The sequence below is a fragment of the Pinus tabuliformis genome, chromosome 3_2 (genome assembly GCF_031772625.1).
Source record: "Pinus tabuliformis cultivar Carrire ecotype Pingquan chromosome 3_2, CPIR1, whole genome shotgun sequence".
NCBI lineage: Eukaryota > Viridiplantae > Streptophyta > Pinopsida > Pinales > Pinaceae > Pinus > Pinus tabuliformis.
The window spans coordinates 756,746,124-756,890,302 of NC_142302.1; the positions used below are offsets into that span (position 1 = coordinate 756,746,124).

Sequence of the window (144,179 nt, forward strand, 5' to 3'; positions counted from 1 at the left end):
GTGAATATAAATGAAAAGGTCAAAAAGAAAATATAAATATAAAAAAGAAAAATGATGTAAAAAAATAAAATAAAATATTAAATAATGGAGAGGTTATTTAAAAAGACACTTTATTATGATGTAATATTTAATTTTCGCTATTAAATTATTGTCTTCATTAAAATTATTAATATATATTTCTAGTTCAATCAACTCTCTAAATTTCTTATAATAATAGTTATTTACTTTGAACTAAATACTAGAGTTTTTAATAGATCTGACTTTATTTAAAATTATATTAATATTTATTTTAAAGATAATATTTTTCACTAATCTTTCGATTATTATTTTTATTAAAATTATTAACACATATAGATTCAATTTTCACTAAACTTTTAATTATTATCCTTATTAAAATGATAACACACGTTTTTATTTCAATCAATTCCCTAACTTGCTTATGGTACTAACTTGCTTATTCTCTATCTTGAAGATTGACCATATTGGTTTAATACAAAATGTTGATTATAAAATGCATAGGACTGATAGAGAAGAACCATTTCACAAAAACTTTGATGATAGAAGTTTTAGAATTAAGATATTTTTTTTGGTTAAATTTTTGCAATTAAATCTTTATTGCTAGATATTTTTATTTTCAAGTCTTATAGTTATTTCCAGAAATGCTTTTCAGTATTGTTTTACTCTTGTTTTTGTTATGTAAAAAAGGTTAACATTTTAGTATTGTATTTGTTATGTAAAAAAGTTAACAAAATTTGAGTATAAAGATTTTGTTATTTAAAAGGTGAACATAACATGTGTTTCTTCCTACAAAACACTTATTATTAATTTGAATAATGCTTATGGGCAAGAGTATGTGTTTTTTCCAACAATATACTCATTATAATTTCTATAATGCTTAACATTTGTGTCTTTTAGAATTGCTTTTACATCATAACATCTCTGTATACAAAAACTACTATCCACATTGGTTGAGAAGTTTCAATAGCCGCACAAAAATAATATCTCATATTAATATAATAAATTATGATACAAATATACTAACTACTCAACTACTTTTTATCATTAAGTTTCAACAAGTTAAATAATACATTATAACAAATCTACTTAATTTTAAAAATAACTTTATTTCTTCTCATTATAACAAATCTACTTAATTTTAAAAATAACTTAATTTCTTCTCAAAATTCACTCCATTAACAAATCTATTTATTTTTTAAAAATAACTTTATTTCTTCTCAAAGTTCACTCAAGTTACCCAGAGCTAACACATCTACTTATTAAGCGAAGTCTAACAAATCTACTTATTAAGCAAAGCTTTGGTAGAAATCACATTTGAGAAATTTTTGGCCTTTCGAACCAACAAGTGTGGTTCATCATGAAGACTAGATTTAGATGAACCACACTTGTTGGTTCAAAACCCGTAGACCAAATTCTTTTTCTTATGTAATTTCTAAAAAAAAACTTTGATTAAATCTACTTATTTTTAAAAATAACCTAATTACTTTTCAAAATTCACTCTACTTACTAAAAACTACGTCAACAACATTCTCTTCCGAAACCAATTAAAAAAACTAAACTACTTCACCTAAAACTACCTTCACAACTAACAACTCCTTTTATTTCATTTTATATTAAATACAATAAATTTTAAATTTTAAAAGATATTTATTACGTGAATGCATAACTTAATTTTTAGAAAAAATTTATTACATGAACAATCGTAGTGGTTGGAAAAAAGACCTTTCTTTTAATGATTAATTAGTATTTAAAGAAAAAACCATTAAATGCCACATGGCTGCTTGCTGCTGGTTTATTAGTTATTAATTATAAAATATATTGCACCTTACTTTTGATAATTTTTATTTTCATTATTTAAAAAATATTATCCAGTAAAAAATTAATTATTTTAATAAAAATTAAATACATTTTACAATTTGTCTTCACCCCCGTGAGCGATGCAATGAGTGCTAAGTGAACTATTTAAATCATGAGAAATTAGTCACTTACGGCTACCTCTCATAGAAATGGTCATACGTAAATGACTTGCTTAACGCAATTGAATCCCAAAAATAATATCTAATATAATGCACTGCATAAACCCCATATACTAAAATAATCCCAAAATAAATACATTCGACTGTCCTAAAATAAGGATTAACATTTTTATATATATAAAATTTACACAACATATAGGTTCCGTTAGTTCTAAAGTATATACCAAATTTTATGCGAGTTAGAGACCAGAAAACTTAGAATATATCAACATCTTCATATTTATAGAACTAAGTTGACCACTTAAGTTAGAATATGGAAAAATAACTCACTTGATCGCTCGAGTTACCACATGGACAAATCTTAATGCTTGAGATCCATGCATTGCTGAATTTTCAAAATATTTTAGATTCTAAGGCTAGCTGTGGTGGTTTTATATAATTGTTTTTAAATTTTGGGAATATTATGGGTGTTCTATGTAATTGATTATATTTAGTGGGCTGCGTTTTTTCTTTTCTTTAATATATATTTATTAATTTGTTTTTAGATTTAGAAATTATAAAAAATGATTTATTTATTATTATTTGTATTTTAATTAAATTTATATTAATTATTTTAGTTAAATGTTGTAAAAAAGTTAGTGGGAAGATATATAAAATTTTAATTATTATTTTGAAGCAAAGCTAAATTAGATATATAATTTTTTATGTTTTAAATTTGGTAATTATATGGAATGATATCAACAATAATCTATATATTTTTTTTTTATTTTTTTATCTTCCATTTTTCTTATTTTGATATTTCAAATCAAACATACAATTATATTAGCTATGCTCATGGGTTGTTTTCTCTTCTATTGTACATGTACATGCACTCAACAAGCAAAGGAAACCTCTCACAAGCTTTTTTCTTCCTCTTTCATCCCCATTGCTAGCTGTATCAATCAATTATGACTCTCGGCCATGGCTAAGTGGCAGAGTTTGGACTAATCACTGATCTTGTTCTCGATCTTCGTCTCAAGCTCTCGAGCCTCCTCATCTTTGGGTTACTCCTTCAGCCTCTTTGTTTTTGGGTTACTAACCTTTAATGACCTCCTATTTGAGATAGGGGCTAAAACTATCTTCAGTTTTTCTTTTAATTTCAACCTCCAATTAAGGGATCAAGTGTTCATGCTTGCTATTGTTGTTGTAGGAGATTGTTGGCATGCCCTTTTGGATCAACTTCATATGCTTGGTGGTACACTCAAGGATTTTATAGGCACATTCATTATAACAATAAAACTCTATACATGCACAATAACAATAGAACTTTATAACCATACTTAAAAAAGAGCATCACTAAATAAGAAGTCATAAATTATGTCATTGTTTTTTGCACTTAAGAACTCTTACAATAACACATTTTTAATTATTTTGTTATGTATTTCAACTAGTACATGCATTTTGGATTGGCTAGATCTACCAAAATAGCCACAAATTTCATGGGGACTTCATTATTGTTGTCTCTTTTGGGAGAATATATGTCTAATTATAATTAAAGATTCTTATTGCTTTACAAACATTTAGATACAAATATTCAAGGCTAATAAAGTAATCATAATTCACAAATTTCAAAGTTTTGATGGAGATTGAAGTACATAGACTCTAAAATAACCATAAAATAGTGAAGAGAACAAAGCATATAAGGTACTCACTTTTGCTTCAACATGCTAGAAGTAAATGAAAATGAAATAATAAGCAAAGCCAATGATTGTAATGCCACTTGAGAGAATAAAGCTAGCTCTCTCTCTCTCTCTCTCTCTCTCTCTCTCTCTATATATATATATAATGTTTTTTTTTTATAATGTTTTTTTGACATAACTTATAACCATTTATATGAGCTTGGACAAATGTTAACAAAATATCTTCTTATCGTCCATTTCAAATTGAAGTTGAGATTAGCTAATTATTCATCTTGTGACCATGCTTCAAACTTATATAACTATAAATCCTTTTGTTAAAATATGATGCAATGCTTTTTTGTTTAAAGTTTTCTTTCACATCAATGACATAAATTTTTATAAATTAATGTTTTGAACTAGATTAATGTGGTTTTCCATTAAAAAGAAGAATGAAAAAAACCTAATCTTAAAAAAAAATTATTGTAATAAAGAAGTTAAAGATTTTAAAAAAGAAGTAAAATATTAATATAAAGAAGTTAAAAAATATTAATATAAGAAGTAAAATTATCAATATACTTTACCCTTTTTGGTTGTGAACCTGTAACTTTTTAGGAGGAAACACATGCTTAACCATTAGGTCCAATTTTTTTTTCTAAGTAAGATTGTTCTATTAATATGATACAAAAAAGTAATTACAGTGAGGCATGGCCTCAATAGTACTGAGCATCATTCATCACAAAATAAGACTGTCTAGCGTTGACTGCCCCAACAAAGGGGAAACCAGTCCAAGAAATCAAAAGAACCCACACAGGGGTTATCAGTTTTGACCAAAAAACAAAAAACATCTTAGACATTGCAGAGACATAACCAGAAAACACACAAACTTAACCGTAATTGCCCAGTCATCAAGAAAAACATCCACCTGGCAAAAAGCGACACCTGGCTGCCAAGTGTCGAGACTAGAGATTGTCCGGGGCCGGTTCTTCCACGATCAGACACGCGTATTTATCCCAATCGTCTTCCTCATCTGACGTGCCACTACCTTGAGCTGGATGGACGCCCTCGGTGCTACCTGCGCCCGCATGCATTCCAGACGTGTCGCCCCGTCGGCTGCCTGAAGCCTGTGTGTCACCAAGTTTGCCTTCCGCAGCTTGCTGACTGCCAGCCAATGCTTTACCATGCAGGGTGGCTCTATCTTCGTCTGCTTGCTGTTTGCCAGGGTTGCGAATGCTCCTGTTGCTTGGTTCTGCCCTGTTCGGCTCATCATTGTGCTCAGGCGGAGGTGCTGGCGGGTCAATTTCTTCAGAGAATGTGATTGTAACGGTGGCTGTGATTACGGGTCGATTCAGGGTGCTGCGAAAATGGAATTGCGTGGTATGGGGAGCTGGATGCAGAGGAAGGGGAAAATTGGCTGTGTGAACCACAACATCCCTCCTTCCTGTACCTTGGAGCCTAGCTCTTCCCCTTCCGCTGCGGGTGTCTGGGTAACGACTAGAGAAGGAGCTATGTGGATTGGGATTGTCAGCTGAAGATGCAGGGGAGACAGAGTCAGGGCTGGGCATTGCAGGAGGGCGGATGCTCCCGCCGCGAGTGCCTCCTCTCCTGCTTCGCATTCGATGTCGGACGCGAGCCATGGTAGGATTGAAAGCAGGGTTAACAGCAGAGGGGTTGGTGGAATAACTGCGCAGAGAATGGACAAAGGAGGTCTGAGCCGGAGCTAAGTTGTAGAGTCTGGTGTGGGAATAATGAAATCCATTGCCCAGGTCAATACAACTTAGCAGCCAGCATCGGCTACCTGTTACAGTGCGCGAACAGGGCTCTGCGGCTTGCGGAGGGCAAACACAATGGAGCAGGGGGGGAGGAATTGCATAATGATCTACAGACGCCATTGCTATGAGTGTTGTGGTGCTGTCTCGGCCATAGCATTCATTTAATGGCGCCTGCAAGGTGCCTTGAATGCGTCTCAGGTTGGCATGGGGGAAGATGCAGGTGGCCATGTGGCCAGCCCTTCCGCCGCCCGACCGTCTCATCATCTTAATTACCTTGATAATCACCCGCATCCGGGTAACCATTAGGTCCACTTAAGTTATACCACTTAATCATTATACCCACTCAAGTTGTGTCTCTTAAAGAGTAATATGAATAAAAAAAGAAAAATGATAATAAGAAAAAACATGAAAGATAACATATATAATTTTTGTTTTTCAACACATATATATATAATTTTTGTTAACTAAATTTATAGGGTTTTGAAGTAGCCACTTTGGTAAAAAAATTACCTAACAACACATTTTATAAATAGTTATTTTAATTTTACAAATTTAAAAAAAAATATAACATTAAAAATATAGAAAAATATGTATAAACTTAAAATATAGAATAAAATTATAAAAGATTCTTATTGATTTATATTAAATCAATAGGGATAAAACTATAAATGATTATTGTTTATTATATAAATCAATATATTCTCTTTAATAGATTAAGAATAAAATTATTAAATAAATTGAAATAATAAATATTTAATCAATTACTTATTTGAATAAATTTATATTTTTTTATTTAGAAAATTATATATTAGAAATAAGTTATAATTTTAAAAGCTCTATAAATGATAAAAGGAAACTAAAATAAGGAAACTAAAATAAAAAGAATACAGATCATAAACATAAAAAAGTTGAAGGAAATTAAAATAAAAAAATTAAAAATATTAAACAACAATAAAATAAAAATAAGAAAAAATAAGAATGAAAAAAATAAAAATAATATATATTTTTTTAAGTTTAGGTAGGTCTTTTTCTATTTATAAAATGTAAAATTGAAAACACATACTAGACATAGGTGGCATCAGCTTGCCACGCGCCTTGAATGCGTCTCAGGTTGGCATGGGGGAAGACGCACGTGGCCATGTGGCTAGCCCCTCCGCCCGACCGTCTCATTATCTTAATTACCTTGATAATCACCCGCATTAGGGTAACCATTAGGTCCACTTAAATTATACCACTTAATCATTATACCCACTCAAGTTGTGTCTCTTAAAGAGTAATATGAATAAAAAAAGAAAAATGATAATAAGAAAAAACATGAAAGATAACATATATAATTTTTGTTTTTCAACACATATATATAAAAATTTTGTTAACTAAATTTATAGGGTTTTGAAGTAGCCACTTTCGTAGAAAAATTACCTAACAACACATTTTATAAATAGTTATTTAATTTTACAAATTTAAAAAAAAAAAATATAACATTAAAATTATAGAAAAATACGTATAAACTTAAAATATGGAATAAAATTATAAAAGATTCTTATTGATTTATATTAAATCAATAGGGATAAAACTATAAATGATTATTATTTATTATATAATCAATATATTCTTTTTAATAGATTAAGAATAAAATTATTAAATAAATTGAAATAATAAATATTTAATAAATTAATTATTTAAATAAATTTATATTTTTTATTTAGAAAATTATATATTAGAAATAAGTTATAATTTTAAAAGCTCTTTAAATGATAAAAGGAAACTAAAATAAAAAGAATACAGATCATAAACATAAAAAGTTGAAGGAAATTAAAATAAAAAAATTAAAGATATTAAACAACAATAATATAAAAATAAGAATGAAAAAAATAAAAATAATATATTTTTTTAAAGTTTAGGTAAGTCTTTTTCTATTTATAAAACTTAAAATTGAGAACACATACTAGACATAGGTGGCATCAGCTTGCCAGGCGCCTTGAATGCGTCTCAGGTTGACATGGGGGAAGAGGCAAGTGGCCATGTGGCTAGCCCTTCCACCGCCAGACCGTCTCATCATCTTAATTACCTTGATAATCACCCGCATCCGGGTAACCATTAGGTCCACTTAAGTTATACCACTTAATCATTATACCCACTCAGGTTGTGTCTCTTAAAGAGTAATATGAATAAAAAAAGAAAAATGATAATAAGAAAAAACATGAAAGATAACATATATAATCTTTGTTTTTCAGCACATATATAAGTTTTGTTAACTAAATTTTTAGGGTTTTGAAGTAGCCACTTTCGTAGAAAAATTACCTAACAACACATTTTATAAATAGTTATTTTAATTTTACAAATTTAAAAAATATATAATATTAAAAATATAGAAAAATATGTATAAACTTAAAATATAAAATAAAATTATAAAAGATTCTTATTGATTTATATTAAATCAAAATATAGAATAAAATTATAAAAGATTCTTATTGATTTATATTAAATCAATAGGGATAAAACTATAAATGATTATTATTTATTATATAAATCAATATATTCTCTTTAATAGATTAAGAATAAAATTATTAAATAAATTTAAATAATAAATATTTAATAAATTAATTATTTAAATAAATTTATATTTTTTTATTTAGAAAATTATATATTAGAAATAAGTTATAATTTTAAAAGCTCTTTAAATGATAAAAGGAAACTAAAATAAAAGAATACAGATCATAAACATAAAAAAGTTGAAGGAAATTAAAATAAAAAAATTAAAGATATTAAACAACAATAAAATAAAAATAAGAAAAAATAAGAATGAAAAAAATAAAAATAATATATATTTTTTAAGTTTAGGTAGGTCATTTTCTATTTATAAAACGTAAAATTGAGAACACATACTAGACATAGGTGGCATCAGCTTGCCCAATGGGAAACCAAACTTTTTGGCCACCTAAATATAACATAAGCCATCCAAAATTGGTATGTTTGTAGTCTTTCTAGCAATGCTATGTAAACCGAGCAATTAAAAATAGATTTTTTATCTACTGTTCCTATGAGCATGCAGAAATATAAAGAAACTTTCCATAGAAAAGGAGCACAGTTCTAATTTGAGAACAGAAGACACTCAGTCTACTCATCCTGATCTTCTTGGTCTAGTTCCACCATTGCTGGGTCCGCTATTGATCCCCCATCCACTGGTCTCTTGTTTGCCGCACCTGGGATGTATCTCTCTATTCGGTCCAATCTCATATCCTGTTTGTAGAGTTGGAATTGTATGGTCTGCAAATCTTTTTTGTAGTCTGACATGTCTCTAGTTATTAGATCCATGCCCATTGAGACTTGATCAACTGCCTTACAGAGCAATCTCTTCATAAGCCAATAAAGGTGTAATATTTGTTTGTATTGAGACATTCTGCCCCTGGTGTTACCCGGGTCCGAAACCATACCCCTCCATTCTTCCATTTCCCCCTCGGACTCCTCCTCCTTCACTTCCGCTTCCATATCTTCAATTGTTTCTCGGATACCTTCATCTGTATCTCTCATATAAGCCTTGGCCGCTTCTTGTATGGCCTCGTCCATTAGGCGTCGGCCTCTCCGTTTGCCCGGGGTATTATGTCACATACCCCGGTAACCTCGCATGTAAAAGGTAGGAAGTTAGAATTTTTATACAAATTACCCACTAGTAATTTATCAAATTCATAACTCCACAATCATCATTAACCATTAGTTATAGTGTTTAGTAATACATCAAGTAAATTGCAATAACAATCAGTAAGTTTCATAACCATGGCATAACCTTTAACCATCACTGTAATAACATAAACTGTCTCATGAATCCATGCATCCATTTCTTGATATCCTTAACCATGTTAGATAATCATGTACTAAGACATTATGGTTGTCACATCAAATAAAGAACCATCATCATTAAGGACCCATCATTATCAACGGACACATAAGGCAATCACATCAATCACACCATAGAACACGGATATACCCTGGAAACCCCGTAGGGTGAAAACCAGCAAACGTTTAATCTTATTATTAAACGCTCGTGAGGGATTTCACCCCTCACTCAATGGCTTATAAGGGATTCCATCCCTTAACCATTGTTATAAAATCATTACAATAAGTTATCATTATGTTATCACATAACTAGCTAAAGCTAATACAATTTCCATGTAATCTTTCACTTACATACCGCCACATGCAACATTCCTTGTGGCATCATTGTTCTAACAATGGACAATACTGCAGCTTGACCCTCGTCTGCATGGACGAATAATCCTTTTCCTGTCATAATGTTAAACATCACTTTCCTTGGCACCATCTGCCATCGTTTCCTGTCAATGTAGTCATCAACAATCTTGGCAACAAGATTAGTTACAATATCAATAATTCATAAAACAACCTCTAAAAATGATCTTTTATCATCCACTCATCTACATGAGCAAGCATAACATACTAACTAACTAGTACATCTATTCAAGTAAATTCTTGTTCTACTTTTCACAATGCTTATTCACACTGGTGCATATCTCTCTCTAAGAGATCTAACCATTAGTTTACAAGTCCATGTTTCTTCCTAAAACATATAACACAATGGTCAAGATTTATCATAGTTTTGCTAACATACAAAGAACACATCTCCATACCACGATGACTGTTCTTTGAGCCATTAGCTTATCCTAATATCCCTTCTTTAGTATATGCAGTGGACATAGTCTTTTAATGATACAAGCATGGACTCATTAAGTACTTCTTTAAGCAAGAGAAGAGTTAAATTAATCAATCTTTTACCATATACATTACCACATGCATTAACCTATTCTCTTTACAAAGAGAACATATAAAATCAATCATTCTTCTAATGCATGCACTAAAATTCTCTCTATAAGAATACAGTTACTGAAGATACACTAAAGTTCTCTCTATAAAGAGTGCAGTTACTTATCTTCAGATCTGGGCGCGAGTATTAAGAACTGTTGATCTCTTCATATTCGTCGCTCCACTAGATACTGCATTGCGAATATTGGGATCTTCACAAAACTCTTTGACCACAGTTTCGAACAATTTTGCATCGCGACGCCGAATGACACTCAGTAGCCAATGCAAGTCAGAACTTTCATCATGTTTAGATTTAATGGCTTTAGCCTTTAACAGCTGCCTTAAACTGCTCCAAAATGGCATGTCTGCACACATCTTTAATAGCTGGTGACGTATTTAACGTACAGTAGTCAAATACATGTTTCTACACAGTGCTGCGAAGCTCTTTTTAATGGTAATCCATCTGCAGCAATTCTTGTAGAGACTCTGTCACCATCTTTAAATGCTCGCAATCTGACTTGCCTTGGCTCATACCAAGTTTAGCAGCTAAATCAGGCAAAGTATTTATGTTCAAAGATGACAACAGGACGTGAAGCTGGGCTTGTTGCTCACGACTCCAGCGCACAGCAGCTAAATATCGCATACATGAATTAGCTGAATACATTTGATGTAGCTCTCCGGAGAGAGAAATCATCCGATATGTCTACATCGGTCCGACCCCTGAAGCATGGAAGCCATCTGAGAAACGAGTCCCATTCCCCAACGACGAGGGCACCTTGCCAAGCCAGGAGAATCCGTCGTGGACAAGATCCATAATTCGATTTATCAGGTCGAGTTCGTTGGAGAAGGTGCACGGGGAATGGAAAATCAATAACTGCCCCCCACCTCCCCATATTCGATCTCGTTTCCAATATCCAAATTCAAGAATCAGTTCCGAATGCTAAGGATCAGTTCCGAATCTAAATAACTATCATAACTATTAATTATGATGAGTTACGTGAGGGATATGACATACTTCCCCCCTTAACAAGAACACCGTCCTCGATGTTCATCTTTCATCGGAACTTGATATTTTACTCGTGATATACCATCTAAACCACACAAAATGTGATCCTTCCTCTTCAAAATCAAAGACAACAAACAAAATAGTAATGATATAGTCATAAGAAATATCATTAGTTATAAGCATCAATAAACATAAGCATTCGTAATTGCAAAAGTATGCAACTTCTAATCGCCACCACTTGGCCCTTATTCATTCATGATAACAACTCTCTGTGTCAACTTACCATTACTTACCATCTATTTTGAAAACCATGAATACTTTCATGTAAGTATTTTAATAGTGGTTGGAAACTCTTCATTCCTCCACGGTAAGTAATTCCTGTAATATATGACTAACAAATTCAATCACATTAGTCACTATATTTTGAGTCAAATGAGATACTTTTGACTAGCAATCAATTGTGCAATGTTAGATGCTTTCTAAATCATAGTACTTTTACAAGTACTTAAAGAGCACTAATACTAATCATCAAATGATAAATCACTGTTCCACGTGCATACTGAACGAATTCTCACTAAAGACATCCGCAAAGTACTTCAAGAAGTACCAAAAGAGCACCTAGCTCTCTAATCATCAAAACAGTCAATCACTGCATCAAGCAAGAACTGTCTTAGCTCCCACTAAGATGTTCACAACATTAATAATACAATAAAGGAATTAAAATTTCCAATTACTCCTTATTGAGCACTAAGCTCATTTCTTGTTAAATGTGCATAACATATTTTACACAACTATATGTAAAATTCATTTTTAACATAACATATAGCTGCTTAGTTAATTCCTTTAGCCATGAGATCACAATGGACTAAAGAATTCCCAACCCATGGGAACTGGTTTCCACAACCAAATCGAGTCATTTTCACATCCAGACAGTTTCTTCGATAGAGACCTTACCAGGTCTAACATGGAATTCCACTGGCCAACCAGCTTAAGAATTCCAGGGAGAGTAAATCTGGGCAGACAAGTACCATCGACCCCTCCGGGCAGGTAGTTGCCATCAACCCAAGGCATTCCAGCCTTTCACAATCCGGGCAAACAAGTACCATCAACCCCTCCGGGCAGGTAACTGTCATCAACCCAAGGCATTCAAGCCTTTCACAATCCGGGCAGACAAGTACCATCAACCCCTCCGGGCAGGTAACTGTCATCAACCCAAGGCATTCAAGCCTTTCACAATCCGGGCAGACAAGTACCATCAACCCCTCCGGGCAGGTAATTGTCATCAACCCAACTATCCGCAACTGTCTGGCATGTTAAATTTCTCTTTTATTACTCTTTCTCAAAGTAATTTACACAATGAACTATATAATCATTATCATACAAAATAAACATGCATGTACACCATGCATTTACACTTATCCCTCATCACGGGTCCCCAACATCTAGATTGATGGGAAACATATCTATCATACATGTTGTATGCATGCAAATTTCCCACATAACATAATTCATGCATATCATATAACATCATTCTTTCTCATTTATGATTGTAATATCATACATGTTGTATGCATGCAAATTTCCCAAATAACATAATTCATGCATATCATATAACATCATTCTTTCTCATTTATGATTGTAATATCATACATGTTGTATGCATGCAAATTTCCCAAATAACATAATTCATGCATATCATATAACATCATTCTTTCTCATTTATGATTGCAATTCTCATTGCAGCAATTTACGTGATGAGTTTTCTTGTTGCCATTAAGCTACCACCACTTAATCCCATCAGCAACGTTAGTTATAAATATGCATCAGTTAACACATATTCAATTTCCAAGAAGTTTCATGCATACCATATTGTCATGTATAAAAGCATATGCAATATTCATTAATGTATAATGTCAACAACAGTTGAGTTAATAATTCTAAACATTTCAAATTTTGCCATAGTCTGTGGTCTTACTCCAAATCGTCATTACTGGAGTATTATCTTACGTTTACTATGGCTAGCTTTAGTCATGCATCGTTAGTATAATTAAACATAATTTCTCTAACATACAAGAACATAACTCTTATGTCACAATGACTAATCTTTGTGCATACCATTGCTTATCATATAAGCCCTTCTTTAATGTATGCAACACTTATTCCCTTCACTAGAAGACCACCATCATTTCATACGACAAACCACATACCTCTTTCTTAAAGGAAGTCATTTTAATCCTCATTTCTCTATCTTCCGATGTGAGGATTTCTCAAGATTCCCTTTCAAGAAATTATTAAAGATATCTATCTTTAGGCATAAAAATCAAGATACAAAAACAAGGTTTACTTATCCTTTATGCATCAAAATCAAGCAATCAACACAGCTCGTCCAACAAGACAATCTCTCCAAGAGATTATTATTTTCAAGGAAGCTAACATGACCACTTTCTCTAAGTACACACAGACTCATAATTCCATAGTCACAATAGCTACCAACATGCAACATGTTTTCTCCTAACACAATTACTTGACTTTAATGCACATAGTTCTTTTCATGAAACAAGTAAGGGTTTTGTTTCTTCTATTTTTATTTTCAAGAAAAATTCTCATAAAATCCTTCATTTTCATACATGAAGTATGCATACTCTTAGGATGAGACTATATTTATGTATATATGTAATATACTCTTTCTTCGAGAAGTTAGAAATGAATATCTATGTGCCTAGAAGCACATCTTTAGCTATCTTTATTATGCATGTAATGCATAATCATTTCACTAGAGCTTAGAACTAACTAGAATCATAATGCAATTAGCATATATATATATATATAGATAGATATTTTCCAAGAAGCTTTTATCAATAAAGATACATATTTTAATTCAAGAAAACTTGGCCACCTTCCATGCTATGTCCTCAGGACATTTATATACCTCATCCTCTTTTCTCAAGAAGATACTTTGGCTATATTTAGCAAGGATTTTATAGACAAGAGACAAGCATTTCACACACAAGACTCACGTGGAGTCTTTCTAATAGGAACTACCTATTTTCTTTACCAAGAAAACATACAAAATAATCAATCTTTAACTGCATGCCTTAACACATTTTCTTTACCAAGAAAATCTATAAAAGAACCATTCTTTTATTGCATGCATTCAAATACTTTCTCTACTAAGAAATCATATAAAACATTCATACGCGTTCTTCAAGTAAGTGAACAAGACACTTATCTTATCCTTGGATCAACCTGCATAACTAACAAGTTAAACCACCCTTACCGGAAGCAATTGCTCTACTTATGCAATTAGAAGCATAATCTCCTAAGTGTCACACACGCACCAGAGTTACCACTTGATGCTAGATGCAACAACTATTATGACAGTACTATGTGTCCCTTTCAGACTAATGACTTCAAGGAGACATTACGAAAATCATTAACATCAACACACTATAGTTATCATTTTCCAACTCCTTAAGCATGGTCAAGGGAATACTCACATGCACATCAAGCGTTATCTAGTCATTCCCAGACTTAGAGTCTCTGCAAGATTCAGACACTCAAAGCTTGCTCTATCTGGTCATCACCAGACGTAGCGATTTCTTTTTCCCATCTCCGTCTGTCCCTACAGCACGGTCTTCTTCCTTCTCCTTGCTTCCTTTTCCTTTGGAAGCATCTATGGTTGGGGAAGGTAGTTAATGTTTACTGACAACTGTATTAACACAGGTAGTCTATTTATGAATAATTATCACATGTAATTATACCATGAATGGGTCCTAGAAATGTTACCCACTGAACATGCCTCTACAATTAACTTCACACTGGAATGCAACATGCATAAGAAATCCATCATTTCCATAGTAGAGATAAATTCAACCATCATTAAATCGAGGCTCCAATGGTTTTTATCTCCCAACAAGTAATGATTAACATAAACACATACCATGCTAATGGATTTCAATTAATTAGAGGGCAATCATCTTTAAATCTATTAGGACATAAGCATATACTATTCATCATGCATTCCCATGGTGAATAAAATTAAGAACTCTTCTCATAACCAACTGGAACTATAGCACAGAGAGAGTAAGAATCTTCATACACACATTCCATGCATGTGACATCAATCAACCTTCACTTGTTTTCGAATTGTAATAATCTTAAGTCCAATTCAATTAATGCATATAAGTTCTATGGGTTAGTCATACAACACTAACCAAACTCAACTACCAATCATCTTCATGCATCCATGACAAGACTGAATCAAAAGTTAGTTATGACAATCAAGTCTCGCTACTTGACTCATTGCATGATTTCAATATCTAAGGGTTCTTCTAATGTCCTTTTTAAACAATTTTTCATCCTATTCAAGGATGTTCCCCCTAATTTATATTCATGCATTGGCTCATTAGGTTTCGTTCATTGTAATTTCAATCTAGTTCAATGAATGCATTATTGTTATTGCCATATGTGCAAATCAAAAGTTGGTAGTTGGTTGTCACTTTCGTCAATGAGTGTTCAATATTGTTCTTAAGTGTAATGAGTGCTCAATTTTTTTCGTAAGTGCGACAAAAGTTTCATTGTCTTTTATCCTCATCAGGAATCCAATGTTATGAATGTAGTTATGTAACAACTTTATTACTTACTACTCAAAGAAGTTATAGATATGAATCACACATATCATGCCAAAAGTAGTGTACTATGTAAATCAATATGTGAATGATTAAACTCATACCTGAGTTAATGCTCGCTGGTGGCATACATCAATTTATTTTCCACTTACCAATTCCCAAAGGCGCTAGTGCTACAACCTGGCTCTGATACCACTTGTCACATACCCCGGTAACCTCGCATGTAAAAGGTAGGAAGTTAGAATTTTTATACAAATTACCCACTAGTAATTTATCAAATTCATAACTCCACAATCATCATTAACCATTAGTTATAGTGTTTAGTAATACATCAAGTAAATTGCAATAATAGTCAGTAAGTTTCATAACCATGGCATAACCTTTAACCATCACTGTAATAACATAAACTGTCTCATGAATCCATGCATCCATTTCTTGATATCCTTAACCATGTTAGATAATCATGTACTAAGACATTATGGTTGTCACATCAAATAAAGAACCATCATCATTAAGGACCCATCATTATCAACGGACACATAAGGCAATCACATCAATCACACCATAGAACACGGATATACCCTGGAAACCCCGTAGGGTGAAAACCAGCAAACGTTTAATCTTATTATTAAACGCTCGTGAGGGATTTCACCCCTCACTCAATGGCTTATAAGGGATTCCATCCCTTAACCATTGTTATAAAATCATTACAATAAGTTATCATTATGTTATCACATAACTAGCTAAAGCTAATACAATTTCCATGTAATCTTTCACTTACATACCGCCACATGCAACATTCATTGTGGCATCATTGTTCTAACAATGGACAATACTGCAGCTTGACCCTCATCTGCATGGACGAATAATCCTTTTCCTGTCATAATGTTAAACATCACTTTCCTTGGCACCATCTGCCATCGTTTCCTGTCAGTGTAGTCATCAACAATCTTGGCAACAAGATTAGTTACAATATCAATAATTCATAAAACAACCTCTAAAAATGATCTTTTATCATCCACTCATCTACATGAGCAAGCATAACATACTAACTAACTAGTACATTTATTCAAGTAAATTCTTGTTCTACTTTTCACAATGCTTATTCACACTGGTGTATATCTCTCTCTAAGAGATCTAACCATTAGTTTACAAGTCCATGTTTCTTCCTAAAACATATAACACAATGGTCAAGATTTATCATAGTTTTGCTAACATACAAAGAACACATCTCCATACCACGATGACTGTTCTTTGAGCCATTAGCTTATCCTAATATCCCTTCTTTAGTATATGTAGTGGACATAGTCTTTTAATGATACAAGCATGGACTCATTAAGTACTTCTTTAAGCAAGAGAAGAGTTAAATTAATCAATCTTTTACCATATACATTACCACATGCATTAACCTATTCTCTTTACAAAGAGAACATATAAAATCAATCATTCTTCTAATGCATGCACTAAAATTCTCTCTATAAGAATATCGTTACTGAAGATACACTAAAGTTCTCTCTATAAAGAGTGCAGTTACTTATCTTCAGATCTGGGCGCGAGTATTAAGAACTGTTGATCTCTTCATATTCGCCGCTCCACTAGATACTGCATTGCGAAGATCGGGATCTTCACAAAACTCTTTGACCACAGTTTCGAACAATTTTGCATCGCGACGCCGAATGACGCTCAGTAGCCAATGCAAGTCAGAACTTTCATCATGTTTAGATTTAATGGCTTTAGCCTTTAATAGCTGCCTTAAACTGCTCCAAAATGGCATGTCTGCACACATCTTTAATAGCTGGTGACGTATTTAACGTACAGTAGTCAAATACATGTTTCTGCACAGTGCTGCGAAGCTCTTTTTAATGGTAAGCCATCTGCAGCAATTCTTGTAGAGACTCTGTCACCATCTTTAAATGCTCGCAATCTGACTTGCCTTGGCTCATACCAAGTTTAGCAGCTAAATCAGGCAAAGTATTTATGTTCAAAGATGACAACAGGACGCGAAGCTGGGCTTGTTGCTCACGACTCCAGCGCACAGCAGCTAAATATCGCATACATGAATTAGCTGAATACATTTGATGTAGCTCTCCGGAGAGAGAAATCATCCGATATGTCTACATCGGTCCGACCCCTGAAGCATGGAAGCCATCTGAGAAACGAGTCCCATTCCCCAACGACGAGGGCACCTCGCCAAGCTAGGAGAATCCGTTGTGGACCAGATCCATAATTCGATTTATCAGGTCGAGTTCGTTGGAGAAGGTGCACGGGGAACGGAAAATCAATAACTGCCCCCCACCTCCCCATATTCGATCTCGTTTCCAATATCCAAATTCAAGAATCAGTTCCGAATGCTAAGGATCAGTTCCGAATGCTAAGGATCAGTTCCGAATCTAAATAACTATCATAACTGTTAATTATGATGAGTTACGTGAGGGATATGACATATTACTATTTTGCGGCCCCATGTGAGTATTTGGCTGTCCTTGGCACCCGCGACCACGCCCTCGACCCCATCCGCGACCTGCCCGAGCCATCTCCCTGCTACCCTTTATCTGTTCACAGGACGAACAATATTGGGTTAGAATAAAATCTTCTTCAGTCCAAATACCCATCCACTCCGAGTTTCTTTGTTTGTGATTGCATTTGCCTATACCCAGGTCTCCCAGGGGGTGATCCCCTCCCCTCCCTCTTTTCCTTGTTGTTTTTCCTCACGCAGATTTTTGGTGTCCGCGTCTCCTGTGCCTGTCCGCTCCCCCACTATGGTTCGACTATCCCCTTCCCGGGTATTCCTCATCATGGTAAAGCCATTAGCCATAATCCCAACACTCTCTCCCCTCCTCTTATGTAAATTGGGTACCCTCGTTGTCTCATCAGAGGGCTCCTCCTAGGGTGGCGTTATCTTCTTGCCTGGGTTCCCTTTCGGGTCGCCCTCCCAGTCCTGCTTTCTTATTCGCTCCTTGTTAGCTTCCCGTATCCTACTACTCTGCCTGGTACCTCTTCCCCGACTTGCCATCCTCATCTCCTCTCTGTCTCTCTCACTGTCTCTCCTCATTTTACAGGTTGTAGGCTCCTCCTTCCCCACTTTGACATTGCTTATGCCCTTATCCCTCTCCTGGTTCAAAGCCCAGCTCTCAGACTCTGCCATATCCTGGGGCACGTACTGGACATTCTTGCTAGCTCCCTTGGCAGGCCCGTTTTCCTCCCCCCTGCCTCTGGTTCTAACCCCCCCAGCATACTACCAAAGGCTAAATCAATAACAAGGAGACGACAGTTTACATACCCGGTGACACGTTCCTTGCTCGCTGGTGTATTGTTTGGCTCCCTCGTCCCGCTCCGACTTCGCCTCCCTCGCCTTCTATCCTTCCCCTCTGCCTTACTCCTTCTATACTCCTGCATGCCACCACCCTGCTGTCTCGTCGTTCCATCCTCACCATCCTCCCCACCTCTCTTTGGCCGACCATACCTTTTGCCACCTTTCCTACTTGAACGGCGGTACCTCTCCACGTACCTGTTAGTTCTCTGCGAGCTGCTTCGGCCTGTCCTTGCTCCTTCATCCGTTTGACATCGCCATTATTGGCGCATTATAGCCTCTGTCACCCCAATCACGGCCTGTCCTTGCTCCTTCATCCGTTTGACATCGCCATTATTAGCGCATTATAGACTCTGTCACCCCAATCAGGGGAAAAATAAAAATAATATTAAATAAAGTTTAAATGATTAAAAAAATATATTGAAGATGAATGAAAAGAAAAATGGTGGGGATTAAAAAGGAAAAGATAAGGATAAGTTTAAAATAAAATAAAGAAAAGTGAATATAAAGGAGAAAGTAAAAAAAGAAAAGAAAATATAAATATAAAAAAAAATGTAAAAAAAACAAAAGAAAATAAAACTAAAAGAAAAAGAAAATAAAAAATTAAATAATGGAGAGGTTATTTAAAAAGACACCTCACTATGATGTAAGATCCAATTTCACTATTCATCCCATCCCATTATTGTCTTTATTAAAATTATTAACACACCTTTTTCAATCAACTCTCTAAATTTCTTATGATAAAGTTATCTACTTTGACCTAAATATTAGAGTTTTTAATGGATTTGACTTTATTTAAAATCATATTAATATTTATTTTAAAAATAATATTTTCACTAATCTTCTAATTATTATTTTTATTAAAATTATTAATATATAGAGATTTAATTTTCTCTAAACTTTCAATTATTATCCTTATTAAAATGATAACACACATTTTTATTTCAATCAATTCCCTAAATTACTTATGATAATAATTATCCACTTTGACCTAAATAATAGAGTCCAACATTAGAATTTATTTAAAGCTATATTAATATCTTTTGATGATAATATTTTTTTTACTCTCTATCTTGAAGATGGACCATATTGGTTTAATACAAAATGTTGATTATAAAAATACATAGGATTGATAGAGAAGAACCTCTCACAAAAACAAAAACTTTGATGATAGAAGTTTTAGAATTGAGATAATTATTTTTTGTTAAATTTTTGCCATTAAACCTTTATTGCTAGATATTTCTACTTTTAAGTCTTATAGTTATCTCCATAAATGCTTTTTAGTATTGTTTTACTATTGTATTTGTTATGTAAAAAAGTTAATAAAATTTGAGTATAAAGATTTTGTTATTTAAAAGGTGAACATTTAATGGAGAGGGACTTGTGTTTCTTCCTATAAAACGTTTATTGTTATACTTGCCAGCAGGTATATAGCGATCGATATCGCTTTGACTACGAATTAATTTCGTTTGACTTTTTAAATATCAACCGCTATTCAATACTTTAACCAAAGTTTTACGCAAAAAGTGAATTTTTAAAATCATTTAAATATTTTTCGATGGTTTTCATTGGCCATTCAACTTTGGGGTCTTATTGCCGACGTCGAACTTGCTTTTAACCGAAGTTTTGCCTTTATCCAAAGTTTTTGGAGTATAATTGCAGACGCTGAACTTAAGTTTTGCCTTTATCCAATGTTTTTAAAAGCGAAGTTTATTGGTTTGTGTTTATCTAAAGTTTTACGTTTATCCAAAGCTTTTAAAAACCAACCTGCACTATAGCGATCGATACACGCTGACGTAATATTAAATGCCCTTGACCAACTAATACATTTTATGTTTTAACCAATGTTTAAAAAAACATACGCTTGCAAACAAACTTTTATCCAAACTTTCAGCTTGCACCTCTTATTGCCGGGGAGACTGCATGATTTTGATGAAACTTAGGATAATCGGTTTGAAATTTAAAAAATGCATATTTTGATGAAACTTAGGATAGTCACTTTGAAATTTCAAAAATGCATTAAAGTTTCAACGCTATACCTGTGGCTTATTGGAGCCATCCGTCCCCTGTGTCAAACATCTGTCTGTGTTGGGTCCCTATAATACTAGTGATTACCCCATTACTATTGTAGTTATACCCCTTATTTATATTGTTGTGCCCCTATTACCCACATATTGTTATTTCTGTGCCCCATAGAATCCCTCTATTATTATTTTTGTGGCTTTATATTATTATTGTTAGGTCGGCTGGATTATATTGTGACTCCTTAGACTCCTATATATAGAAAGGAGGTTTTGTCATTTGTATTATCCAAGAATTGTTCATTTATGTAATGTAAAGGAGGTTTCCCCCTCGAAGAGGCTGAATTCTAAGGCGTTTATCTTTCTTTTCTATCTTTTCTTGAGCTAGTTTCATAACATTTGGTATCAGAGCTTTGGATTCTAGGGTTTCGCTACTCCAAACAGGTCATCGTGGCATTTTCGCTATAACTTTTTTTCTGTGACGTTTCAGAAGTCGCAAAAAAAACCCATTTGAGAAGAAATCTCGCTGAACCTTGGGTCCGAATTTCAGAGTTTTTCGCGTGATAGTTTCGGAGATATGATCTGAGGAAGTTGGTCTTTTTGCAGACTCCTGAATTACACTCAAAACAGGTGACCTGGGGAAAATTGTCATAACTTTCTTTCTGAGCATCGGATTGAAATTTCGTAAGAAGGTACAAAAAGAGGACGGACTGCAGTTTTCTTTTATATATTTTTCAGAGTCAAAGGTTGAAACAGTGACACGTGGCACGTCGTACAAGTTCACTCTACTGAACTAGTCTATAATCAAGTCACTGTGGGAGATTTCGCATAACTCTTCCTTGGAGAATCCAATTTGGGTCAGACTTGTGGCATTGGAAAGAGGACACAGAGGGCTACTACAGGTCACAAATTCAGAACTAGATAATTAGAAAGTACAAAGATACATCGGAGGCAATATCGAGCTCCTACAAAGTGAAAAAAGGTGTGTAGATTTTCTTTAATTTTTGCTTAAGCTTGGTTTGAAAATTTATTTTGAAGGAATTCAAAGGGCATATTAGAAAATTATTATCGGTAACTGATGCCCCGAGGAAAGAAAATGCAAACACCTAGTAAGGAGCCTGAAAGCTCTAGCATGACTCATGAAGAAGAAGAAGAAATGCTATATGATATATCAAAATTACAAGAACAAGTGCAACGAGTGTCACTTGCACAAAAAGCAACAGAATCTAAAATGGATGGTTTAAGGAAAGATGTAGAAGCTAAGATGGATGGTTTAAAGAAAGGTGTAGAAGCTAAGATGGATGGCATGGAAGCTAAGGTGAATGGCATGGACGCTAAAATTGATGGCATGGATGATAAGATGGATAAGTTGCTACAAGAAATAGTCACTAAGGGTGAAAGAGTACTAAAGGAAACTCATGATGAGAACAAAAGAAATGTTAATCATGATTCCATAGACTCTAATGTTGGATCGAAGACTCACCATGTTCCAAAAATAGATATGAGGAAGTTTGATGGCAAGGATCCCGCCACATGGATATTACAGATGGAGCAATTCTTCGATCTCAATAATGTGCAAAACACACAAAAGGTACGTATGGCAACTTTATATTTGGAACCAAATCAGTTTGTATGGTATCAATGGCTTTGTTCTCGTAAACAGTTTATCACTTGGGCAATTTTTACGGAAGAATTGATAGCACATTATGAGGATACAAAAAGCAACACTTTTTTTAGCCAATTGATAAGTCTCAAACAAAAGGGTTCAATAATGGAGCACATTGAGGAGTTCCAAAAATTGAACATAAGGGTAAAAGATATTCCAGAGGAGCATAGGATTGATGTGTTCATAGGGTCTTTAAAGGATAATATCCAACATGATGTGCGCCTTTGGGAACCTGATTCATTAGAAAGGCATTCAGGTTAGCAAGAAAAATGGAAAGCAAAATTATGGCAACTAGGAAGCATACCATTCACAACTATAAAGACGGAAGTGTTGTTGCCCATAGTCTTCCACAACCTACAAGGTTGACACCACAACAATTGGAAGAAAAAAGAGCAAAAGGGCTTTGTTACAATTGTGATAGCAAATACACAAAAGGTCATAAGTGTGCTGAGAAGAAATTATTCTACATAGATTGTGAAGAGGAAGAAGAAAAGGAGCAAGAAAGGTCAAAAGAAGAGGATATATTCCAGGAACAAAGCCTAGATGAAGAACAAATAAATCCGACCATATCTTGTAATGCATTGGCGGGAATTACCACTCCTCAAACCATCAAGATAGAAGGACAAATCAAGAAGAAAAAGGTAATAGTGTTGATTGATTCAGGAAGCACCCACAATTTTATTCATTGTAGGGTAGCAAAAGAATTGAATTGCTTCCTATATCCAGCACCAGAGTGTCAAGTGATGATTGCAAATGGAGGAACAATAAATTGTTCTGGAAAGTGCCATAATATCAAGCTATCCATGGGAGAATATGTATCGACTAGCCCAATGCTTTGGGAGGTGCTGATGTTGTACTAGGAGTCCAATGGCTACAATCCTTGGGTACAATAGCTTTTAATTTTCAAGAACTTTTCATGAAATTTTCTGTGGAAGGAAAGGAAGTTGAATTAAGGGGTATTGCAGGGAAACCAGGAAAGATAATCAGCTCTAATGGCATGACAAAGCTTCTAAAAAAGGAGCAAAGAGGTGTAATTGCACAATTATGTTCGCTAGATGTTTCCACATTGGAATCATCTATTTCTCCAGATCTCCAAAAAGTCCTGGACAATCATTCCAAGGTATTTGAGACTCCCAAAGGTCTCCCACCTATGCGTGATCATGATCATGCTATTCATCTGATTCCAGGAAGTGTTCCTCCAAACATCAGGCCGTACAGATATCCATATGTCCAAAAAAGTGAAATTGAACGTATGGTTGCAGAAATGCTAGAGGCTGGTATAATTCAACCGAGTCAAAGTTCTTTCTCAGCTCCAGTAGTATTGGTGCACAAGAAGGATGGATCATGGCGCATGTGTCCAGATTATAGGGAGCTCAACAAGCTCACTATTAAAGATAAGTTCCCCATTCCTGTCATTGATGAATTACTGGATGAATTGCATGGATCAATTTACTTCACCAAGTTGGATCTTCGTTCGGGATATCATCAAATCAGAATGAAGATTGAAGACATTCCGAAAACGGCATTTAGAACTCATGAGGGTCATTATGAATTTTTGGTCATGCCTTTTGGCCTTACCAATGCACCTTCAACATTTCAAGGTTTGATGAATTCAATTTTCAAACCATTCCTTAGAAAATTTGTGTTAGTATTTTTTGATGATATACTAATCTACAGCAAGTCTTGGAAGGATCATGTTGAACATGTTGACAAGGTGCTACAACTATTGGAGGAGAAACAATTATATGCAAAAAGATCCAAATGTTTCTTTGGAGTCCAGGAGGTGGAATATTTGGGTCATATTGTATCTCATGAAGGAGTTAAGGTAGACCCTAGCAAAATTAAAGCCATTAAGGAATGGAAAATCCCCACATCCATAAAGCATCTGTGAGGATTTCTTGGGTTGACAGGGTATTATCGCAAGTTTGTTAAGAATTATGGGAGAATAGCAACACCTCTAACAACATTATTGAAGAAAGATTCATTTTCATGGACTCCGGAAGCAACAAAGGCCTTTAAACATCTTAAAGAGGCAATGTGCCAAGCACCAGTCTTAGCTACACCGGACTTCACAAAAACCTTTATTGTGGAATGTGATGCTTCAGGAAATGGAATTGGTGTTGTTCTAATGCAAGATGAAAGACCCATTGCTTTTGAAAGTCGTCCAATCAAGGGAAAGTTTTTAAGCAAAGCTATTTATGAGAAGGAAATGTTGGCAATACTCCATGCACTTAAGAAATGGCGACCCTACCTAATGGGAAGACACTTCAAGGTAAAAACGGATCATGATAGCCTTAAATACTTTTTAGAACAAAGATTATCCTCTGAAGAGCAACAAAAGTGGGTCACAAAGATGTTGGGTTATGACTTTGAAATCATCTACAAAAAAGGGAAGCAAAATGTGGTGGCAGATGCACTCTCAAGAAAGGATGAGGATATGGAAGCATTGTTGTGTGCCATTTCTATTATCCAACCAGATTGGATAAATGAAGCAAAGGAGGAATGGAAGAATGACGAAGAAGTGTGGGCACTTATTCGAAAGCTACAACAAGATTCAAGTACTTCTGATACATTTAGCTGGCAAAATGATTCGTTATGGTACAAAGATCGCTTATACCTCTGTAAGAATTCCCAGCTAAAACAAAAGATTCTTATGGAATTGCACACTTCTCCCTTAGGAGGGCACTCAGGATTTTTAAAAACTTACCACAGGGTTAAGAAGGAATTTTTTTGGGATGGCCTTAAATCAGATATTCAAAAGTTTGTAGCGGAATGTTTGGTTTGCCAAAAAAATAAAGTTGAAACAATTAAGACACCGGGTCTATTACAACCTTTATCCATTCCAAGCCAACGTTGGGAGGAGGTTTCAATGGATTTTATCACAGGTTTACCCAAGTCTGAGGGAAAGAGTGTCATCATGGTGGTAGTTGACAGACTTACCAAGTATGCACACTTTTGTGCATTATCACATCCATTTAAAGCCAGTACAGTTTCTACTGCATTTATGGAAACAGTTCAAAAGCTACATGGAAACCCAAAGATTATTGTAAGTGACAGAGATCCCATTTTCACTGGAAATTTTTGGACAGAATTATTTTCTTGTCTTGGTACTCAGTTAGCTCATAGCTCATCTTATCATCCTCAATCTGATGGGCAAACTGAGATAGTAAACAAATGTTTGGAAGGATATCTTCGTTGCTTTGTATCTGATAAACAGACACAATGGGTCAAATGGTTGCCTCTGGCTGAATGGTGGTATAACACTTCCTTCCATACAGCAACAAAAATGACCCCATTTATGGCACTTTATGGGTACCAACCACCATCAATCACATCATATTTAAGAGAAAATTCTAAGGTTCAGGCAGTGGAACATCACATCGAACATCAACAACAAGTCCTCCAACTCTTAAAGGATAACCTCGTGTTGGCACAAAATAGAATGAAACAACAGGCAGATCAACATCGCAGTGAAAGAAGTTTTGATGTAGGTGATTGGGTATTCCTACGGCTACAACCATATAAGCAAATGTCCCTAAAGCAAGCTAAGAAGGATAATAAATTATCACCAAAGTATTATGGTCCGTACAAGGTGTTGGAAAAGATTGGTACTATGGCATACAAATTGGAGCTTCCTGCAGCTTCTCGATTGCACCCAGTTTTCCATGTTTCATGTTTAAAGAAGGTTATAGGCGACAAGCTCCCAGTTCAAACAATATTGCCAGAACTTGACGAGGAAGGAAAAATTATATTGGAACCGGAAGCAGTCATAGAAACAAGAACTCGACAGCTACGAAATCGATCAATTTCAGAGTATCTTATCAAGTGGAAGAACTTATCCGCTGAAGATTCCACATGGGAGGATGAGAATTTTATGCAGAAGTATCCAGAACTGCTCAAGCGTTGAGGACAACACTTTTTTGAAGGAGAGGGGCATGTTGGGTCCCTATAATACTAGTGATTACCCCATTACTATTGTAGTTATACCCCTTATTTATATTGTTGTGCCCCTATTACCCACATATTGTTATTTCTGTGCCCCATAGAATCCCTCTATTATTATTTTTGTGGCTTTATATTATTATTGTTAGGTCGGCTGGATTATATTGTGACTCCTTAGACTCCTATATATAGAAAGGAGGTTTTGTCATTTGTATTATCCAAGAATTGTTCATTTATGTAATGTAAAGGAGGTTGCCACCTCAAAGAGGCTGAATTCTAAGGCGTTGATCTTTCTTTTCTATCTTTTCTTGAGCTGGTTTCATAACAGTCTGTGACGATTTGCATGTTGGTGGCATGTGGCTGTTTGCATGGTGGCCAGTTAGTTAGTGACAAGGTAACTATAATTTTTAATTACTAAAGCTAAGAGTAGTTTCTTGTCTGAGAAGTACCTTCCTGTAGAAGAGATCTCATCAATGGTGTTGATGAAGATGATGAAATGGTGTTGATGAAGATGAGGGAAATTGCAGAGGCTTATCTAAGCTTACCTTGTTAGTTGAATTGGGCTGCATTCTGCAAGTTGGAAGCGGGATAACCATGTACATCGTGGAAGCTAATCGTGGCCGAGTTGGATAGATTGTGGAAGCTGGATAACCGTGTTCGAGTTGGGGCCGGCCTCCGCTGGTTACTTATTGGATCATTGGCCTGGAGAGCTCCATCGCTGAAAGCTACGAGGCGACGCTAGTGTACGAGGATCTTTACCGACAACTATGAGGCGACGCTAGTGTACGAGGATCTTTATGGCAACTACGAGGCGGCGCTAGTGTACGAGGATCTTTACAACGACATTGATGAAGATATGTTCATGTTGTCGAGGAACAAGAAATTGGAAAAAAGGACTTTTGAGAAATTCACGGCGGCTGCTGCTAGATACAGGATTGACCCTCAATTTTTTTTGAAACTTTCCCTTTTATTTTGGCCAACTTTTGCACTGAATTGGATCAGTTCTTGGAGGGACATAAGCAGGAAAATAACCTGAATTTATGCCACTGAATTGGTGTAGTTCAGAAGCAATCATATCGCTAGAAAGGGTGGGGAAATCAAATCCCCTATTCTGCATGAACAAGTGAGAACTAGCCCTGTTTCAATGAGTTGTTCCTTATGTCTATCATTGAGCACAGGTGCGAGTGTCTCCTATACTTCTTTATGAGTGAGACGGGAACCCGAATCCAGATCTTCAGAAAGAACGAAGAATCTATTTTATGAATCTCTTTATTTTATGTTATATGTTATGACTCTACTCTATTTTGTTTTGGAACAGGGTAGCCGCATATATGTTATGAGCACATTATTTAATGTTTTTGGTGAGGGCTTTGAAGTCGTTTTTATTTCAAAGTTGTTTTGAAGTCATTTCTGACTGCTGGACATATTATAAAATGTTGGGATTATTTAGGTCAAGACTGGTGTGAAAAGGCACATAATAAAATGGAGCTTACAAGTTAATTGGGGGAATATTTTATTTAGGTAATATTTTGGAATTTTACAATTAGGGGGAGGTTAATGGTTCACCTTATTTTTCTTGACATTTCTCTTGTAACATATTTTTGAAATATGTAATTCACATAAATTCAGCGAGACATAGCTCAGGATATCTAGATTTTGAATATTATATGATATTTTTATTATGATGTATGTAATTCACATAACTTCAGCGAGACATAGCTCAACATATCTAGATTTTGAATTTTATATGATATTTTTATTTTGATACTAGATTTTAGTAATGTTTCGAAATAAAAATCACCTGGAACTGACAACAAGGAAAGGTTAATTGATAAGTTCAGCCAATTTTGTATTTGATACCAAAAATGTTGTATTTAAATTTTAACATGAATGCCAGTGACGTTTTAGAACCAATAATAATATTAGTAATAATAATAATAGAAACCTGCCAGTGCAAATGAATGGCTGTGAGGTAACCAAAACTCCCACTCCCTGTAAATTTATTTTATGCTTTCCCATTTTGCGTGAACAACTAAGGTTGCAACTTTCCTCGTAACCTGCACTATCTAGGAGCAGTCATTAATCATGTCTTTCCTTGAATATAATTTTCATGTATCAAACTTTTACTTGAATATACCAGAAATGTTGTATTTAAATTTTAACATGAATGGCAGAACCAGGACACTGAACTGTTGCAGTGAAATACGACCAGCATTATAAATATACTACCTGCACTACGCGATACAGTTGTAGAATAGACCATATAAATAGATAAAATGCGATGCAGTTGTAGAATACTTGTAATGTTGATTGCTTGACTCTCCGTTGTCAGGTTCTCCCATCAAATCGACAGGGACTTTATATTTTAATAATATTTTAAAACAATTTGTAGCGATCGATATCGCTGCTGCTAGCATTAGTTTGAACCAAAAAAGGAAGCTTAATATAAAGTTTTTTCGATTTATATCATGTTAAATAAATTTTTAACCCATTGGATATTGACAATTCCATTCGTACAGTTCAGAGTCTTATTACCATTGATCTTTATTTTTTGATGTATCACCTATTGAGCAACATTCTGCCAGCAAATTCTGATTTTCCATAGCCTGACTGTTTACCTCGTGTTGTTCTACAAGATTTGGAGAGCTACCATTGCAGTCTTGCGTCTTCTGTGATTTGCTTTTATGCTATTAGCTGGCCCTCCATCTTGCTCTGCAAATGGTGCAGGTGCTAAGCTTTCCACAAGTGCAGGATCTTTGGATTTATTGACTGGACTAATGAAGTTCCAGTCTAAGAAGCAGCCGAGCGGAAGACTAGCAATGTATGGTCAAACTGGAAACTAATACTTTGTTAGTCATGTGTCCTATGCTTCTTCTGAACTTGGTCAATCGACTTCGCTTATTATTTCAATCCAAGTTAATATACAAGCTATTTCCGGCAGGTATGCCGTGTGCAAAGCGAACTTGTTAATTTGAATAATGCTTATGGTTAAGAGTATGTGTTTTTCCAACAATATACTCATTATAATTTATATAATGCTTAACATTTGTGCCTTTTAAAATTGCTTTTACATCATAAAATCTCTATATACAAAAAATACTATCCACATTGGTTGAGAGAAGTTTCAATAGCCACAAAAAAATAATATCTCATATTAACCTAATAAATAATAAATTATGATATAAATATACTAACTGCTCAACTACTTTTTATCACTAAACTTCAACAATTCAAATAATACATTATAACAAATCTACTTTATTTTAAAAATAACTTAATTTCAAAATTCACTCCACTAACAAATCTACTTAATTTTTAAAATAACCTTATTTCTTTTCAAAATTAACTCAAATTACCAAAAGCTAACAAATCTCCTTATTTTAAAAAATAACCTGATTACTTCTCTACCAAAAACTACATAAAAACTATTTTATTCTCTTCCAAAACCAATTAAAAAAACTAAACTACTTTAACAGCTCGCTTCCTAAAACTACCTTCACAACTAACAACTCCTTTTATTTTATTTTATATTAAATACAATAAATGTAAATTTTAAAAAAATATTTATTACATGAATACATAACTTAAAATTTAGAAAATATTTATTACATGAACAATGGTAGTAGTAATTTGAAAAAATACCTTTGTTTGAGTGATTAAATCACTACTTTTTAAAAAACATTAAATGCCACATGGCTGGTTTATTAGTTATTAATTATAAAATATATTCCACTTTATTATGATAATTTTTGTTTTCATTATTTAATATTAAATAGTGTTAAGTTAAAAAATAAGATTTTTTTTATGAGAGATTTTTCAACGTAAATTACATAAAATTTTATTTGTCTATACGTTTCAAACTAACTAATGTGATTCATCGTCACCACAAGTTAAAGAAACAAAACCAACTTAACATATTAAACTTAAATTTTTAACACAAAAATATCAATATTAATACATAATCATTCATTTTAATAAAAATTAAATACATTCTACAACGCTTCATTACACTTTTTTATAAATTAAATTTACACAATAATCCGAAGGAAGCTAAATACATTCTACTGTCCTAAAATAAGCATTAACATTTTTATTATATATATTAAATTTACTGTCCTAAAATAAGCATTTACATTTTTATATATATTAAATTTACACAACATAAAGGTTCCGTTAGGTCTAAAGTATATACCAAATTTTGGAACGTTATCAACTTAGGCTTGATTTTCGCAACAAACTTACACATCAAGCTTCACTTAACAATTATTTAGAATCACGTGCTATACACAAAAAGTAAACATTAAGCTCGGAATTTTAACTACTAATACTAATTTTATACGTCAATTCTGACCGTCACGGTCATTGTGCACTAAAAATAAGAACAAAGAAAATCATGATGAAATTGCAGACCGTGGAGAGAGAAACTTTAATTTCAAAAGAAAAGGCGACGAAACAATACCTAACTCGTACAGCGAACCTCCGCCAGATAGCGGAGCACGAGTCCAAACCGTTTTATTGCACGACCACTTCGACCGCGAACATTGAATTTGATTATTTTTTGTTAAATCGAAACCGCCACATGTATCAGAAAAAGCGTTGCCACGTGGCAACAAAACCATGTGCCGTTATGGCCTATTATTACGATAATACCTTAATTACGGTTAATTAAAAATGGTTGGCTCCTAGCGACCCTCCATTATAGTTTTTTATGGTTTCATCGGATGGTCATCGGCTACTCATTATAGCAGAGCCGAGTTGAACTGTATGCAGAGTAAAGTTTTGCGGATTCTTGCGCTATCTACTCGCAGATTCGAGCGCAAATTTATGGAGGTATGCTTAAAAATATCCCTCGCTTCACGCAGAAACAGGTGCCTGAGATATACGCAATGTGTATCCGTTTTCTTAGCATGAACCTGTTCTTATACATGTAAGGATTTGTTCAAAAGAAATTGAACGAAATTTGAGAAAGATCCGGCCTTTTTCGCGGAGAACTTTGTTGCGACGAGCGGAGATCCGTCGGTGGTCGAAGCCACTAGGACATTATTTTGCGGGTTTCTGGGGTTTTTTTAATGATTTTCGAATTGTGCAGAGCGCTTTTGTGTTTTCAGGGTTGAAGGAGAGAAAAATTTCATTGTTAAATGATTCACAGGCTCTGGATGAGACATTCTTTATTTTAAAGATCGAGTAGCCTGTGACATGGTGCATTGAAAGGCGTATTTTAGAAATTAATTGCAATCTGACGACTTTGTGGAATAATTTGTTATGCATTTAAGCGTCAGGATCTGCTGCGCCGAATGGAGGATTGTTGATACCTTCTCAACCTTTGAATTCACCTTTGAAATCTGACGGTGAGAACAGTACCTTTGAAATCACCTTTGAAATCTGAGGGTGAGAGTGCCTTTGAAATCACCTTTGAAATCTGAGGGTGAGAACAGTAGGAAAAATACAGCTGAAGGTATTATCCATGTTTGAGCAGTAGCTGAATCGATTTTACATGCTAGCGACGAACACTAGCAATGAAGAGCTTCAAAGCGTGGCGCTCCAAGTCGAGTTGTGGCAGCATCTTGTGGGATTGTGTAAGTTCACTGTTTGTTTACATCATGTAAAACTATTTATATTTATATTTATTATCATTATTTATATATAAAACTCCCAAAACTGAGAATTACAGGTAAATCAGGAAGCTTACAGATTCTGACAAAACTGCAAACGTGGCTCTCGCATTTTGCCCTTACCATCAAAACCGAAAACATGGCTTATAGGTTTGCCCTTTATCAAAAAATGTTACAGAACTGCTTAACACCGAAACATAACCAGAGTTTCATCTTCCATGACATATAGCCAGTATTTCCTTTCGACCCATATACTAACACCAGACCAGTGAACAGTTACACAAAAAAATTCCGATATACATAACTTCTTAAAAACCAGATAGCGGAGCCGGCGATAGTTCATGCACCAGGGTGGTGATTCTTTGCGCTTGATGGTGGTGGCTTCTCGTCCATCTGTATAGGTGCTGTATACTACCCATCTAACTGACTAGATATTTTAGACTCTATCAAATTTGCCCGCTTGAGCGTCCCCGCCTCCTGCTTTCCCTTGCTTGATGTGTTGTGCCATTGTGCCAGAACATTTGTTTATTTAAGTCCACCATGGCGTCCTCGAACTTTGCCTGTTTCTTATCCCTTTTTTCTTCTCTGTCCCAAAGTCATTGCCGAAATTCAAACAGAATAATATAGCTTCTCGACTGACATTTTCAGATCTTTTGGGGGTGGTAAAGTTTGCTCAGACGAGGTCCTTGGGTGGCCAGCTGCTCCGTGTGGGCCCTGAACCAGTCCTTAGATTCAAAGATATCATCAAGATCTTTCTGCTACGTCTCTGCCGCTGCTGCGCTGGTTTGAGGTCGCACTTGGCTTCCAGGACACACTTTACTGTTTGATCCGTGGAACCAGACTGGTATAGGAAACAGGTAATGCTGGAAGCTCTAGGCAGGTCATCCTCGAGAAACTGCTGCCAACATAAATAATCATTGCAAATCAGCGCCACCATAGATGCTAACATAGGCGGTCCTAACATGCCAGTGAGGGGGTCACAGTAAATATCCTTAGTTAGCGCAGCCTCGATAAACTGCAGCTAGCCTGAAGAATCGTTGGGAACCAGTGCCGCCACAAATGCTGACATGGGTTTTCCTCTCATGCCAGTGAGAGGGCCAGATTTACTATACTTAGGAGATCCTCACGAAACCGCTACTACCCTGAAGAATGATTGCAAACCAGCGCCACAAATGCTGACATGGGTTTCCCGGACTCCTATTATGCCAGGTTACGGAAATGAAGGGCGTGGATAATGTGCTTTGCCATTTAATCTCTCCAACGTTTTTTGTCTGCTACATGTTTGGGCTACACCTCAGCCCACATGTGCTTTTGGAAGCAATGGCTTGGTTTTTAAGTCAGCCCATCACTTGGTTTGCAGACCTCCCAATACGAGCAAATTGGCAACCTGCCAATTCTGGGGAGCTTTTTTACACCCGGCTGTATACCTGCCAGTTTCCCAAAATGAACTTGAAGCTTTCCCACCAATGATATCTATAATCAACTTAAGATTCTAGAGTCACTCTCAAAATTACTCTTTTTAAGACGCGTGCTCTATGGGATTCCATTATTCTAAAGATGGCAGTCTCACATTCTGTTATATTTTTTGTCGCATCCATGAGGAACGGATAATATGCATTCTAAATATTTCGATGATGATCCTGTAGACACCTCCTGACCCATCTAGTTGTGGATTTCATTTGGAAGCACCATTAAAAGATAATTTCATCCACAGTTGCTGAGGGTGATCCATTTCTGGGGTATAGCTGCTGGCCTTAACTGCTGCCCTGTATTTGAAAGAAGAAAAATGTCATCGAAAAGCCTTTAAATATTTATTTTTTTCCTGCGGTTTGTATTGTGACGCGGTACTTTCATCTGCTATCTTTCTTCTCTTGAAGGATTTTACAGAAGCACATGTTTTTATTCTTAAATGCAGGGAGATGGAAAAGCGCCAGGTTCAAAGGGGCTCAGAATAAAAACGATACCTTCCTTGGGAATTTTGGCAGTACTTATGTTGTTTCTTATTGCCATGACAATGAAAGAACAATATGAACAGACAAGGGTATTGCTTATTTTGTTAATTTTCATTAAACATCTTATATACAGTTTCTGAAACGTTACGATGTCTGTTTGAAATTTAAGAAGAGTCTCTAAATTATTTTCAGGCTGAGGGAAGATGGCAACCCTTTGATTCAGTGAGGAATTCGAATCTTAATGCCTCCAATCATCGGAAATATCTCTCTGAAAAACTGCAGGGAGAGTGGCGAATAACTGTAAGGATTCTACTTATTTGTACTGTAGCCTGTGGATAGTGGTAAATAGAATTTTTGAAAATTCTATAGTAGCTGTGTGCTCTAGTGGAAGGACCTTTAATATGTTATTCCTTGTTATTAATCTACAATGTGTTATAACGACTTTTTATGATGTTTATCAGGATCAACTGAACACTGACAATAAAAAAGGAATTAAATCCTTACCTCGTGGCATTGTACAAGAAACTTCAGATCTAGAGCTCAAACCCCTTTGGAGAAATTCAAGGACAAAGGTAAATATTAAAGTTCACAGTGTGATATTTTTTGTGTGAGTTGAAGTACTGAGATCTCCATATTTTAATTATAAAAATTTGCTACAATCAGTTATCTTACTACTCTAGCTCTCACTTGTGCTCCATCTCTTTATACAAATATCTCATGGAAATGCAATACTTTGCGAGTCATAAAGTTTGTTTGCGATGATATGTCATAATGTTTCACAATTCTTCTACATGAACTAGAAGGAGAGTATTTATGTGTAACAAAGTCCCAACACAGGGACATGCCTTGCCTATGGTTTTTTCCTAACCAAGATTCTAGAAGATTATGTGGAGTTTAAAACCCCTGAAGAATAGAGTAATCCAAATCTGATTTACAAAATTGAAGAGGAGGATCAGGTGAGGAATTGATCCTGCCTTCTTTCTATGTACAATTTGAGTGGCCCTGAACACCCAATTTAAGGAATCTTTCTTCATTTAGAATACTTCCTTTTATTGAAGGTCAGGTCGAGTTCCATATAAAGGAAAGCTCTGCGTTTTTTTCATGTGTTAATGAAAGTGCTAGATACCCTGCTTTAACCATGTAATGCAATAATTCTGGAACAATACCCCCGTCCAGTGTGTTCCCTAAAGTCTTCGTATTAGTTATTTCTTTTTAAAATCTCTTGAAACAGATTATTGTAGCTTTTTCAGAGCTGGACTGGCAAGTCATCCCAGTCTCAAATGTATTTTTCTAACTTTGCTAATTCCTCTTTCCTTGATGTATGTAGTTTACACAAAGTATTTGACTCTGAACATATTCCTTTGATAGAACCAATCTCGAATATTTGTCCAATTGACCAGTTCTCTTTTAGGGTGGTTTTCATATAGCTAAGTGTCTCCACTCTATCTCCTTTGCCAATTTTCCAAGCATTCTAACTTTGGATAATTGTTAAGCGCTTTAAGAATATTTTTCCAATTCAAGGAATTAGTCTGAATATGATCCCCTTCTATCTGCCAGCCATCAGGTTGTGTCTTAGACTCTTAGTGTTGGGGATGGGGTGTTGCCATGCAAACAAGCCCAGGTTCAAACTCTGGTGGGTGTAGAGTCCTTTGCATCTCTGTGGATGCAAGGGAAAGTGTTTGCACCTTAACACATCCAACAGGCCAAATAGGTTTAAATGGACATTAATAGGATACTCGATCCTTACTACTTATTGAATACAATCTATACCATTTCCATGTTTACCATTGTCCAAACCATCTCTGCTAAGAAAGCTTTGTTTACGAGGGACATGGATCTCACTTCCCAGCTCTTTCTGGCTTTGAATATAAAAACTGTAAGCCCACTGAATAAGGGATAAGTGTCTTGTCTCCATTCATCTTTCTCCAAAGAAAATCAAAAGATTTTCTTATGTTATTGAAAGAACAGAAGGGGCTAAAGGGAAGGAAACATTGATGATTGATAGGGAGTTTATAAATGATTTTACTATTTTAGTGAGATTAGCCTAGCTGTTGGTAGCAATGTTTTAAAACTCTGACTCCAGTTTGGAAACGACCGAGGGTCGGCTCCGACTCCGACTCGTTATCGACTTGGCTGGTTTGATTTCAATGACTTGGTCGTTGTAAAAAATACATTAATATATTTTTTTTTATAAAAAAACATAATTTTAAAGATTTTCATTCATGTTTCCAAACACAAAGCTTTAGAATATAGAGAGAAGACAACATATGATCAAAGTAGGCTCATGAATATATCCATTATATCAAAATGGCATCTAGTGCACTGTCCAATACAAAGTTCATACTTAGCCACCAATGTCAGGATTCTTTTCTGCCTCAGCCCAAGGACAATCACTAGACTACAACAACAATACAATACAAAGTTCATACTTAGCCACCAATGTCAGGATTCTTTTCTGCCTCAGCCCAAGGACAATCACTAGACTACAACAACAATAATACCAATTCTCTGCAACCAATCATAGCTTCCCAAATGATAAGCCAATGAATTGATCAACAAATGTCTTCGAATTTGTGCCTTTGCTACAGGATGGCATGTCTCATGCTTCTACCTAGGCTGCTGGAGATGAGTTCAAGAAATCTGCCCGTAATGAAGTCTCAAAACTTTTGATTTAATTCTGGTCAAGCTCCAGAACAATCAGAGGTAAATATGTGTCTATTAGTCCATTGCCAGAACGTTTGCCTTTTTAAAAACATTGTATGGCTCAATGCATTGTTTCAATTTTCTAATTCATGCCACTAGGAAAACCATACTTCAGCCTTGTAATTTTCAATCACAGTGGTAGATTACTTTAGGGCTATAAATATGGAATAAACAACAACCTAATTGTTGATATATAGGAGGTGGAACAACTTTTGACAAATGTGCTTCAGGATTTTTTTCAAAGAGCCAAGCCGGCCGGGTTGTTACCGAGCCGGCCGAGTTGTTACCGAGCCAGCCAAGTTAATGACTGGCTTGGCCGGCTTGGTAACAACCTGGCCAGCTGTTCCGTTTTGGCCACGAGCCGACCTGGCCAGGCATTGGCTCGGTCTGCCTTGGTCAAGTCGGAGTCGCCTCGGCCGTTTTTTAAAACACTGGTTGGTAGCAGCAAGCTATTAACCCAGTTTTGAGATCCTTCTTTTAAGGTTTTCACAATAGATCCCTGCCTTTCTCCCAAGTTCTTTCAATGTAAAGATGAAATCCCTAATAAGATGTGACACTCTACCAGTTTCCATTCAAAGTGAAAGAATATGGTTGTTTTATTCTGGATATTTCTCCTGCAATTTATTGTGCAATTTTGAAGGTTTGGTTGATAGAAGTGATTCTTTGGTTATAATAACCCTGTCTAAAATGAGATGGAAGAAATTTTCTGTAGTCCGCTTGAGATCATACATGTCCCAATTTTGTGGGCTGTATATTATCCAAGGAAATTGGTCTAACTCAAATTACTAGTCATCTTGTCTTTTGGGAATGAGGGTAATAAAAGAGAAGTTTAGGACCACTATATTTCTACCTTTGTGTCTTGGGTCTTCAACTTCCAGCTAAAAAATCTTTGATGAAATCCTGAGCCCGCTGTAAACATTTCGAGATGAAACTATCTGTGTCCAGGGTGTTATCCCCTTTGGAGAGTGAAAATAGCACTGTGAAGTTCTGCCAAGGAGATTGGGATCGTTCCCATCTATTCTCAATGAACTTTCAAAACTCTTGTTCCCTGAAAAGGAGCTGGAGCTGCAGACGATCATGATATTGAAGATCCTCTCTGTCTCTTTGTGTTTTATTGAGCTTCTAATCTGTGAGTTCGTCTTGGTCTAAAGGATCCCCAGTTTCCATTCCCAAAGGGCGTTGTGCCCCCTAGGAAATTGCATAGCCCTAAATGCCATATGACCACTATTTCTAACATTCTTTCTTTCTAATCATTTCTATATGCTAATCATAGTTTCTTGAAGGGAAACTGCACTCTTCTGATATTTTATAGTCTCTTACTAGCACTAATTTTAGCCCAGGTCCTACGCCATTACTGTTTTAAGAGATCAGGTTCATTTCTTAGATATTTGGAGGGGTCTTGATCACTGATCAGATGCAAACTGAACATGGATGTGAAATCCTTCTGAGATCCCCATTCTCCATTGACCTGCTTAATTTTTTGAATCGATCCCTGCTTTAGGGTCATTCTGCTTCTTGTCTTCTTTTGGAATCCAATGCATCCTGAAATGTCAATTCCTATCTTGCATTATATGTTTGTGTAATGTTTTCTATATTTTCATTTTTGGGGCTGCTTAAACTGACCGACAGGAAAGCCATTGCCAAAAGGAGGATAGGGAATGGAATGGTTACCTTTTTTTTAGTTCCCAAAGGAAATGATTTGTGTTGCTTGTTGAGTTCTAAGCAAAAGAGTGTTGCCAAAATAAGATAATCAAAACTGGCATTATAAGCCAAACCATATGGTATTTTTTTTAATTGTTTTATTATTTTTTCTTGGTTCTATTAGTTTTGTATTTTGTGACTACATGAATCTGCAACTGGGTTGGGCTCGTTCTCATGTGACATGGGGTCGATTCCAACCACTACCACTACAACCTTTAAATGAAACCACATATGCCCCAACACAGAGCACGGGCTATAAATTGGGGGGATTTGAACCTTCGATCACATACTTTACGTAATACTTCATAACATGGCTATTGCCAATTGAATTCTCCCCCAGGGACGTATTTAAAAGGAGGACATGGGGGTGGGCTTTGATCCACTTATGTGTCCACGACCACGAGACCATTTAATATAATCTCTTTGGGTGCAACCATATGTTCAACCACTACCTCAAGGTGTTCCCATTGCTTGAGGTTAAGTCCTTGTGGAAATTGAACCTTGCTGTTGTATAAACTATACAACAAGCAGTCCCAGCACTTGATAATTTTAGGTTAAATATAATGAAAACTTAAAGTACCATTTAATTTGCAATATTTCTAATTTTCAAAGAAAGGCACAAGAAATGTCTGAGATCAGCCTATCTAGTATAATTTCTATGGGTGCAACCGTATGTTCAACCACTACCTCAAGGTATCCCCGTGGCTCGAGGTTAAGCCCTTGTGGAAATTGAACCTTGCTGGTATAACTATACAAGCAGTGCCAACAGTTGATAATTTTAGGTTAAATATAATGAAAACATAAAGTACCATTTAATTTGCAATATTTCTAATTATCAAAGAAAAGCACAAGAAATGTCTGAAATCAGCCTACATAGGTCTTGGCATACAGGTTTACTCTGAAAGCGGAAGACATTCTAGTTTGTTGAATTCCAGTGATCACTAGTAGTCACTGTAGGATGCTGAGTAAGGAGGTTGAAAATTTGTGATTGGATTGGAATGCATCCAAGGACATGCTCTTTTTGGAATCTAGATCCATGCTCGGCTGTGGTTGAGTACATATAGCCAAGATAATACCAGAAATGTAAAACTTGCATTTTTTTGCCCATGATCCCTTAAGCATGTAGCATAACTGATAATAAAAGGTGGTGGATGTGGATGTTTTTCTTTAGAATGCTATTAAAAGAGGCCCTGAGAATTCTTGCAATTTATGATATTGAGGTTCTTAAATGTATTGATTACTTTTTGTGTCATATTTGTTTTATTTCAGGACACGAGTAAGCAGCATAGAAATTTAATGGCCATGACTATAGGCATTAAACAGAAGGACAATGTCAATCGCATTGTTCAGAAGGTTAGTAGTCTAAGTTTTAACTGTCTTGAAGATTTGCCTTTGTGATCATCACCATTCCATTGTTATTCTTAAGACCAAAGCATTTGTTCTTTCAAGTTTGTTCAGTTCTTTATCAGTAACATTGGAATTCGATGTCAGTTTCTTTCAGAGAATTTTACGATTATACTCTTTCATTACGATGGTAATTTGGATGGATGGAATGATCTTGAGTGGAGTAGAAAGACAATTCACATAGGTGCTCAGAATCAAACAAAATGGTGAGCTCCTGTAATGTTGTTATCATTGTGCATAGCAGAACCTTCCCTTTTTTCAATAGTGTCTCCCATATGTAGTATGTGAGGAGCTGTTGAAAGAATTATGAAATCCTTAAGAGTTTTGAATATCCTATCAGACATTGTTATGATAAATGACTTCCGTGTTCGAAATTACCTTTTATTGCAGAGCTTTTGTTACCTGTGACCAGTTTTTTATTTGTGATTTAAGTCATGGGTTGCAACACTCAAGCATGTGCTGTCTTTGACAGTAAATATCTGTTAACACTATAATATTCTGGTTGCAGGTGGTTTGCAAAACGTTTTTTACACCCTGCCATTGTTTCCATGTATGATTATATATTTATTTGGGACGAAGACCTCGGGGTTGAAAATTTCCATCCTGGAAGGTATGTACACAAAGACTGTATTATCTATATGCTAGATCAAATTTCTACTTAAGCTTTTTGCGTATTTTTTTCCCTTTTTGTTTTATCTTTGTTCATATGGAAGCTTGTCCTTTTTGTGTTATCTACTATAGAAAAGCCAGTAGTGATTTTAATGAAGGTAATGGCTCTTACCAGATATTTGAGAATAATGAAAGCAGAGGGTTTGGAGATTTCACAGCCAGCTTTGGATCCAAATTCATCAGAAATACATCATAGGATTACAATCCGAAACAAAACACGAAGGGTCCACAGGTAAGGGCACTTTCTACAAGCTGCAGCACCTTTTTATTTCCCCTATATTTCTTTGGGCGAGAAGCCTTTCCACGAAAGTGCTAATGAGCAGATACTGTTTCTCTACTTAGTCAGACGACTATATAATCTTCGAGGGAGTACGAATTGTTCTGCTACCAGCATCGGGCCTCCATGTACTGGGTAGTTCTTTACTCTCTTATCTTGTGCAGCTTTGAACTAATCAAAGAATAATTGGAATATTGCATTACATTTGGGTATTTTTTCTATTAGTTTTTGTGTCACGATATGTATACTACATGTTTCTAGGTAGACATTGAAAGTTATATTAACAGTCTTACATAGGGATGTGTCCCATAGGGTTGGGGTTGTGCCCTTGTCGCCCTTTGCTTCAGCGGCACAAGGGGGCATCTGGTGAAACATTTCATCATGCCCCCCTTTTGTGAAACTCCACAAACTGCACTCTGAAATGTTTTGTTGAGTTACAAGATGCCTTGTGGGCAAAAGGAGGACGTGTATTGCAAAAGGAGGGGCTTGAGGGCACCCCTCTCACAAAAAGCAGGACATGTTTTGCATAAAGGGTGGCCTCTGGGCATTCCCCTCTCCCCTGCCCCTGATTTTTTTCTTATAAAAAGCATTAAATCTTTTTAAAAAAACGTTTAAAGAAATAGAAAGGTTAGTAAAACTATTAAACTTAATTCACCTTTACGTATACATCTCTCTTGTTTGACATTTACAAGTCATTTAGCATTTGAATTTGACATGAGAGTGAGTCATGTTTTGTCTTTGCTTACTCATGAGTGACTATGACTTGAATAGTGGCACTTCCATTTATGGCCCCTATGCTTTTATACAGCAGATGGACGTAGAGGGCTAGTGAATGGCATTGACTCGTTAATTCTTTTTTGATGTTGATTTCTTCTAACTAATTTTAGTTTTCATATCCATTGTAAAGTTTTAGTTTTAGCTTTTGATGCTAAATACAAATCACTGAGTCTTTGACTTGTTACTTTTTATTACGTTGAGTAATTTTAGTTTATTATTTTAGACTTCAATACTTAGTATTTAGTATTTACTTAGATGATCGAGTCTTTTACTTGTACTTTTTATTTTTTTGTGTAATTTTAATTTTTACTATTTTAGACTTAAGTACTTACTATTGAGTATCTTTTTTTTTCCCTTGGAAAAAGTCGTAATTTCCATTAATTTTTGAAAATTACATTTTGTAGAATGCCAAAGCATTGCAAAGACAAGGCTATGAAGCCTGACAAAAAATGGTTGACACAGGTGTCAAGTGCAGCGAAAAAAAACTGAAAAAAAAACCATGCCTGGGGCACTGAGATGCCAGATAGGGGGGGGGTCAAGTTTTCCTCCCCTTTTTCTTCTCTACCTTGCGCCACTCTCCATGGGCCGGGTGCATGGGAACGAGTTGAAGTGGGTTTTCCTCACCGGGTCGGGGGTTTTCCTTGTCAGAGTCTGAGGTGTCCGATTTATGCTGCCTTTTGGTTCCACTGAGTTCCATTGTGTCGAAAGCCTTTTCCGGTTGCGATTCCATGGGTACTTGTGGAGATTGTTCCTGCGGTTCTGCTTGGCTGTTCTCATTTGGGATGGGCACTTCCTCTTCACCTTCTTCCTCTTCCTCAGGTTCTAGTGGGGGAAATGTCCACCCTTTTTTGTTTTCGGATTTCCTCCTTCTTTGGCTGTCTTTTTTGGAATCTGGGCAGTTATTTTGTAGGTGCCCTGTTTGCCGACATATTCTACATCGGAATGCTGTATTTTCAATTAAAGTTTAAAGTTTGAAATTCAATTAAAGTTTTCCGTGCCTAAGGCTGGTGGGCTAGGTATAGATAATGAAAGAAAGTGCAAGGTCATCGCTAGTCGAGTCGAGACTCGAGTGCGTGTGGCGACTGTGCAGTGTGGATAGTGGAGTCTAGATACGACGATGGAGCTGAGTAGTGAGGGATCGAGTGTGTCCGTGCACGCTGCAGTAGGAGGGTCGATTGGCACAATGCAGTGGGAGTCAAAACTTGGTGGTGGAGTGATGGAGTGTGAGAGTGACATTTTCACATTGGCCAAGTTTTAGCCTCGTTAGGGTTATGTTCTTATTTTATTTTATTTTATTTTTGTTTATTTGTATGTTTTATTTTAATTAATTATAAACATTGGAAAAATGGCAAACCAAAAAACCATAACACGAATTTCATCGATTTTTTTTGACGGATTTTTCGATTTTGTTTGGGTTTGGGCTTGTGTTCATCATAGGTTTGAGTTCGGCTTGAAATTCCGCGAACATGAACAAATTTGTTTGTATTGCTTTGTGGTTCGGCGAATTTTGAATCCGAAGGATTTAATTCGCCGAACTTGGTGACTTAGGTTTGAATTGTTATAGTTGGGTATTTCATATTTTTTATAATTTTAGAGATACGTTCCCCTATGCTAGGGGTCTTGACATCCCTCCATCCCTCAAGAATTTCCTTAAAATTTTGGTGGCATCTCCACACTTCACAGTGCACACATTCCCAATGGTGCCTCCACACGGTTCCATTGTGCGTTCCCATTGCGGAAACTTGGGGGAACATTTTAAATTACCAGTGATTACTGGAAGTATACGATTTTGTAGTTCTTTTTCCATCCACTAATGTCTTTTGTCCACTCCTACCTCTCGATTGAAGATATCATCGAGGAAAGATGTTTTCTTCCACTTAGTATACTTGTGCACTCCAACTACTCACCAATGCTAGGTTTCGTCGTTCTGATGTTTATCCTAGTTATATAGTTGATATTGACATAATTGAGCAGAGATGACCATTCTTATGATCTGTTCTTGACATTCAAAGGTGTCATGACTCAAAACAGAAGAGAACTTCTAGCACGCATATATCTTGCTCTTGTTTTTTAGATTATAGTAACATGCCTTTGGCAATGAAGTATCGTAGTTGTCAATTGGATTTACATCTTCGGGTAGAGTTAAGCTGTTGCTCATTAGTTAAAACTTGAAAACTGATTTTGTTAAAAGGCATCTTATTAATTGACTTTTGTTTGCAAGCTTGATATTTGTTCATGCAATAAAAAATAAATCTTGTATGGTATTGTGTAGTACTGAGTTTGTATATTGGGTAAAAGAAACGTGAGTGTCAAGATTCATGAGAGAGAGAGATAGAGAGACAGAGAGTCAAATGAAACCAACAAAAATATTAATTCTGCAATAAAGAGAACATAGCTCTAGGGTTGCCTGATTCTTGAATAGAAATCAACCAGAAGGGGTGCAATCCTAGAGAGAGAAATAACCCAAGTAGAAGTGTGCTACAAAGAGAAAGAAACACATGAACAAATTAGAGTGCAACACTTGAGGGTGTCCCGAGGCAAATCATTTTGATAAGAATGAAGAAAAACATGATGTGTAATATTACAAATGGGAATTTTGTTTAGTAGAATTTTTATTTGAAAGTGCTTCCCAAATAAATAATCAAATGGGGAAACACTATCTAATAACACAAGCCCATTTTCATATTTCACTTATGCTTGAGCCATATTGGCGTCAATTTGGTCTTGTTCCTCCTTGCATTTGGATATTTGTCTGTCATTGAAGATCCATTCAATAAACTAGATTTGGAGTGCTTGTTGTGAATGATTTGTACTGTATGATTGGCCCACTCTTTCTCAATTAGGTAATTGTAAGAGACTAAATTATTCCCTTTTTTATCATGCCTGGTATGTTATGTAAATTTTTATTTTGAAACTGCTTCTAGTGAAACAATTGAATGTTTTAATACTTATATTATAGAAAAAAGACAATCTGCATATTTCATCTACGATTAAACTATTTTGGCACCTGTTATCACCCCAAGAAACTCACCTAGGTTGTATGTCAGTGATGCTTGGGAACATTACAATATCAACAAAATGTTGGATAAAATGATGGATGAATGAAAGAAATGTTGCATGTTCAAGCCAGATAACCACTCCTACTATGATTGACCCCAGACATGGGTGAACACCCCCAAACTACAAGGCTTTTAACCACTAATTACTCACAGTTTAAACAAAATGTGATAATGGAGAAGACTGACTATATCAGCAGATACACATGACCCTTTGATGGCTAGCTGCAACCAGTTAGGAGGTCTGTAAATCTATTATCTAATACATAGACAGGATGACAGCTCTCTAGTATTAAAGCAACAGAAACCTGTAAGCAAATTCAATGATACATGCTAAATTCTAACACAGAGGTGGGATGACAGCTCCTCTGATGCTAAACATTCACAGCACGTGAATAACTGCAAAACAGGCACAGCCTGGAACATATTGAAAAGTGAACAATTGACAACAAAAGAAGCTTGTATTAGTTGGAAATGAAGACCAGACGTTGCAGGTCTCAGAGTAGTTACAGTCTCCAGAAGTTGAAGCTTACAACAGATTAACACTCTCATCTAACATTCATCCCCCTGATTACATCGTTTTTCTGGGTATATATAGAATCTGCTTACAAAATGTCTCTGTTAGGGTATGCGTGGAGGTGTCTTAATTGACTAACAGTCGCATTTACAATTAGATATGGGTCTTCTGATTCATTTTGACTGTTTTAAATGAGCAAAATGGCTTTGTGTACTTCAGTGTCCTTCCTGAACAGTTGAAATATTATCTTTATAATTTTCAATCACTGTTGCTGTCATTGATCTGCTCTAGGATCATTCTCCTCGTCCTTGGCCGTGCTGTGTTTAATGCAGGTAGCTGAGAATTTAACGCATAGGGTACAGGTAGTTGTTGGCTTGCTTTCTCCTTCATAGGGCAGCAGAGAGCAGTCAGGAGCAGCGGGAAAGGGCAATCGAGAGCCATTAGATTTGCCCATGGCAGATCCAACAGTTATTGCGCGGCAGAGAAGCGCACACATTAACGAGCGGGGAAAAGCGGTTTTACGGGCTGGCGGTATTCCCCGCATCGCCTACCGGGGCTCGACGGTAATCGTACCGCGGGGCGCAATCCAGTAAACAACCGCCGCGTGGCAGGCAAAACCACCGCCCCCGCGGGTTAATGGGTGCGCAGGTCATGGGAAGAGGGCTTGCGACCACTGTTGAATTAATCAACGAATGGTCAGGCGGCAGGGAAACTGATCGGGGTTTAATCATATGGGAACAATAAGGGCTTGCGACCACCGTCGGATTAATCAACAGACGGTCAGGCGGTAGGGAAACTGATCGGGGTTTAATCATGCGGGAACAATCAATGGCGACCGTTAGATCGGCAGATCAACGGCTGTGATTGCGGTTGGGTTTATATGGGCGATTTGCGATAGTGATGAGGAAAAGAGCTTAAGAAAGGCACACAATCACATGATCACGGTCATATGACTGTTTACAATCAGCGCTCGAGGGCTAAGGAAAATGGGTTTGCGCAGGTTTTAATAGAGTTTCAAAGGTAAAAACGAATGTGAAAGAGAGTGTTTTTACGTAGAATAGAGAGGTCTCAAGAAAAATAAACAGATAAGGCAGGGCTATGGAGTTACAACGAGAACGAGGGAGAAGAGGAAACCAACAGCTGCGAGCACCTTAGCAACCAAAACCAACACTGTCCAATCTAATTTTAACCTTTAAACACTGAAGCTGTAGCAGAGCTAACAACACCAAATTTGTGTTGTTGCTCCATTTATTTGGATATATGTTTATCATTAAAGGTCGACTTGGTAACTCAAACATTGAGTAGTTGTTCCTAAGGATTGTCTCAGTGGCATTATTGCAACAACCTTCCTGAATTATGACCATTTCCTCATGTCTAGTTTATTGTGTAGAATTCTATTGCGAAAGCGCTTCCATGAAACATTTGAAGGGCGAAACACTTTTTTAATAATACAAGACAATTTGCATATTTTAGTGACGTTTGAACCATTTTGACATCAATTTTGTCGTGTTCCTCTATGCATTTTTTATCATCCTTTTCGTCAAAGAGGTCATTATGGCTAGCAGTTTGCCTAGTGATACCTTCAATCTTTTCAAGACGTAGGAGACAAGTTTTGAAGGAATGTCTTTCCTTATGGGCAATAAGAGCACCATCCTCTTTAACTTGCAGGATTTTGGAGTTTCCCATGTAGACTCATGCTTGATTGAGGATGAAGCGGGCCTTAGAATGGGCTTGATCACGAGGGGTGTAGTTCTCTCAAATTATTCAAGGTGAATTAATGTTGGATAAGGTTTGAAAACACCTTCTTCAAAGAGGGACAAATAAGTGGCTTTGATAAAGAGAGGAATGCTGTAGAAAATGATAGCAAAGTTTTATAATGTATGAAAGTGATTGTTTAGAATAATACATATATATTTTGAATTTAATCTAAGCATTGTCAGTAGATATAAGAATGGCAGCTCTTAGGTTCATGAACCTTACAAATGAATATACTCCTATGCCATTTCGAAGTTGGAGAACTCAGTTTCAAGTTGATTGGATTTAAGTAGTGTTCACTATGCCAATAAACATCCCAAATTTATTTTGCACCTTTGTTATCCTTGGTGTGATGATGAACAAGATCCAGCTCCGCACTGAAAGTTAAGGAACCCAATGGGTCATCCTTTTCAAGCAAACAAGATCGTGAGGGGTAGGGAGAAGTTTCTGCAAATACATTCATAAATCTTTGCTTTGAAGAAGGTCTTGCATTTCATCATTCCAAGCATGGGAACTGTTTAGGTGTAGAAAATCCATTTTTTATCCATGGATACAAGAATACTAGCACTATCTTCATCAAACATTGGTAATTTTGGCCAGAAAAAAATGGAAAAAGAGTGCATTACCCTAGAAGCAACACAAACCTGTAAATATTTTCCTTAGTTTTGCTGAAATGTCTTTTAAATTTTTTCAAGAAAGGAGGGTGCTGGTAATAGAGACTTGAGAGGGTAAAACCCTATATATCTGTTGCTATCTCGAAACAATGCTGAAAACCCTATTTTGCAGCTTTGGGCAACCTGAAAACAATAGTAGATCAAGGAGGAGTTCACATTAGCTTTGGTACCGTGTTGTGATCACTAGGAGATAAGATAACAGGATAATTTTGTTAATGTCCAACAAGTGGCCATGATAATTTCAACTTTCAAGGGACTGCTAGGTACATTAGAAACAATACATGGTGGGAAGGAAAGTGCTGGGCCTTAAATAACATAACCTTTGAGGTCAATTACCTAGAGTCTAGAGTCTTCTAAGAAACAAAAAGATACAGAGCTACGAGTCCCAAAGAATAGAGAAACCCTATTAAAAATTCTAGAATAGAGAAACCCTATTACAAATTCTAGAATAGAGAGAATAATATTGACTGGAGGTGCCTAGAGAATGTGATCAAGGGCCAGAGGAACCATTGCTTGTTGATGAGGAGGAGAAGATGCTAACCTTTGAATCTATATTGGCAGTAGGCAGATCTATTGTACGGTCTAAGGCCGAAGTGAATAAACCCATGTTAGAGGACTATCTTGTTGAACTTGAAGATCTGGAATTACAGAAGCTGTAGGTAGGGTATTCTTACTGGAAGAGGTTGCTCCTTTCTGAGATCTAGTTGAGTGGCGAGGAGGGTGTTTGTTGTGAATGGATAGCATAGCAGATTTATAACAACATTCATAGTGCTCAAGAAGCATAAGTGCGCCTGGGGAAGAGATCAAACATAACGAAGAAGTTCACACCATAACTAAACACCTAAACTTTAAGAGAGGTACGCTATAGAAGAAATTCCCTTAGGCCTTTAACAAATAATAACACTTGAATGGATGATACAAATGAGAGGAGTGTGCTGTAGCCTGTATTTATACACATCCTTTAGCGTTGGGGTGCCAGCTCCAGGAGGTTGACTAGGTTGGCCTTATCTAAAATAGCCAATGTAAATTTCAATAGATGGGTTAGCTACCCACGTGTAGGCCAAGGCCATCAATACATCACTACAGGATGTCAGCATGTGCCTCAAGTGAAGATTAACTGCACAATCTCAGCAATGTGAACAGCGATATAATTAAGTGTCTTCTAGTGATATTTGAAAAACTTTTCTGTGCCATATAAAGGCTTATATATCTTTTACACGTCCTATCTTTTCTGATGCAAGCCAATTAGACATTTTGGGAGTGTAAACACATGACTAATATGGATATATAATGTTTATTCTTCATGTGCCTTGGAGTTTATTTTGGAGTTTTGAGACTTGGCTCATTTAACTGACTTGAATATTATTACTGAAATTTTAGTAACTGTAAGTACTTTATTGGTCTCTCTCTCAGAAGTCTCACAAGATAGTATGATTTTTTGGAAGTATATTGCTCCATTGTTGTGCTAATATTTTTGGTATTTAGTATTTTATTTTCTCATGTACAGAAGCAAAATATTCTTTTGAGTTTCTCTATTCATCTCTTCGTATGTTAGTGCTTGCGGGCACATTTGTAAATGTATTTCCATGTGCATTGTTAACTAGGAGATGTACAAGTGAGAATATGTAGACAGATGATATTTATTTTCTATTGGCATAATATCTCAATCATACGTTTTGTAAATTTGTCCACATCAATATCATTCAATTATTATTTGACTTTATTCACTCTATCTAGGTGGGTGGAAGGAATGGCCCCTGTTTTCACTCGTAAAGCATGGCAATGTGCATGGCACCTTATCCAGGTATAATTGCTTTGTGAAGGGTTGTTGCTTGTTTTGTTATAACAACTTTGGAAACAATTACAAACATACAAATATCCTGATTAATTTATAGAGTTGAAAGAAAGATACATAAAATGGAAATTTGTGCCAGGTTTGATAGTTTCCAAGATCTCTCCCATTAGAAAAAGGTGCTTTTTTTTTGTGATTCTGCTCTTTTCTATCTCAAAGTTGAAAGTTAGTATTGTCATCAACAAATATGAGATAATTGTTAGCAAACATTTTTTCTCTATTAAAATATCGATCACATGGGTTCTTATTTTATGATTCTAGCTGTTTAGGAATATGTTTTTTTAAGGGATGCTCTTTGCTTTTCTAAAGATTTTAGTTTTATTAAATGTAGTCAAATTTCATGATAATGAATTCTCATAAGATACCATAATATCAATCTTCACAATACACGTAGATGTTGGAGGGGCAAGGAACAAAAGCTCCAACTTAGTATTAATAGGGTCTGTTGTGACAACTCTTGAGGCTTTCAAAGATTTAATGTTTGATTTAAGCCAAATGTAAATTGTTTTGCTATGGAGAAATTTAATTCATTCATTTTGTTCAGAGGGAAGTTCTTTTTGGAATTCAGTGTTCTTTTTTATGGCGACATTTCTAGTACTTTGGTTGCAGAGGAAATTGCTTCATAAATAGGTGGCAGGAAGCATAAAGTGGTGGCAACTGTGCCCCCATCTTCAAACGTTTGGAAACGAGAAATGACAAGGAATGTATTTTCAGAAGTGTTTATCACAAGGGTCCAAAATGAATTGAAAATTTAGGGTAGATTCTAGACCTCTTAGGAAACCATAGGAAATAGGACTGCCCAGAAATGCGAACAAAATTTTAAAGTTGTCATATATTTATCAATTTCATTATTTAATTGAGATATAAAAATTACAAAACACAAAAGTGTAGTATTATTTTAGTGAGTGATGTTGGGCTCCTATCTGGTTGACCATTCAATATGATTGAGCATCCACATTTAACCCAAGCCTAAGTTACCAAGGTGCAGATGTTTCGGGATCATTGCTGGAGGCCAACTCCTTTTTTTAAAACTTCATCAATGGGTTCTAAACCCTTGTGTATGTGTCCTTCCAACACGTAAGAGAAAGCATGCACTTAATTTCTGCTGCCTTCATCTACTCTTGGGCCCTGTTATCTTCTCACAGTGTTTCCACAGCAGATACTGATATTTGAGATTTCTTCCCTGTCTAAAAATCGTGTGAAAATGAAAAGAAAAAAATATACAAGTTGAAATTTGGTCACTTGGGGAGCAAAGCATGCTGAAAATAATGAAGAATGGTGAATGCTGAACTGCTGGACAACAATTTCCTGCAAGAAAAACATCAAACAATGCCTTCCTACTTCTCTTCTTCTCTACGGATCTCTTCCAACCTCTTCCAACCTCTTACTCTTAGTTGTTTTAATTTTTCCTGCTGACCTTGCTCTAAATTTGGCCTTATTGGGGCTTTTCAAGTATTCAGAAGCATTTTTAAATGCTAAGATCAGCACCGTAATGGCCAAAATTGGCATGCATTTCTGAATTTGTCTGGGTTATGGTGGGGGAAACAAAGGTTTTGTAGGGTAGGGCAGGCATGCTGATGGGTATGAAGAATCCAATCTGTGTGTATGCATACCCATACTACTGTGACCTGAGCATAATTGTGCCCTTCCATTTGTTGGTTCTATCTAGTGAAAAGCCTTTGCAATCAAAGATGGTTTATATTTTGTTATGCGAAGGTGGCTTGAAGCCTTGTGGATGATTCATGATTGCTTTGACAATTTTATCATAATAGTGTTCCCATGCAACATTAAAAGGAATGGCATTTGTATAAAGAAGTCAGGAGGAGCAGCATCTTCAACTTGTTCACACTTTGGGCTGTTTTTACCAGTTTTTTGCTAATGCTACTGTTGCAGCCTGGATTCCTTCTACCTAGGGGGTCCCCCATCCCTCTTTGTATTGCTGAACAAAAGACAAGCTTTCGTTGTGCAGCCTCTATTTTCTGGTGCTTGTCCTTGGAAATATTCAGACAAGTTTCACACCAAACCCCTTTTCTGGTAGAAAATGGCATATCACTTGGGTATAGATTCCCCTTTGAAATTACTTCTTGGAGAAATTGCATCCATACAGGTGGCCACTACAGGTTGGAAAATAATATCTCATTGGGCAGGCTTGTCACATTGAGACGAGGGAAAAGAGCAGTCAGCTCAATGAAGTGTTGGAGGATCATATGTAACAGCTTGAATACAGGAAGTGGCCACCTGTATGGATGCAATTTCTCCAAGAAGTAATTTCAAAGGGGAATCTATACCCAAGTGATATGCCATTTTCTACCAGAAAAGGGGTTTGGTGTGAAACTTGTCTGAATATTTCCAAGGACAAGCACCAGAAAATAGAGGCTGCACAACGAAAGCTTGTCTTTTGTTCAGCAATACAAAGAGGGATGGGGGACCCCCTAGGTAGGAGAAATTGCATCCATACAGGTGGCCACTACAGTTGGTCCGTTGTTCTTTTTTGTAAAATAAGTAGTCTCTTTTTTACGAGAGTTTTTTTTTTTTTTGGATTTTAATTTTTTTAATTGTCTTTAATTTTGTTAATTGCTTTTAATATTTTTTTATATGTTAGGTAAAGTAGCAACTTCTGGGGTTAGTATAGTTGTAGCTTTTAGTTTTGAGTTGAAAACATCACACAAATGCTGTAAACTTCCAGTGGTTTGGCTATGCAAACTGCCAAAAATTTGCTTGTTCACACTTTGGGCTGTTTTTACCGGTTTTTTGCTAATGCTACTGTTGCAGCCTGGATTCCTTCTACCTAGGGTTCCCCATCCCTCTTTGTATTGCTGAACAAAAGACAAGCTTTCATTGTGCAGCCTCTATTTTCTGGTGCCTGTCCTTGGAAATATTTAGACAAGCTTTCACACGAAACCCCTTTTCTGGTAGAAAATGACATATCACTTGGGTATGGATCCCCCTTTGAAGTTACTTCTTGGAGAAATTGCATCCATACAAGTGGCCACTTCCTGTATTCAAGCTGTTACATATGATCCTCCAACACTTCATTGAGCTGACTGCTGTTTTCTCTTGTCTCAATGTGACAAGCCTGCCCAAAAATGTCTACTAAGGTTTCTTAGCAGGTCCGCTGTTCTTTTTTGTAAAATAAGGAGTCTCTTTATATGAGAGTTTTTTTTCTTGGATTTTAGTTTTTTTAATTGTCTTTAATTTGGTTATTTGCTTTTAAGATTTTTTTATATGTTAGGTTAAGTAGCAACTTCTGGTGTTAGTATAGTTGTAGCTTTTAGTTCTGAGTTGAAAACATCACACAAATGCTGTAAACTTCCAGTGGTTTGGCTGCTATGCAAACTGCCAAAAATTTGCTTGATTAGGTTCTGGAATTCGCAGGAAACTGCCTGCCAATTCTGGCATCCTGGAAACATTTCCAGGGTATGGAAAGTTTTTACTATTGAAATATATTATGGGTCTTCTTGAAACCATTTCAGGGGTACATAGGTGGTAGATAAGTATAAAATCTTTGAGGTTAGTGATATTGACTTTCCAGGGATTCAACACTCTTTATTTTCAACAGTATTTCTCTGTCTGCTCAATGTGAGTTTATTGTGCAATTTCGCCTTTTAGAGATTAGTGGAGTTCTCTGGTTAAGGGTTTTCCATTATGTAGAGTGTAGACATCTCTATTTAAAAGCAACAATTGCATACCCCTCATGGACTCTCTATGTGCTATAACAACATATGTGATTAGTGCTTTGTTTTTGCATATTTAACAACTTCCCAAGTTTGTCAAAGGTACCTAAGTTTTATTATACCTCTCTTAAGTACATGAAGAATTCTTGCCCATGGATTGACACCAGTTTCTATTTTTGGAGATTAGAGAGTAATGCACTATTAGTTGGAAAATAATATCTCATTGAATGCATGCGACATATAGATTGCATCCTTTTTTTCAAGTACAGTCCATGACTGTCCTGGAACCAGTAGAAGTGTGGCTTTGAAATCTAATTTCTGTTTGCTTTGAGCAATTTTTTTCTTTCTTACCCAAGAGTAGTAATGTTAAAGGACATGTACTTGCGTTTTTAAAACTAAAGTAAGGATATGAACTTTCATTCTTGGCAGTCAGAAAATTTATTTATCATTCTCAAGGAAATGACTATTGTATTTCATCTGTGCAGAATGATCTCATTCATGGGTGGGGAATGGATATGAAGCTTGGATATTGTGCACAGGTCAGATTCTTACATTTCTGGCTGCTTTCTTTTTGGTTACTTAGCTGATAACTAAACATACATACAAAGACAGGTCAATTGTGATGATGTAATTTTCCATTGGTCATAATGTTCTTAGGTATTTTAAATTTTGCATTGTCATGGATTCATGTATTGTGTATTTGTACCAATGTTTTGGCTGAATGTCTGTGCCCACATATGGATCAGTGGAGAGTTTTAGCTAGCTTTTATTTTTCTCCTTTTTTTTTTTAAAATTCATTTTTCTGTGACAAACATTCTTCTGGTCGACACAAACAAATGAGCACTTCCCCTAGCATGAGAATTTAATTCAGTGAAGTGAGTACGCTCGCATGCTAGTGGAAGCTATCCTTTGGCTTAACACCTGCGATTGCAGGTATTTCTTCTGCCAAAATCACTAGGACTTGCACCTGGCTACAACCACAATAAATAGCTGGCTTATGTATGCATGCCGGTTCACTGGAAATGAACACATCCATAGGGGATTTTTGAGCCTTGGTGGGGAGATTAACAACACCCTCTGTTTATCAACTAGCCAAACCCCTGTTGACCACAGAAATTCTTTGAAGAAACAAAATAAGACTCTGGTCCTCTTTCAAATTCCTCTGCCAATGGAGATTTGTCACCAAGTTTTTTCAATTCATGCTCTTTAATTTTAATTTTATTGGAGACTTTATCTTCATGAACACTCAAGGGCTCCCCAACCAATTATTTTATTGCATCAATAGACTTGAAGAACTCTTTAATTTTAATTTTATTGGAGACTTTATCTTCATGAACACTCAAGGGCTCCCCAACCAATTATTTTATTGCATCAATAGACTTGAAGAACTCTTTAATTTTAATTTTAATGGAGACTTTATCTTCATGAACACTCAAGGGCCCCCCAACCAATTATTTTATTGCATCAATAGACTTGAAGAAAACCTTACTTCCAGTAATTGATCTTCATGAGCACTCAACAGCTTATCAAATTCCTTTATTGCGTCAACAAACAACTTGAAGGAAACCTTACTTCTTCTTTCTCCCAGTATATATTAGGTGGCAATCAATGGTTGCAGGACATTGATTCGAGAATCCCGTACAAATCTTACCTGTCTCAATCTTGAATTTGGAGGTAGATTCTCCTTTTGTCGCTTTGGGCTCCCCAACCAATTATTTTATTGCATCAATAGACTTGAAGAAAACCTTACTTCCAGTAATTGATCTTCATGAGCACTCAACAGCTTATCAAATTCCTTTATTGCGTCAACAAACAACTTGAAGGAAACCTTACTTCTTCTTTCTCCCAGTATATATTAGGTGGCAATCAATGGTTGCAGGACATTGATTCGAGAATCCCGTCCAAATCTTACCTGTCTCAATCTTGAATTTGGAGGTAGATTCTCCTTTTGTCGCTTTTGTTCATTCATATCAAATAGAGGCTAGATGAAACTGTTAACGTAACCCTTACAAAAGTTTTAGTCAGTCAGAAATCTGGTTCCGCATTTAAAGGCTTAGTTAAAGAGATGATTTTTGTAAGATTTTCCTGGTAGTCTTTCTCGAACTACCTTCTGAGTGTTAAAATTAATCCCCTTTCCCTTTGAGAAGGGTGTGGCCATCCAGTGTTGTCTGGATTCTGAAATTTGTTCAATTAGCATTTGTATGAATCTCCCAACAAACAAATCCTGAACCCTATAGAAATGGAAAGGGGCTTCATGCTTCCAAAATGTCAGATACCGTATTGGAATTGGCTCAAGAGCTACATGCATGTCGCCTATTTGGACCAGTTTCTCAAATGGATTATAGAAAAGTGACACATGAACAAGATATGACTCAAGAGCTACATGCATGTCGCCTATTTGGACCAGTTTCTCAAATGGATTATAGAAAAGTGACACATGAACAATTTCCCTTTGAGAAGGGTGTGGCCATCCAGTGCTGTCTGGATTCTGAAATTTGTTCAATTAGCATTTGTATGAATCTCCCAACAAACAAATCCTGAACCCTATAGAAATGGAAAGGGGCTTCATGCTTCCAAAATGTCAGATACCGTATTGGAATTGGCTCAAGAGCTACATGCATGTCGCCTATTTGGACCAGTTTCACAAATGGATTATAGAAAAGTGACACATGAACAAGATATGACTCGAGCTACATGCATGTCGCCTATTTGGACCAGTTTCTCAAATGGATTATAGAAAAGTGACACATGAACAAGATATGATGGAAAAATTAGTGGAGTTGTGAATGATGCAAAAGGTGGGAAATGAAGTGGAAGGTTTCCAAATTCTGCATGCAGGTTGTAGGCACTTCACATTGGATGTGGAGATGCGACAACTCAACTATGGCGGTAAAGTGTGACAATACTCTCTGCATTTGGAATACAGAAATGTGGAAATTCAGAAAAGGAAATGGAACTTGGAAACTAGAGTCTGCAGTCTGCGTTGGTTATAGAAAAACCAAAATTTGAAGGGAAGCTGTGCTTTAAAAATACCCGGTGAAAAAAAAAGAAGCAAAGGAAAATCATTAATACCTCTTGTAAATTCATTACCAATTCTGAAGTACTTAATGTACGGTGTACCATGTATTTATGCAAGTATATTCTAAACACTAATGAATGATTGTTATTATAATTACACTAACATCCATGTGGGTTTAAGGCCTTGTTTGAGTTTAAAGAAAAGGCAAAGGTTCATAGTTTTTCTTCATAGATTGGTTTGGTTAGGGCTTTATTATTGTATTCACAAATACAGTAGGGGATGAAGGAAAACATTTTGATTTGACTTGCCTCTTTGTTTATGTTACGTTGAGTTATGGGTTTCCCAAAATATTCATGTGCTTAGCTGGTTATGCCTATGAAATTTGGAGATCTGGGTTCGTTTGCAAGGGTTAATTGAAAAATCGTCTTTCCTACCCTTACTTTGTTAGTCTGTGTGACTTTACTAGTTTATATTCCTAGACATCAAGATCTAAGCCTTTGGGTTCGTTTCCCTTGAGAACATGCTTTACTTAGTGGAAAGCACATCTCTTGCTTGTTTAATTAGAGATTCAGATTAGCATTCCATGTTTCTATTGGATTGAAGAGTTTCCAACTCTTTTTTGGTTTCCAGCTTCTTTTCATATAATACAGGGTCTAGGATGATGATCTTAATTTAGTCTCTAATCTTCAGTGCAAGTACTCTATGATCACTTAGACTGAAGTTTACAAAATGTTTATTTTGATTGATTTGGCATTGATGGTTTCTGGATATACTAAGGGATGAACTTATCATTAAAAATTCATCATTTGGCAGCGATGGTCTGTGGATACATTATGGGATGAACTTATGATAAAAGATTTATCATTTGACTTTGACAATTACGAGGGTTACACACTCAGCGAACTTTTGATAAATATTAGAGTGAATCTTAAATGTGCTTTTTTGTTGGAATCATATAGATTGATTGGAAGCTAGTTTGATACTGTAAAAGATACTTCAGATAAATACCTAGCTGGTATTGTCTTGAAGTAGGTTTTCCTATTCAAGATGATTCATATACCAGAAGCATTTTTTTTTTCGAAAATCTTCTGTAAGATACAAGGATGTCTTTAGGAGACCTAATGGGTTGTACACCCATTCTGTTACTATAACGGATTTGGCTCGATAGATCTCACATCCATATCCTTAACCTTCATATATTTGTGTCTAGAAGTGATATGCCATTGATCAGTAATATGTCATAAATGTCATCTCAATGCACACATGACACCTGCATTCTCACACAAAAATTAAAGTTTATCAACATTCCCAGCCAATTTATGTCCTGTAATAGCCTGATAAGTTTGTGGAAGTTTATCAAAGTATATTTGCTTCTTGCTTCCTGAAAAGCAATTGATCTGGCATTAGCAAGATATTAGGCAAGCTGTATCATTTCATATATCTCTACTTAACATTGTTTTAGCATTCAGTTTACAACTTGAAACTATCTTTGACCATTGGAAGATTATTTCACAGCTAATGCTACTTCTCCGTGGAATCTGAATCATGCTATATATCTATGCTGTACCCAGCTATATTGTACTGAATTTTCTAGTAGCTGATATACCCAAGTCTTTCTCCATATCGGTATTAGTATCTCGGTAATTTATACGCTTCATTTAACAGAAGTTTTGTTACTTGGATAAGTTTTGATTCACATGAGTTCTAAGATGAAAAACTGTAAGATAAATCGGATCACTGATATCATGACCGATTATTATTGTTGTGAGAGTCATACATATCATGATTTCTTTCATATCATGCTGTGCCTTCTTAGTAGGGACATTTTCTTTTCACATACTTTCTCCATCCCAATGCACACACAAAATCCTCATCCCCGCCCAAAAATAAAATATATCAATATTCCCAGCAATTTATCTACATGCAGGTCATTTAATAGCCTCATATATTTATTGAAATTTGTCAAACTCAATTCTCTTTTTGCATCCTAGAAAGCAGCAATTGATGTGGCATTATTAAGATGTTAGGTAAGATATATTCTAGTAACTTATATATATATGTCTTTTTCATATCAGTCTCGTATCTTGGTTACTTATGCATTATTTAACATTATTTTGGTTACTTGGTTAACTAATGATACACATGAACCCCAACTTGACAAGCCATAACAACCTATGAAACTATAGGATAAATCAGATTACCAATATCATGACCTGTTATTGTTGCTGCCAGTATCATATGTATCTGGATTTCCTCATATGGTGCTATTCCTTTTATTACTATCCAATTTTTATTGTATCCAAATATTGTTGCACCCCCTGAATGGTCTGTGGTTGCTAATTGATATGATACTGACTAGCTACAACTTATGAGCTTTGCATGAAGTTCTATCATCGAATTGCACAGATAATGAAGCAGCAAAATAAAAAGAATACATGAGAGAAGCAGGACCTAATATGAAAATTTTTTTGTAGAGAAAGAAATGTGTAATTAAACATAAGTGAAATCCTTCAATTTTTGCAATGCATTTTTATTGTAAAGCAAATTCTTAACTCATCTTGGTTTAATTGATAATTTAATAAAGATAAGATGGTTGATGAAGTGAGTTCTACTCGATTATGGATTGCCATATATATATATATATATATATATATATAATGCTAAACGAACTATGCTATTCATTTGTAATTCATGATTGTATAAACTATGGTCATTGACATCTATGTATAATTTTATTTAAATTTCTAAGCTCACTTTGGAACTGTAGTTGGTCAATTTGGGTGGGTTGTTTGGATAAATGTTGCTTCCCACCTCTTCCCTTCTTGCTCATCTCCTTTGAAATTCTTTTGTTCGTGCTTGTTCATAAGTGATTTGTTATGGATCAATAACATAATTATGGTTTTGATATTTCAGGGAGATCACACTAAAAATGTTGGGGTGATTGACAGTGAATACATTGTTCATCAAGGACTACAATCATTAGGTGGGCCTTCTGCGAATAAGGTTTGTATGATAACTTCACTAAACAGTTTCTTGTTAGTGGTACTGGTATGGTGTTTCTTAGGAATGCTGTTAGGAGCAATATTGTAACTTGTGGGTCATTTGGTTATTTTCTTTCTTTAGTTTGAAAACATTCAATCAATTCCATTGGTTACCAAATTGCAAAGAAGTTTTTTGCACCGATAGGCATTCTCTACAATTGGAATCCACCAGATTAATGAGTCCTTCATATCTATTTCAAAATGAATAAGCCAGATTCATTAAGGTAATAGTTTTTAATTCATGTATGCACTAAATGCAAGTGTTAGTCAATAGCAAGTGAAACTTGCTATTGACTAAGGTGAAAACATAGTAGTTTGAAAGTTTTTCACATTCTTCCTAGTCATGTAGCAGAGAACCTTTGTTTCTTTTTCACCCATGAATGCTGGGGCTTTCTAATGGACAAACACCAATTCACCCACAAACTAAGCATGACCATTTTAGTTTGCATGATCCTCACCTTGCTTTTACAATATAATGGAGTGTTTTTCCATGTTCTAAAGACTGATCAATCTCTCACATATCAACACAGAAGCTTTGAGATTTAGTGAAAATGTTAATGGGTGTAGGGCTTATTAGAGGAAACAACACTTAGTAACATTCAAAAACATGTTGTCTAGGTATGTTTAGAAAATATTGTTAAGCACTTGTCTTAGCATTGTCATCTTTAGTCATCACATATCAAGTTGTGGCATTAGGAAGTTTAAAAACCCTCACAAAATGATGATTGCTCCCAATATTATGATTATCAATGCAAGAAAAACTTTTGTAATCAAGGATATGAAGAAAGTTGGCAATCTAATCTCATAGCAATATGCAATTTTCAAATACCTTGATGCTGTAGATATTACATCTACAAGATTTCCAAATCGGGTTATATGATCCTTTCTTAGCGTATATCATAACCACTAGTGTTGAATTCAATGATGGAAGTTTTATATCATATGCATGAAAACTCGTAAGGAGAGAGATTGGATCTAATTTCTAATTGTAGTAGCAGGCTCTTAAACATTGCGAGGTAAATAACATGCATGTGGCCTCCTTGAACCTCTATCAAAACTAAGGTTGCTAGAGTGTTGGGAGTGGAGTAGGAAACATCGTGAGTATAGTGTCTTGAGAGTGTTATTTATATAACATATAATTTTATGTATTATAGTGCTTTTATACGAGGGAAAAAACATGTAATGCAAAATTAGTTGCAAGATATATGAAAATATACATACATATTTGTGCTACAAATGAGACTCATTATTATGAACATGTAAATGTCATCCGTGATAGATTGGTGATTAATATCATCCAAGCCTCAACCATCTTGCAGTGATAAACATACAAATTTTTAAACCATATAATAGGAAGTAGACCAATAATTTATGGAATGAAATAGGCTATCAACCAATTATTGATGGGACCAGAGAGTTATGTTAAAAAGTGGGTCATCTACATAAGTTCTACAATGACAATCTAATTGATGTATGAAGATCAAAGGGTCCAAAACACTATACTTGAGTTACAATCTCTTACATATAAAGTAGTGAGAAAGGAGAAACAACTGTGCTAACTTCTATCTACTTTTTCTTCCTTTGTGTTTGCACTACCACGATTTCCCCATTAGTCTCCACATGGTAGTGGAGCTAGAATTGGAGTTGGAGCTAAAGCTCAATTTCTAGATATGACTATGTAGAATCTAGATGAAACTGAACATGAAGCTCTTGCTGTTGCAGTCTTGGCTAAGTGATCATCGTTGTAGATGTCTATGGTATCTCACCATGATCATCATAAAAACAAGCATTCTCCATTTGCTCCAAAACCAATGCTCCATCCTCTAAATTATTCTCATTTGGATTGTTGTCTCAGGTCTTATATGCTTTATCCATCTTTAATTCTTACAATAATGGGATTACAATTGCAATCCCTATTTTGGTCCTAAACCCTAAACCTATCTAAGGGGCTTACATTTTTTTAAGGGCATTTTCCTCACTTTTGATGGATAATGTGTCCCCAGATAAAGGCAAAGCGTGTGTAGGGATCAACCCCACTTTTGTATGGGATGATTGTTGAGAATTTGCTCTTGAGGCACTCACTACACTCTCACTTGGAGTGTGGTTTTGGAGTGGGAGGGAGGGCTATTAGGATGCTCCCAATAACACTGGTTAGAACCATAATAGGTGAGTTGTCCATTTCCCTTCGATGTTATGCTATTCCCAAAATACTACAACGGTAGGTGCATGGGGTTTGCACAGATATCACAAATATTAGAACCAACATTGTTTAAACAATGTGCTTGATCCAGGTGGATATTGGTGGCCACCCGCCAAGTCCACTTGGACCTCCACCATGGTTTCTTTCAACTTTTCAGTTTCCTTAGTTGTAGCACAATTTACTATTTTTAGCAGTTTTTCGGGTCCTGAACTTTTGGAGCCGTTTTGAGGCCCTAAACAATGTTTTTTGGGAAAACTGGGAGCAACATGTGTCCATGGACCGATGTTGCTCTTCCCAAAGTTGTAGTTCTTGGATAGATCTTTCTAACGAGATATTGTACGTGTCAACGAAGATCGTATGCCAAAGTTACGACCCCGGGAAGTTGATGTACCAATTTACCCAAACACGGCCCACAGTTTGGCGTTTCATCTTCTAGGGTTAGGTTTTTGGATGTTTAGGGTTTTCCATTGTTTCTTAACAATAAATAGGCCTTCGAGCCTCATTGTAACACAGTTCAGAGGCATGTAGCCACCACATCTCTTCTCAGAGATAAGCTACCATCACCCTAGCTGTTTATTTCCATTTTCTGTTTGTAAGCATATCTCAGTGTTTTACATTAAATGAAATGAAGTATTATTTCCGCTGCATCTTTGTGTTTATGGCAGTGTTGTGAAAATCGCAATAAAATGAAAAAATCGCGATTTTTTCCCTTTGCCGATAACATCGCGATAATTAGACGAAAAAATCGCCGGATTTTTTTTTTTTTTTTTTTTTTTAGCCGATTTTTATTGAAAAAAATCGCGATTTTATGAAAAAATCGCGATAAAAACTTGAAAAATCGTCGGGGGTCGCGACAACATAGTTTTATAACGTTTTTTTTGGGTTTTTTCATGCAATTTTTTTGAAAGAAACAAATAATTTTTGAGTGGGGTAGCTTAATGATCAAGTCTAGGCCCTAGTATGGATATGCTATTCATGGTAATGTTAAATTCTTAAAGTAAAAGTGACATTCTCCTTAATCTTCATTTTCATCCTTTTACTTAAATTTTTAACATTACCATGAAATGACTCAGGATGTTTGAGAGTGGTTCCAACCTCATTGGATTTCATATGGAGAAAGTAGAATTTTAGATTTCATTTAAAATCTACCAGAATTATCAGTTTTTCAGGATTTTAGGATTGGGAGATTGTAATGTTTCCAGGTGACACCACTTGCTCGGGCTACCCCTGCCACCAGTAGAGGACGTGGTCTACCTCCTATAGCTCCTACTTCTAGTTCTTCAGCTTCTAGAGCACATCAGACTCCACTGCCATCTCCACTAGCACAGGGACCAACATCTACATCTAGAGGGAAAGGGAAAGCTGTGGCATTTTCTCGCAAGAGGGGCAGAGGAAATCAATAGGATTAGACTTTCATTTTATTGTATATGACATTATGACATGATGAGATACATTATCATATTTTTTGTTGATATTTGAGGCTGAGTTGGGACTCAGGAGTCAGGACTTACTATTCAGGACATGATTCAATGTTATGTGTGATTTTAGTGCTAGAAATGATATTAAACATCTTATATATTAGTTTTTTTATTATATTTATGTGTCAATGTATTTATTTTATGTTGTAGATGATTTAGATATTAAAAAAATTGAAAAAAAAAATGAAAAAATGAATAATTTTGTACAAAACGATTTTTTTTCCGATTTTTTCCGATTTGTTCCCCACGTCGATTTAATCCCGATCACGATTTTCACAACATTGGTTTATGGTTATCTCTGTAATTTGTTGCGTCCCTGTTTAAATCCGGATCAGTGGTATCAGAGCGGTCTGCTTTTTCTTTGTTTTTCTTTGCATGTCCCCAACGAGGTCGGAATATAAGGAGTTAGGGCTTGAACTGGTCGAACCTTTGCAAGACTAGCCTCGCAAAACCCGACGGCCTCCCATGGCGGATGGAAAGAAAGATGAGGGGGCAGGAGAATCATAAAATATTGCTCGAAGAAGCCCTCGAGCGACAAAGGAACGCGATGATGGACAACTTTGCCCAAATCCTTCAGCGGCTACACAGGGGCGATGCATCGGCTTCCCATAGCTACTCTGGAAATGCCACATCGTTTAATGTACAAGTTAATTTTGAAATCCCCATATTCGAGGGTCAGATAGACGTAGCTGCTGTAGATAAATGGTTAAAATTGCTAGAGGGTTATTTTTCTGTTCATGATTTTTCCAGTCAGGAAAAGATTATTTTCGCTCTTCTCAAAGCAGCCCCCCACATCAAGGACCGGTGGGAAACCTACTGCGAGCAGAAGGATGAAAATATCGGCTCTCTGTTTTCAGCCGCACCCACTTGGGATTCATTCCGGGATGCCATCAAGGAGCAGTACTACCCTGTCGGAAGTTATGAGGATCAATACATAAAGTGGACCACACTGCGGCAGGGAAGGGACTAAGACATGCCGGAGTTTACCAATATTTTCCATACCCTTCGCACAAAGTTGGGCTTCAAGGATTCAGAGCAGCATTTGATACTCAAATACGGTGGCTGCCTGCACAAGTACATCCAGGAAGAAATAGAATTCCTGAACATCTCCTTGCTTGTCACGACATACCGATATGCCGTCAAGGTCAAGCAAAAGTTTAAACAGAGGAAGCAAGACTTTGGATCTGCGAATCCGAAGCAAGGGAACGGTGCCCCCAAACTGCAGAACAAAGGACAAAACCAAGGCGGGGTGGCCTAAGACAACCCGCCAAAGCTGCAAGCAAAGAACAGTGCCGCGAAGCCAAAAAAGGACACGGGAAAATGGTGAGTTCCATAAGAGCTGTACTCACAACACAAGCGAGTGTTGGGCCAAGTAGTCACTGGTGGTTGAGCTAAAGGTTTCAGAATCAGATGCATGTTCCGACTCTGAGTCAGAACCCGACAAGGGGAATGACAAAGGGAAGCAGATTATCGATGCAGAGCCCAATGCCACTGTTGCCACCATGAAGATCCAGAAAGAGGAACCCGAAGATCCAGAGGAGGAGGAGCGTCTCTTCCACTCCCAGATGTGGGTAAAGGGATCCTCGCTGCAGTTCATTGTCGACAGTGGGAGCCAAAAGAACCTCATTTCGGCAGAGGTCGTGAAGCGGTTGGGCTTACCGACCACAACACATCCACAACTGTACACCATCGGGTGGCTTCACCAAGGACGGGATCTTTGTGTGAGCCAGCAGTGTCGCCTTCCATACAACATCAAGCCCTTCACGGATGAGGTATTGTGTGACATTGCTCCCCTTGAAGTTTGTGATGTATTATTAGGCCAACCATACTTGTGGAAGCGACATGCTGTGTATGAATCAAGGCCCCATGCTGTTATTATTACTTTTTGGGAAATAAGTTGTACAAGATACTGGAGGTAGCACCGCCTACCGCCATCTCTTTGGTTGCTGCAAAACAATGCAGTAAGCTCATTTCCAAAACTGGGAAATTTGTTTTCCTGATGATACGTCCTCAAGAATAGAAGAAGGCGATGGCCACGACCTCCAGACATGGCCCCTCCGCATGACAACTCCAGGTGGACAAGGTCGTGGAGGAGTACGAGGATCTTCACCTCCCCCGCAGGGGTTCCTCTGCATTGTCAGGTCAAGCACTCCATCGATTTGACCCCAGGTGTGCCGCTACCCAATGGACCAATCTATCAACGCTCCGTTCTGGAGAACAATGAAATCAAACGGCAGATTCAGGAGTTGCTACAGAAAGGTCACATCCGTCCGAGTTCATCGCCCTGTGGGAGCTCAATCTTGTTGGTATAGAAGAAGAATGGGGCTTGGAGACTCTGTATTGACTATCAAACGTTGAACAAGATCACTCTCTGTAATGGGTACCCGATCCCACGGATTGATGACTTCTTGGACCAACTGAAGGGGGAAAAATATTTCAGCAAGATCGATTTGAAGTCAGGATATCACAAGGTACCAATCGAACCCTCCGATGTGTGGAAGATCGCCTTCAAAGCCAAGGAAGGCCTTTTCGAATGGTTGGTTATGCATTTCGGATTGACGAATGCTCCTGCAACCTTCATGAGGCTAATGGATGACATATTGCAGCCATTCACCAACTCATTTGTAGTGGTATACTTGGATGACATCCCGATCTTTAGCCAGAGTTGGGGAAGAGCACCTCCACCACATCCGATAGGTTATCCAAACACTGCGGCAACACAAGTTATGTGCCAATTTGGAGAAATGCACTTTTGGCATTACCTAAGTTCAGTATCTGGGATACATTATTTATGAACAGGGTGTGCATGTGGATCCAGCCAAGATCCAAGTCATTCGGGATTGGCCCTCTCCAACCACTCTAACGGAGCTTTGTAGCTTTTTAGGTCTTGCCAACTTCTACCGCAGGTTCGTGTTGGGATTTTCTCATATCACTTGGCCCTTGAGTCAAGTCACCAAAGGAGGAGCGAAAGCAAAATTCTTTTGGTTTGAATCTCAACAGAAGGCATTCACAGAGTTTGAAAGATTGCCTTTGCTCGACACCAGTGCTCGCATTGCCAAACTTGCAACAACCATTTGAGGTCGAGAAAAATGCCTCTGACTATGCTATTGGGGCAGTCCTTACTCAACACGGGCATCCAATGGCATATCACAGTGAGACACTTTCAGACACAGTCCAGAAGTATCCCACTTATGACAAAGAGATCTATTCCATTGTGCAGGCCTGCTGACAATGGAAACATTACATTTTGGGGAAGGAAACGGTCATCCACACAGACCACCGACCCCTCTAGTTCATACAGACCCAAGGGAAACTACAGAGTGATCGCCATAAGAAGTGGTCCACATATCTGCAACAGTTCCATTTGAATATCAAGTATAAGGAGGGCAGTACCAATAATGTTGCAGATTGCCTCAGTCGACCACCGATCATGACCACCGTGCTCAACTCTTGTGGGCACGAGATTGCTGATTGGCCACTTCTCTACAAAAGCGACCTAGAATTCGGCCACACATACCAGATACTCTTGGAGGGTCAGCATGTTCCAGATTTTCACCTCCAGGATGCCTTGTTATGCCACCTGGGTCACCTTTGTGTTCCTTCAAGTGAGCGTGCCAAGATGATTTGGGAAAGACACTACAGTCGGGCTGTTGGGCATTTTAGGGTCCAGAAAATGGTGGCGGTACTGCAGAAGTATTTCTATTAGCCGAATCTTCGACAGGATGTCGAGAAGTACATCAGATCATGCACTCCCTGCGCCATTGCCAAACTGATAGTCAATAAGCAATGCCTCTATACCCCGCTGCCTACCCCTAGTCGACCTTGGGAATCCATCTCCATGGATTACATGTTAGGCCTTCCCTCCACTAAGCATGGAAACCACTGTGTTTTTGTGGTCGTCGACAGTTTCTCGAAGATGGCCATTTTGGCGGCCTGCAAGAAGAATATCACGGTAGAAGCCACTGCTAAACTCTTCTTTGAATGAGTGTGGGTACACTTTGGGATCCCATAGTCCATCATCTCAGATGGGGACAGCAGGTTCCTCAGTACATTTTGGTCTAGTCCGTGGTCGATGTTAGACACCAAACTCACTAAGTCCACAACCTTCCATCCTCAAACTGATGGCTAGACAGAGGTTGTCAACAAGATGATTGTACACATTCTGCGCATGTACAACTCAAAGCATCCACGCACATGGGACGAGGGCCTCCCCTATGTTTAGCACAACTGCAACCGGGCTCTCGACAGCTCGACTGGCCACAGCCTTTTTAAGGTGGGCTTGGGATTCCAGCCACTATGTCCCATTGATGTGGCCATGCCATTTGCAACTACTCATGTAGGTTCGACTCATGTCTAGTGCGAAATAGATAAGGCAAACAACTTCATTGAGCGCATCCAACATATTTGCCAGCAAGTCCATGACATTCTGGAGAAATCAAATGCCAAGTACAAATAGTGACATGATCAACATCAGGTGCCACACAAGTTTCATGTGGGCGACAAAGTTTTGTTGCATTTGCAAAAGGAACGCCTTACCGGAGCCTATCGGAAACTCAGACCACTCTGATATGGTCCTTACACCATTACCAAGGCTGTGGGAGACAATGCATTTGAGCTCAGCATTCCCCCATTCCTTGGTATGCACCTAGTGTTCAATGTGGACCGCCTTCGGCCATACTTTCCACCATTACTAGACACATCCGACATTGCAGAACAGCTTACACCCACAGAGTTAAATCCAGATTGCATGGAACAAGCTGCAATTGATCAAATCATGGACACACAGATCAAGCACACTCGCCAGTAGAACATCCAACTGTATCGAATTGTCAAAGTAGGCCAACTCCTTCACCAGGGCAAGTGGCTCACTAGGGACCAAGTTCAGCAGAAGTTTCCTCATCTCATGGAGGAACTCAACGCAATGGGGACCATTGCTTCCTAAGGGGGGAGGAATGATCCAGGTGGATATTGGTGGCCACCCGCCAAGTCCACTTGGACCCCCACCATGGTTTCTTTCAGCTTTTCAGTTTCCTTAATTGTAGCACAATTTACTATTTTTAGCAGTTTTTCGGGTCCTGAACTTTTGGAGCCGTTTTGAGGCCCTAAATGACGTTTTTTGGGAAAACTGGGAGCAACATGGGTCCATGGACCGATGTTGCTCTTCCCAAAGTTGTAGTTCTCGGATAGATCTTTCTAACGAGATATTGTACGCGTCAAACGAAGATCGTATGCCAAAGTTACGACCTCGGGAAGTTGATGTACCAATTTACCCAAACAGGGCCCACAATTTGGCGTTTCATCTTCTAGGGTTAGGTTTTTGGATGTTTAGAGTTTTCCATTGTTTCTCAATAATAAATAGGCCTTCAAGCCTCATTGTAACACAGTTCAGAGGCATGTAGCCACCACATCTCTTCTTAGAGATAAGCTACCATTACCCTAGCTGTTTATTTCCATTTTCTGTTTGTAAGCATATCTCAGTATTTTACATTAATGAAATTTAGTATTATTTCCGCTGCATCTTTGTGTTTATGGTTATCTCTGTAATTTGTTGCGTTCTTGTTTAAATCCGGATCAGTGCATCCCATCTTCATGATTTTGTTTTGTAATGGTGCAGATCGACGTATATCAACCACTTTTAATGTTGTTGTGCTAGTTTATTTCCAACTTAGGATAGAATTTGTGACTATTTGTAATTGTTCTTTTATTTAAGTTTATGCCTTTTCTTTCTTGTTGCTTAAGTCACTTGACACAATGACACAGGACATAGAAATACTAGTCTCAAACAAAAGACACGACGACCCTAGAAACAAAACACAGAGGACACACACACACACACACACACACACACACACACACAGATATAGCCCCGACCCTAGAAACAAAACACAAAGGACACACACACACACACACACACAGATATAGCCCCTTGGAAAAAACTGTAATTTTATTCCATTAGTAAAATACAAAATTAACCTTCGCATATACATGATGCAATGTGTATTATGATAGATAATCGAAGATCCATCGGGACTATCGAAAATATGTACTGTCTTTGCCGCACTAGACATAAAATGGTGTACATAAATGATCTACAATTTTTTTCAAAAGACTGACATCTCACTTCATGAGCTGCAATTATACATGTTCATTTATAGTATGCTTGTATATATTTGAAGACTAATAACTGTTCCACTATTATATATACAAAAACATTGATAAAATATAGAAGCTATCTTTGAAGAACAGCATAGTCTTAATGTTAATTTTAGGATAACAATGGTATGTTCTACGCTTAGAGCAATTTTACTTCAATTTTATTTATTAGCCCAATATCATATCCAGCATAGCAATCACATCAACATGATAGTAAAATGCAGATAGAACATAAACAATAATAGTAGAAGACAAGCCAACGCAAGAGGACACAAGATATGTCACCAGCCAAGGACAAACCCCACCGTGGGGAAACTCTTGATCAATTCTTCTTATAATTCTTCAAAAGTTCAGCAGAGAGAGAGAATACAATTTACAATATTCACTTGCCCAAACTGATTAGTCAAAACAACAGAAACATAAATCTCTAACCAGAAAGTCAACGTTGGTCAATAGGGCTGAAGCCTGAAATTGACCTCCAAAATAGCTCGGTCAACTCGGCCTCCAACAACAATATAATGCAACCCAAAGCAGTGTGAAAATAACCAGTCAAATATGGTTAACAAAAGTCAATGCAGCAGCCTAAAGTAAGGCAGTCAATGCTAGTCAATGCAAGGGTCAAACTGCCTTGAGTTTTGTGCCCAAAACAACGGCTTGTCCAAACAGAAGTCTCCCTCACAAAACCGAAGTCAAACAGGGTCAATGCTAGTGAAAGTCAACCTCCTGAAATCCTGTCCTCCTAAAATTTCGGTCAAATTTGGTCAACGCAGCAGCTAGAAATAACAGTGTTCCTTTCACATGTGTGGAGAGAGATAGGCCCAAAAATCCATACCTAATCAAGATGAGAGAGAAAGATGAATGAGATGAGATGCCAAAATGAGGAGGAGGCACCTTGTATTTATATGCAATGTTGAAGTTGGAGGACGCTAATTTGATGGCTGGCCGACCTTGACAAATTGTTCATAATCAAAATAAATTTATAACTTCATTTGTACATGTCAGAATGGGATGATCTTTAGATCAATCTTACACCTCTTGGAAAGAGGAATCCAAGAAAAATATCAGGTGTCTCATAAGAGTTGTCCAAAGTGATGTTTGGCCTTAGTTTCCATATTTAACACTTTATTATCAATAAAGGGTCTATGATAGTACTCATAAAATTCATTGCCATGTGCCTCTGAAATCGATCAGAGCCCTTGATTGATGACAACACCTACTTTAGGTAGCAAGTCCACTGCGGATTTGCACTCCCTTAAAATGTGAAAGCGTGAAAAACTTTCAAAAGACATTTTAAATGAAAAAATATCTTCCAAGATTGGAACAAAATGGATATTGCGGCACTAGCACTCCCTTAAAATGTGAAAGCATGAAAAACTGTCAAAAGACATTTTAAACGAAAAAATATCTTCCAAGATTGGAACAAAATGGATATTGTGGCACTACTAAGCTTCTTTCAACCAATTTATGACTAGAGACTCACCATAAACCTATAAATGAACACATCCTTTTTCCCTTGCAAAAGGTAATAAAGATTTGCATGCCATAAGTTCAGTGAGGTTATTTATAGACTTGCCCAGGCCCATCATAATGTGGAAAAAATGTGATAAATTGAGATGCAATGCTACTCCACACCTATTTTCCTCTCCTTGTGAAGCTCCATTGAAGTATGCCCAAGGTTTTTGACAAACCTGGCTCTTCAATTGAAATACTTTGAGGAATAGCTAAATCTTTTGACTGAGGGTAATGAGATAAAATTGAAAGTCCTTCAATTGCTCTTTTGTCTAGAGAAGAGAGCTTTTCCTGAAAAATTACTTTGTTACAGGCTAGCCAAATACCTTGGCATATAATCAGAGGCAAATCTTTATAGATTCATGTGGTAGGAGATAGCATCCAGGCCCTCCAAATAGCCTCCACATTCCTTGCCTCTGAAATCAATCAGAGCCCTTGATTGATGACAACACTTGCTTTAGGTAGCAAGTCCGCTGTGGAGTTGCACTCCCTTAAAATGTGAAAGCGTGAAAAACTGTTAAAAGACAATTTAAACGAAAAAATATCTTCCAAGATTGGAACAAAATGGATATTGCGGCACTGCTAAGCTTCTTTCAACCAATTTATGACTATAGAGACTCACCATAAACCTGTAAATGAACACATCCTTTTTCCCTTGCAAAAGGTAATAAAGATTTGCATGCCAAAAGTTCAGTGAAGTTATTTATAGACTTGCCCAGGCCCATCATAATGTGGAAAAAATCTGATAAATTAAGATGCAATACTACTCCACACCTATTTTCCTCTCCCTGTGAAGCTCCATCGAAGTATGCCCAAGGTTTTTGACAAAGCTGACTCTTCAATTGAAATACTTTGAGGAATAACTAAATCTTTTGACTGAGGGTAATGAGATAAAATTGAAAGTCCTTCAGTTGCTACTCTGTCTAGAGAAGAGAGCTTTTCCTTAAAAATTACTTTGTTACAGGCTAGCCAAATACCTTGGCATACAATCAGAGGCAGATCTTTTTAGATTCGTGTGGTAGGAGATAGTATCCAGGCCCCTCCAAATAGCCTCCACACTCCTTGCCAATTACATGACGGACCCAATAAAGATTGACAAGCCTCACCCAAACTTGATTGGTAAAAGGGCACCCAGTAAAAAGGTGACCAACCAATTCCTCATTTATCTTGCGCAAAGAGAGTCACCCTGGACCTATTTTATGGCACTTTGCATGTTATTCCAGGTTGGTTCTTTGTCTTCAAGAATTGATCCGTAAACTATCGTGGATATTCCACTGGATAGTTCGTCACAACAAATCTGATAAATTACACTTAAAAATCCAAAATCTACACTATGAGGGTTTATTTCTCTTTAGATTTATGAATTTGTAAATTACTGTTTATTGTGTATGCGTGCCAATTATAATTATGCAAAAAATAGAGAATAGCGAAATAAAAGCGCTCACAAACCACAATTGGCACAAGATATATCCTGGGAAACCCTTTGGGAAGAAAATCCAACTAGAAGGTGAGGTTTCTCTGCTCTCTTTCTCGGAATAAAAAATGGTTGCGAGTACGAAGAAGTAAGATCTGTGGTTCGTGGGCTACTACAATGCACAAATTCTCTTTGTGTGCTCTTTCTCTATCCCTCTCGACTACTTCACTTGTCTATGGAACAAAATGCACTAAAAAAGAATGGAACCCCTTTTCCTCCTAATGTCCTAGTTATAACACAATGCGATAACCTATTGTTGGTTAAGTTTGACTCCTTTAATTGTTAACTAGAGTTACAATAATGGACTCTGCGAGAGTCTTTTTCATCATGATCATGTGGCTAATGTGGCATCCTCTCAAATTCAGGTGGCCAAATAGGAAGGTCAACTTTTGAGTGGTATAACTTTTGCATACAGTCTCTGATTGAGGTGAATTTTGCACTGTTGGAAAGGTTTCTATGTGTAAATTAGAGAAAAAAAGTGCAGTGCTAAAGTGATTTTTATTCCCAAAGAACGACATTTGATGCCTCAACATGCTCCTGGAAGCTTTCAAATCCTAATTTGCCAAATTGGGTACCATTGGTAAAAATGGTCCTATGAGCTGATGCCTCCACTTTTTCCACTTTGAAAGCATCGTGATGGATGGTACAAACAATGTAATGATCCAATCTAGATCACATCTCCCCATTTTGGGAGGCTTTTGGTTCCCAAAAGCTTTTATTGAATGAGATGAGGAGATTTTTCCTCCTCTTAGGTGTACCATTTAGCTTTGCATGGAAGTTGTCCTTTAAACCCAATGTGCCAAAAGTCATGCTACCCTGTAGGGCATGTCCCTCTTCCTGATCTAGCATGGAAAGTTCATAGATTTTAGATTCTCTACATTCACAATTGACTAAATGGGCATGTGTGGGGGTAGACTGAGTCTATAGGTGTTATCCCCCCCTTTTCTAGTATCGCAAAGGGACCTGACTACAAAGCCTTGATTTTCTTACCAGGACCCTGTATCCTCTCTATCACTCTCATTTGTATCATCATTCTTATTTATACATTTAATATATATTCTTGTATATCAATGGAAATCTACATATTCCAAGTCTTCTGGAGTATTTAACGTGAAGAACGAACTTTGTTCGTTCCAGTAACCATACTTTGTCTCCCACCTTAAACAACTTCTCTGTTATGTGTGGATCATGCTTGACCTTGTATTTTCCCCGTGACTTCTCCAGTGTGTCTTGTACATGTATATGGATTTGCTTGATCTTCTCTACAAATCTTTCTTCCCTTAAGGCATCCCTTGTAAGATCCTCCCTTATTGCTCCTTGCTACCCATATGCAATATCCAAAGGTGAAGATGGAAAATATCCTTATTTATCCATTCCAAGGGATATGGGCTTGGGTTATCACGAACTTCAAATCCCAATTTGTTGACCAACTCTGCTGCAATAAAATTTGCTTGTGATCTTGATCAACTGGTGTGCTTTGGCTGCAGTTTTATTATTATTATTATCTATTCCTCCTTTCATCTTCTTCTTCCCCTCCCTAGAAGTGTCTTGGTGCTCCTCTTGCTATGATCCACTTTATTGCCCTTTCTTTAGGCTTATGTTGTCTAGGTATTGTGCTTGTACGCAAGCATCGTCCACTGATTTGGGCTTGAACATTATCACTTGCTTTTGCAAATGGTTGTATAGATCCCCCATGTACTTGAGCAGTACAACTGGGTTCTTTGGGGGGATATTGAACATTATAGCCATCTTTCTAAACTCTATGGTGTGCTCTCCTTGTGTTGAATTTCCATGAAATTCTGCAATTGCTTGAATGAACAATCTGAAACTAAAAATTCTTTTCACCAAAATAGAATTTCTTAACACACAATAGATAAGAAGCAGAATAAAACACAGAGATAAAGAATGCAATCACATAAGAGACACAATTATTTCTCTAGGGAAACCCAACTAGGAAAACCCTCTCTTTGCTATAGTATTCTTTATTGATATAGATTGAGCAATATGATTTCTTTACAAGGAAAGTAGTGACCCAAAGAACACTCTTGTCCTCACTATACACCTTGCAAACACTTTACTTCTGCTCACCGGCTTGCTTGCGCTGAAATAGGCTCGATTTCCTTCCATAGAAGCTGCCTATTTCCGAGCGCAAGGGACTCCCTGTTACTTAGGGCTTGACTCCTACTTCCTAGTGCAAATCTGCAACAACTTACAAGGAAGCTCTCTACAAACTGCTCACTGTCTCCTCCAAAATACATTGCCACAACATGGAAATGTCTCACACACAAACTCGTGCAAGACAATAATAATACAAGCTGTGCCTTCGCCCTTCCTTTATAGGCTCGATCCATGCTAAAATTGGCAAGTACAAATTTAGAACAACAGTTGTGATTGACTTGTTAACTGAGTTTAACTTGTCTCTAACTCGTTGCTAATTTGACTTGTTTGACTTGTTAACTTGTCTTATCTAAATTTATAACCGCCAATCGTTTTGTAGTCAAACTGAAGGAAGGGTCCTCATAACTGGTACTCCAACTCTACGCATGATTTCTCGAACTCCATGAACTTGTCAATGGTCAAGGAAAGACTGATCATGGTCTTTCTCTGGCTAAGGCACACACACATAGAAGACCTTCTCTCGCTACACTTTTCAACACTCCCTCTTAGCGAGGAAGGTACTTTTGGAAGAACCTCGTCCACTTGGATCTATCTTCAACACTACCACATTCTCCGCTACTGCAGTTGCTCCCTCTAAATGAGAAGACTTCCATGCTTTCTTTTACGGGATCTGATATGAAGACATGTTCTATCCAACCATGCTTTGTGAGTCTACCACCTTAGTCATAAGTGCCATGTACCCCGTGTACCTTTGTGGTTGTTTCCTTTGGTTGAAGGTGATATTGGAAGATCCAACTCTCTCTTGATCTCCCTTAAACAAACCTTCTGCCCACTTGGCTCGAACCCTCCCTATATTGGGAGTCATTGATAGAGTGGCTGCCTCCACTTGCCCTGGGCTAAGGTCCTCATCATTCTACTGGTCGGCCCAATTGCCAACTAGTCGAGACTCAAATTGAGATATTGGCTGAGGCTCCATCTTGAGAACTCTATCTCACTCTCGTTCAACCATCACTTCTCTACTCTGAGAGGTTCTTGCCTTGCTACTCAAGGCTACACCTGTCTCAACCTGTAGCAAGTACAAGTTCTTCCTTAGACCTATCTGCTTTTTACATCCAAAAGCTAAGTGCTAGAGGTAAGCCTTATCTCTGCTGAAGATGACGTCATAACCCTTGTCCTCAAGGGTAGATACTGAAACAAGTTTCTGCTTAAGGCCTGAAACATAGAGGACTTCTTTGAGACGAATAGGATTACCTGACTCCCTCTGAAAACTGAGTACCAATTCCTCTAGCTACATACATACTCAAAATATCCTAGCTCTATCTGAAACTGCATGTCCTTCTCCATTAGGTGACTGAAATACTTCTTGTTCTTGGTCATGTGGAAGGATGCTCTTGAATTAATATATCATACTCTGCTATCTGTTGAGCTCGCCATGAAAGCTAACAATGAGAAATCTTTTTCGAATTAGGTAGAAAACACATCTACCTCTACCGATGCAGCTACATGATCCTTATTGGACTCCTCCTTCCGGTTAGGACACTTAGTGGCATAGTGCCCAAGCTCATGGCAATGGAAGCACTTGATCTTGCTTACATCCTTCTTCTTGTTCTCGCCCTTTTGACTAGACTCGACCTCTCCTTGGCCTTTCTTGCCCTTGGCTCTGCTTGCCAGTGCCAAGTTCTCCTCGTCCTCTATCTTTGTTGATCTACCATATCTGGTCCCTCTTTGGATTTCTTCTTGAATGCAATCACTCCATAACCTTTCCCAACTAGGAAAATTCTCTCTGTCACTGACTGCATCTTGGAATTATACCAAGACTTATGAAGTCCTAGTAATGCAAGGCTCACAAGGTCACTTTCTGGTACAATCACACCTGCACCACCTAGCTCATCTCGAAATTGAGTGAACTTTGAAAGTGTTGAGAAATATAGGGAAGAGACAATAGGTGATTTCTCTAGTGATGATAACTGCTTGTGAATACTTTTTACTTCTTTTGATTAGGTTCTTCTTTGGCCTTAATGATTATAGTGTTCTCTTCATCAAACATCTATCAAAATATAAACAACAGTGAGACAAGGGACTCAAGATGTAGGTGATCAGCTAGGGCCAAAACCTCTCCAATTTGAGAGGAAAACCCAAACGGATTCTTCTTCTCGTAGAATCTTCAAGTGATGAATTCCAAGACCAAGACCCTTGACCTACTAACTCTTCTTCCTTGAGTCAACACTAGTCAAACTGATTGTTCCACCATGGATCTCGGCTGCTTTTCAGATTTCGGCTTATTATCACATAAGCAATGATTTTTATCCCTTGATCCCTTCTTGCTTGGATGGAGTCATTTTCTTTTACAATTCTGCTTGATTGGAGACTTGACTTCTTCGTTGATTTGACCTCGTAGGTTAACTGTAGTAACTTGGCTTCTTCTGTAGTAGAAAGTACTAACCCTTCTTGCACGTGTGAGAGATATTTGCCCAAAAACAAACCCAAAACACTTTGGTTTCTTCTTCTTCCTTCTTCGCTTGATGAGAGGCTCCTATGCTCGTGTATCTCGCACTTCTTCTTCTATTTCAGATGCTTGTCGAATGTGTCTTCAAGTGAGGCTGAGTCCTCCTTTATATAGTAGTTTCTCCATGCAAAATAAGCTGACTTGTGCTTGTGTCTAGGCCGACATCTCCTTCTAGAATAATCTCTAGCTCCTTTGGAAGGCCGACTTGAATGAGTGCTTGTGATGAGGTCTTGGAGGGTTTATGACTCAAATAAATTCTCTTTTACAATATGTAACATGCCCAAATGGGTCTTCAATACATGACATTGACTAAATGGACTTTATGACTTAATGACCAAACCTAATAGCTCACAATGGGAGCTTCATTTATATAAAATAAAATTCCTTGAGCATGAAACCCATGTCTCAAGCATAAAATAATTTTATTTTTCTTCTTTACATTAATTACATAAAATCATGATTACACATGTCATTATGAAGACCGAACCTAGTTACATATTTCAACAGAAAGATATGTGATGATGGGCTCATCTTTGGTCATCTAGATACTTTTTAGATTCTCTTTGAGAGCAAGCTTCCTGGCATCACTGGAACCGTAATACAGTGGTAAGATTGCTTGAAACATCTCATTTGCTATCTTCTTCTCATGGAGATGAGGAATAATATGGGCTTTGACCCCCTCTAGAATGATCATCTTTGCCTTATATCATTCATAGTATGCTGGGCCAATTGTTGGGGATCTTGAGGTGGCAGTGTGACGTTCTTGACAAACTCTCCCGCCCCATTATCTTCTAACACTATTGTGATTTGCTCTTTCCATGCCCAAAAATTCGAGGCTCCTCTAAATTGTGATCTAACCTTAGTCCAAGGAATGCCATATTGCTATCTAATGAACTGTTTTGCTCTGCTCTTCAAACTCTGGTGCACAGGGATAACTTTGCTTGGTTCAAGCAACTCGGATTTGCTACAGACTTCCTCCACTTTGCTTGAAACACCTTAGGTTCCTCACATTGCTCCTTGCTGTCTGTTTTTTTGAGTAGAATTGCACTTGTGGATTACACAAACTGTTGTTGTAAAAACCCTTTAGGATAGACCTATTCCACTGGCAATCTTCTCCCCAAAACACAAGCATCAAAATACCTTCTAGCCTCGGCCTACTGTAGATACACTTCTCAAACTCTGTGACCAATCTTTAAACTTGAAGCACACTGTGACAACACTTCACTTTGTCCTCACAAACATGTATTCTCCTCGCTCTTGCCTGAGATAACTTGGGCCTTCAATCCACACTTGAGAGAGGCTTCTCAACTTCCTGTACCAATACTCTTGTACCTCGACCCTACTCCACCAAACACAAATCTCGGTCCTATACTTGTCTCGGATCTGAGATGTTACAGGCCTCTCCTAGGACACGTTCTTGACTGTGTCTGTGTTCTGGTCTTTGAGGATCTTTGCCTTGATAACATGCTGAATTTCCACGGAATATTTCAACTGCTTGAATGAACAATCTGAAACTAGAAATTCTTTTCACCAAGACACATAGTTTCTCAACGCACAATAGATAAGTAGCGGAGTAAAACACAGAGATAAAGAACATAATGACACAAGAGACACAAATATTTTTTTGGGGAAACCCAAATGGGCAAATCCTCTCTTTGTTATAGTATTCTTTATTGATATAGACTGAGCAATTTGATTTCTTTGCAAAGTAAGCGGTGACCTAGAGAACACACTTGTCCTCACCATACTAGTCGGACACACCTTGCAAACACTCGACCTCTGGTCACTTGCTTCCTTGCACTGAGATAGGTCCAATTTCCTTCCACACATGCTGCCTATTTCCTAGTGCAGGGGACTCCCTATTACTTAGGGCTCGACTTCCATTTCCTAGCGCAAATTTGCAAACAAGGAAGCTCTCTACAAACTACGTACTGGCTCCTCCAAAATACATTGCCACAACAAGGAACTATCTCACACATGAACTTGTGCAAGACAACAATAATACAAGCTGTGTCTTTGTCCTTTATAGGCTTGATCCATGCTAAAATTAGCGAGTACAAATTTAGAACAACAATTGTGATTGACTTGCTAATTGTGTTTAACCCCATGCCGTCAATCCCCAGAGCTTTGACAACCCATCACCCACTTTCCCAGAGATACAATTATGGCAACCCCCCACCGAAATGGAAAAATGACAGCAGAACCCTTTGCTGTCAATCCCCAGAGCTTTGACAACCCTTCCCTCACTTCCCCAACAATACAATGATGGCACTCCAGAGATAGAAATGTTTCATAGAATTAGTATACAAAGATGGTAGGCGAGACATACAAACATTTTGCGGTCATGGCATCTTTGTTAAGGCCATGGAGCTCACGCTATCCATATATATATATATATATCTTTTTTTTGTTTTTGTTTTAGTGATTTCAAAAATGATTTCTAGACAAACATTAAAATTTCTTTAGAATTTAGAAACTAGAACAGTTACAATTTTACATGATGATGATACAAATTCAATCATACAACTAGCCCATATCACCAAAATAGCACCAAGTGCAATCCATCTCTGAACCAAAAGTAAATCAACAAAGAGGTTCTAAATGGCCTCTAGAGTCCAAAAAAATTCATGCTTCAACAAATAACTAGTACTACATATCATCGAAACTATTGTCTGTATTGGGATCATCGTGATCAATATTACTTTTTAAGCATTAAAATAAGATAGAAAAAGCTTGGCATGTCAAATCGAGATTTTGTTAAGTGATGGTACATTTTTACTAGGGTCATGACAAAGGAGTTCAACAGTCATGCCACCAACAATCCAAAAAACTGTTAAAGTTTGTGGGATCTAAAATTCTACTTTCTCCATATGAAATCCAATGAGGTTTGAAGCACTCACAAACATCTAGAAACAATTATTGGTAATTTTAAAAATTTATTAGTAGGGCCTGGAGAAATCCATTTCCCAGCACTTGAAATCCTAACATTGCTTAATCATCCTTAGTTGCACTCTAAAACCTTTGAGAGCGCCAAATCTGGGAGTGAATTGTGGGAAAATGAGTGAAAAAATTGATTTTAAGAAGTCGTGGGCTGCTTTTTCATCGTACACATCTGAATTTTCGTGACATGAGTAGGGCTTGTGGTCAACATGAGTCAAACTCGTGTCAGACATGTGAAATGCGTGACACAAGCTTTTTCATCGTACACATCTGAATTTTCGTGACACAAGTGGGGCTTGTGGTCAACGTGAGTCAAACTCGTGTCAGACATGTGAAATGCGTGACACACAAGGGGGGTAAGGACGTATCAAGCAACTTAGGTTGTCACTAGTCAAAGTAAAAAATATTTGTTATGGGGTAACATTTGACATTAAGCTTGAAATTTCATGGGAAGAATTGAATGCACATTTTTGATGCTTTTAATTGTTGACAAGCAGTGGCAACTCTAATATCTTGTAGCTTGTAGGCAATAAGGCACGTACACAATATAATTTTATGGTTGCATGTAGTTACACAATTGTCTATGGTGCACTACGAAATTAAGGGAATATGCCTTGAGCTATTGAATACTAGGAGAACGTCCACTTTGCCAATGTTTGAAATGTAATAGTAATCGGAAAGGCATAATCTTCCACTGTAACTTTCAGATTGTGTACAACACTGCCATATTAAATGTGTTTATGGCTAGTGATGGTGATGGGGAATTGTTCAAAAGGATTAAGATGGGCGTTTGATTTCTTATCGAGGACATTTGGTGTGCTGTGAGGATCAACCATAACTACGATTTAATGTAGGGAAAAGATATAGGCATTAAGTTGACCCAACCTAATTATTGTAGCAGGGGAGATAAAACGTTCTCTTATGCTAGTTAGTTGTGGATTTTGAGCTTTGGGTTCATGGTCATTATATCATTGGTCTAGTGCAGTGTGCCTCCAAGGTTGGCTTCTTTGTTGAAGTTGTGTAAATCCTCAGTTATTGACATGGCCCTTGGATAAGGGATGAGAGCATTTACAGCAAATATTTGGGGAGAGTTTGTAACTTTGTACAATTTTTGGTTCGCTAGAGTTTTTAGATGGTGAGCTTTTGCCGTTCCCTCTTTTTTATCCTTGATATTGAATGTATGAGTACTCTTACCTAAAGAGAATGATCTTTAACACTTTCCTCTTCTAGCTACATGAATGCGATTTTTTAGAGTCAAGTTCAGTCAGACATGCTTTTCTTATGAATTTTGACTTCATGTTTGGTATGTAGATGTCTCACACTATGCATCTGTAAGTCTTGCCTTGTTATGCAGATATCTTGTAGTGGGTCAAGGAGATGGCTTACCTATCTTTTAACCTATTTCTTATCAGGGACATTTAGTGTGTTGCTAGGATCAATTGTATTTACCTTTTAATGTAGGTGAACAATATAGGCGTTCTATCTATAACCCAATCATTGGGAGATAAAAGGTTCCCTTATGTTGGTGGTGAATATCGAGCTTTGGATTCATGGTCATTATATCATTGGTTGGGTGCAGTACCCTTAACAGGGTTTGGATTTTGTGTTGAAGTGGTGTAATTCCTCAACTATATAGGATTCCTAGGGTTATTGACACGGCCCTTGGATAAGGGATGAGCACATCACTACACATAGTTGGGATTGGGAGGGAGGTTTTGTAAAATTGTTGGTTCACTAGGGTTTGTAGATGGTAAAGTTTTTGTGTTCTTTTCCTTTTTAACCTTTATATCGAATGTATGAGACCTCTTACTTGAAGGGAGTACTCTTTTTGAAAGGTTTAACATGGCACTTTCCTCTTGTAGCTACAACAATGGATTTTTCTAAAGAGTCAAGTTCAGTCGGACTTACCTATGTTTATGAATTCAGACTTCCATGTTTGATATGTAGATGTCTCACACGCTGACATCTGTAAGTGTCACATGTTATGTAGATGTCTCACAGTGGGTCAAGGAGATGTCTTACCTGAGACTCCAATACTCTAGGTGTATTGTCGAACATACTCAATACCTTGAACATTGTAGGGTTCATCCCATTTTTGATTAGTTTTTTGTGTTGTTGCATGTGTTGATGTTTTTATTAGCCTTTGGGTTGTTGCACCTGTTGGCCCACAAAAAGTCTCGTTTAGGATGATTACTGAGATGTTCTTGTCACATTGTATGTGCCCACCCTTCTCGGTTTTGAAGGGCATGTTAGAGCATGTAACTCCCACTTGTTTCAATATGTGTTATGAGTCTGTTGCAATTATCTATGAGGTTGTTTAGGCCTAATTGGATAGTTGAGAGATTCTCTCCAACTAGAAGTCCTATATTGGTGTGGGGTTGAGATATTCTCTCAACTACCTGATTATGTATCCAAGTTAGTTTTTCTATCTTTAGATAACACTTCATGTATATATGTAACATCATTTGGTTAATGAAGTGTATGTGTACTCTGTAATTCAGTGTTGGTATCAGAGCTTTATCTGGGCCTACACCCTCACAGGAGGAATCAGGATCAGAGAGAAAAAGTGTGTTGTTTGTGAGTAGTTTGTCTGTCATCTTTTGAAGTAAGAGCCTTGTCAGGAAGGTTCCATGCATTTGAGAGAGTGCATGAGATCTGGTTTCAATTTGGTGAACCTGACGTGAAAGGTCCTTGTTTGTCATTCATATTTGGAGTTGGATAATAAGAACTGGTGTTCTTCTCTGCTGCTGCATGTCACGAGTGCAGACATGCACCTGCCATCCTTGAATCCCCAGCCGTTGGAATATGCTCTAGATGTGGTCATAATAGGATTAATTATTATAAAATTGGAGGCCTACCCACAGGGAGTAGGAATACTGATTTTCTTTTAAAAGAAAAAAAAAGAGCACTATGAGGAGTAGAAGTCTATATTGGATTGAATTGGGTACAAAGATAAATTTGGTCGATGAAAGATGAGCATGCATTTATTGTTGTTTTGTTTGGATTTCATTCTTCAAAAAGGCATTGGTTGATTCTTTAAAAAGTCGTGGGATTTTGGCTGTGATAAACAAGGTGTGACTTCTGGGATTTGTTTAATTATTATGCCTGTGGGAATGAACATGATCTCTACAATAAGGATGTTGAGACGGAAGTGGACGGTGGATTTGCTCAAGTCAAAGGTAAGGATATGGTAGTTGCGAATGATGAGAGTAATAGGTACGAAGAGCAGGTAGCATTCTAATTTGAAATTGAAATGGAGTGGCAATGGAAGCAGTTCATGAATTTGGCATGATCATCTTGTTTGGGTATTGCTAAAGGGCATGCATCAAAGACTTGGTAATTTTCAATTTTTTTTTAGAATCCTTGGAGTTTGTATAAGAGACATATTGAGTTTGGTCAACTCAATATGTGAGTGTTAGAATTGACCACTCTAACATTTGCCTCGTGAAGAAGAGAACAAGTTGAAGATTGATCAAGATGAAGATTCCTATGGTGTGAATAATTGTAGAGGATAATGAAGACAAAGAGGATTCATGAAGGCACCGACATTGTGCATAAAGTCAGACAAGGAGGTGAAGGAGCAATAGAATGTGATGCATTGTGATGAAGTATAAATTGGCTTATATGTTTGGGAAATTAGTTGTCACATAGGAATGTTGTTGTAGATTTTTTTCAATGTTTGTTGTACTTGAATTGAGATTGTTGTAATGATGCATATGTGTTGTAAAGGGTGTATGATTGGTTGTACAATGTACCCAATACCCCAAAGTATTGGTCCCAAGTTTATTTCCCCAGGTGTGTTGTAAGCCTTGTTGGATCAGGCATGTAGTATTTATCCCTCTAAAGTAAGAGAGAGGATGTGACATCAAGTTGTGGAAATTAACCACTAGTAGGTATGAAGGTGGTAGGTGTACTCGCATCTAAGCTTGATGTGTAATCAAAGAAGTTAGTCTTCGCTTAAGAGGGTGGGGATGAGGAGCAATGTCAGATGGAGTTAGAATGTAAGGGACCAAGTCAGAGAGAGTTTAACATGATTGATGAACCATGTAGGTGAAAAAGATAACTAGAGAACTAGCGACTACAGCGGATGGTACTCATGGTACCTCAGTAGATGAATTTCTTTTTATATGGACATCAGTTATCATTTTTATGCAGGTACAAGAGAGAGAAGAATGCCCATTGTGAAGAATGCCCAAGGGAAAATAAGAACAACTCAAGACAATGTTTTTGGAAGGCACTATAACAGCAGAGGTTGGAGCAACAATTGAGATTGGATGGTGGACAAATGTAGGTAAATGTATGTTGAATAATATCAGACTTGTGATCATATTGTAGTATGTGTCACACATATGTTTGTAACCAAGTCTACAGAGTTTTGTTTGAGTTGATGGAGTACCTCGTATCTTCATGAATGGAGATTGTAATCGTACTTAGTCATACCCACGTAAACCACTTTGTAGTATAAGTTTGTGGTTACCCAAAAACGACTTGAGGGAGGGTCAACTGAGAAGACTGTAAGTATGGTTGAGGGTCAGTTGAGAAAACCCTACACATGGTTGCAAAACCTGAGATGATGATGATGATGGAGGCAGAGGTGCATGTATAAAGACATGTCTGTTAAATGAATCATGTACCTGAAGGGACTTTCTAGTAGACCAGTGATTGCAGCAGTTGGGTACCGATGCATTTTGGTAGATGGTTGTTTCTTTATGTGGACATCAACATTATTATCTTATTTGTAAACACATAGACTTTGTTCTGATTGAGATTGATACAAGTAGTCATTAAAGGTCCGTGTTAGAGCATGTACCTCCCACTTTTGTCTCAATGTGTGTTATGAGTCTTATCTAGGAGGTTGTTTAGGTCTAGTTGGATGGTCGAGAGATTCTCTCTAACTAATAGTTCTATTTTTGTGTGTGGTTGAGATATTCTCTCAACTTCTCTCAACCAAGTGATTATGTGTCCAAGTTAGTTTGTCTCTCTTTAGACAACACTTCATGTATTTATATGTAACATCACTTGATTAATGAAATATGTGAAGTGTATGTGTGCTCAGTAATTCTGTGTTGGCAATGATTAACCTTTCCTTCTTGGTGTGATGTCGGGCACCCAAAAGGCTGACTTAATTTTGCTCAGCCTTCCTGCGTGTAAATATGGGAGGATTACAGATGACTGTATTTTTCGGTGTGGTATGGTATGCTCAATGTATTATATCATATATGAATCTATATTATTCAGTATGTGCATAAATATGGCTGCACAAGCCCAAAGGGTTAGCTTGATCAGTAGTTGCTTGTGTGAAAGGGCATGGAGATCTTGGGATCAAATCTCATCGACTGTCTTAGGGATACCAACTTGTATTTCGGGTGGTGATTACTACCATCCTCCAGATGGAAAACCGGAGAGGGGAAAACCATAGGGCATGGGCATGGTACCAACGTCCTGGCTTGGAACGCCTAATACACGGATGAGTGAACTACATATATCTCTTGAAAGAAAAGTAAATGTGGCCGTATAATATGAATTCACAGAAACTGTAAACCATCATTACCAGATAATCACAATTGTTTTGGTCTTTTTCTTGCCTGTTGCTGCTCACCCCTGAGTTGTTCCCTGCCCCGTGCTGCCTGAAGAACCTGCACAGGTCAACTGTGCACCTGCAGTTTCAGTCATTGTGCAATTCTGGAATTTGATGCAGCTGCTATCCTGCACGGCATGACAGCACTGAGCACACTTGCTAATTGTGATTTGACTTGAGTTCTGAAGCACCTGGGTCTGTACAACACATTGCAGAGTGCACACTTGCGATTTGAGTTATGGCTTGTTCTTCATTGTGTCACACCCACATCATTTTCTCCTGTTATGGATAGTGCATGCAAATAACATCAAAACTGAGTAGACTTCCGATAGCTATTGAAAAGTTAGGTACATGTCTTCCTGTGCAAACAAAATGTTGTGATTTATCATTCCACGTACCCATTTTTTTTTTATAATTAGTTTTTTTTACGGGAAAAATAGTTGTGATGTAATCTTAATATTCCAACTTGATGCTGGAACGAGAGACAAATAGCTCTGTTGTAGTCTTCCCATGTAAATGCGTTAAAGCCAGTTTTTTTTTTTTTTTTGGTATCTGTGTTCTGTATATAATCAGCAGTAGTATATCAGCAAACAATTCTAGGTACTGTCATTCAATAAATAATTATTTGGAATGTTATAAAGAAATGTTACAAATATGATAAATCCCTGTTTACATACGCCAGAAGGCCCATTTTGGATTTTAATGTTTTAAGCAAGTGATATATGATTCATCTTGCACTTTAATGTTTCAAGCAAGTGATATATGATTCATCTTGGATTTTGATATATCTATTTTGGATACTGATACATCATTCCTTTTTCCTGTGGTAAACCGATTGGCCTCCAGAGCTCTGTTGCTGCTACACCTGCACAGCGCTCAGTTACGAAGGTATCGATTGCGAGTGGCTTCTCTAATTGTTCTTGGTTTCATTTTTTCAGTTTTCATATATAGATATATATATCTTTCAAGTGTACATTTTGAGAATTATTTTGGTACTGGCAAACATAATGGAACCAGCGTTTTTGAAACATTCCACTGTTGTGATTTACAGGCAGCTAGTGAGGTTGATCCAAGATCTGAAGTGAGTAATATCCTCCCAATTGGAAGATCAACTATCCTTTACTTTGAGAACATAGGACTTAACTTGTTTTTATGCAACATCACAATTTATTCTTACCTTTTTTTCTCCGGTGGATATATTCTTCATTTACTTGCATATTCAATTAGGTACGTGGTGCATGTTTTGGAGAAATGTCTTCGTGCTCAAATTCATTACGGACTTAACTTGTTTTTATGCAACATCACAATTTATTCTTACCTTTTTTTCTCCGGTGGATATATTCTTCATTTACTTGCATATTCAATTAGGTACGTGGTGCATGTTTTGGAGAAATGTCTTCGTGCTCAAATTCATTACTAATGAAGTTCGAGAAAAAATTGCCTAGCCAAAAATCTTTGATAAATTTGCCATTTTAGTTCGAAGATGTATATATATATATATAATTCTGTTAATATATCCTTTATAAATAATAAAAATAACTCAAATAAAAATGATTCTTTTAATAAAATAAATTTATGCTCAGTTATATCCTAACTATATTATTATTTGATATTAATTTCTAACCCAAACATATCATATAAGTTAATAATATAAATAATATAATCCATACACGATTGTAGAGAACTTTTGAGCCTCCGAAGGTAACCGTATATCTGAATATACTCAATTCTGGAAATAAACGAATCTCAGCAAATTCCTCTTAAAAACGATGATTTTACCTGCGAATTTAACTGTACTATTAATGGACATGAGATGCATTCTGTTCTGCTGAATTTAATGGATGGATTTGAACAAACTTGTTCACCATTCTTTCAAATTTGGCCAATTTCGAACTTCATCATGGAAGTAGTTGAACACGGCAACTTAGGTGTTTCCATAGATAACCGATTGCGGCAACCCAAATCGAATGCATAAAGATTTGCAACTGTTCTGAATCATTCATATGTCCTCAAGACGAGGACATTTGCATGAAAGAGGGGTGGTAAAAAGGAAGTGAAATTTAACTTGAAATCATGTCCAAAAAATCTTGGTGGAGAGACATCTCTAAAATACATGCTCAATTGTTTCATCCTTACCACCACACAAGGTGCATATATATGTGATGCTGACTTGCAAAGTCTGGTTTTTATAGCCAACCGTTGATGAAGCATAAGCCACCCGTATGCTTGCATTTGAAAGAAGAATGCGTTTTCCAAATGGATTGGCACCTCCTCAACCAGCATGCTTCTGGATCCCTTAATCCCTACACTTCAATCGTGTTGGAAGTGTGCCATACCAGATCATAAAGTTTATTTGCCGTATATATATAAAAAGGCTTTCCACTCCACTGCTAATCTCTGCTAATTTAGGAGACCTTTAGGCTTTTTGGATTAACACAAATTCCTCTGAACAATTTGCTATTTTTTAAGCACAGTTAAGATCGTGTCAGGTTTGCCATCGTTGGTGGTCTTCATTCCACAAATCATTCTCAAGCAAGGGACTTTTTCTGCAGTCGAAACACATTTGATAGTCCAAGCTATGGACCTGGTAACTATCATGTCTAAATTGGCCTTGATGCCAAGCCATTTCATGGCCCCTCAAATTCCGATGGGAGAAATTCAGAAACTATCCACAACGTGGCCCACACTCTTTTGAAGGCTTAAAGGCTTTAACATTACCAATTATGTCTCACGGTTGAATAGAGCCTTTAATATGCTGAATGTGATGAGCCTTTTGGATCCGGTGTCGAAATAAAAATTGCTAAGTACATGTCCCCACTTCGTTGTGTGGAGTATCCATTTGCCATCAAGAGCAGCTCCTTGCACTGATCGCTTTGTAAAGTGCAGCTATCCCAGGCCACCAAAGGAAACTCTGCCCTGCCTCTCTGTACCGGAGAACCTTTTAGAGCGCGATGCAATATTCTATAGGCGGATTGAGAAGGGAAAAATACAAGAGATGCGTCCTGCTGCCAGAGTTCTATGAAGATTCTAACATTTTCGGAAAGAGGAAGATCAAGATGGAGGTAATTCCAAGCTTGAAGTTTCTTTTCATACTTGGCCATGATCCACATCCACTGATGAGCAAGTGAGATCTGGTACCAGAGGGAAAGCGGTATTTGGATATGTAGTGCGTTTTATAGTTGTTCTAAGAGCTGCCACTGAAACTAATATAATGCTTAAGAAAGTTCAAGTGGTTGAATTGTACAGCAAGAAGTTGTAAACAATATGTACGAGAACTCTTAACAGTCACAGAAGAAACTTTGCATGGATATACTTGCTACAAACTCGATCTACTCGGATTCCCTCTGTGTCAGACTTAGTTGGCATAGAAAATGCGCTGAACTGACTAGTTGGCTAGTCAAACTCGCTGCCGATGATTCTGATTCGACGGCAACGAGTTTATAGTGTGAGTACTTGTGTTAGTTCCAATACTGTCTGGTGAAAAGCTCTGTGGGCCCCTTCATAAGTTTATGTAATTTAAACACGAAAAGAAAAGTTGCCTTCTGCTCTAAAAAAATCAACCTCTTTTTCCCAAAACCTGATTCGAACTCGTACTCTCCAGCAAGTATATTATTTATTGTCCCGAGTTTTGTAACCATGATGGATTTATTTTAGTTCAGCATAGAGTTCCTGCGTGTATTACTATGCGTCACTTGTATACCTTTTGAAAATACACGAGTTGAATAATGTTGTTCCGTAAGCCACCTTTGATTGTTTGATACCACTATAAATCTCTCTCGGGTGCCTATGCCTCCATATACGTGAGAGTTTTAGCTCACCAGACTTATGCTAAGATACTAGAGACATCTAAGTTGGGCATAACAAAGCTAAACTGTTGTGAGATCAATGATAATGCAGTAATTAAATCATCAAGCTAAATAGAGTTTGTTCCTCGTGCTAATAGGGGTTTGTCATTTAATTTATAGGCAAAACTGTCACTTTTAGCTTTATGTCTTTTTAAAACTTTGCATCCTTTCCCTATTCCGTTTTCCTCTTTGACAGCACCTTTCTTGTATGATAATTTAAAAAAGAAAAATCATAATTTAATATATTGTTAATTCCTTTTGTCCTGTTGCCTCTTCTGAGGCTAAGAATGTAGTATCTCATTAAGGATTGACATGAGATTACTTACTTTCATGGCTTATATATACTTGAAAATATTACAGCCTTTTTTTTATCTTTTGAGCGGGGGATTGCTGGAAATTTAACAATCATGAAACTAACAATTACCTAAGCTGTATGGCAGATACGGAGGCAATCTGTAGCAGAATTGACAATTTTTCGGAGACGATGGCAACGTGCTGTTGAGGAAGACAAGAACTGGGTGGACCCATTTGAAGATTTGAGAAAAAAGAGAAGCCATCTCTATAAGAAGCCTATGCCGCAATATAGACGACCCAAATAACAGTACAGTTATAGCGGTGTTATCTATAAGTGATCCATTCTTTTCATGTCAAGAATACAAGTTTCATCAAGCTCCATTCTTAATCGTCGACGTTGATCCAATTGAGCAGATTCAGCTGTTTCTCTCCTGATAGGAATGGATTGATGGATGTATTATTGTTCTTTTTATTGTTTTCCCTCCTGAGCTGTTGGTATCGAGGCATTCTCTATGTCAAAGGGTGGGGTAAATGTATTATGATTTAATAATCCTCATCTGACTGTTTCATTGCGACTGTGATCTACTGTATTTCCCTATCTATTACAAATGCATTGAAATTGAGAGTTTCTCCAGTCTACGGCAGCGTGCGCATGAAGCACAACCATATCTTTATTTGGCTCTGGCCTCCAACCTACCGTTTATAGGTAGAGGGCGACGGATTTGCCAACCAAATGTACTAAGACAATTTAAATACACTATGTAAAATCCTCATATTTGCTGGCAGTGATCGTTGTCGCATTTTCTTCCTATTCTTCTCCTTCTAAGACGTTCGGAAATCAATGCAATAATAAAATTAGAAGGATGTACTAATTTATAGCACAACTGGTTCTAGACTGAACTCCAAGTCCTTTTAGTATGTTTGGTTTTGGTTAATTACAGTGGAAGTCTGCATAATTTTTGAAATCATGGACCCAGCTTAGTATGTATTATGCAGGATATTTAGCTTTTTTGCAGGTCTACTGAAGGAAGCACTTTTTTTATTTGTGAAAGTTAACCTTTAAAAACCACCATGAATTTGACATGTATATATTCACCTTCTCTGAATCGTTAATTAATTTACACTAGCTTTCCATTCCTGGTGATTGGGTAATAGTATTGTCCGGAACGACAGAAATTTCAATTTTTTTAATACAGCTTAATGCAAACAAATATAATAGACATTTTGACAAGATGTGGAAGTATTCATGATTTGAAGGATATGGTCTTTCTGTCGTTCTGTTTTCAGTTTATGCGATTTTTTTTAGGGTTTGAAACATCTGCTTATTTTCAGATATTTAGGAAGATTTGTTTTTGTACTTAAAATTTGAAAGACATGGGTGGGTTCTGATCCACTCATGGTACATACAACCATCATAGATTATATAATCACGTGACTATATATTTTAATATAATATCTGTATACTATATAATCATGTAACTATATTTTTAATAAAATAGAGGTAAAATTTGAAGATATGTAAAATTTGAAGGACAAAAGCATGAGATTTGATTTATTTTATGTGTGCATATTTAATATTTAATATTAGCTCAATATTACATTGATTTGATGAACAGTTTGATTTAATATTAGCTCAATATTAAATTGATTTGATGAACAAAATGAAATTAGCTCAATATTAAATTGATTTGATGAACAATTTGTTTCCCGGGTGGGTTCTGATTCACTCATCGCACATACAACCATTACTATCATATATTATATAATCATGTGAATATATTTTTTAATATAATATCTGTATAATCATGTGACTATATATTTAATATAATATCTGTAAAATTTGAAGATATGTACAATTTGAAAGACAAAAGCATGAGATTTTATTTATTTTGTGTGCATATTTAATATTAATTTTGTGTGCATATTTAATATTAGCTCAATATTAATTTCCCGGGTTTGTTTCCCCGGGTGTGCAGGTTAAGTTTGTAGAGATACGTTTGAACTGTAAAATAATGACAGTAGTGTATTTACTATACATTCTTGGTGTAACATGGTTGACCACTACTCCATACACCTCTCTTGGTGTAACATGGTTGACCACTCCAAGATGACCTCATGTCTTTAGGAAAGGTCCGCACTTTTCGTTATTGGATCCAATGCTTCTTGGAGTAAGAGGGTTGACAACTAGGTTGACAATTATTCCAAGATGAGCTCATGTTTTTACGAAAAGTCAGTAGATGAGATGAGCTCATGTTTTTAGGAAAAGTCTTCGCTTTTCATTGTTGGATCCAATCTTTCTCGGCAAAATGTAGGCATTGGGATTCACACAGCTCTATAATTGGTCCCACTTTCTTACTTTCAAAGTGAATTGGATTGCTGTTACCTTGCTAGTTTCTCAACATGTGCATTTAAGGCTTTAGACATTGGGCTTTGTATAAATTGAATTTGGATTAAAGATAACAACCAATCTTCTCCAATAATGACTAAAATCAATTGATTTTTGAAATTTTATCAATTGATTTTTGAAATTTTCTCTAATCATTATACTCAATTGACTTCTAAATTTGAATTTCTCTAATCATTATACTCAATTGACTTCTAAATTTGAAAAATATGAGGCAGGTTTTGATGTTATATATGTGTATATGAGTTATTAAATAATTTAATAGAATCATATAATTTATTTTTTTTCAAATACAATCATATATGTTAACTAATTGCTATTTAATTGAATTAATCATATAATTTTTTTCAAATATGCTATTTAATTGAATTAATTTATTAATTTTTTTATATGCAATCACATGTTAATTAATTGCTATTAAAATTGAATTAATCTTTTTAGGTAGAATCACTCTCCAACTAATTGTCATTAAAATTAAATTTTGTCGGATAAATTAGCCTTTAAAATTTCGCTACTCTTTAGAATACTGTCTTTTCTCATTAAAATTGAATAAATTTGAATTTTTTTCTAATCGTTCAAATTATACTCAATTGACTTTTAAATTTGAAAAACTACTCAATTAACTTTTAAATTTGAAAAACAAGAGACGGGTATCTTATATATATATATGAGTTATTAAATAATTTAATATAATCATATAATTTTTTCAAGTACAATCACATGTTAACTAATTGTTATTTAATTCAATTAATCTATTATTCCTTTTAGGTGCAATCACATGTTAAATAATTGTTATTAAAATTAAATTAATATTTTTTAAAATTGAATTAATGTTTTAGGTACAATCTCACTCTAACCAATTGTCATTAAAATTGAATTTTGTTGGATAAATTAGCATTCAAAATTTCACTATTCTTTAGAATACTGTTGTTTCTCATTAAAATTGAATCTTGTCAGCGTTAAAAATTTGGCTACTATTTAATTGTTGTCAAAATTGCAAAATGAGAATGGTAGTTGGAATGTATTATCGATAACATCATCACAACTTTTGTGGTGTCCTATTGTTGGGCAATTTCAGTGGATCAATGGTGTTGATGGATATTAGATTGCTTTCAGTTTTGGTTGATTTGCAGTATTGTTGATGATAATGCTTGTTTATTTTATTGGTTTGGTTTTTTATATATATATATATATATATATAATTGTTAGTTTGTAAGAATATAATTTAGAATAAAAGTAATAATGATTTTTTATAATTCATATAATGATAATGGAATAATATTGAATATTAATTTGAGTGATTGATAATTGTGAATAATTTGAATGAGTTTTTGGTAAGATCTCTAAATTAATTGATTATATGGATGTGGATATTAGTAGATGTTTCTATTGTTGTCACACAATTATTTATTACTTAATTATATGTGATATCATTTCATAATGAGAAAAATATCTTATTTTATATTGGCTACTATCTTTATAATAAGAAAAATATCTAGATGCACTTTAAATTATAATAACTAGCCTCTAGCCATTATGATTCTATTTCCTTTATTGCTTTTGGTCTATTTACTTGTATTACACATCTAAATATATTCATACAATATTTAGTTGATGGGATATCAAATTAATGAAATGTCTTAATTCTTATGCTGAAAAATAATTTCAAGAGCATTTGATACTGTAATGTGTTTTGTGAAACTTACTAGTTTTGAAATGAATGCTTGTTTTATAGGATTCACTTTGTAGTTGCGATATCAATATTATGGATATTTGATATGTCTATGTTCTTTAGACTCATGGCTTAAGAGGGTTTATGATGTGAAGGATTTTCTCTATGCATGAAGTTTTCTTGTTTTAGCTATTTGGAGATATCTTAATGGTTATATTTATATTATAATGAACTTGAATCATATTAACATGTAAATATAATTTATTGCATCAAATTTTATACATTACAAAAACATCTAGAGTATTATAACATTTTTACAGTAATGCCACAACCAACTAGTCTCTAACCATCGAGATTTTATCTTTATTGTTTTTTTCCTATCTACTAGTACTAGACATCTAAATATATTTATATAAATATTTAGTTGATAGATAATAATTCAATAAAATGTCTTAATTCTTATCGTTTTGTTTGTGCATTATTGCGAACTTTGCACTAAAGCAGTTAGTTATGCGGTGGCTAGACTTTTACGATTGATTGAATTTGGTGTTCCTTAACTTCCTTCTTTGACCTTTCTCGAGTGTTTTGTGACCCTAGTGTTATGATCTTGCAATATTGAATTTCATATCCATAATTTTTTTGTAGGGTTTGCTTTTCCTAATATTGCTTCTATAAGATATATTATTCTACAACTCTATGCTTGTGAAGTAGTGAAATTTTTTATACGTGGATCATGCATTTCACACCTATACTTTTGTGATATTACAACCATTTATAAAAGTAATGTAATGGAACCTCTGCATCCTTCAACAATTGCTTATTGCAATTATATTGCAATATTCACATTGAAACATTATATATTGTACAATAACATGTTATATTATTTTGTAGGGATTCTTGATTTGCTCCATGTGATTTCACTGTCATCACTTTCAACCTTTGGATTACAAGTTTTGGATAATATTTAACCTTGGTATTACACCTTTCTTAAATAGTATTGTAAGATGGTGTTTAGTTAACAAAATTAGATATTTGTTTAAGTGATTATATCTCTAATAACTTTGGGGAAATGGAAGAACCTAAAAATTACGAGAAATAGGAAGGTTTTGTTAGTCTAACACTATGTGGATTCCATCTTAAGTTGTCAATGTTCTTAACTCATGTGATTATATTGATAACTTAAGGACACTCTCATGATGAGGTTGTAAACTCGATTCTATTGATAACTTGAGGAAATTCTCATGGTGAGGGTTGTAAACTTGGGTTGAATGACTTTATCTAAAGGCACATGTTTCGAGATTCTACAACTTTTGATGTAATAATATGAAGGATCTTAACTTCACAACCCATCAATCAACGCATCATTGAATGAAATGCATTATTAAATGGTTGATGTTGCACAATTATTTAGGAATGTATTATATTGGGAATTAAGAATCATGATCCACGTAAATTGGGATTTTAGATGTTGCTTGAGCCTCATGCTTAGCATCCTTGTATGCTTTTACATAATTTATTTTATGGATTTATATAACTTGGCATTGAGGAGTTCCACCACAATGTTTCACATTGCAAACTCCTTAGGTCCTAACATTTATTTTGGTTTCATATATGATGTAATCCATAAGGAATTTGTTCTCCCAAGACCCAACCCTAATAAGATTAAAAAATTATACATTTAGGACATCTTTTGCATCATAGCATTGAGCATGACATTTACAATTTTTTCTACATGCAACATTTTGCTATGTTTTTCCGACTTATATTCATTTTTTTATTACATGTAATATGAATTGAATGACCGAGTCACTTTTTTCAAGCTGGTATCCAAATTTTGCATGAGCATTTTTCAAAAAATCTTCACCCATAATGATTTAGAAGAGGCACCATGCCACATTTCAATTCAACTAACTGGGAATAAATCATAAAATTGAATTTAGGTTGCATGTGATGATGGATGTACCTCACCCAATAAATGATATGAACACAAATCATTTGAATGTAAGAGGAAATAAGGCTTCCTCAAACTAGATCTCATAAATTTTGGCCTCTTTGTATTGCCCATGAACACATGTTTATAAGAACTTCCAACAACATTGGTGAATCAAGATAAAAGTAGTATTGAAGTTATCATAGAATAGTGGAGAATATGCTACAAAAATAACTTTCTTCACTTGAGTATGATTGAAAATGGCTAATTACAATAAATATTAGAATAAATTTCTCCTTGCATGGTGTAACTTGTCTCAATTTTTATGGACAAAGGGCTAATTTTCTTCTAAGGAAGTATGTAATAGATTTTTCATAGTCTAGTTGGTGTTATTGATTTAAAATTAATATTAATACATGCATCTTATATTTAAACTAAACCATGCAACTCTTATTTAGATTAATACATAATTAAATTAATTTAATTGGGATGTAAATATATTAATTTTACTTCAACTCATATCAAAATTAATTAAATTAATCTCATAGAGTCAACCATTTTTCTTTGCTCGCTCAATTTATTTTTCATTTCTCTTTTGCTTCTTCTCGACCTTTGCCCTGACGATGGGTCTTGGTTTAGACTTGAAACATCAACAATAAAAATGTCTAATGTGGAGCAATTTCCGACATCACAATTTCAAGATCATCACCACAGAAATCCGCAAACATTAATCAGTTCCCTATACGGAAGGAAAATCTGGCTTGAGGTTCGTACACTCGAGAAAATCAAAGTGAAAATACAGAGGAGAGCAACCGATCTACATTTTCTGCAACAATGCAGGGATTTTGATCTCACACCACCCTTTGCTGACATTAATCATAGACTATGTAACTATTACAATGACAAAGCATTCGTCCGCCTAAGTAAAACACTAATCTGTAATAAAATTAGGATAATTAGATTCACTTTGGATAAGCTGTCGAGCATGGCATATAGAACACACCTCAAATTATCATAGCTAATCTGTTTTGACTTATGGTCTTCAATTGATGCCATCGTTGTGTTTAAAGCAGATGGAGAGGGATGCACCAATAAGAACAAGCATGACAAGAAATTGAACAAACTGGAGGCTTGTTTGGGAAGCCGAAAAGAAAGAGGAGGTGCTATTAGCTCGAAGAGCGATCTTGGGAGTCGTTAGACATCAGATAAAGAGAGATGACTGATATGCGACTTTATAAACAACACAAGTCTCATAAACTAATGAAACATCCTACAGAAATGCTGAAAATGCTAACCGATCTACAAATAACTTTAGGGCTACGTTTGTTGATGGTTCCTGAAGCCAATCCACTGGCTCATTTATTTTGATCAACCGATTAATAATACAAGCGTTAACGCAATTGTTGAACATGTGGGTAACATCAATAACAACCAGAAAAAATTTACAATAGCACACACATAACTTAACTTGGGGGTTTGACAATGAATCATGTTTCAAAAGCATATTTGATGAGGAATGATGAAAGCCCATTATACAACAACTTGAGCTCTCACGTCGAGAATGATGTAAGCAGGTATATTGAAGACAATATTAACACCTTAGATACCTCTATCTTAGTTGACATGATTGATGGCTCTCCTTATGTTTTGCAAAAACCATTTCAAAAGAAGTAGCAAAAATGTTGTCAACATATCCTCATACGAGTTGCTACCCACCATTTTGTGGGTAATATCCCTAGGAGAAATTTTCTCCAAGATGGTCCTTCGCTGGCAGCTAATAGCCCTTTGTAGCCACCAACTAGCTCATTATGCCATCTTCTCTGCCACCTGAGCCAGCCATGTGGTCTTCCCTCTTATTAACTACCCTTGTACCCCAACATGTAACCCAGGGCTTCCCCTTCTCATTCCCTACTTCATTCACCTATCTGTCACATGTCACTGCTTTTTGAATGATGTACTTTGACTATATTATCCCCTTTAGAAGTCGAAACCACCTAATAGGATTATTGGTTAACCCCATTTGGAGTTTAGGAGACATTGGAACATCTCGAAGCCCATTATGGAAGGGAAGGCCATTATGAAGTCCCCACATATCGTCCATGATTTTTTTTTTCTAGGTTAAGACTAAACTAGTACCCACGGGGAATTGAACCAGTGACCTATCGCAAGGAGTGCCTTAACAGCGCACCCATTCACCGTCAATCCAAAGCCCCGTGGGTACATATCGTCCATGATTAGGTAAGCTCATTTAATCGATTTCTCTAATGACTTGTTGTACTAGAAGGCTAGGGGACACATTGCATCTTATGCAGGGTTGCAGATGGTCTCCATCTTGGGTTTGGTCTTCCTATATGAGATCCTAATCCTCCAAAGGGATACATTGGAACATGTAGGGTGAGCATTGAGAGCCATGGGCCTCCACAACATCATATTGCACTCCATAGATCCCCATAGCCATTCAGAGATTGCTCGTGGTTCACTTATTGGACAAGGAGGATGCACTTGATCCATCACGCCCAGCTGGCCCCAAATCTACACCATACACTTGGCAGATGATCCAAGACTTGCATGATGATGTGGCATCACCTTCCCCATCATCCTAGTCCTTGTAGGCAATCTACAGGCATCTTCGATTTGTTTGGAGACCCATGAGGACACTTGTGTGCACCCACATGTCATTTGGAGCACCACAGGGTATTACAAGGGGCCAACCCCTTGTCCACTACTTTTGAGGGTCCTATCCTTCATTGTGGCACCCATGAACCTCATTAGGCCTCTGAGAGGGCCCTATAACATGCATAGATTATTATTTGACCTCTTGAGAGGCTTACTTTTTCATTTATGAGCTAATTTGGTGGGTGTGTCACCAAAAGTTGTATTATTAGAACATTATTTTATTTTTGGGGCTTATGCAGGCCAATGAGGCTAATTCGATATTCTAAGTTGTGTATAAATACAAGTGAGATGAGTTAATTTCTCATTAGCACTTTGGATTGGATCTCTTATCTCTCTTGAGCTTTTCACACTTTTTCTAAGGATGAATTGGAGATTTATGGATGACTTTTGATGTGTGGACATTGGTCTATCTCTCTTGGAGCTTCTTTGTTTTCAATTGTGAATGGATGGATATACTCTATTACATGTAAATACATAATTTTGATGTTATTATTGTTTACTTTTTTCATATATGTTGGACTGAAATTTTCACTATTTTAGGGCTAATTGCTGCATGCATTTACTGCAATTGACCACATAGAAATATCTAATGCGCATGCTTCAAGAGAGAAGGTTGTCCACCAAGATGTAGTTATATTATTGTTCATGGGATATCTCAGCGGTCATAACTCATGGCTGCATGATCATGAACCTAGGAGCATCTCATCTATTGAAGAGTTTCTTGATGGTTTTCTTAAACATTTTTAAGTACACCCTACATTAAGCATCCAAGAGGAAGCCTTCATCGAGCATCATTAAGACATTAAGAGCCTAGGTAATGAGGAAGAAGACGAGTCCTCCTTGGGTCCACATGATGAAAATGGTGATTTTGAGGAAACATGTGCTGGGAAGGATGAATTTATGGAAAATGAAATTGAGACCAACCCTACCTTTCTCAAGGATATTACTCTTGATGAATCTTCTTTTGAAAAACTTGAGAGAGATGATCCCATCAACCCCTTGAAAGATGTCATTGAAGATTTTTTCCACATTGAAAAGGAGAAATGGAAAATTGTTGGTCCTCAATTTGATTTTGCTCCCATTTACGACACCGACAAGGAGGATGAGGATGAGACTGGTCTTCCTCCCCCCCAAGCACTATTTATGATGACATACTCGTTGATACCCTTGGGAAGGAGAATCTTCATTTTCCTTTTCTTAAAGAGGGCAGTTAGAAGTAATAAATTTTCCTTTTATGAAAGATCCAATCTTTGATACCAAGAAAATTGATAAGGCTCCCACTTCTCCTGAGTATGATTCTATGTTCAAATTACTCAAGCCTCCAAATTATGATTTTGGGAAAGCCAAACCCGTTGAATGCAATACTTCTTTCTCCTTTTTCCGTATGAGTCATCATCTTGAGTCTTCACCAAGTGATTCCCTTACCCCTAGTGATATGATCTCAAGTATCTGTGAGCCTTTTCCTCCTTCCGAGTATAGTGTCAAGGAAAAGCCCTTCATTGATTATACTTTTTCTCCTTGGACGCGCCCTCAGGGTTTTGATCACTACATAGTCTCCCCTCTCCAGTGTAATCATCATGTGCAAACTACTTCTCTATCTCACCAGCCTCATAATCATAGCCCGATGAATGCAATAAGCCATGACATAAATAATAAGGACAATGGTAGAAGTGATATGCCATAGGTTGCCATCTAACACAAGTTTATTAGCTTGGCTGTTGACATCTCTATATTTTGGTTGCAAGAGAATATATCATGGACTATATTACATCATTTTCTTACCTCTTCTCACATAATCATCCATGTGTGGGCATCATATTTTCCCACCTCTCGCCCACAACATCCTCCATGTGTTTGGGATTGCAATTTCTCTAGGATTTGCTACATGAGTAGTCATACTGGCAGGCATATGTATATTAACATGATGACATGTTGGTTGCATTGGCTTTATGATTATACTTAGAATTAACATTGTATCATATGCATGGTAGAGTAGGATGCATTGCATGTTGATTTATGTATTATAAATAGCATCATATGATTTTCTCATGGTAGATAGATGCATATTTTATTTTCTGCTGATTTTATGGCCTGACATATTAGCATGTGCGATCATGAGATACTGCGAAAGCATGCTGCCCCATGTTTTTCCATCTGTTATATGTGTAGGTGAGAGGTTTGATAACCAAGAGATTGCTGGATTTATCGTGACCTCCCATTTGAGTAGATTCACCCACTTCTTCGAGAGATCACGTCCCAATTGGAGCCAAATGTTACCCATCATTTTATGGATAATATCCTCAAGAGAAATTTTCTCCAAGATGGTCCTCATCCGACAACCAACAACCCCTTGCAGCTAACAACTAGCTCATTGTGCCATATTCTCTGCCACCTGGCCCAACCATGTGGTCCCTCACCCATCTACCATGACGTATGTTTGAAGGTGTGCCTCCCGAATCTAAAGGTATGCCTTGTTATTTGGAAATTGAGTATTGTAGTTTTCTTATCATGGACACTTCTGGGCATGGATTAATGGGGGGATTCAACGAAAATAATGGGATAGGTTCGTGCTTTTGTCCCCTAGACCCCTCTTAGGGATTAACATTGGATTCTAGCTGTTACACTAAAATTTGTCACCATGACTATCTGCAGTTAGTATGGCTCTATCAACTGTCATACTATCCTCCTTGGCAAGTCTCATACCTCTGCTCCTCATGTCAAACTCCAAGAAAGAGAGAAAGTCCTTCAAAAGTCAATTAACTCTGGTTACGCAGTTTCTCCTGGCCTCACCTGCGTGTACGCACCCCAAGTTCATAACACCTGCGTACTTGTACGCTCTGTATGTAAAGGTCTGGGTGCGTACTCCTGTAAAGGTCAAAAGGCGCAAGTTTCACTTCAAAAAAGTTACTTGTGGTCATTTCTAGAGCATTCTAGAAGATGGTTTGACGTGGATTGGGCGCCTCCAGATGGTTCATGCATCCCTATGTAAGAGGAACTTATCCCATGAAGAGGGGAGCTATCCCATTGAAAGAGGGGCTTATCCCATTCATGGTGGACCTGATTAACTTCCTCCAAAGCACTATAAATACAGGCATTGGGCCAGAAGGAGGAGAGGTTGAAAGCTGAACATTCCTAAGGGTAGATGCTGCTGAGATTAGGACTCCCTTATAGAGCTTGAGAGGAGAGATTCTCATCCTTTCTTAGCCTTATTTGGAAGTGGGTGAGCTGATCAAAGTAAAGGAAAACTCTTGCTGGACCCTAGGAGGGACCTGCACAACACCAAGGCTCAGGTTGTAATGGTTTCTTTTGTTTCCACTTAATGCAAATAAACTCATTTTTCTCAACAAGTTGTTATACACGATTTGTTTCATATACTCCTTGGTCTTTATGATGAATATGTTTTATTTTATGAGTTATTCAGGTGCTATGTAATCGTTTGCTTGTTAGTGAATGCAGGTTTCGAAGAGAAGGAGGAGCTCATCTGGATCGACGAGACTGAACTACTACAAAGCGTTGGACTAAAGGTATGTTATAAACACCTGATTACTTGTATTCTAAATGCATGTTTAGGGAAAGATAGTGTTTAATTGTCTTGTTTGTCACTAGAAAGCCTTAGCTTCTAGGGAGGTCGATTCTGTCCGCAAAATTGACTCTTTCCGCATGACAAAATGGCGACTCCGCTGGGGAACTCCATGATTTGAATGATTTCTCCTTTGTGTGAAACTTTGATTTGAGAAAATTCGTTTTCTTTCTGGTTTTTGGCTGTTTGACTGTGCATTTGGGTGGAATAGCTTAGGGTTAAGTTAGTTTTTCATTTTTCTTGATTTTGAGAGCAGTACGCACCCTCTGCGTTAAGCACAGTGCGTACCTGTACGCACTTTTTCTGTGTACACAGAGTGTGGCCGCACCTGTGCAAGCAGGCTGCCTGCGTACCCCTGTCAAAAGCTTAGAAAATTTCCATTTTTTCCCTTTTCTCCTATTAGATTTTGTTTATAGCCTGTTTTTGCTGCCCAGATCCACTGTTCACCTGTCAGAAGCTTTCATCTTGGCTAATTTCATTGGCATTCCTGCTCTAAGCTTTTATCAATTGGGTGTTTTGAGTCTCTTTTTGAGAAATTCTTGATTTGTTTTCCTTTGGTCATTACTTGGAGGTTTCTCTCAGTCCTTTCACAATTTTGCATCTTTTTGCTTTTGTTTTTGCAAAAAAATTTCCCCCTCATTCGCCGGGGGGGGGGGGGGGCTAAATTGTGTATGAGTGTTAATCGCCTTTGAGTGTTTTTATTTTTTTTGATCTTTGGAACTCTCACCCAATTTTCTCGACTTCCACTTGATTGGTTCTTAGATTACATTAGAATCATCTTGTGTTTGAGAATTCTCTTGCATAGATCACATTTGCATAATTAGAATTCTCATTTTCAGAATATGAATGAAAAATGTGCATAGATTACATTTGCATACTTTTCAAGTGAATTGTGCATAGATTACAATTGCATAGTTTACATTCTGAAAAATCAATCGTAGATTTAGATCAGTTTTCTTTGATTTGAATTTACACAAAAATAAAAATAAAAAAACTATTTTGGAATTGATTTGCATTAGTTTTTCTTGATGAAATTAGTGCATTAGAGAATTTGTTATATTTTCTCTTAGTGATCAATTTTTTGCATTGTTGGAAGTGAATGGAAACTCTCTCCTTACTTTAATTAGGATTCATCGAATTGAAAAGATCACATTATCATATTCGATTGCATTCAGTTGAGTCGGGTCATAACACCATTGGTTTCATATCCATTTACCCATTTGAGTAATAACAGCCTTAATAACACAACGCTTACTTAAAATTCATCTAGTCATATTTTTATTTTCTAGGGCTCTGATACACCAATATAGATCAGGCTAGTGTCTTGGAGTAGGAGAGTAATTAACTCTCCAAGACAGCAAAACCAAACAAGTAGCTCATCTTGTGGTAGGATAAATCCAACTGTTTCATTTGTACTCTGGGAAAGCTCCTCTTAAAGGAGAAGCACGAGACCGTGTCCGAACCAGTGAGGGGATCAATCCTCCTTCATTGGAAAAGACGCCAGATACGCACGTACTACAAACGGTAAACCTCGGATTATTGTCGAGGAGCCTGGGGTCACTTGTCAGTAAACCTTGGATTATTGTCAAGGATCCGGCAAGGGGATTGAGCTTGTTACTCTGCCCTTGCGTGCTATCGGGTCGTAGACTGTTCCCCCAGGTATATTTGTTGCTGTTGGTAACCTTAGTGACCATTATCTTTAGGATTCTACCTAAGGTGACGGTGGAGGGAAGATCCCACTGTACTTGGAGCAGACGTCGACTAGACTCACTTGGATTTTCTAGGGGGTTCATTTCACTCGAGACGGTTAAAGTGGAAGAACTTGGTCCAGTCTATTCATTAAGCAGGTTGCTGGGGTAACTGTTCCACCCGCCATTTCTATACTGAATTCTGCGATGTTGGATTTCATCACCAACTAGTGTTTTCGGTCCGGAAAGTTACTGTTTGTGTGTGGTTTGACTCCTAGATTTGATAGCGCGTGTTAATTTGTTTGTTTTTACTTTTAGAGACCATAGGTGTGAATTGTGAATTTTAATTGTTAGGTGTGAATTGTGAATTGTTAATTTTAGTTTTAAATTGTTAATAAAATTCACTGAAGTTGAATATAATGGCAAACGTTCCGGAATTTACCAACCTAGGAACCCCTCCTAACGAGAATCCTAGTACTTTTCCTTACTTTGGAAATGTTGGTCCTCCTTATATGGCTACTTTGTCATTACCTGGATTTACAATAGGATTACCGATATGGTTATTTTCAACTTCGTTGGTCCAAAGTACTCCAATTGTTCCACCTCAACCGAATGCTTCACCTCAACAGAGTTCACCATCTCAACATCACCAACCTTCTGTTGACCCTTTACCTTCTTCGCCTAATTTTTCTTCCTCCATTTCTTCCTCTTCGCTTGGTAAAAGCCTTGATACTAATAACCAGGTGTCTAAGAAGAAGAAGAAAGGGAAGAAGAAGAAGAAGAAGAAGAAGAAGAAGCAAGATAAGAAAGCAGTCAACCAACCAACCATGGCTGTAAGTGTTAGTTGTGTTGAGGAAAACTCCGACATGCATCGTAAACCCAAATACCCTTACAAGCTTTGTAAGGGTGACCACTTCCTTGTCAATTGTCCTGGTATTCCAAAGGTCTTGGAAGTATGGTCAGAAAAATCTCATCAACTTTCCATTGATCCATCAACCAGTGATAGTCAGGTTCCTGGGAAAAAGGGTATAGTTAGGTTTCCTTGTAAGTTATGCAAAGGGAGTCATCAAACTCACATTTGCCCTCACATGGATGAAGCCTCAACATTGTTGGAAAACCTTACTGTTCCACAACAAGAATTTCCAACTGGTTACCGTAAACTTTCTCCCAACCGACCGTCAACTGACGGAGTGATTGATCTAATTTCAAGTACAGTCAATCACACTCTTCCATTGGAGATTGAAACTCATGTCACTCAGGTTGATGATCAATTAGTTGATCAAGTGGTCGATTCAATTTCACATTCGGTCGATTCCACTTTCCCTTTAGAGAGTGAACTTCATACCGCTCAGGTTCTTCTTGTTACATCAGATTCTTCTATGCCGGGGGGAATTTCACCTATTTCCACAGAACCCCCTCCAAGTACTGAGGTCTTTTCCTTTGATTGGAATAGACTGACAGAACCTCGTCTGCCTTCCTCCATCCCTTTCCAAATCATTTTCAAGGCTGGTGGTAGGGACATACATCGTACTCAGGTAGATGAAGGTGCTTCTGTTAGTATTTTATCCTCAACTGTTTGGAAAACTTTGGGTTCCCCTCAGCTTGCGCCTATTACGCAGAATCTAAAAGCTTTTAACAGAACCATTAGTGAACCTTTAGGGATCCTTCCTAATTTTTCCATTACCTTGGAAGGTAAAACTGTCTGTATTGATCTTATGGTAGTTCGAGTTCCCTTGGATTTCAATTTACTCCTTGGACGAGACTATGTTTATGCAATGAAAGCTGTTGTATCGACACTCTTTCGCGTGATGTCTTTCCCTCACAATGGCAGTATTGTGACTGTAGATCAACTTTCGTTCCCTAGTCTTGTCTCAACTACCAATAATATGACACCCCTAAATGTTCCTGATTCTAAAGTGGTATCTACCCTGCCATGGGTTAATTATGTGGCAACTAGTCCCATGTTTTCAGTTACCGATGTAAGTGAGCCTCTCACTGTTTGCTCATCTTCCTTTGATTTAGATCTAGTAATTGACATGTAAAACTCTATGGGATTACTTGAACACGATGTTCTTATCCCTTTTGAGTCCCTTGACATGTATTCCTTCCAGAGAAGTATTCTTCCTTCTGATGAAGACCTCTTGGAAGCCATGATCAAGGTGTGTCCATTGACATGTCTTTCTTCCAGTTGGAAGCCATGATCAATGTAGCGAGGATAGGTTTTTCCTGTATCAACCTCGTTAAAAAATGAAACAGGCTAGTGCGAGGATAGTTTTTTCCTGTATCAACCTCGTTAAAAAATGAAACAGGCTAGTACGAGGATAGTTTTTTCCTGTATCAACCTCGTTAAAAAATGAAACAGACTGCTATGAGGATAGTTCTTTTCCTGTGTCAACCTCGTTAAAAAATGAATCAGTTGTACGAGGAAAGTTCCTTTTACTGTGTCAACCTCCTTAAAAAATGAATTAGGTAGCTTTTTAGGTTATATAGGTAGATTGTAGAGGGTAGTCATGAGCATAGTTACTTGTCTTGTGTCAAGCTCATTAAAAAATGAAACAAGGATTTTAGAGCATAGTTCCTTGTCTTGTGTCAAGCTCGTTAAAAAATGAATCAAGGTTTTTAGAGTAGAGTTTTTATAGGTAGATTGTAGAGAGTAGTTATGAGCATAGTTCCTTATCTTGTGTCAAGCTCGTTTAAAAAATGAAACAAGGGTTTTAAGGATAGTTCTTTTCCTGTGTCAACCTCACTAAAAAATGAAACAGCTCCCACGAGTCTTTCCACGATTTCGAAAGTAAACCTTCATTTCATCCACCTGGCTGAATGCAATGAAGCTTGGGGGGCATGTACCTCGATTTGCGTCATTATGCTGGGGGCATGTGAACTTATAACAAGCATAGTTTTTCGTTTCAAGCTTGCGTAAACATGAAACTGAATCCGAGCATAGTTCTTTTCCTGTGTCAAGCTCATTAAAAAATAAAACAAATCCTCCTCTACTTGAGTCGAGAGTTTGACTAGATCTCATAAATGTTAAGTTGTATATTTAGGTTAGTTATTTCAGTTTTTTGCATAATTTTCTTACAGTATAGGTCGAGTCTTTCAAATGATCTCGTAACTCAACCTTCATTTCATCCATCTGGTTGAATGAAATGAAGTTGGGGGGGCATGCGCTCTAGCAGTTATGCTTAGGGGGCATCAAGCACAATTTTCTTTCTGTTTCAAGCTTGTGCAAAAATGAAACTACTTTGAAGCATAGTTTTTATCTGTTTCAAGCTTTTGTAAAAATGAAACCTATCTCGAGTCAATTTTAGTTATTTTCAAGACTCGTTAAACTCATGAAAATCCCGAGATTATTTTGCTATCTTTCATTCTCGTAAAACAAATGAAAATGCCGAGTTCTTTCCGTCTTTTCTTGCTCGTAAATTAAATTGAAAGTCGGCCATATGAGTACATTTTTATCATTTTTTCGAACTCATTAAAACTTATGAAAAAGTGAAACCTTAGAGTCACCTTTAAGCTCTTTTCTGACTCCTAAAACATGAAAAGATTGCCGAGTTTTTCTTTTTAAACTCGTTAAAACGGAACTTAAAAGACGGTCCCCTTATAGCCCTTTTCTGACCGTAAAAACAAGAAAAGATTGCCAGATTTTTGTCGTTTCAAATTCGATACTGGAAATAAAACGACGTGTCCTTGATCGCTTTTTACTTTTCAGGTCAAAGACAATAATTATGAAAGTACTCCTTGGTCGTAAAAGATCAAGCGGTTCTCTCAAGTATTATTTTATACTTTTTCGGGCTTGGGAGACACAAATTTACGAAAAAGGTCAACCCTGGAGTCTTCTTAAGTTTTTCAGACTCTCTAAAATTGAAAAACGGCGAGTTTCTCCTATACTGGACTCGTTAAAATTTCACAGTAAAGGACCTGTTCGATTACAAACAGGAACGAACCACTCCTTCTTAGGGTTCGAATCTAAACTAAGTTGGACTCATCCGAAGGATGAGCTTATAATCAAGCATATGTTATCCTCCTCAAGCTTGTAAAAAATAAAGAGGTACTTGCCAGAAATGGTGGGGGAAAAGAGAGAAAAATGAGCCTATTTGTTATCCTTTGTCTCAGAAGAAACCTTATCACCACTCTTGAACACGACACTTTTCATTCACCTGGGTTGGGAAATCCTTTGCCTCACAGTTGATTGAACCACATTGAAAGTCTTCAGCCGGGTATTAACTTTGGGTCAAATGTCACCAAGCCATCTGTTGTGTCGTTATGTGTTCAAGAGGTCGCTGCAAATAAACCATTCATCTGCAAAATACCTGTCATCCATCTTGACCATCCCTGAGTCAGTCCTTACAACTACATTTCTTCAACTTGATTTATGATTTCGTGTTGTGGGCTTGCCTACGACGGATCGCTTTCTATCGACATCAGCACATTATCTAGAAATATGATCTAGAAATCGTCAGTACCTTGAGATCCGCATGCATCAATGGCAGATTTCTCGCCTTCGACGACAGTTTACATCATTGACTTTCGATCGAAGGATTCCGTGACATGTTCGACATCAGCACATTCATTCACATCTCATGGATTGTACTGGGTACTTTGAGAACCATTGACATCACTGGTGGTCTCTCTCACACTTGTTAACAGTTTACATCATTGACTGGTAATCAAGTGGTTTCTACCATGCTCGACATCAACTCATTTATTCGCATGGATAGAATCGTACTATTTCGGGAAGTAGAAATGAAGACCCTGGATCTAGTTTCCACCATCCAGGCTGCGAGGAGTTTTGTATTCATTGTATAAGTAGACTAACTATAAACAGATGGCTGTGTCCATACTGTGTCTACATGAGTCTATGATTATGATGTACTACGAAATCATTCCTGTATCAGAGCAGTAGTTAGTTTGCTAGTTAAAGTTTTGATCTGAGTATGGGAATGCCTACCTCAGCGATGATATGATCTCATACATGTATTTTGTGTTGAATGCTTGCAGGTTCCAACCGGGCTCTCCACAAGATAATCCTTGAAATGATAAAGTACTTCACCCTTCCTAGATGATATGAAACCCTAAATCTACTTCAGGCTTCGCACTTTAGGGGGCAATCTGTTACACTAAAATTTGTCACCATGACTATCTGCAGTTAGTATGGCTCTATCAACTGTCATACTATCCTCCTTGGCAAGTCTCATACCTCTGCTCCTCATGTCAAACTCCAAGAAAGAGAGAAAGTCCTTCAAAAGTCAATTAACTCTGGTTACGCAGTTTCTCCTGGCCTCACCTGCGTGTACGCACCCTAAGTTCATAACACCTGCATACTTGTACGCTCTGTATGTAAAGGTCTGGGTGCGTACTCCTGTAAAGGTCAAAAGGCGCAAGTTTCACTTAAAAAAAGTTACTTGTGGTCATTTCTAGAGCATTCTAGAAGATGGTTTGACGTGGATTGGGCGCCTCCAGATGGTTCATGCATCCCTATGTAAGAGGAACTTATCCCATGAAGAGGGGAGCTATCCCATTGAAAGAGGGGCTTATCCCATTCATGGTGGACCTGATTAACTTCCTCCAAAGCACTATAAATACAGGCATTGGGCCAGAAGGAGGAGAGGTTGAAAGCTGAACATTCCTAAGGGTAGATGCTGTTGAGATTAGGACTCCCTTATAGAGCTTGAGAGGAGAGATTCCCATCCTTTCTTAGCCTTATTTGGAAGTGGGTGAGCTGATCAAAGTAAAGGAAAACTCTTGCTGGACCCTAGGAGGGACCTGCACAACACCAAGGCTCAGGTTGTAATGGTTTCTTTTGTTTCCACTTAATGCAAATAAACTCATTTTTCTCAACAAGTTGTTATACATGATTTGTTTTATATACTCCTTGGTCTTTATGATGAATATGTTTTATTTTATGAGTTATTCAGGTGCTATGTAATCATTTGCTTGTTAGTGAATGCAGGTTTCGAAGAGAAGGAGGAGCTCATCTGGATCGACGAGACTGAACTACTACAAAGCGTTGGACTAAAGGTATGTTATAAACACCTGATTACTTGTATTCTAAATGCATGTTTAGGGAAAGATAGTGTTTAATTGTCTTGTTTGTCACTAGAAAGCCTTAGCTTCTAGGGAGGTCGGTTCTGTCCGCAAAATTGACTCTTTCCGCATGACACTAGCCCCGTGGGATCTCTTTTACTAACCATTTGGTTCCAAGGATGGTATTTCACTAGAAACTCTGATTTTGGTTGCGTGGTCCCGCTCCCTTATCTGCTTATATTACACTTTTTCCATCCATTATTACCCCATTCATCATTTTTCCTGCCCGGGTCCACATTCCTCCATTGGGTCCACATAGGGTCAGATTTCCCCTTCCCCTTGCCCGCACCTTGGGTCATGGCCTGGAATGAAGCCTGAAGGTTGATGCAAATAAAACGAAAGATAAAAGTATATACAACCAAATTCAACAGGAAAATGTACGACAAAATGCAAAAGATGGTCTAGACAAATACATTTAGCATGTGGGAGAATGCTATTACATGAACTCTACCCCATCATCATGGCCATCACCATAGTTCCTATAGGTTCTATGAGCCTTCTTCATCATATAGGAACCCATGATTGTCCCAACCCCTAGTGGGAAATGAACTGCCCCACCTTAAAACGGGGTATTCAATGCTATATCTTATACACCATGCTCTTCCCCCTTGAGCCTCGAGCATTTAATAAAAAAATCATAAAAATGAAAAAGGTATATAAAGAAGGGTGGAAAAATCAAGGTCAGGGCACCTCATGTACCACGATTTCTCTCTCTTACACATTATTAACCCAAGTGTGGGATTCCATCTTATTAGCTACCCTTGTACCCCAACATGTGACCCAGGGCTGCCCCTTTTCATTCCCTACTTCATTCACCTATTTGTCACATGCCACTTCCTTTTGAAGGATGTACATTGACAATATTATCCCCTTTAGAAGTAGAAACGACCTAATAGGATTATTGGTTAACCCCATTTGGATTTTATGAGACATTGGCACATCTTGAAGCTCATTATGATGTCCCCACCCATGTTCCATGATTATGTAAGCTCATTTAGTCAATTTCTCTAATGAATTTTTGTACTGGAAGGCTAGGGGACACATTGGATCTTATGCAGAATTGCAGATGGTCTCCATATTGGGTTTGGTCTCCCCATATGGGGTCCTAATCCTCCAGAGGGCTACATTGGCACATATAGGGTGAGTTTTGAGAGCCACGGGCCTCCATAGAAACATATTTCTCTCCATAGATCCCCACAACCATTCAGAGATTTCTCATGGTTCATTTATTTTGATGAGGAGGATGCCCCTGATCCATCATGCCCAACTGGCCCCATATCTACACCATACACTTGGCAGATGATCCAAGACTTTCACGATGATGTGGCATCACCTACACCATCATCCTAGCCCTTACAAGCGATCTACATGCATCTTTGATTTGTTTGGAGACCGATGAGGACACTTGTGTGCCCCCACATGTCATTTGGAGCACCATAGGTTATTGCAAGGGGCCAACCCATTGTCCATTGCTTTTGAGGGCCCTATCCTTCATTGTTGCACCCATTGACCTCATTAGGCCTCTAAGAGGGCCTTACGACATGCATAAATTATTATTTGACCTCTTGAGAGGCTTAATTTTTCATTTATGAGCTAGTTTTGTGGGCTTGTCACCAAAAGTTGTATTATTAGAACATTAATTTATTTTTGGGGCTTATGTAGGCCAAGGAGGATAATTCAAACTCTTAAGTTGTGTATAAATACAAGTGAGATGAGTTAATTTCTGATTAGCACTTTGGTTTCGATCTCTTATCTCTCTTGAGTTTTTCACACTTTCTAAGGATGAATTAGAGCTTTATGGATGAGTTTTGATGTGTGGACATTGGTCTATCTTCTCTTGGAGCTTCTTTCTTGTTAATTGTGAATGGATGGATATACTCTATTACATGTAAATACATACTTTTGATGTTATTCTTGTTTACTTTTGTCATATATGTTGGACTGATATTTTCACTGTTCTAGGGCTAATTACTGCATGCATTCACTGCTTAATATTTTAGAATTCGTCTCTATTATAGCATTCCTTCAATGTATAAGCCATGTAATGTGAATTAAATCTCCTAGGGGTAAAATTTAACCTTGACAAGCCATTCCTCTTGCACATCGAAGTATAAAAGCTTCAAAGTTGCTTCCTTTTGACTTAGAAGGAAAACAAAGTGATCTTGAGGCCTCCTTGACCACGAACCAAGAAATCCTACTCTTACTCAACATAGAATCCATTATCCCAAATATTAAGGCACTAATATACCAAGGGTGGTCACTAAAATCCATATTTTCTCACATCCTTTCGGGACTAGCAAAATTAGGGTACCTAGGGCATAAATTTCTTGACAAGCTATCCATCAAAATAATTTTATCTTCTAGGGTCTCCTGCGCTGGCCTTTCCTCTAGCTCTCCTCCAATTTTGAAGCCATTCTAACGGTGGAGTTGGGAGAAAAGTCAAGCCCTAGCTCCGGGATCAAAACTTGCCCTGCCATCTCCAAGGCTGGTATCTCATAGGGTAAAGACAACACCTTTAAGTGAAATTATTTCCTTGATACTTTCCCCCATCTTTTCTAGGGTAAGAGTATCATTGGTTACTCCATACTTTCCTTAGACCCTAGACTGGGTCCACTTGGCCTCGTGTGGTCCCGCTCCTTTGAAAGATCATTCTTCAAGAACCATACAAGATACCAATTCTAACAAGGATTTTAGGGATTGGAGAACTCTTTCACAAGCCTATTCCCATAAACCTAACCCTCAAAATACTCTCTTCCTTTCCCTAAAATACATAATACCTTGCTTAGTGAGCAAGCAAGTTCCATCTTTCAAATTTTTCTGGGAAAGAGTTTGTTTGGGTCACTCATATCCATTTAATTAAAATTCATTAATGAATCCATACATATAGGGTCTCCTCCCATTGGTGAAAGTACGTAAGTAGAAGGGATCCTTAGCTATGGTGACAATGGGCTAATTCTCCATTTGTTTCCCTTGGCCTAGCATTCGCCCTTTAGGGATACCCCCTTAGGTCCCTTGCTACTTTGAGCTGTAACATAAGTTAAGAAAAGATGAATTAGAGGTCTTCAACAAAGGATTAAATTTCACAATAACCCCTAAGCACATACCCACTAAGGATGTTATTTGTAACCCTAGAGGATGGGCTTCAGAATTTAAGGGAAGAGGAAAAGGAGAAAATAAGGCAAGACTGCACAATCATCTTGAGAAGAGAAATATCCCCTAAGAACAACTTAAGCAGAAACCAATTTCTAGCAGTTAAAAACCTCAGAAACAATGAGGACATTTCCATTCTAAATGCTGACAAAGGAGGAGTCATGATTGTGATGAACAAGGTGAATTATGTCTCAAAAATGAGGGACAACTTGTACAATAATGGCTGTTACAAAAAAAATCAAAGACAACCCTATCTCCCAAATTATCAAGGAAGTTAAGAGAGCCATCAAGAATTCCAATCTTGAAGGACTAAAGAAACACCTTTTACCCAACAATGAGATTACCCATAGAATTTATGGAGCTCCAAAAATTCACAAGAATGATACTCCCCTAAGACCTATATTAAACACTATAGGTTTGCCCACACATGGATTAGCAAATTATGTGGCCAACTCCCTTACACCGTTTTTTGGAAAATTTGATTCCTATATTAAAGATTCAAGTCATTATGTGGATGTCATCAAAGGAAAAAGGTTGGATCCAGAAGAAAAGATTGTGAGTTTCGATGTAACTCAACTATTCACAAAGATTCCTTTAGAAGAAGATGGCTAAGTTGTTAAAGAGGTTACAAACCCAGGGACTACCAAACTTACCAAAATTTGTCTTCATTCTACATTATTCACCTCGAATCTAGGGTAGTACTTCGAACATGCCACATGAATGGTTATGGGGTCTCCATTATCCCCCATAGTAGCAGACCTTTTTATGGATAAATTTGAGAATATGGCCTTGGAAACCTACCCTCTTAAGCCCAAATATTGGATAAGGTTTGTTGACGACACTAGTGTGAATTTGCCTCAAGGGGATTTTGAGCTAAGCAACTTTCTAAACCACCTTAACAACATTTGTAGTGACATTAAATTCACAATGGAGACTGAGTAAAACAACTGCATTTTGTTCCTAGATATTCTTATTTTAAGTAAAAGAGATGGATCATTGGGTCACAAAGTATTCAGAAAGAAGGGTCACACATATAGCTACCTCCATGCCAATTCTCATCACCATCCGTCTCAAAAAATGGGGGTTTTTCAACACACTCTTCACCAGAGCATTGAGGATATTAGAAAAAGAGCACGTAGATGAAGAAATAAAGTATTTGAAAAATGTTTTCTTAAACATTGGCTACAAGCTTAGAGACATCAATAAAGCTATCATAAAAGCTAAATCCATAGCCATTTCTAGATCCCCCTCATGTATTTCTCAAACGCTAAATGAAAAAGTGTATCTCCCTTACATCCAAGGTGTTACTGATAAATTAGTCAGAGTTCTAAGAAAGAAAGAAATATCAACCTCGTTCAGGCCCTTGGATACTATCCAATATAAGACGAGATCTGTAAAAGATGGCCTAGATCACTTCCAACAAAAAGGCGTTTATAAGGTAAAGTGTTCTTTTGGTAAATGTTACATTGGAGAGGCAGGAAGATTCTTCAAAATCAGACATAAGGAACATGTTTTAGATATAAGGAAAGGGAGAATAAAATCCTCAACGCTTGCCAAACATTCTTCTAAAACTAGTCACCATGTATGCTTGGAAGAAGTGAAAATAATTTCTAAAGAAAATCAATATTGTAAAAAGAAGGATGCGTGAGACTTCGGAAATCATGAAACATCCCAACAATCTCAACAAAGATGATTGGATTGAGCTCAACATGAGTTGGATTCCCCTTCTCACGCAAAGCTATAATCTTCGATCTGTAACCAATCATCCTTCCTTAACCACCTCACCCCTTCTAATTCTTAATTAATATCATTAACTATTAATGATATCAATTAAACAATAACATAATTTAAATCAATATATTTCATTAACAAATTAACCTAATTTAATTAACTTAAAACTAACTTTTTTTTCTGAGGAAAATAGAGTTCGTAATTTCTATTAAAGAGAAATAATAGAGATTACATGCTGTTGATGCCAAGGCATATGCAGTAGTGTGGTTTTACCACTGTTCAAAAAATTATACAAATAAACATCCTGTAAGTCCCACTGAGGATACGGTGGTTCTGTATCCGTCAAAATATAAAACAGTATCTCACAAAAACCATAAATAGACAGAGTTTTGAGGTATATGAGCCCTCATGCAGTGAAATAAAGTATAGAGCCGATCAGTACTGTGCTGTTATATACAAAAATAAAGACATGTAGATCAGAGTTAGATGGGGAGGTTGTCCCCCTGTTGCAGGCCGTCAATATATGGACGATGATAGAATCTGTGCATCCCCTCTGGATTGTATTCTTCAATCAGCCAGTCTCCTAGAGGGCGATCCGCCGCTTCTTTCGAGAGCCGGTCAGCAGTTGCATTTCTTTCCCTGTAGATGTGAGAAACAGTGATCTGGTCAAAATGTGTTTTTAAAAAAACAATTTCTTCCAAGATGTGTTTCAAAGAATATGCATGACAGATAGATTTATTATTTGCCCAATCAATCACAATCTTTGAGTCCCCAAAGATTTGTATTTGTCGACAGTTTTTGGATAGAGCAAAGTATAGAAGATGTCTCAGTGTAATAAGCTCAGCATGGTTATTGGTACCCGGGCCGAGTCCCAATCTCAGGTGAAAATAATGTGTTTCTGTTAGATGAAGTAATATACCCCCCCCACAACCTTGCAATGGTGCTGCCCCGTCGAAATACGCCCAAGGCATATCCCTGTTGATGATTTCAGGCAAGATGTTCCTGGGTGTGTTAATTTTATTTTCAAATGAGATTTCCGTGTATGCCGCGCAAATGGATGGCGGAAGTATTTGCCAGTTGACCCTGTAATCCTCAAAAATTATGGCATTACGCTTGTTCCATATGAACCAGGACACCACAGGCGGTAAGTTCCTGGCCTTTTCAGAAGCCACCGCAGTCCACCACTGATCCCAGGCTGTGGGTATATCTGCAGCGTGCCAGACTGTGGTTATGTTGAGGGCCCGTGTGACCTGCTGCCATATATCCTTTGTAACCTCGCAGTTAAGGAATAGGTGGGGCGTTGATTCCTCCTCTTTTCTGCAGAGTACGCACCAAGTAGGTCCAGCGAAAGCCCGATTTTTGAGAATGGCGCCTGTAGGTAGCTTGTCTGCTATAATGTTCCACATTAGAAGTCTGGCCCGTGGCTGTGCTTGTAGTTGCCAGATATCTTTCCACCAGTTTTTTTGTATGTCAGGTTTCTTGGCTTCGATAAGCTTTAAGTAGCCAAGCTTTGGTGCATAAATACCAGATTTAGCAGGCGCCCATATTAGTTCATCTTCCTCCTCATGAAGCTTGATGTGTGATTCGGTAAGTGCCTGAATGTATCCTTGCCAATATTCAGTCCATTCATCTGACAGGTGCCACTGACGATCCGTGACCCATGCCTGTGTGAAGATAGTTGATCGTTGAGGATCACCAATCTGTGCCAGATATTTTATGCCCCCGTTGTTGAGATGTCGGATCAAACCTTCCGGCAGAAGGTGTGCGTTCCCTGAACCAGGCCAAGGGTCTAAGCCTATACGGACCTGTGCTCCATTTCCAATTTTCCATAGAAGGTTATCTCGGATGAGTGGCATAGCTTTTAGTGTGGCCCTCCAGATCGCGGATATGCCCTGGTGGTTCCAAGTGGGTCTGCGAAGCCATTCAATGATGTTGGAGGGCCAAATATATTTTTGGTGTATTACTTCCACCCATAAACTGTCCATCTTGAGGAGTGACCAGCCCTGTTTTGCTGTTAACGCTTGTGCAAATTCTGAGAGAGATTTTAGACCCCACCCTCCCCATCTCTTTGGCATGGAAACGAGGGACCATCTTGTCCAAGCAAAAATCTTTCCCTTTTTATTGCCATTCCACAGGAACCTGTTGCAGATTTGTTGAATTTTTTGAAGGATGCCTTTTGGGATCCATGTGAGGGACATCCAGTAGACTGGGGTAGCCTCGAGTACAGATTTGATCAACAGTAGTCTACCAGCTTTTGACAGTAGTCGATGTTGCCAGCAGATGATCCTTTTTTCAATTTTATTTATGAGCCATGACCAGTGTTCAGATTTATATCCATCCGGCCTTAATCTGAAACCAAGGTATTTGATGCCTTCCAGCAAGTTACTTTCCAAAAAGGGGAAGTACTGGATCGCCAGCTGAGTTTCCTGTTGTGTGCATCTCATCATGGATCTGGTGGATTTGTCCCTGTTGATTTCCATGCCCGTGGCTTTACAGAAGAGTAGTAGAATATCATTTAATGCGATGATGTCTCGGACACTTCCATTGAGAAAGATTAAAATGTCGTCAACAAACAGTAGATGGGTAAGAGAGTACTGTTCAGTGATTTTGAGACCGCTGAAGTCACCGTTCCTTTTTGCAGCCGCAATGAGCCTACTCAGTCCCTCCATAACAATAAGAAAGAGTAGTGGGGAAAGAGGGCAGCCTTGCCTGATACCCCTGTTGATATTAAAGCGGGCAGAGGCTGCACCATTTATAAGGATGGCAAAGGAGACAGAAGATACACATCCCATAATCCAGTTTATGAGCGTATGGGGAAAGCCCAAATGGGTAAGAATCATCTTAAGGTAGAGCCAATTTACCTTATCAAAAGCCTTTGCAAGATCGATCTTAAGTGAAATACCTTTGAGGTTCTTCAGCTTTATGGAGTGTAAAGCTTCCTGGGCAGTGCCTATGGCCTCTTGGATGTGGCGGTTTTGGAGAAAGGCAAATTGTTCTGCAGATATATGTGTGGACAGAATAGGTTTAATGCAGTTGGCAATGATTTTATAGAGGCAATTACAGAGGGAGATAGGGCGAAAATCATTGAAGGATGTGGGGTCATCAGATTTGGGAATCAAGGCAATGAAGGTCTGGTTCATAGGCGGATGTATGTGCCCAGTGATCCTGCTCTCCTCAACGACTTCCAATAAGTCCTCGCCCAGCAGATCATAAAAAGCCAGGTAGAACTCCACTGGCCAGCCATCTGGCCCCGGACTCTTATCTTTCTTAAACCATTTGAGGGTACTTTCCAGCTCTTGTATAGTGACCGGTTGACTGAGGTCTTCAATGTCTTCCTGTCCAACAAACCGAGGAAACTTTCCTGCAAGACTGATGATGTCTGGAAGATTGACAACATTCGGCGCCGTGAATAGTCGCTTGAAGTGTGTTACCCCCAAACTGGCAAGTTGCTGGTGTGTGGTAGCCCATCCATCTGGATCCCTTGGTAGCTTCCAAATGGTATTTGATGCCTTTCTACCATTGGCAAGGTTGTGAAAGTATTTTGTATTACTGTCCCCAGCTTTGAGCCAAATGGCTCTGCTTTTAAGTCTCCATAGCTCCTCCTTTTCTTGTAATATCTTCGATTTTTGCCCAAGCAACTGGCTTAGTAGTGTTTTGGAATCGTCGGATTGATAGCCAGCCCCTCTCTCATCAGTCAATAGAGCTATCTGTTCTTCAGTATCCTTCAGTATCTGTTCATCTCTGTTCCGCTTTGATCTCGCCCAGGTCTCGGTCATTACTTTGAGCATCTTTAGTCTATCACAGAAATCCATCGCTTTCCTCTGATCCCTCAGCGGGGGTTGTGATGCCCAGAAATCCGTGACCAGCTTGATGTATTCTGGCTCTTGGAGAAAGCCAGCAAAGAATTTAAAGGGGGAGCGCGGCTTTGATTTTTTGTCACTGATCTGAAGTAGAATCGGGTGGTGATCTGATAGACCCCCAGTGCTGACCCATTGTCTGTATAAGGGGAACAACTGTATCAATTCCTCATGCATCATATATCTGTCTAATCGCCGCCCCAGAGCAGCCTCTCCTGTACGCTGATTGTGCCAAGTGGGAAGCTTCTTGTTCATGGGGATATCCACTAGATGATGTGCATCTAATAACATGTTCATTTGATCCGCAATAGGATCGCACTGTGCATGATGACCCCAGGATTCTCCAACCCCCAATGAGAAGTTGAAGTCGCCCCCTATCACTGTATTCTGAGTGATATGGTTGCCATTTAGGAAATTTTGCCAAAATGGTAGTCTATTCTGATTAGGCCCATAAATATTAATAATTCTGATTGGGATGCCCAGGTCACCCATGATTATGTCCATACCGAGGAAGCCACTACCCCCCCAAACAGAGAGTGGCCTGCTTTTTCTGGGGTTTATTCCAATGAGCAGTCCGCCAGATCGACCACACGCATCCAATCCATGTAAAACCCAGCCAGGGAGCATAGCTTGTAGACTTCGCACCGCCACCTCGGATGTGCAGAGTGTTTCCTGAAGGAAAATGATATCACATCTAGATTCATGCAAGAGTCTTTTCAGAGCCAGTCGTTTTTTGGGGTTGGCTAGTCCCCTGCAGTTGTAGGAGAGCCAGATCATGGGGAACCGCAGGTCAGGGGCTCAATAGCTCTAAGTGCCCGTTCAATAGTAAACTGTCGCCCCATGGCAACATCCGCAACAGCATTTAGCTTTGCTGAAGAGATATTAGAAGGTCTGCCTCGCTTTTGCTTGCGATGACGACCAGGGGATGATCCCAGGCCCAGAATTCTAGACCGTGCTCGGGGCCTCAGATGATAGTGATGAGAACCGGATCCGACCGGAGAGGAGGGGGAGTCAGGACAGCCCAATACCAGGTTGTGAGAGGGAGGAGTGGTAGAGAAAGTGGGTGGAGGTGGGGCAATGGTGCAAAGGATGGAGGGGAGGGAGACAATTTCTGAGTGGGAGGTCCGCAAAGAAGAGTTCACAAATGATTGCATATCATCAGAGAAAAAGTGAGTACAGATGGGATTGGAAGCATTACCCGGATGAGTAGGTGCAGCCTCCGCCGGCTTAGGTGCAGCCTCAGCAGTCTTGGAGCGAGTACGCGGCGGTCCTGGTGTAGATGATGCCTTCCTTCGAGCGTTCTTTTTAGCGCTATCACCCGTCTTCTTGGATGGAGTCTCCTGTTGTGCCTGCTCGCCTTCCGTTGGTATGTTATCTCCAGCATTTTGTTCCACTGTGGTCTGCTGTCGAGGTCCTTTGGTATCCTCAGAAGTCACCCCCGAATTCAGTGGACAATCCTTATAGAGATGGCCAATTTTATGGCATCTTCGACAGCGGAAGGGAACGCCTTCGTAGTCTAGAAGCTGTTTGCGAGAGACATGGCTGTGGTGCAGGGTGATTTTTTCCTCTAACCCTGGTCTGGTATCCAAGTGGACTAGTATTCGAGCCATTGTCCTGATGCCCGTTTTCTCATAAGATCTGTCGTGCTCCAGGTAGGTACCTAGAGTGTCCAACTTAAAACTAACTTAATTAAAAACATTAATTATTAATAATTTAAACAAATTAATAACAAAAAAATTTAATATAACTATATTGACATAAATAGTTTATAATTAAACATATTATTTTAAAATTGATATACATTTATTTATTAATATTTAAATATATTAATATATTTAAATTAACATTTAAATCTATTAATATATTTAAATTAACATTTAAATCTATTAATATATTTAAACTATAATATATATATCTATCTATCTATATCTATATATCTATAAAATATAAATGAATATAATATATATATATATATATATATATATAAATTAATATAATATATTAATTATAATTATAATTATATATATATATATATATATGAATATTTAAAGATACTAATTAATTAATTTAAATTTATGCATATTCAAATTAATAGATTTATAATTAATATTAATATACGCATCTTCAACTTATATTAAAAATATTATATATTTATTTATTATTTCTGTTTCTATATATATATTAATTAATTTAAATTATATATATATAAATTAATTTAAATTAAATTTAAAAATAATATTAATATATGAATTTTATATTTAAACTAAAACATGCAATTCTTATTTAGATTAATACATAATTAAATTAATTTAATTGGTATGTATATATATTAATTTTACTTCAATTCATATCCATATTAATTAAATTAATATCATATTGTCAACTATATTTTTTTGCTTGTTCTTTATTTATTTTTCATTTCTCTTTTACTTCTTCTCGACCTTTGTCTTAACGACGAGTCTTGGTTTAGACTTGAAAAGTCGACAATAAAAATGTCTACTGTAGAGTAATTTTCAACATCACAATTTCAAGATCATCACCACGGAAATCTGCAAACACTAATTAGTTTCCTGTATGGAAGGGAAAACTCGCTTGAGGTTTGTACACTCGAGAAATCAAGGTGAAAATAGAGAGGAGAGCAGCGGATCTACATTTTTTGAAACAACGCAGGGATTTTGATTTCACACCACTCTTTGCCGACATTAATCATAGACTGTGTATTTATTACAACAACAAAGCATTCACTTTCCTAAGCAAAACCCTAATCCGTAACGAAATCAGGAGAACTAGATTCGCTCTCGATAAGCTGTCGAGCATGGCATATAGAACACACCTCAGATTAGCCTAGCTAATCTGTTTTGACTTACGGTCTTCAATTGATGTCATCATTGCATTGAACATAGATAGAGAGGGACACACCACCAAGAACATGCATGAAAAGAGATTGAACAATTTGGAGGCTTGTTTGGGAAGCTGACAAGCAAGAGGAGGTGCTATAAACTTAGAGATTGATCTCAGGAGTCGTCAGATAACAGATAATGAGACTCAACTGATATGAGACTTTATAAAGAACACAGGTCTCATAATTAATGAAACATTCTATAGAAATGCCGAAAACGCCAACTGGTCTGCAAATAACTTTAGGGCTACATTTGTTGATGGTTCCCGAAGCCAATCCACTGGATCATTTAATTTGGATCAACCAGTTAATAATACAAGGGTTAATGCAAGTGTTAAAAATGCAGGTAAAATCAATCACGGTGAGAGAAACATTATGAAAGCACGCACTGAACTCGACTTGGAGGGTTTGGAAATGAATCATGTTTCAAAAGCATATTCAATGAGGAATGGTGAAGACCCATTATACAACAACTCAGGCTCTCACATTGAGAATGATGTAATCAGGTTTATGGAAGACAATCTTAACACCTTAGCTACCTCTCGGTAAGTTGACATGATTGATGGCTCTCTCGGTGTTGTGCAAAACCCTTTCAACAGAAGTAGAAAAAAAGTTGTCAACATATCCTCCTTTGAGTTAAGTAAAGATGAATACAGGTCTTGGACAAAGGATTAATTTTCGCAATAACACCTAAACGCATACCCGATGAGGAGATTATTTATAACCTATAGGATGGTATTCAGAATCTAAGGGAGGAGGAAAAGGAGAAAATAAGGCAAGACTGCACAATCATTTTTGAGAAGAGCGAAAGCCCCCAGAAAAACTTAAGCAGAAGCCAATTTCTAGCTGTCAAATGACTCAGAAACAATGAGGACATTTCCATTCTAAAATCTGACAAAGGAGGAGCCACAGTTGTGATGAACAAGGTGGATTATGTCTCAAAAATGAGGGACCACTTGTACAATAGTGGTAGTTACAAAAAACTCAAAGACAACCCTATCTCACGTACTATTAAGGAAGTTAAGAGAGCTATCAATAATTCCAATCTTGACAAAGGACTAAAGAAATGCCTTTTACCTAGTAATGATATTACCCATAGAATTTATGGAGCTCCCAAAATTCACAAGAATGATTCTCCCCTAATGACTATTGTGAACACTATAGGTTTTCCCACATATGGATTAGCAAAGTATGTGGCCATCTCCCTTACATCACTTGTGTTGAAAATGAAACAAGAAAATCTAGTTTTGACTTTGCCTTGGTCAAACTAGATTAAAATTCGAATTTCTATTTAGCGTAATACTTGGAGGTAGTTAACTGAGGTGACATGGCTCTTTTCACTAAGTTAACTCAGTAAATTTGAGTTGGAGACACTTGAGTTCATGTCTACATGATTGATTGTTAATTTGTAGCAATCTTTTTTAATTAATTTGTGTTATTTTTAGTTTAACTAGTTCTAACTGGCATAAGAACTAGTGAAGGTGAAGTTGTGTATGTGTAACTTCAATCACACTCAGTGATCAACCAGTTCACTGATCAATCAATCCAAAATAAATTTTGCATGTAGATAATTCAAGTTACCCAGTTGAGATGGAGATTCCAAGGTAGTGTACTATCAGTTGTAGCATATTCCCATGTGTACAAGTGTTGCATGTAGTAAGAGATTGACCTAAAGCTATTGCGTAATTCCTTGGTGTGAAATTCCTAAAAATTAGGGGTAATTTCCCAAGGGAAAAACACAAGGAAATAGGAGCTTGGGAAGGCTTGAAATTGGCTAAGTGTTGGGTCAAGATCAGTGAGTCAGGAAGAGGGATATACTATACAGTTGCAGGGTGTGCTCAGGCTTGAGAACACATTGTATTTATTCTCTATTCTCTGATTAATGCAATACAGATAGTAAGGGGTTTTGAGCAGTTCCCCCCCCAGATAAATCTCTATGCATGTGTGATGTTTCCTTTTGCATGCCAATGATTCTTGCTTTATATGGTGAATTAACTTCTGAAGATCAGTAGAGTAACTTCAAGTCTTGTGATTTTGCAAATTTCATGAGCAATATTGAATCTACACATTAATTTCTACATGGTATCAGAGCCGGAATCACTTTAGAGTAGAGATTTCTAAGTTGTCATTGAAAGAGATTTCAATTTGAAGATCAATGTTGTAGGTTTTCTTTAGTACTGAAAATATGGATTTCAATGGACTTAGGCTTGAGTATTCCTTGGAAGGCACCTCAAACTTTGTTGCATGGAAGGATCAGATGGAGGTAGTATTGGATGATAATGGGCTGCTAGAATACATCAAGGTAGATGTAGCAAAACCCCAAGCATCTGATGCCCAAAATCTTGCTCAGTGGAAGAAGGATGTGGTGAAAGTGAGGAGAATCATATTGGAGGGAGTTCAAGATTATATTGTCTCGAATCTCCATAGAAAATAGACTCCATTCGTGATGTGGACATCACTAACCTAATTGTTCGAGAAAAATAGTGAGCATAGGAAGCTGAAACTCAAGGACAAGCTTCGAAGTATCAAGATGAAAAAGAACGACACAATTTTGCAGTACTAAAGTAGGTTTACACAGTGCCATGATGAACTTGGCGGGGTCGGTGTTACTGTCTTCGAAGAAGATTTGGTAGCTCTAACCCTATTGGGACTTCCCAAGAGTAGGAATAACTATCAAGATTCAATGAATGGTAGAGAGAAACTACCAAGTTGGGAGCAGTTATGGTCCGATCTAGTGAAGGAATAAATAAGGCAAAACAACAGAGACGATACCTCATCCAAGGGCAAGGATGAGGATAATTGTGCCTTGGATGGAAAGGAAAAAAAGAGAAGGGGAATAAATGCCAATCCAAATCTTATTCGAGTCAAAGGGGCAAGAAGAAAGACTTGTCTAGAATCAAGCGCTTTCACCATCATAAACTTGGGCACTATGCAATGAAGTGTCCACACAAGAAGGCAAGCAAGAAGACCACAGGAGGAGCAACAGGTGACGCCATGGGTTAACAGTTCGAACTTGATTTTACCCTCATTGCATGCATGGCAAGCAAAATGATGGGTAGTGTGTGGTATCTTGACAATGGTGCCTCGTTCCACATGAAGGGGAACACATTTTTTTTTTTTAGTGACTTGGAGGAGAAGGATCTCCTGATGCACATCGAGATGGGAGATGATGGAAGGTATGGCACGATTGGTATTGGTACAATTAATTTTTAGATCCCCTTGTAGGCTCAAGGATGTGATGTTTGTATCGAGTTTGAAGAAGAATCTAGTTTCCATAATTGTGTTGGAAGACCATGGCTATGATGTGATGTTCAGAAAAGGGAAGGCTTTCTTGAGACACATCGCCACAAGATAAGTGAAGTAGATCAAGGTTCGAGTGAAGAACCTCTACAAATTAGATGTGGAAGATTGCACAACATTGAGGAAAAAAGCAAAGAAGGTACAAAGATGAGATGTCGGTGAATTATGGCATAGAAGACTTGGCCATTTGCATCATGGCGCTTTGAAGATCATGAAACAGATTTCTACAAGCCTCCCCAAAGGAGCACTAGAGCAACGAGATACATGCAAAGGGTGTATGTTGGGGAAGTACACAAAATCCACCTTTAATGATCGAGACAACAAGGTGCATCTAGTCCTTGAAAGGATCCACTATGATGTCTGTGGACCTTTATCGACAACGTCCATTGCCAAGCACATGTATTATGTTATATTCATAAATGATTTCTCATGAAAGTGCTGGATCTAATTCATGCAAAAGAAAGAAAATAAATTCTCCAAATTTGTTGAGTTTAAAGCTGCACTTGTTGAAAAAGAAAATGGTAGGAAAGTGAAGGCTCTCAAGAGTGATAACAGTGGTGAGTACATGTCGAATGAGTTTAAAAATTTCTATGCAAAGGAAGGAATTCGACGGGAGTTGACAACACCCCATAACCCAGAAAAAAATGGGGTGGCTGAGGGGAAGAATAAAAGTATTGCGGGAGAAAGAACGCTGATGTTGCATGAAAAAAGCCTACCTCTACACTTGTTGGCTAAAGCATGTAACACGATGGTCTATTTGTAAAAAAAGAGTCCTCATAGGATTGTTAGAATGAGTACACTAGAGGAAGATTTTTCAAGGAAGAAACCAAATGTGTCACACTTAAGGAGCTTTGGATCATCAATTTACTGTCATGTTTCCAATGAATCAAGGAAAAAGCTAGAGATGAGATCAGAGTTGGGAATATTTGTGGGGTACACAAACACACCTCACAACTGTCGTGTGTACTTTCCATCTCTTAGGATGAAAGCGGTAAGAAGAGATGTGAAATTTGATGAGGAGAAGGCAATGAGGTGTTCTCTTGAGAGGGAGCTTCAGTTACAACTTGATCAGGAGCTTTTTGATCCAAAGGAAGAACCTCAGGAAATTGTGGAGCAACCACAAGTAGAGGAGTAGAGAGTGGAGACATCCACTAGAGTAGAGACATCTAGAGAAGGAAGGAAGCGAACCAGGGAAGTTGACAGATTATTGTAGGATGCTAGAGAGAATGTGGGAGCACCCACATTACAACAGAGGCAGAGGAGATCATCAGATCGGTACACTAGATACATGGCTCTGATGAGTGAGCTTGTAGAGACAGATCCATCCTCATTCGAGGAAGCTATAGAGAAACATGTATGGGTTGATTATATGGTAGAGGAATATGATTCTATTTTCAGAAACATTGTTTTGGAAGTGGTCCCAAGACCAACAAACAAATAAGTGCTTGGTGAGATAGATTTATAAGGTAAAGCATGCAACAGACGAGAGCATAGAGAAACACAAGGCCAAATTTTTGGCTTAGGGGTTCTCTCAGGTGGAGGGAATTGACTATGAGGAGACCTTTGCTCCAATAAAAAGTTACCCATTCATCAGGTAAATTCTAGCATTGTCAACGCAGATGAGGTGGAAGATCCATCAAATGGATGTGAAGACAACATTTCTCAATGGATTTATTGAGGAGAAGGTGTATATTAAGCATCTAGAGGGGTTTGAGACCTTTGATAGAGATTCACATGTGTGCAGAATCAAGCAAGTGTTGTATGGACTCAAGCAAGCACCCCGTGCTTGGTATACCGGGATTGATAACTATCTCACCAATTTGGGATTCACCAAAAGTAAAGAAGATGCAAACCTTTATCATATTGTGGTTGAAGGTAAATTATTGATTAATGTTTTATATGTCAATGTATTGATCCTTACTGCAAGGAGGACCTTGCAAGAGAGTTTGAGATGAAGGACATGGGCCTCATGCACTAATTCCTTGGTTTGGAGGTATGGGAAAGAGATGGGGATCTGTTGTCTCTTAGGGAAATTATGCCAACGAGATACTTCAAAGGTTTTGCTTGGACAGGTGCAAACCCATGGAGACTCCTATAGTCGGAAATTGGAGGAAAGAGGATGCTACTTCAGGTGAAGTAATGGAGGCTACCATTTAAAGGAAGCTTATGGGTTCACTTATGTATTTGGTAAACACACAACCAAACACATGTTATGAAGTTAACCAACTTAGTCAAGAAATGGTTATGTAGATTTTTACTTGTAGATTCAAACTGCTCATGTAATATGCTAGAACAAAAGACTTGAATCTACTCTACTCATCAATGGAAACAAAAATTGATCATTGAAAAAACTAAGCAGAAAAGGAAGAATTTCAATCGCACATATTTTTCAGCTGAAAGAAACTGCTCAAAACCTCGACTATCTATATTGCATTAACCAAAAGATATGAGAATAAAAATACAATTCTTGTTCAACCCAAACAATTCTCGCACAAGTACAATCTATCTCTCTACTTCACAAACTAGCTCAAGTCAACACTTAGCCAGTTCTGTTGTCTATCAAGTCCCTACTTCCTTGTGCAATTCCTGAGAGAATTAGCCCATGTTTAATTGGGAAAATCCCTCACCACAACTGTGCAATCCATCATAGTACTTCTACTTATTGATTGCACCATCTGTACAACTCAAAAAATTATACAACTGATAGTACACTGTCCTTGAACTCTAATCTCAATTGGGTCTTCCTATGAACTAACATGAATGAGTTATTTCTCAGTGAATCTTCAATTAACTAGTGGAGCAATGAAGCTGCACTGAAGCTGATCTCCACTACTAGACCTCCTACTAGTTCCTCCAATTGTTTGAACTATTTTAATCGACTATAACCCGTTTAGACTGAGTTAATTAATTACAACTCAAAAGAACTCAACCTGGACCCATAAAATTTAGGAATCACTCTACATGACTCTAGATAGACTTCCAACTCAAATTTATTGATCCAACTAAGTCAAATTAACTTAGTTAACTATTACAAGTTTATATGAGAATAAAATTTTGTTTTAATTCCTAATTTAATTCAAGGACATATTAAATTAGGATTTCTTGTTGCTATTTTTAACACTCCCTCTCAACAAGAAAGGGATTATCTTCTACCCTGATCCTGCCTCTGTGAAACTTGAATTTTCATCTTGACAATGCCTTTGTCAAAATATTTTCATGTTGCTCCTCTGTGGGAATGTAATCAACAACATGATTCTCCTTTGCACGTAATCTCGAAGATGGTGACATTGGATATCGATGTGCTTGGATCGATCATGAAAAAATAGATTCTCAGAGAGTTTGATACAAATGTGATTGTCACAGTAAATCAATGTTGGATCCATATGTTGAACAAACAAACCAAAAAGAATCTTCCTCATCTAGATAGCCTCACAAGATGCTTGACTAGAAACCATGTACTCTGCTTCTGCTGAATTGAGTACAACTAATCTTTGTTTCTTTTGTACCTAGAAACAACTGCTGACCCAATACTGAAGATCCCACCTAATGTGCTCTTCCTATCGGATGGACTCCCTACCCAATCTACATCGGTGAAGCCTTGAAGCTTCACTCCCTCTGTCTGTCTGTACCAAAGACCAAACTGAGTGGTGCCTCTGAGGTATCTCAACATGTCATGTTTGGATGCCTTCCAATACAGTTTGGTAGGCTTAACCATATCTTTACTAATATGGTTAACAACATAACAAATATATGGTCTTATGTTCACCAAATACTTGAGTGAACCCACAAGCTGTCTATAAATAGTAGCCTCCACTACTTCATCAGAAGTAGCATCCTCCTTCCCTCCAGTTACCAGCTAGAGGAGTCTCCATGGGTTTACTGCTCTCCATTGGAAATTCTTCAATATCTCATTGGCATAATTTCCTTGAGAGACAAACAATTCCTCATCTCCTTTCCATACTTCCAACCCCAGAAATTAGTGCGTGAGCCCCAAGTCCTTCATTTCGAACTCTCTTGCAATATCGTCTTTGCAAGACTTGATAAACTTATCATCACCTGTCAGAATCAAATTGTTGACATATAAAACAATAATAAAAAATTTACCTTAAACCATATTGTAAAGGTTTGCATCTGATTAACTTTTGGTGAAGCCCAACCTAGTGAAATAGTTATTGATCTTGGTGTACTAAGCACGGGGTGCTTGTTTAAGTCCATACAACGTTCACTTGAGTCTACACACTTGCAACTCTATATTGAAGGTTTTAAATCCTTTAGGCTACTCAATATACACCTCTTCGTCAATCATGACATTGAGGAATGTTGTCTTTACATCCATCTGATGTATCTTCCATCCCATCTACACTGATAGTGCTAGAATGGATCTAATTGATGAGTACCTTGCTACAAGAGAAAAGTCTCATCGTAATCAATCCCTCCACCTAAGAGAACCCTCTGGCCACAAACCTGGCCTTGTGTTTCTCCACACTATCATCAACTTCTTGCTTTACCTTGTAAATCCATATGGAACTCACCACTGACTTGTCTGCCGGTCTTGGGACTACTTCCCAAATAATTTTCCTGAAAATAGATTCATACTCCTCAACGATGGCATCAACCTAAACTGGTTGTTGCATTGCTTCCTCAAAATAGGATGGCTCAATCTCTATACTCCCACTCATCAGAGCCATGTAGCCAATGTACCTCTTTGGTGACCTCCTTTACCTGTGCTGTGATGTGGGTGCTCCCACATTCTCTCTAGCATCATGCAATAACCTATCAGCCTCTCTGGTGTTCTTTCTCCCATATCTAGAAGACTCTACATGAGTGGGTGTTTCCATTCCCTACTCCTCTACATGTGCCTGCTCCACATCATCCTGAGGTTCCTCCTTTGGAGCTAAAATCTCCTCAATCGTATGTAGCTGAATCTCCCTCTCAAGGGAACATCTCATGGCATTCTCTTCATTGAAATTCACATCTCTATGAACCATTGTCATCCTGTTGGTTGGCAGGTGCACCCGATAGTTTTGAGGTGTATTAGTGTACCCCAAAAATATTCCCAACTTAGCTGTTGTCTCTAGATTTTTCCGTGCATCTTTGGTAACATGGAAGTAGACTGATGAACCAAAGATCCTGAAGTGTGCCAAATCTAATTTCTTCCCTGAAAATTCCTCTTCTTGTGTACTCATATCGAGAATTCGATCAGGGTTTATGTTCTACAAATAAACCACTGTGATGCATGCTTAAGCCCACAATTATAATGGTAGGCCTTGATCATGCAACATCTCCCGTGCCATTCCCACAATACTTTTGTTCTTCCTTTTAGCCACCCCATTCTACTATGGGTTATGAGGTGCTATCAACTCTCGTCGAATTCCTTCTAATGCACATAATTTTTTGAACTCATTCGACACATACTCTCCACCGTTATCACTTCTGAGAGCTTTAACTTTCCTGCCAGTGTCTTTCTCGACAATTGCTTTAAATTCAAAAAATTTAGCAAACGTCTGATCTTTCTTCTGCTTGAAGAAAATCTAATACTTATGAGAAAAATCATCGATAAATATTACATAATACTTGTGCTTGGCCGTGGATGCTATTGAGAATGGTCCACACACATCTGAGTGAACTCGATCAAGAATCACTTATGCTTGACTGTCTTTGTCATGAAAGGAAGCTTTGGTGTACTTCCCCAATGTACACCCTTTGCACATGTCTCTTTGCTCTAGCGTACCCTTGGGAAGCTCTGTAGAAATTTGCTGCAAGATCTTAAAAGCACCATGATGCAAGTGACCCAATCTACTATGCAATAACTCACTAATGTCTCAACTCTCTACCTTATATGCTTTAGTGCTCAAAGTAGCACAATCTTCTACCTCCAATTTGTAGAGGTTCTTCACTTGAACCCATATCCAGTTCACCTGTCTTGTGGCTATGTGACGAAGGAACACATTTCCATTACTAAATATCACATCATAGCCTCTATCCTTCAACATGGCAACAAAAACCAAGTTCTTCTTCAAAACCATAACATACATAACATCTTGCAAAGTGAGGGGAGAACCATACTCCCTTTGAAAGGTAACTGTACTGATGTTGGTTGCGCTATACCTCCCATAATCACCCATCTCAATATGCATATGGAGATCCTTCTCCTCCAAGTTATCGAAGAGCTATTTTTTATCAGTCATATGGAATGAAGCTCCCTATCTAGGTACCACACACTACCCATCATTGATGACGCCATACAAGCAATGAGGGTAAAATCTAGTTTGAATTGTGAAGCAAGAGCTTCACCTGCCGCTCCTCTTGAGGGCTTCTTACTGACCTTCTTGTATGGACACTTTGTGGAAAAGTGTCCAAACTTGTGACAGTGAAAACACTTGATTTTCGACATGTATTTCTTCTTTCCGCCCTAACAAGAATCTGATTTGGAATGGGATGAATTCCCCTTCCCTTTCTTTGCCTTACTAGCTAAGGCACAATTCTCCTCATCATCATGCTTTGATGAGGATCTGCCTCTGGTGTTCCCCCGAATCTCTTCCTGTACCAAGTCGGACCACAATCGCTCCCACTTTGGTAGCTTTTCCCTCCCATTAAATGAGTCTTGGTAAATGTGCCAACTCTTGGGAAGTCCTAGAAGTTCTAGGCCAACCAGATCATCTTCGGAAACAATAATCCCAACACTTCCAAGCTCATCTTGAAATTGGGTGAACTTGGTCAAGTACTTCAGAATTGAGTGACCCTTCTCCATCTTGATCTTTCTGAGCTTGTCCTTTTGGTCAATTCCTTCCACATTGCAAATGGAATTTCCTTATCGCGGAGATTCGAGACAATATGATATCAAACTCCTTCTAGGATAATCCTTCTCACCTTTGCCACACACTTTCTCCATTCAACCATATCTTTAGCATTAGATGTTGGAGGCTTCATAATACCATTATCTATGAATTCCTTCAGCGCGTTGTGTTCCAACACTGCCTCCATCCTGCCCTTCCAAGCTATGTAATTCGAACTTCCCTCCAAGGAATACCCAATTCTCAAACCGTAGAATGACATCTTGTTGACTATGAAGTATGAATCTGCAAAGTCAATTTCACCTGCACAACAAACTCTTGTTCTCCTCTTCTATAATGTCTTCAACTATGATACCATGTAGATTTTTACTTGTAGATTTAAAAGTCTTATGTAATATGCTAGAAAAAAAGACTTGAATCTACTCTACTCATCAGTGGAAACAAAATTTGATTGATCCCTCACCATAACTGCGAAATCCATCATAGGCCTTCTACTAATTGCATGCACAATATGTACAACTCAGAAAATTATATAACTGCTAGTACACTGTCCCTGAACTCTAATCTCAATTGGGTCTTCCTCTGAACTGACATGCATGAGTTATTTATGAGTGAATCTTCAGTTAACTGGTGGAGCAGTGAAGTTGCACTGAAGCTAATCCCCACTACTAGACCTGCTACTAGTTCCTCCAACTATTTGAACTCGTTTAATTGAATATAACTCAGTTATACTGAGTTAATTAATTACAACTCAAAAGAACTCAACCTGGACCCATAAAATTTAGGAACCACTCTACATGAATCTAGATAGAATTCCAACTCGAATTTACTGAGCCAACTAAGTCAAATTAACTTAGTTAACTATTACAAGTTACTATGAGAATAGAATTTCAATTTAATTCCTAATTTAATTCAAGGACAAATTAAATTAGGATTTCTTGTTTCTATTTTTAATAGGTTAAGCCAACCAAACTGTATTGGAAGACAACAAAGCATGTGTTAAGATATCTCATAAGCACTACTCAGTTTGGTCTTTGGTACAGACAGATAAAGGGAGTGAAGTTGCAAGGCTTCACAGATGCAGATTGGGAAAGAAGTTCGTCAGATAGGAAGAGAACACCAGGAGGAATTTTTATTGTTCGGTTAGCAACGATTTCTTGTTACAGAAGGAATATATCTGTGGCACTCAGCTCAACATAAGTATAGTACATGGATGCAAGTCAAGTAACATGTGAGGATATCTAGATGAGAAAGATTTTTGTTGGGCTATTTGGTCAGAAGATGGACCCTACTGTGATTTATTGTGACAATCAGAGTTGTATCAAACTCTTTGAGAATGCAGTATTTCATGATCAATCCAAGAATATTAACATTCGATATCACCATCTAGGAGATTGTGTGCAGAGGCAGATTATGTTGTTGCAGTACATTCCAACATAGGAACAAGATCATTAGAGGAATTTTGAGGTCTAAAATGGGCCTCCTAAGAAAAATGTACAACCAAAATAAAATTTATAAGAACCAATAGGATTCAAGATGATGATGTCAACCATGGGGGATGATTCACCATTTTTGGAGTAAAAATGTAAAAAGATTAAAAAATAATAAAATAATAAAATAATAAAACTACTTTTTTAACTTATCTCCCTAATGGTTTACTCAAATTTCAAGCGAGAGTACTTGTTGGAAGAAAAATTTAATTTCTCATCCAAAGAGTACCCATGTTGCATACTTTCGATGGACGGTGCTACACGAAAAATGAGAAATACATGAAAAACCATGACTGCAATCACGTTTTTCATGTATTTCTCATTTTTTGTGTAGTAGGGTCCATAGAAAGTATGAAACATGGGTAGTCCTTAGATGAGGAATGAAATTATGCATCCAATGAGTCTTCCCGCTCAAAATTTGAGTGAACCCATTCGGAGATAAGTTGAAAATACGAGTTGAAAAAGTAGTTTTTTCTTTTTTCCCTCTAAAATTTGATGATGTAATTTAATCTTATTTTATTATTTCCACCATTATTTTATAATTTCTTTAGGAGGCCCATTTTAGACCTTAAAATTCCTCTAATCTACAGATATTTTGACAAAGGCTTTATCAAGAGGCAAATTCGAGTTCCATAGAAGCAGGATTGGGGTATCTGATAATCCCTTTCTTGTTGATAGGGAGTGTTGAAAATGCAGCAAGAAAACCTAGTTTTGACTTTTCCTTGGTCGAACTAGATTAAAATTCAAAATTTTATTTCAGAAGAATACTTGGTGGTAGTTAACTAAGGTGACATGGCTCTTGTCACTCAGTTAACTCAGTAAACTCGAGTTGGAGACACTTGAGTTCTATTCTACATGATTGATTGCTAATTTGTAGCAATCTATTTAAGTTAATTTGAGTTATTGTCAGTTTAACTAGTTCTAACTGTCATAAGAAATAATGGAGGTCAAGTTGTGGATGTGTAAATTCAATTACACTCAGTGATCAACCAGTTAACTGATCAATCAATCCAAAATAATTGTTGCATGTAGAGAATTTGAGTTACCCAGTTGACATGGAGATTCCAAGGCAGTGTACTATCAATTGTAGCATATTCCCATGTATATAGGTGGTGCATGCAGTCAGAGATTGACCTAAATCTATTGCACAATTCCTTGGTGTGAAATTCCTAAAAAATAGGGGCAATTTTGCAAGGGAACAACACAAGGAAATAAGAGCTTGGAATGGCTTGAAATTGGCTAAGTGTTGGGCCAAGATCAGTCAGTCAGGCAGAGGGATAAACTATACAGTTGCAGGGTGTGCTCAGGCTTGAGCAAACATTGTATTTCTTCCCTATTCTCTGATTAATGAAATACATATAGTAAGGGGTTTTGAGCAGTTGCTTTCTCCTAGATAAATCTCTATGTATGTGTGATGTTTCCTTTTGCATGTCAATGATTCCTATTTTAGATGGTAAATTAACTTCCTCAGATCTGTAGAGTAGCTTCAAGTTGTGTGATTTAACAAATTTCATGAGAAATATTGGATCTACACATTAATTTCTACAACTTGTTGGAAAAACTGATTCCTATATTAAATATTGAAATAAATATGTGGAGCTCATCAAAGAAAAAGGGTTGGATCTAGAAGACAAGATTGTGAGTTTCGATGTAACTCAACTATTCACAAATATTTCCTTAGAAGAAGCTATCCAAGTTGTAAAAGAGGTTACGGACCCAAGGACTGCCAAACTTGCCGAAATTTTGTCTTTGTTCTACATTCTCCACCTTCCAGGGTGAGTACTTCGAATAGACCACAAGGGTGGTTATGGGGTCTCCACTATCCCCCATAGTAGCCAACCTTTTCATGGAGAAATTTGAGAATATGGCTTTGGAAACCTACCCTCTTAAGCCCAAATATTTGATAAGGTTTTTTGACGACACTAGTGTGAATTGGCCTCATGGGGATTATAAGCTAAGAAAATTTCTAAACCACCTTAATAGCATTTCTATTGACATTAAATTCACAATGGATATTGAGAAAAACAACTGCATTCCATTCCTATATATTCTTCTTTTAAGGAAAAGAGAAGGATCGTTAAGCCAAAAAGTATTCAAAAAGAAGGCTCACACAAATAGCTACCTCCATTTCAATTCTCATCACCATACGTATTTGAAAATGGGGGTTCTCAACGCACTCTTCACCAGAGCATTGAGGATATAAGACAAAGAGAATGTAGATGAAGAAATAAAGTATTTGAAAAATATTTTCTTAAACACTGGCTACAAGCTCAGAGTCATTAATAAATCTATCATAAAAGATAAATCCAAAGTGCTATAGGATAAAATGCACGGTGTATGGAGAATGAAGATACCCTCAAAGGTTTTCCCGGGACCTTCGGCAGACTGTAAGATTATCTGCAACCGTCACAAAGTTACATGCATGTTCATAAACATTAATCAACTATCAAAGCAAAACAGAAGGATTACCTCAAGCTTCCATGTAGATTTGCTGGAGAGCACAATGCAGCTAGGTGGAAGTCCTCCGAGCTGGCTCCAGATCAAGTCTTGCACATAGAAGAGACAAGCGTAATCACAACATAAAACTTTGATAACTAATACATGAACATATAACAGAACATCTAGTTACATATAACTAAGCTACTCATGCTACAAGGTATTGGACAAACAAATGAATGAATGATAGTACTAACACCACGGAGTAGACAGTACAACTATAGTTCTATATTAATGTTGGAAGAGTGATCACAACCATCTGTTGTATCATCATTCCCTTACCCCTCCAGCTTCTCTCTCTCTCTCCCTTCTTACCAACTTCTTAAGATTTGAGACAATGCTCAAAAATCAAGTATGCTATCCTTTCAAATGCTCCGACCCTATCACCATAGCCCTAGCTTTTCTTATGTAGCAATTGAGTTAGGGTTGCCAAGTTCCACCTTGAGTTCCCTAGGGTAAAAGAAATGACGTTGCCATGCTTTTCAACGCTTTCCCATTTGCCTCTTTCATTAGGATTAGAAATCATCCAAATAGGTAGAATCTCGATGTTTCCTTGCTTTTATTGAGTGATTTTAGGAACAAATATCTATATATTTATGAGTCAATTCGTTCCTTTGACCCTTAGAACTTCACTAGGATCCATTAACGTTGTTCCCGAACTAGCAACTTGAGTTAGTTGGGTCACTAATGCACCCTTAGGCTTGTAGAAAAGCTTTATAAAGCAGGTTGTCAGTGCATAGCCAACGTTAGTGTGGAAACAAGGCATGTGATCTTGGTCTTTGCTTCAGCTATCATGTCTTTCCCGTCTGAGTTGATGAGGAGGTCAATTTTTTGTATAACAGATGCACCCTAAAGTATGAGATTAGAGGCTGTGATGATGGACGAAATACTTTACTTAACTGTAGTTTCATTTCAAAAAAGAGAGAGAGGATCAGAGCTTCGGGTGGTACGGGAAACCTGATACAACACACACATATATAAAACTACTAAAATCACGTCCTAAGTTGGGCATTCCCATGCTCAATAGCTATGTCAGAGTGCATTTCTCATAAAATAGATATGACGATGTTGGTCGCCGATAAGCACAATGTGGATCCGGTGTCATAATAGGAACATTCTGATGAGTTGTCTCCAAAAAACAGTATACGCAACTTGGGAGAGGAAACAAGGCTGATTGATGCAAGCCTCTACACAAGGTCTTGATATCCGCTTCACCGAACAACTTATATCGATACATGTGAATATATGCATTGATGTCAAACATGCACGAAATCATCTGATTACCAGTCAATAATGGAGACCGTTAACAGACGCGAGGAAGGCCACCAATAATGGTGATGGTCTCCAAGATGCACAGTACAATCTAACGAGTGTGAAAGATGTTTTTGTCATCGAACACCCATAGAATTGCTTAACCAGGAGCCAATAATGAGAACCCCTGATCAAACACAAGGCAACCTGCCACTAATGTCTGCAAGTACCAAGGCACTGAATGTGTTTCTAGGTTGTCTTCCTAGATAGAGTGTTGAAGTTGATAGGAAGATACCTATCAAAAGGTAGGCAATAATGTGTCCTACATCAATCGACATGAAACGGGACAAGAATGATTTGTTTTTTGAGGAATATTTGAGCATTGGGTCTAAACAACAGAGGGCATGATGAAAGGATATGCTTGATGGGTTGATGGAGGAAACAAAAGGTTAACCCTTGAACAATAGAAGGCATGACAACGGTTTTAACCATGCAACACTAGACTCATGAACACCAAAGAGTGTTAGGATATAGAGATGCAAGAACATCAGGGTATTTAGGCTAAACTCATAGGATGGTAGGATTCATATTGAGAGTCTATCACAAGGAAGGTTTATCTGAGGGAGTGTCATGTTCAAGGGAACGATTGTTGCCAAACCACACTTTCTAATAATGAATGAAGTTGTATTTTCTACTTTCCCCGTCTGATTAGTTTAGTGAGTCCAGACAGGTAAACTCATTGATCTTTTCATGTTTTAAGAGTTTGAAAAGGACCGCAAAAAGAACAACTCTATACCCTATCTGATTAGTTTAATGAGTCCAAACAGGAAAACTCGTCGATCTTTTCATGTTTTGTGAATCTTAAAAGGATCGTAAAAAGAGCGACTCTATATCTTTTTTGTGTAGTTTAATGAGTCCAGACTAGACAACTCGGTGGTCTTTTCATATTTAGAGAATCTGAAAAGATCGTAAAGAGAAACTCCATGGTGGTCCCTTTGTCATAGTTGTTAATCAGGTGCGACAAAAGGTTAATAGTATACCCGGATCGGTTACTTTTCCGTGAATTAATATATTGAATCCGGATAAAGAGAAACCTATGTTCAAATAGATGTCTACCTCATTTTGTTACGAGTACGAGGTGACGGACTAAACTCGTTTTTTGTTGTGAATTTTTAATGAGTCATGCAACGGAAAACTCAATACCTTCATCAAATTTTAACGAGTCAAATGAAGAAAACTCAAGATATCTTTTTCAGTTTAGTGAGCGAGGAAAATGAGGTAAAAGAACTGCTCAATACTCCTTCATGGATTTAACGAGCCTGAAGGAGGGGAAAAACTCGAGGATTTTTCGATTTAAGAGCGAGAAATGGTCCCAAAAAAGCAAGTGCTCTGGCTGTTGCCATATATTTTTAACGAGCCCGGTGACAAAAACTCAGGATTTTTCAGTTTAACGAGCGAGAAAAGTACCTAAAAGAATGCTCGGGTCATATTTATAAATGTTTAACGAGCCTAAAGACAAAAATCAGGATTTTTTGAGTTTTATGAGCGAGAAAAAGCGCCTAAAAAGAATTATCTAATGGTATTTTTCAGTTTAATGAGCTAGAAAAAGAGCGAAAAAGAGTTGCTCAGACCATCGTCATATATGTTTAACGAGCCCAACGATGACAAACTCGAGAATTTTTCAATTTTTTAGAGCAAGAAAATACCCCATAAAAGAAAAGCGCTCTTATCGTCTTTGTAGTAGTTTAACAAGCCCAAAGAAGGAGACTTGAGGTTTTTCAGATTAATGAGCAAGAAAAATACCATAAAAAGAACGCTTGATCTTCTTCGTGGTAGTTTAATGAGCCCGAAGAAGGAGACTCAAGGTTTTTTAGGATTAACGAGCAAGAAAAATACCATAAAAAGAATGCTCGATCTTCCTTGATCTCATGCTTGACAATAGAAGGGTCTATGCCATATGTTTCCTCATAAGACCAAGGGAATACATCGCGGAATTCCTTAAACAAGCAGGTGAAGCTTGCAATTTCCTCATGATTGCAATCCGCTCCAATCTAGATGTTTTCCACGATGCCTGTCTTGACGGAAATATCGATGAGCAATGCCTTTGAAATATTGCCCATGTTTCCTTCCGCATCCAAAGTTTGGATATTCATATAGGGTGAGGAAACGATTTTTGGTATGTCAAGGGATAGGATTTGAAGAGGCATCATGTCCGAATCAGATATCGAAACATGATGGTGCTAGTCCTCCCAAGGTTGCTCTTCTAAACTCATGATCTCTCTAATAGCTTCATCCTTAGGTAGGACTTGATTGAGTGGATCGAAAGAAGGAGCTGTTATGGGAGGGGCAGTGGTACTGTTGGCCGTAACCAAAGTGACCAGAGATTCAGATGCAGATTGAATGGCTTGGTAGGCCAATTCAGCTGGTGACAGCGGCATTTGTTCTCCATATGTGTCAATGTCTGAAGGAGCCGGTAGGATCCATGGATTGGTTTGTTCATGAGGAATAGATGAAAGCATGTTGATCGTCTATGAAACCTTGGGCGGCTGAAGAGGGAAACAACCCATGAGGGAAGAAGCCTTCAGTAGACTGGTACCGATACTGACATAAGAGTTAGGTACACCACCCACTAAGGGTACAGAGCTGCTAGGTAACAGGGAGTAATCTGGGGTGCAAAAGGATAGCTGGTCCACTGTGACTATCTTTCCATCTAAGGGAAATAGGATGATACGGAAGACCGAAGACACAATGGCATTCATGGAATAAGTCCAATTGTGGCCCAAAAGCAGATTATAGTCGAGTTTATGATCCACGACTTCAATATCCACCGTTACCGTTTTCCCACTCAAGGTGATGGGATAGCTAGCTAGGTAACCTTTTGGGATGAAAGTGTGGCCGTTGAAAGCTTTAAGGGAATTCGACGGCGGGGTTAGGGTCAGAGAACCCAAAGCGAGCCAACATGAAGTCGACATGATGCAAGAAGAAGCACCTTCGTTAATGACAGTTTTGTGTATACTTTTACCTTTCGAAGAAATTTTCACTTGAAATGCAAGCTGGTGAGAAAGGGGAGGTTTACACTTTTCCATGTCAAAAATTGCAAGCATGGAATCCTGTGGGTCGATACCACCAATAGCCGAAAGCAAAGCTTTCCGTTGTGTTGGGCATGTTTGTAATACTTCGAGCATTGACATAGCCGATGGCGCTTGCGCCAAGTCTTCTACAATGCTGTAGTTTTGGGTGGCACATGCAGATGTATTGTGCATTGTGCGTCGAAGTGCCCCTTTGGGGGGGCGAATTACAAGGTCTGCAACCGGCCTTTCGATATGAAAATCGTTGGGCGACAGTGGGTTTGGACTTGAGGAAGGTTCCTCTACATGAGCAACAAGAGCTCCATAAGATTTGGCTCGTGTTTGTAGATCTACCATTTCAAAGGTGTAAATGGTAGAAGATCCTTCACCAGCTGAAGGATGTTGCGAACCATCATTGCTCCCTTGTGGGGGTTGGGGTTCGCTTGCCATAAGGTTTTTCTGCTGCTAAGCAAGAAAGGGATTTTTAAGGACAACGAGGTTCCTACCAGTATCCTTTTTAGAAATGTATTCTGTGCATTCCTGAAGACGCGGATAGCGATAAGTCATGTGGTCTTCAGCATAGATTTTGCAGGGAAATCTGGCGGGTTTATCCTTTTCATCGTCAGGAGGCACAATGGCCTTCTGTTTTGGGTTTGGCTGCTTTGTTGACTGCTCCTTAGAAGGAGCGGTCTTTTTCTTATTCTTCTTGTTATTGCCACCGAGTTTTTGCGTAGATTGCACAGAGTTTATTGCGGTGGCAGGAAGAGTAGTCGATTTGGTAGAGGGGTCCACAGACATTTGGGCAATGTGACCACTGAGTTGTTTTACAACAACCCCAGAGGTTGCATCGACAATCCCATCGGCGTGCACTCTAGGGTGTTGAGTAGCGAAAACATTGGAGTTACGAGGGGCATTGGGAATTATGTCGTAAAGAGTGCCAGACTGTGAATATATCAGATCTAAGTGCTGGGCACGACGTATGGATTGGTCTTCTATGACTGCATCACCTAAGGCGGCATCCTTAGCAATTTGGGGGAGTAGGGACTTGCAGAACCAGTCCGCTAAGAGATAGTCTGGGAGGGGAGCTTTAACTAACCTCTGCCTACGTCTCCATTCATGTATATGATCAGAGATGTGGGTGGCGGCATCTTGACGTAATGAAGTGAGGAGTTCCGTCCTAGTCTCATAGCGGATGGGTAGCTGGAAGTGCTTTAAGAATTCCATCGCTAGAGCGTCAAAAGTATTTACTGACACGCGTGGTAACTCTATGTACCACTTAACGTATTGGGAAATTGTTGTAGTGGAAGCATTGGAGTTGCGAGGGGAATTGGGGATTACGTCATAAAGAGTGCCAGACTATGAATATATCAGATTTAAGTGTTGGGAACAACGTATGGATTGGTCTTCTGTGACCGCACCACCTAAGGCGACATCCTTAGCGATTTGGGGGAGTAGGGACTTGAAAAACCAGTCTGCTAAGAGATAGTCTAGGAGGGGAGCTTTAAATAACCTTCGCCTATGTCTCCATTCATGTATATGATGAGAGATGTGGGTGGCAGTATCCTGACGTAATGAAGTGAGGAGTTCCATCCTAGTCTCATAGCGGATGGGTAGCTGGAAGTGCTTTAAGAATTCCATCACTAGAGCGTCAAAGGTATTTACTGACGTGCGTGGTAACTCAATGTACCACTTAGCTGCGTTGCTAGTGAGGGTGCGGGGAAAAAGACGTAACTGGACACTATCATCCACCATGGAGTTAGAAACACTCCAAAGATGGTAGGTGGTGATATGAGTGCCCAGATCCTCCCCTTGTTTCCCATCGAACTTGGGGATGTCTGTTGGTATTTTATGCGGGATTGGTGGCCATTGTAAGTTATGATAGATGGGGTCATTTGTAAGTTTGTACAAGTCGGGGATATCCAATGTTGCCAAGAAAGGCAGATTGTGTGGTGCCCTCGACTCGGACCAAGGCGATGACATATGACATGAGGAGCCTTGTGGTCCTCACATCATTTGAGTCCCAATATTATACATGGGTCGCGTGGTATAGTAGTTTCCTTGAGGTATGGCGTTGTAGTGTGGATTTCCATGGGGATTTTGATACTGGGGTATAGAATTTCCCCCAGGATAAGTGGTGCCCCCTTGACTCATCTCAATTTGTGAGTAGGGTGCCCCCATGGATTGGTTGGGACCTCCTTGAGGATTCCCGCCCATCAGAGAACTAACCATTTATCCTTGATTGACATAAGGAATGCTCATGTCAATTAACGACTGACCATGCATGCCTGAGAACCGAGGAGGAACTGTTATGTTCCCTATCGACATGTGCATATTGGGAATTCCCCCAGATATTTGAATTTGGGGAATTGAACTGTACAATGGTGGCCGACCATATTGTTGGTGGATGGGAACCGCGCCTATATTTCTATATTGAGAGGACCAAAAGTGTCCCTAAAGTCCCACGACCCGTTAGTCATCGAAGAGATAGATATAAATGTTCCAACTACCGAAGCAGGAAGTACAGGTACCACGAGAGCCAAGACTGGTTCCAATGGATTCGTGAGCGGAGGGTTAAAGTGAGGAAGAAATCCTTTGGTGAAGAAATCCTCCGACAAACTTGAATCGTCGATTGTCCAAACAGACTCTGTGTGAGATCTGGGAGACTGATTCCCCATAGATGGGGAATCTAGTTCACTGGAACTTGATGGATCTTCCACAATGATTGGAGGAAGTCCTAGCAATCGTCTATATTGACAACGAGGGCCAGATGTACCTACTGTGATCGTTAATTTTTATCAATAAATTTTATCGTGATATTTGTTAAAGTCTCAAATGATAACACTCAGGTACCTAAAAAATATAAAAAATACTCTAAGTTAATCAATCAGAAAACATAGGGAAATGACCTTGTATGATAAGCACCGATCACCGGAGATGAAACCCAGTATCACAATGAATAACAGAGAGGGTTGCCCAAATGTACAGTTACAGTTACTCTTTAGCTTCACCCGAACCTTATATTGAGGGGCCAAGTATTCTCATGAAGATGAGCACCCTCCCAAAAAATGAAGAAAGAGTAGGTCTGTCTGTGTTAAGTACCAGGGTAGCCCGCCCCAGTCACCTTGTGTAAGTCCCTAAAATCTTGGCCACTAAGGATACCTTAAATCATAGACACTACCGGGGGGGACATAGTCGCAGATAGTACGCTGTGTGGGCAGGATACCTTAGTCCCCGACTTAGCTTCGAAATCCTCGAAGGGATCTCCAATACACAGAATACCCAAAGGAGTTCCAAGTGAAGGCGGGCTACCCTCACTTACAGTCCGATGTTGTCTTATATTTTGCTCCGCTTTTATTGGAGTGGTCCCAGTAGTATGAGTGCAACAGGAATTTTCTCTCTTTTAGTGACACTAGTTTGGGTTTTTGATCTTGGGAAGTTTACTCACACTGCCTATCCCAAGATCCTAGCCTGAACTAATGTTTGTTTGCTCAATAAAGAGTTACTGATTAATTTTAGGTAAATTTTATGTGTAATTTTTTATTGTCTTCGGTAGGGAAGTTGACGTATGAAATATGATGAGACTCTAACTCAATAAATCATGCACAAGACAATGCGTTAAATTTTTTTCAATTGGATGAAAACAAACTGTATTCTATTGGTGAGAGTCTTTCACATATAATATTCTTTCCATGCATCTTAGTCATTTAACACATGCATAACCAACGAAAATCTTTCCAATGTTTTCTTAACAACTACTTGAAACCAAAAATAAAGCAACTTTGAACTAGCTAAATAGAAGAATGAGTAAAAAATGTGGATCTTTCTTTCATAAAAAAATGCTTCTAAGAAAGAAAAACATTTTTTTTTTCTTTTTTCTAAGAGAAAAACTTTTAGGACACCTATTTTGCTAACAAAATGCAGTAACAGATCCTCTTTCAGTCCATGAGCAGGCTTCCTATCCCTTTTGGTTTACAGAAACAACTAAAAATCAAGGTTTTGGGAGACTAATGCTCTGTAGCAGTGGCCATAGAGAGTTAATAGGTCCACTAATGCTCCTTGTGAGCAGACACAGTGCTTTATAAAGCACTGTGTAGTTTGCTAACTTGCGTTAGTGTGGGAAAACAGTAAAAAATAGGGCTTCTTGGATCAGATTTAGTGATGAATACAAGTAGGTAAGATGCAGCAAGGTTTTTGGTGGGTCAGAAAGGGAACACAGAAGTATAGGGAGGTCTTATAAGGAGGAGAAAACTGACATCTATTCGGTAAACCGGGAACTAGATGTATAGTCCCTAGTGGAGTCTCCAATTCTGCTATAGGATAAAATCCTAGTTCCCGGTTTATCCTTGCATCTGTATAGTTGATCAAAGCAAAGCAGAGGGATAAACTATACAGTTGCAAGGTATGCTCAGGCTTGAGAAAACATTGTATTTCTTCCCTATTCTCTGATTAATGAAATACATATAGTAAAGGGTTTTGAGTAGTTTATTTCCCCTAGATAAATCTCTGTGCATGTGTGATGTTT

The 144,179-nt window shown here is 37.5% G+C and overlaps 1 protein-coding gene across 6 annotated transcripts; it reads left to right on the forward strand.

Moving 5' to 3' along the window:
• The first annotated feature begins 31,505 nt into the window (after window positions 1-31,505).
• LOC149182810 (uncharacterized) lies at window positions 31,506-90,451 on the forward strand. Of its 6 annotated transcripts, none has more exons than XM_089416959.1 (16): window positions 31,508-32,385; window positions 33,070-33,278; window positions 34,337-34,462; window positions 34,566-34,673; window positions 34,835-34,945; window positions 40,047-40,130; window positions 40,269-40,387; window positions 40,690-40,791; window positions 40,966-41,082; window positions 41,197-41,262; window positions 49,644-49,710; window positions 53,918-53,971; window positions 59,365-59,454; window positions 86,295-86,336; window positions 86,500-86,529; window positions 89,734-90,451. In XM_089416959.1, the coding sequence occupies exons 3-16, from the start codon at window positions 34,412-34,414 to the stop codon at window positions 89,890-89,892; spliced, it is 1,200 nt and encodes a 399-aa protein (XP_089273085.1). In that variant the 5' UTR covers window positions 31,508-32,385; window positions 33,070-33,278; window positions 34,337-34,411; the 3' UTR covers window positions 89,893-90,451. The 6 variants fall into 6 exon arrangements, with proteins under 6 accessions (XP_089273084.1, XP_089273085.1, XP_089273082.1 ...); XM_089416956.1 differs by lacking the exon at window positions 33,070-33,278 and having other exon boundaries at window positions 31,508-32,256; window positions 32,287-32,385; XM_089416955.1 differs by lacking the exon at window positions 33,070-33,278.
• Window positions 90,452-144,179: the final 53,728 nt, after the last annotated feature.

Bases quoted from the DNA above. Each gene is read 5' to 3' on its own strand.
- LOC149182810 (XM_089416955.1), top strand. From the start codon at position 32,326: ATGAAGAGCTTCAAAGCGTGGCGCTCCAAGTCGAGTTGTGGCAGCATC. The intron at 34,674-34,834 runs GTAAGGATTCTA...GATGTTTATCAG, and splicing joins AGGGAGAGTGGCGAATAACT to GATCAACTGAACACTGACAA. The intron at 86,530-89,733 runs GTGAGTAATATC...GCTGTATGGCAG, and splicing joins AGGTTGATCCAAGATCTGAA to ATACGGAGGCAATCTGTAGC.